This window comes from Cyprinus carpio, chromosome A22 (genome assembly GCF_018340385.1).
Source record: "Cyprinus carpio isolate SPL01 chromosome A22, ASM1834038v1, whole genome shotgun sequence".
In the NCBI taxonomy this organism is placed as follows: Eukaryota; Metazoa; Chordata; class Actinopteri; order Cypriniformes; family Cyprinidae; genus Cyprinus; species Cyprinus carpio.
The window spans coordinates 5,257,684-5,390,116 of NC_056593.1; the positions used below are offsets into that span (position 1 = coordinate 5,257,684).

General features: G+C 37.9%; 7 protein-coding genes and 2 long non-coding RNA genes across 16 annotated transcripts in view; 4 read left to right on the forward strand and 5 right to left on the reverse strand.

Moving 5' to 3' along the window:
* The window catches only part of ippk (inositol 1,3,4,5,6-pentakisphosphate 2-kinase), a 13,881-nt gene extending 10,525 nt beyond the window's left edge, over positions 1–3,356 (reverse strand). Inside the window, exons 1-2 of the mRNA XM_019118528.2 lie at positions 3,183–3,356; positions 1,059–1,118 (exon numbers count right to left, since the gene is read on the reverse strand). Of these exons, the coding sequence (XP_018974073.2) occupies positions 1,059–1,118; positions 3,183–3,263 (141 nt within the window). The 5' untranslated portion in view covers positions 3,264–3,356. The remainder of the gene's footprint in view (positions 1–1,058; positions 1,119–3,182) is intronic.
* Positions 3,357–12,000: 8,644 nt separating this feature from the next.
* LOC109105243 (protein BTG1-like) lies at positions 12,001–14,094 on the reverse strand. The gene is made up of 3 exons (XM_042711730.1): positions 13,925–14,094; positions 13,634–13,770; positions 12,001–12,578 (listed from the first exon to the last, which is right to left on the reverse strand). The coding sequence occupies exons 2-3, from the start codon at positions 13,749–13,751 to the stop codon at positions 12,244–12,246; spliced, it is 453 nt and encodes a 150-aa protein (XP_042567664.1). The 5' UTR covers positions 13,752–13,770; positions 13,925–14,094; the 3' UTR covers positions 12,001–12,243.
* Positions 14,095–14,776: 682 nt separating this feature from the next.
* On the forward strand, positions 14,777–22,432 carry LOC109075664 (ATR interacting protein). Of its 2 annotated transcripts, none has more exons than XM_042711729.1 (14): positions 14,777–15,028; positions 15,406–15,721; positions 16,654–16,730; positions 16,919–17,089; positions 17,172–17,287; positions 18,072–18,172; positions 18,259–18,339; positions 18,425–18,551; positions 19,393–20,046; positions 21,177–21,319; positions 21,397–21,488; positions 21,574–21,660; positions 21,812–22,070; positions 22,194–22,432. In XM_042711729.1, exons 2-14 carry the CDS (start codon positions 15,418–15,420, stop codon positions 22,265–22,267), a joined length of 2,286 nt encoding a protein of 761 aa, XP_042567663.1. In that variant the 5' UTR covers positions 14,777–15,028; positions 15,406–15,417; the 3' UTR covers positions 22,268–22,432. The 2 variants fall into 2 exon arrangements, with proteins under 2 accessions (XP_042567663.1, XP_042567662.1); XM_042711728.1 differs by having other exon boundaries at positions 14,778–15,028; positions 18,256–18,339.
* A 1,243-nt stretch (positions 22,433–23,675) lies between these two features.
* LOC109075677 (protein shisa-4-like) lies at positions 23,676–29,247 on the reverse strand. Its single transcript, XM_042712295.1, has 5 exons — positions 28,825–29,247; positions 27,764–27,924; positions 26,710–26,854; positions 25,812–26,021; positions 23,676–24,676 (listed from the first exon to the last, which is right to left on the reverse strand). The coding sequence occupies exons 1-5, from the start codon at positions 28,883–28,885 to the stop codon at positions 24,519–24,521; spliced, it is 735 nt and encodes a 244-aa protein (XP_042568229.1). The 5' UTR covers positions 28,886–29,247; the 3' UTR covers positions 23,676–24,518.
* A 7,605-nt stretch (positions 29,248–36,852) lies between these two features.
* Positions 36,853–40,963, reverse strand: LOC122134997 (protein shisa-5-like). The gene is made up of 5 exons (XM_042712412.1): positions 40,848–40,963; positions 40,572–40,743; positions 39,678–39,764; positions 38,567–38,761; positions 36,853–38,483 (listed from the first exon to the last, which is right to left on the reverse strand). Exons 2-5 carry the CDS (start codon positions 40,603–40,605, stop codon positions 38,275–38,277), a joined length of 525 nt encoding a protein of 174 aa, XP_042568346.1. The 5' UTR covers positions 40,606–40,743; positions 40,848–40,963; the 3' UTR covers positions 36,853–38,274.
* Positions 40,964–51,510: 10,547 nt separating this feature from the next.
* LOC109046488 (protein shisa-5-like) lies at positions 51,511–81,287 on the forward strand. The gene is made up of 9 exons (XM_042712409.1): positions 51,511–51,886; positions 54,858–54,912; positions 55,442–55,579; positions 55,662–55,838; positions 60,361–60,546; positions 60,754–60,916; positions 79,035–79,153; positions 79,909–80,103; positions 80,187–81,287. The coding sequence occupies exons 5-9, from the start codon at positions 60,486–60,488 to the stop codon at positions 80,279–80,281; spliced, it is 633 nt and encodes a 210-aa protein (XP_042568343.1). The 5' UTR covers positions 51,511–51,886; positions 54,858–54,912; positions 55,442–55,579; positions 55,662–55,838; positions 60,361–60,485; the 3' UTR covers positions 80,282–81,287.
* Positions 63,823–65,629, forward strand: LOC122134999. Its single transcript, XR_006153263.1, has 3 exons — positions 63,823–64,562; positions 64,862–64,956; positions 65,300–65,629. It is a non-coding gene; the product is annotated as an uncharacterized LOC122134999 (long non-coding RNA).
* Positions 81,288–88,499: 7,212 nt separating the features above from the next.
* LOC109093036 (protein shisa-5-like) lies at positions 88,500–119,047 on the forward strand. 7 transcript variants are annotated; one of them, XR_006153254.1, is made up of 10 exons: positions 88,589–88,732; positions 88,815–88,991; positions 91,469–91,626; positions 91,771–91,930; positions 93,198–93,257; positions 93,989–94,107; positions 96,110–96,304; positions 96,389–96,614; positions 117,234–117,410; positions 117,998–119,047. XR_006153254.1 is itself a non-coding variant. In XM_042712405.1 (9 exons), exons 3-8 carry the CDS (start codon positions 91,566–91,568, stop codon positions 96,595–96,597), a joined length of 804 nt encoding a protein of 267 aa, XP_042568339.1. In that variant the 5' UTR covers positions 88,589–88,732; positions 88,815–88,991; positions 91,469–91,565; the 3' UTR covers positions 96,598–96,614; positions 99,372–100,571. The 7 variants fall into 7 exon arrangements, 5 of the variants coding, with proteins under 5 accessions (XP_042568341.1, XP_042568340.1, XP_042568339.1 ...); XR_006153255.1 differs by having other exon boundaries at positions 118,001–119,047; XM_042712405.1 differs by lacking the exons at positions 117,234–117,410; positions 117,998–119,047 and adding an exon at positions 99,372–100,571.
* Positions 119,048–128,947: 9,900 nt separating this feature from the next.
* LOC109047062 lies at positions 128,948–130,225 on the reverse strand. Its single transcript, XR_006153265.1, has 2 exons — positions 130,140–130,225; positions 128,948–129,395 (listed from the first exon to the last, which is right to left on the reverse strand). It is a non-coding gene; the product is annotated as an uncharacterized LOC109047062 (long non-coding RNA).
* Between the last annotated feature and the right edge of the window lie 2,208 nt (positions 130,226–132,433).

Genomic DNA, 132,433 nt, shown 5'->3' on the forward strand with positions numbered 1-132,433 from the left:
GAAATAATACAATGTCATTAAAGGGATACTCCACCCCAAAATGAAAATTTAGTCATTAATCACCCCCATGACGTTCCAAACCCATAAAAGCTTCATTTTATCTTCAGAACACAATTTAAGATATTTTGGATGAAAACCGGGAGGCTTGTGACTGTCCCATAGACTGCCAAATAAATAACAGTGTCAAGGTCCAGAAAAGTATAAAAAGCATCGTCAGAATACTGCATCTGCCATCAGAAAACATATCCTTGTGTCACGGCTGACACAGAAGAGCGTACGCTGCTTGCATTTAGCGGATATTCTCCTAAATGGGGCTTTGATGATGCAGAGAGACACGGAGGAGAGGAATTGTTGAATAAAGACGTTATTTTAGTTTTCTTCGTGTACAAAAAGTATTCTTGTCGCTTCATAATGTTACGGTTGAATCACTGATGGCAGATGGAGTATTCTGACGATGTTTTAGGCCAGGACTTCCCTTGACACTGTTATTTATTTGGCAGTCTCTGGGACAGTTCACAAGCCTCCCGGTTTTCATCCAAAATATCTTAAATTGTGTTCCGAAGACGAACAAAGCTTTTACGTGTTTGGAACGACATGGAGGTAAGTGATTAATGACTAGATTTTCATTTTGTGGTGGTGTATCCCTTTAAGTCATAAACACAATCCATTTTTCCAAGCATTGCAAATATTTATTCATCCGTACAATTAATGGAAAAGTCATTCTTTCCATGTTTTGAAATCGGTCACAATATCCATCCAATCAATCTCTGTCGGAGGTTCAGTAACCATTTTGGTGTTACAGCTGTCCAGCTGGCTGACAGATACTATTAATAGATCTTTCACCATCAAATTAGCTGTGACATTAACCAAACAGATTGTAGAGCAGTCTAATCAATCACCAAAACTGTTTTCATTACTTGTATTAACTATTTACAAGTTTTATCAACAATTTACCATCACTTTCATAGTGTGAGAAAATGTAACACTGTTATATGGTGCATATTGGAGAAATTTGGGAAGTAATAACGTTCAGTAGTGTCTATTTGGGGAAGTTTTACCTGTCGTGTATGTGCAGAGTCCTCAGAGGGAAACTTCAGCAGACGAAGAACTCGACAGTGCTGTAATAGAAAGTGACAAGTTTGAAAACAGAATCGCACGGGTCATTTCACACAGACTTTGATCGCTGTCTGTATCCAAGTCTTGTTTTAGTTCAGAAGGGAATCCTCTGAAACAGGTTTGCCTGTGACTGTACTTGTGTGCACAACAAATGCTCCATCCACTCAACTGTGAACTGAATACACACGGTTTTTCCCAGAATGCTCTTAGATCTTAAAAGGTCCACAGAGGTAAAGGTGATATCACAGCAATGATGATGAACTCACTGTCTGACGGTTTGTTTTATGGACTGATGCAATCGTTGGTGACTTAAACGCAAATGCAGTTTCTAAACACACTTGCTCAACACTTACAAAACATACTTCTGCCTCACAAAAATGTTAAACGTAAAAGGATGAAGCTCGTGAGTAAATGAATCATAATTCACCTTAAAATATTAAGAAAAATAAACAGATTATCACACATTTTCAGTTATTTAAGTATCATTGAGATACTACTACAGTTTTAGTCATTTGAATCAGATTTTATTTTAATATTTACCATTTTTACCAATATTTAACTTTGCTGTGTTTTTGTCATTTTTAGTAGGTTTGTCTTTGTAAAATATGTCTATATAGTTTCAATTCATTTTCAATTCAGTTTTAGTTAAATCAAGTTTAACTAAATAAAAATGAGAAATGTTAGCTAGCAACCAGCTGAAATTAGAAGTTTTCCATATTTTATTTTAGTTTAGTTAAAAATGTTTTTTTATGGATTTAGCTAACTGTAATTTTAAATACAATTAGGCTTTATTAAGTATTACTTTATAGTATCTACAACTTATTTTTTTTTCACATAATAGTAGAAGTGTGTTATTCTAATGAGAACTTCTAGGGGGAAAAGTGTTTAATTGTCATGAAATAAAAATAAGTGCGTTTAGTGTGAAAAACAAAGTCAGTAGCCAGCAAATAGAGATATTGGTCATTGTTGTCTCGGGCAGCTTCCTGTGATTGGACACACAACTCCGTGTCTTAATCTGTAACACAGATCCAGCCCATTTATGACCCCAAACGTTTTTTTTTTTTATCATATGATGGTACAGACGATCACAAACAAGCTGGAAAATCTGACGAAGCTTAAGCCGTTTCTGTTTTACAGGAACATATCCTCCATCTTAACAAAACAGGACCTTGACATTGCAATGCTAGTGAGACAAGGACTCACCTACAAGCTGAATGAACTGACACATGAATTATTTACATACAGTTTCCATTGTTATAATAACTAAGACACACATTATGACTTATCTGGAATAGATTTTATTAAAAACTTATCTCCTTTGTCCACATCAGGAGAGTTTAGACTAAGAGTTTAGTGCTTAGACCAAGTATTTTTACATGCAATAACCCAACTAATACGTTAAAACAATATTACACTGTTGAAAACTCATATGGCAAGATCTTTTTAGTCTCTGATTGTACTTTTTCCCACCAAAGATCAGCCATAAAAGTGATCAACATCTTTATTACCATCCATCATGGTGGTCTAAAACTGATCTAGACCCCCAATTTGTTTTACCTAATGAAGGGGGGGACTTTTAAAGGTTTCCGAAATGAACTTGCACAGGGGGAAATGTTTAGTGTATATAATCTTATCGCCAATAAAGACCCGATTTTAGATGCACAGAAGCCATCCTGAAAACTAAAACATCACCACTGACCGTTCACTCAGTGGAATCTCAGCAATTACATCATCAATACATATGCGAATGAAATAGATTTAATGAACTTTAGAGCTTATAAAGTGGGTGAGATGGGTAACACACAATGACACATGTAGTGCATTCACTTCATCAATGAATCCTGGTTTAGCCTGATAGGTGGCTATTAGCTTTTAAAGCCCCTGACAACACCCTTTTAAGACAAAGAAGGAGTTCGTGTCCGTCTGGTAGTGGTATATGGTTACTAAACTTTATGTTTAGGTCCTTTCCAAGTAGTTTGATTTGATTTTCTGTTGATTGAATCCGATTCGCTTGAGTTTATATGAATCTTGGCTAAGCTACAAGCTAGTAACTATTAAACACAAACCTGCAAATGAGACACGACCAGACTCTTGTTGCCCTCCCCGTGATATTTCCAGTCGTTTTCGTCCATTTTATCCAGTTCCATAACCCAGAAGAACCGAAAACTGATGGGGTTTTGGCGCAGATTTGAGAGTCCGGGCGAGATGTTCGGGGTCAGGCGCAAAACTTCTGGAGGAGCCGCGTCTGACACACGACGGGTGTAGCGCTACTACCGCTTTCGCGAGGACACGCCCCCTCTGCGCTCATCATTGGCCGGACGCAGGTTGCGTTTTTTTGTTTTTTTTCCATTGGTCGAAGTGGTTTGTCATTGTTAGAATTCGTCCGATGATTTGGATGCTGAAAAGTGACAATCAAAACTGATCGCCCCACCGTATCAATAAAATGATGTCATTAACGCATGATGCTGTTTTCCTTCCTTTTTCATTTCGCTTGCGCATGATGAAAACAACAGGAAAGATTTATAAGTGTTTTCCACATTACGATGCCAGACAAAATTTAAGTTTATATATGAGTATATATATATAATTTATGAAGGACCATAACCTTCAAAATCAAACTTGCCAAGACAGAACTGCTTGTGGTTCCAGCAAACCCATCGTTTTCATCCAAATTTCACCATCAAGTTAGGCACATCAACCCATAACTCCTTCAAAAAACCATGGCCAGAAAACTTGGAGTTCAATGATTGACTGATCACCTAACTATTCCTCAGACCACAACAACTGCTAAAACTGTCCGTTCCTGCAGATTTGCTTTATTCCACATTAAGAAGATCAGGCCCTTTCTTTCAGAACATGCTGCCACAATCCCTGTTCAAGCTCTTGTTCTGTCCAGTCTAGACTATTGCAACGCTCTCTTGCATGTTTTCCCAGCCAATTCTATCAAGCCTTTGACACTTAATCCAGAACGCGGCAGCAAGATTCATTTTTAAAATGAGCCGAAAAGTGAATAAGTACGTCACAACACACCTCTCTTTAACAATTGCACTTGCTACCAATTAGGTGCTCGCATAAAATTCAAGGCATTGAGTTTGCATACAAAACCAACCACTGGCTCGGTCTGCACCCCTTTACCTAAATTCATTACTTCAGACTTATGTGCCCTCTAGAAGCTTGCGTTCGGCAAGTGAACATCGATTGTTGATTGTGCCATCCCAAGAAGCACCAAAGTCACTTTTACGGACTTGTGCGTAAATTAAATGTTCCCTCATGGTGGAATGACCTGCCCAGCTCAATCCGAGCAGCCTGAGTCCTTAGCAATCTTCAAGAATCGGACTTAAAAAAACATCTATTCCATCTTTAGTTTGAACCTAGTAACTTTTTCCCTCAAATTCTAATTCTATTAAAACAAAAAAAAAAAAAAATGTAACTACATTTCTAATCTTTTGAGTTAATCCTATCTATTTTTCTTTTCATTTATTATACAATTATAAAAAAAAGACCTCTATCACTAGCTTGCTCTATTCTTTTTCTATTATATCTGTTTTCTTTTTATTTATTATATTATTTAAAAGCCCTTGCTAGTATACTGTGTTTAGGCTACCTGAGACTTGTTATAGCATATAATCATTGCCTTTTGTTGTTTTTTGATTGTCATTCCATTGTCCTCATTTGTAAGTCGCTTTTGATACAAGGCGTCTGCTAAATGACTAAATAAAGTAAATATCTCTATATATATGATATATTATATTATATATATATCCTATCTCTCAATTTGGATTGTATTGAAACAAAGTTATATTTATTTTTACCACGAATATAGAAAAATGATAAGACTCGTGTCCGATAAATGATGTCATGACACATGATGCTTTTACTGTTTTTCTTCCCTTGCTTTCTGTTCGCTTCGCACATGAGTTTAATCAGACAACTCAAAACATCCCCCCCATTTTGGACGTATCAGTTAAAGAGTTAATGACTACATCTAGAAAAATAATTATAGATATTACTTGAATACATTTTAAATTCGAATCCTTATTAATATAAATTAATGTATATAATCTGCCATTTAAGAATATTTAAAAATATGTTTTAATAGGTTGAGATTGTAAGGGTTTGGGGTATTGGCAAAGAATTAGAAAATCAAAATCCTAAAAATTAAAAAACTAAAGCAATAAGAATTTGAGGGGACACTTTTAGGAGGCCGAAGTTTGGTGTAATTTGGTCTGAAATAAATCTTCTGCCTCACAAAATGTTACCCGTAAAGGATGAAGCGCTCGTGATTAAAATAATCATAATTTCAAACTAAAATGTTAAAGGAAAAATAAACAGATTATCACACACAGTTTTAGTTATTTATTTTAGTAGCATTGACATACGCTACTAGAGTTTTAGAGTCATTTGAATCAGATTCTAGTTTTAATATGTAACCATTTGTACACAATATTTACTATTGTGGCTAATGTTTTTGTCATTTTTAGTAGGTTTTGCGTCTTGTGTAAAATGTCTATATAGTTCTCAATTCATTTTCACTTCAGTTTTAGTTAAATCAAGTTAACGAAATAAAAATGACAAATGTTAGCTAGCAACCAGCTGAAATTAAAAGTTTCCATCATCTTTAGTTTAGTTTTAGTTAAAAATGTTTTTTTTATGGATTTAGCTAACTGTAATTTTAAATACAATTAAAGCTGCAAGCAGCGATGATGGGCCCTCGCACCCGGGCTCACCACCACCGGGTGGCTTTTGTAAAAACCGCGAACGGGCGAGAAATATGCGTTTAATGTGGTAAATTATAAGACAGAATATGCCCAAAGTCATGTAATATGTGCCAATCTTCCCTGCTGCCAGCTGGTGGCGCTATGACTATAACTTGAATTTTGGGCATGTACATTTCGTCAGTCCAGCACTGTTTATCAAGCATATGAAATTTAGGGCAGATGTGACACATGGAATGTTTGAGTTAGTATAAAGTATGTTGTGTCCTATTGCCAACAGGTGGCCTATGATTATAACTGAACATATTGGCCTTTAGATATCTTCAGGCCATGACTCTTATCAAATATTTGAAGTTTGGTGCAGATTGGAAATTGCATGTTTAAGTTAGTGTAAAATAAGCCATTTTCTGTTGTCAGCAGGTGGCGCTATGATTATAGTGGAATAATGACCTTCAGATGTGTTCAGGCCAAGACTCTTTTCGAACATGTGAAGATTGGGGAAGATCGGACATCTTATGCCTGAGTTACAATAACTTCTATACCAATGGCGAGACATCGAACTTTGTCACGGGCGCCATGGCCACATTCCCTTCAATGGAAACCTCAAGATGTTCACAATTTAACATCGGAAGGGCCTTTAGATTATACTGACCAAAAAAATTTATAAAATGTCATAAAATATCTAGGAGTAGTTTGTTACCGGCGTAAAACATGTCACTTCCTTTTGCCAGCAGGTGGCGCTATAGCGATATCTCAATATTGGCATGTAGATATATTCAGGTCAGGAGTCTTCTCAAACATGTGAAGTTTGGGGCAGATTGGACATTGTATGTCTGAGTATACCAACTTCCTTTTTCATGGGCGAAACATCGAAATTTGTAAGGCCGCCACAGACACGCCCTAAAACGAAACCTCAAGATCTTCGCAATTTAACATCGCAAAGGCCTTTAGATTACACTGACAAAGTTCTGGTGTTGATCTGAATACATCTCTAGGAGGAGTTCGTTAAAGTACAACCCCTGAAAATGGCAAAAACGACACAAATTTTGCAGAGAAAATTCAAAATAATCTGACTTCCTGTTGGGATTCGAATTTTGTACCAAGAGACTTTTTTTTGTAGGTAGTGGTGGTGTGTTACATGTGTGTACCGATTTTTGTACATGTACGTGAAACGTAGCTCGAGGCGCACCTCCGTTGAAAATGTATAGGTGGCGCTATCGAGGCATTTTGCCACACCCAATGGAATATTGGCCTTCAGATGTCTTCAGGCCAGGACTCTTATCGAACATGTGAAGTTTGGGCAAGATCGGACATTTTATGCCTGAGTTACAATAACTTTTATTGCCATGGCGAGACATCGAATTTTGTGACGGCGCCATGGACACGCCCTTTAACGAAAACTCAAGATCTTCACAATTTAACATCGCACAGGCCCTTTAGAATAGAATGACTGAAAAAAAAAAAATTATGTCATAAAATTTCTCGGGGTACTTTGTTACAGTGTAAAATATGTCACTTCCTGTTGCCAGTAGGTGGCGCTATGACTATAACTGAATATGGGCATATCAATCTGTTCAGGTCAGGAGTCTTATCAAAACATGAGAAGTTTGGGGCAGATTGGACATTGTATGTCTGAGTTATAGCAACTTCATTTTCCATGGCGAATCATCGAAATTCGTCAGGCCGCCATGGACACGACCTTTAACAAAAACTCAAGATTTTCGCAATTTAACATCGCAAAGGCCTTTAGATTAGGCATACCAAATTTGGTGTTGATCTGAATAAATCTCTAGGAGGAGTTCGTTAAAATACAAGGCATGCAAATGAACAAAAATGATGCAAAATTTGCTCATAAAATTAAAAATAACCGACTTCCTGTTGGGTTTCGGATATTGCTCCAAGAGTCTTTTTTGTAGGTACTGATGCTTTACATATGTGTGCCAATTTTTGTGCATGTACGTGAAACACAGCTCAAGGGCTGTTTATTTATTTTAGGGTAGGTGGCGCTGTCGAGCCATTTTGCCACACCCTCTTCTGAAACCTATATCAGACGTAAATTTTAACCAGGTCTGACGCGTGTGCAAAGTTTAAGTACTTTTCGAGCATGTTTAGGCCCTCAAAAATGCGATTCATTTTGGAGAAGAAGAAGAAGAAGAAGAAGAAGAAGAATAATAATAATAATAAACAAAGCAGATACAAGAGGGTCCTCACCCCATCGGTGCTCGGGCCCTAATTAGGCTTTATTATGTATTAATTTGTTGTATGTGGGTCTTATTTTTTTTCACATAATAGTAGAAGTGTGTTATTCTAATGAGAACTTCTAGGGGGAAAAGTGTTTAATTGTCATGAAATAAAAATAAGTGCGTTAGTGTGAAACAAAGTCAGTAGCCAGCAAATAGAGATATTGGTCATTGTTGTCTCGGGCAGCTTCCTGTGATTGGACACACAACTCCGTGTCTTAATCTGTAACACAGATCCAGCCCATTTATGACCCCAAACGTTTTTTTTTTTTTTATCATATGATGGTACAGACGATCACAAACAAGCTGGAAAATCTGACGAAGCTTAAGCCGTTTCTGTTTTACAGGAACATATCCTCCATCTTAACAAAACAGGACCTTGACATTGCAATGCTAGTGAGACAAGGACTCACCTACAAGCTGAATGAACTGACACATGAATTATTTACATACAGTTTCATTTTGTTATAATAACTAAGACACACATTATGACTTATCTGGAATAGATTTTATTAAAAACTTATCTCCTTTGTCCACATCAGGAGAGTTTAGACTAAGAGTTTAGTGCTTAGACCAAGTATTTTTACATGCAATAACCCAACTAATACGTTAAAACAATATTACACTGTTGAAAACTCATATGGCAAGATCTTTTTAGTCTCTGATTGTACTTTTCCCACCAAAGATCAGCCATAAAAGTGATCAACATCTTTATTACCATCCATCATGGTGGTCTAAAACTGATCTAGACCCCCAATTTGTTTTACCTAATGAAGGGGGGGACTTTTAAAGGTTTCCGAAATGAACTTGCACAGGGGGAAATGTTTAGTGTATATAATCTTATCGCCAATAAAGACCCGATTTTAGATGCACAGAACCATCCTGAAACTAAAACATCACCACTGACCGTTCACTCAGTGAATCTCAGCATTACATATCAATACATATGCGAATGAAATAGATTTAATGAACTTTAGAGCTTATAAAGTGGGTGAGATGGGTAACACACAATGACACATGTAGTGCATTCACTTCATCAATGAATCCTGGTTTAGCCTGCTAGGTGGCTATTAGCTTTAAAGCCCTGACAACACCCTTTTAAGACAAAGAAGGAGTTCGTGTCCGTCTGGTAGTGGTATATGGTTACTAAACTTTATGTTTAGGTCCTTTCCAAGTAGTTTGATTTGATTTTCTGTTGATTGAATCCGATTCGCTTGAGTTTATATGAATCTTGGCTAAGCTACAAGCTAGTAACTATTAAACACAAACCTGCAAATGAGACACGACAACCAGACTCTTGTTGCCCTCCCCGTGATATTTCCAGTCGTTTTCGTCCATTTTATCCAGTTCCATAACCCAGAAGAACCGAAAACTGATGGGGGTTTTGGCGCAGATTTGAGAGTCCGGGCGAGATGTTCGGGGTCAGGCGCAAAACTTCTGGAGGAGCCGCGTCTGACACACGACGGGTGTAGCGCTACTACCGCTTTCGCGAGGACACGCCCCCTCTGCGCTCTCATTGGCCGGACGCAGGGGTTGCGTTTTTTCATTGGTCAGAAGTGTTTGTCATTGTTAAATTCGTCCGATGATTGGATGCTGAAAGTGACAATCAAACTGTCGCCCCACCGTATCAATAAAATGATGTCATTAACGCATGATTGCTGTTTTCCTTCCTTTTTCATTTCGCTTGCGCATGATGAAAACAACAGAAAGATTTATAAGTATTATCGATCCAAAAATTTAATTATATATATATATATATATAATTTATGAAGGACCATCACCTTCAACTCAACCTTGCCAAGACAGAACTGCTTGTGGTTCCAGCAAACCCATCGTTTCATCACAATTTCACCATCAAGTTAGGCACATCAACCATAACTGCTTCAAAAACAGCCAGAAACCTTGGAGTTATGATTGATGATCACCTAACTTTCTCAGACCACACTGCTAAAACTGTCCGTTCCTGCAGATTTGCTTTATTCAACATTAAGAAGATCAGGCCCTTTCTTTCAGAACATGCTGCACAACTCTTTGTTCAAGCTCTTGTTCTGTCCAGGCTAGACTATTGCAACGCTCTCTTGGCAGGTCTTCCAGCCAATTCTATCAAGCCTTTACAATTAATCCAGAACGCGGCAGCAAGATTCATTTTTAATGAGCCGAAAAGAATACACGTCACACCTCTATTTATCAATTTGCACTGGCTACCAATAGCTGCTCGCATAAAATTCAAGGCATTGATGTTTGCATACAAAACCACCACTGGCTCTGCACCCCTTTACCTAAATTCATTACATCAGACTTATGTGCCCTCTAGAAGCTTGCGTTCTGCAAGTGAACATCGCTTGATTGTGCCATCCCAAAGAAGCACAAAGTCACTTTTTTATGTGCCCTCTAGAAGCTTGCGTTCTGCAAGTGAACATCGCTTGATTGTGCCATCCCAAAGAAGCAGTCCTTAGCCATCTTCAAGAATCGGCTTAAAACACATTTCTTCCATCTTTATTTGACCCTCTAACTTTTATCCCTCATTATTCTAATTCTATTAAAAAAAAAAAAAAAAAAAAAAATTGTAACTACCTTTCTAATCTTTTTGTATCCTATCTATTTTTCTTTTCATTTATTATACAATTATAAAAAAAAGACCTCTATCACTAGCTTGCTCTATTCTTTTTCTATTCTATCTGTTTTCTTTTTATTTATTATATTATTTAAAAGCCCTTGCTACGTATACTGTGTTTAGGATAACTGAGACTTGTTATAGCACTTATATTTCATTGCTCTTTTGTTGATTTTGATTGCTTTCTTTGTCCTCGTGTGTAAGTCGCTTTGGATAAAAGCGTCTGCTAAGTGACTAAATGTAAATGTAATATATATATATATATATATATATATATATATTTTATTGAGAAAAAAAGTTATATTTATTTTTACCCGAATATGAAAAATGATAAGACTGTGTCTATAAAATGATGTCATGAACATATGATTGCTGTTTTTCTTCCCTTTTCTGTTCGCTTGCACATGATTTACTCAGAAAAACTCAAAACATCCCATTTTTGGACTTATAAGTTAAAATAATTAATGAATACATATAAATAAATAATTTATAGATATTACTTGAATACATTTTAAATTCTATACCTTATTAATATAATTATTGTATATAATCTGCATTTAAAGAATATTTAAAAATATGTTTAATAGGTTGAGATTGTAAGGGTTTGGGGTATTGGCAAAGAATTAGAAAATCAAAATCTAAAAATTAAAAACTAAAGCAATAAAATGTGAGGGACACTTTTAGAGGCCGAAGTTTGTTGTATTTGGTCTAGTAGGATAATTAAAACTTTTTAAAATAATTAAGTGACTGCTAAATGTATACATTTATTTATGACTATGCATGATTTCAAATGTTTATGTAAATGTAAGGAGACTAAGAAAATTCAATGAAAAGGCCTTATAAATATTTAAATACAAACTAAATTAAAGAAATGTTCTTTAAGATCAACCATTAAAAGTATTACCAAGCAAAAAGTTAGTTATAATAGTGATTCAACATTTTATTTTGAGATTCACATCCAGAAATATCATTCTTTGTTCGTTTTTTTTTTTTTTTTTTTTTCATTTAATTTTCATTTAATTAATTTTAAGATATGTCTTTTTGTGTCTAGGACTGAATGTTATATATGTTATATTTCATTGTAATTATTATTCATTTATTATTTAAGGTAAATTCCATATACAAGAAACTTTAGGAAGAATAAATTAGTTTTTAAGAAAGATGCGAATTTATAGCCTGTCTAATCATTAAGAAACTTGTTAAGTGTTAGAAAAATAAGGTAATTAATAAATTGTAAGTATAAAGAGTCTCTCTTATGGCTTATGTTCTGATTAAATCTGTGTATCGAATATAGTTACATGGAATAACCACAATATTTTTTTAGAAATTCATAGAAACATTTTAATAGAAATTAAAAAAAAAAAAACATATTCAACATGACTGTACAGGGAGCTTAAAACACATTTAATCAAAATACATTTGTTTTCACCATGAGGTCAATAGGATGAAGATTTCACGTTGATTTAAAAAAAATCTGTCTAAAAAAAAAAAAACAAGGTTTAAGAAGAAACTGAATGTGGGCGAAGCTCACAAGCAGTTAATTACACAGAATCACTCTTCAGCTGGAGCAGGTCATCATGCTGAAGGATTTGGACGGACTCGGCCGTCTGATTCTCAGTTCATCTTTGCAGCTTTCCGGCTGGTTTGTGTCCGGAGGTGTGGACTCATAGAGGACGCATATGGACCCATCCTCTCCGATCCGGTAGGACACTTCATACGGGTCGATCCACATGGTGAGTTCGCTTGGCAGCAGTGAAAAGAGTTGCTCTTTTGTGAGTCCGATCGTACAGGCCGCTTTGCCTATCAAAGGGTCCATCTTGTGGTTGATCCGGATGCACCTGTAACCCGAACCTCGGCAGGGTGCGTTTGGGAACCAGTGGTGCTGATAATGATCTACAATGAAAGAAGAACGTTAGCAATCGAACCTGGCCTTATTTGCAGTTCTCTGGCAAAGTCTCTGGTACTTTAACCCTTAACTGTCACCGTCCCACGTTTGGGACGCTTGGTGCTTTTTTTTTTGTTGTTCTTTTTCTCTATAAAATCTTTTAGTAATCATCATAAATTATGTATATCATTTGAAAGCTTAGAAGCCCAAGATTCATCCTGTGAAAACCATTTTGAAATCAGACATTGCGTTACCATGGAAATTGTACTTTAAATTCTTATGGCTGTCTCCTCCCCCTTAGTGGGCAGTGTCAAGTGTCATATTACAAAATGCATTATGGTCTTTTTATAATCTTGGCAACAAACATATCATTGGAAAGGTCTGAGTCTCAGGATTCCATATTTGGTGGTTATTTTGAGATAGAAGTAAAATTGACAGAAATCTAGAGAGAAATTCATTACGCAAAATTCAAAGGAGTTTTGATGGCTCCCAGTGGCTGTTTGTGGTATGATGCCCTAAATAAAATCTCACAGGAACCTCAATTTTTTTAATATCAACTTCAAATTTGGAACATAACTTATTTAGACACAAGGCTTTAATTTTATACCCATTTTAGAGTAAAACCTGTTATGTAAAATATTTATAATAAATAAAATTAATATAGCGCATTTTATTTACGGTACATTTAAACTTCTATAACTTTTAGATACTTTAATTTTTTGGAAAAAAAAATCCACTTTTGCCAAAATCTGCTAATTTTTTTTTTTTCTTTAAAAAGAGACCAATCTTAGGTCAATATTCCAAAGCGTTCATAAATTACAACAATTTAAGTTTGGATAGTGCACTTAAACGCCTATTTTTTTTAAAAAATGGGGGGTGATAGCTAAAGGGTTAAAACACAAAATGATGCAAGTTTCAGTAAATGGACTTTGGTGCTGCAATAAACCTTCATCTGCTTTGTTCAAAATAATGTTCGTTTTCATTGTAAACTACAAAATCTGGTCTATGATGTAGTTGGATTGACTTCTAAACCATAGAGAGATCCTGCCCGATGCTCTCTTACCCCCTAAAGCTTCTTCCAGAGAGAATCTGAACTGCTGCAGCAGTTCTTCTGAAAGCAGTCCCGTTCCTCTCAGCAGACGGGTGACAAAGTTAGCAGCAGTAGACACTTCGGTTTTCATCGTGAAGATTTCGCATGAGCTGAAAGGGAAGACGCAGTCAAACTGTGAAATACAACCAGATTGTGAGCGCGAGATCAATCAGCTCAAGTGCAGCTGAGCTCAGCAGGCCAGGGTCTTTGGCGCGTTCCTTTGTTCAAAACAACACGGAAAAACGCCTGTTAGACGCCACTGACCTGCTTCAGTGATTCGGTTTAGGGATACAAAGCGTTTCCGCAGCTGATGGAAGTGGTTTTATCGACGCGGTAGTGAAAACGGCCAAATAAAACGCTATTTTCGACCACGGACTTCCTCCTCCGGCGGTGACTCGCGCTACGTGCGGCTGTTGTTCCGAGCTCTGATGGTAAACACTCCGCGGCCGCGCGCCTCCGCCAATCAGCGCGCGAGCTGGCTCTCTGACGTCACAAACAACCATTTCCATAAACAGACGGCGTGTCACGTATCCAACGAGTCAGCTGTAGCTGTTACGATGCGTACTTTTGGATACTTATTTATAATATATGTTGCATCTAGTTAATTGTATAAGGGATTTATATATATATATATATTTTTCCGTAGACGTATAAGGGATTTATATATATATATATATGCATATCCTCCGGGGACCCAGGCATGGACTTTTTTCCCTCTGTAGAGGACATCATATTTTAATGAATTTCTCTGAGACCATTCCCAGATGGCACATAGTCCGAACTGTGAGATTTATTTATTTTAAAAAAAAGGCGCAATTAGGTTATTTTTTTATTTTTTATTTTTTTTTACAATCCGTAGTTCCACAGTTAATCGTGCGCGGATATTTAAAAAGGGAAAACCTCTCCAAACGCACTGTTCATTTAGGCCAAACTTGACAAGATAATAACTTTTAAATCACTACTTTGAGTGTGTTTCCAAAATAAAAGTCGGTTCAAATCGCTTTTTGCATATGACGCTTGTCTCGCGAGCGTTTCCGTATTTTGGTTGTGTGTTCAATAGACAATTCAGTTCACATTGCATTTTGCAATTCACTATCTTCAGCCAATCAGATGAGGTTGTACTGCCGTGTGCGTTTTCTTCTGTCCGCATGGACCCTCCTCCACACTGATTCAGAGGCAAAGCTGAAAGCTCAGAGATGTGTCCAACCTCAAATAAACTTCTCTCCGTTTATTTATTTAGTCATTAGTGTTTATGTTAATAGTTCAGAGTAACTCTTTATTTGGCAGGTTTACAGTTTGGTCCTGCGTGTCGAGTGTGCGCAGCGCGCTCACGCAGGAGTGTGAGAGAGACACGCACTGAAGCAGCAGGTAACCTGAGATAAACCTGAGCACTTTACTACAGTTATACCACAGTAAACCCAGTATGTGACTCTACAAGACCAGTGCATGTAGATTAGATGCAATTTTCCGCATCTGGCTTGAAAATAACTGGATTATATGCTTTGACCAGTACCATTATAATATTGTCAGTTGGGTTTTTGTTTAATACTACTGAAATTAGTTTCTTTTTTTTCTTTTTTTGTTTTATATGTTTTTTTTATTGTTTTTATTGCCCTGATAGATCATGGATATTTGTGTTTTATATTTGAATTTTGATCTGCAGGACGTATTTTGTTCTGTGTTTATATATATATATATAAAGTTGGCCCCACATTGAACAGTGTATTTTAATTTTTTCCCAAAAGCTCCTCTTTGTCATGGACTTCCCACCAAGCAAGAGACTGAAAGGCCATCGGGTCACAGCTGAACCCGACCCGTTCGACGATGACATTGACTTCACCCAGGATGAGCTGGAGCAGATTGACATCATCGCGTCCCAGGCCATCACAGGAGACGGCCAGAACAGTGGGTCAAAGAGACCGTTCGGTTCTGCGTTCACTTCTGCTGAAGAGCAGAGCGATGCACCTGTGAGATCCGGCCGGAAAACATTTGCCATCGGAGACGCCGGCGGCAGCATCAACACGTATAACAATAGAGAAGCGCAAAGAAAAGATGCGTTTGGTTAGTATGAGACATTTTGGAGGCACATTCCACAAGTCCTTTCTCAAGAAAAGATGCGTTTGGTTAGTATGAGACATTTTGGAGTGGAGGCACATTCCACAAGTCCTTTCTCAAATTTGCATAGAAATTTAATGAGTTTGTGTGTGCTATGTCTCTCACAGCAGATTTATAGCAATAACAACAATAATAATAAAAAGTTATTATTTATTTTAATTGATTTGTGCATTGTATGGTTTTATTTAGCATCTCACAGTGGATTTATAGTATTAATAATAACTATAAATTTAAGATAATATGATTAAATGTAATAATACGTATTTAATTTAATTACAAAAAACAAATATAACAAAAACTTAATAACAGAAAATCTAGTAAAATATATTTAATTTTTTTGTTACTTAAATATTATGTTAATTCTTATCAAAATAAATATTATTATTTTTTTATAATTATTATCATTATTATTATTATTTGAAATATTTTTAAGTCAAAGTTTAAATTCTTTGCATATTTAATTTTTTGCTTCGTTTGGACTCTGGATTGGTTAAACTGCAAATTTAAGTTTGTGAGTGTAAATCTGCATCTCCCACAGTGGATTTATAGTAATAATATTAATAATAATAATAATAATTAGTTAAGATTCAATTATGTTTAAGAAGAGATAATAAGATTTAATTGAATAATACTTATTTAATTTAATTTAATTTAAAAATCAATATAGCATTAATATTTAGATTATTTTTGTTCTTAAAGTATATTAATTTGTATAGTAATATTATTAAGTATAATAATTATTATTGTTATTATGATCAATATATATATATATTTTAAAGTCGTCTTTGCTTATTTCATTTTTGCATTGTATGGGCTCTAGATGGGTTAAACTAGAAATGTAACAAGTGTGTATGTGTAATTTGCATCTCTCTCAACAGATGGCCATTCCAGTAAAGATGGAGAAGATCTGCACTTCAAGCATTTAGAGCAACAGCAAGCAGACCTGAAGAAAAAGGTGTGTTCTTCAACACAACACGCAGTTCTTCTGGGTGGTTCATTGGAGAAAATTGCTTTATTTGCTCTCATAGAGGCCCCATTATAGCAGTTTATTCCTGAAGTCCACTTTTGAGGCAGTGATTCTTACACTAAAACAGACATCGTTTTGTTTTTCATGACTCTGTCTGCGTTTCTGTTCACACTCAGCTGAAGGAGGTAGAGGAGGAGATCCTGATGAAGAACGGAGAGATCAGAGTCTTGCGGGACTCCCTGAAGCTGGCGAACCAGGAGAAGGAGCAGCAGCGGCAGACCCAGCTCGCCCTGGAGAAGGAGAAAGCTCACGCTCAGAGCGAACGCGAGAAGGAGCTGTCCAGGAAGGTACGGCACACGGGTTTGACTCATGACATGATTGGGCTGATGAATCCGTTCGGATGAGCTCGTTACGTGTATTTCGCTGCAGGTGCAGTCGCTGCAGTCAGAGCTGCACTTTAAAGAAGCCGAGATGAATGAGATGAGAGGGAAACTTCAGAGCATTGAGCGCGGAGGAAAGCAGCCCGGCACTCCTGCACGAAACATGTAAATACAGCATTCATTTTTGTTGCAGAAACTGGTAATGAGAGAGAGCTGACCAGAGACTGGTACAACATTTTGCATGTCTCTTTGCATGCACTCCACTCCACTCCACAGTGCATCATGTTACTTTGTTTGTTTGTTAAGTTTTATTAAATGAAATGCTACTAAATATTTAAATAATAATATGAATAATTATTATAATAATACTGAATAATACTGAATAAGTAATAGTAATACTTCATTATTTTTTAATAACAACGGAAATATTAATTATGATCATACTACAAAAAAGTGAATTATAATTATTATTATTAATATAAAAAAAGTATTTGAAATAAATAATAATAATAATGATTTTATTTAATAACAACAATGGTATTAGTAGTATTAATATTAATAGCAATAATAATAAAAATTGTGATTATAAAAGGCAATAATTATTATTGATAATTTTTCTTTAATTATTATTATTAAATTGGTTATGAATAACAACATGAATAATAGTAGTAGTAATAATAATTATTTTGTATTTATTATTATTATTATTATTAAATAAGTAAACAATACTTTTAAATATAATATAAAAAATATAAATGTTGTTAAACATGTAATACTATTGCTTGTTTTTATAAAAATATTAATTACTAGTCCAATTGTTATTAAAAGTATAGCTATTACTGTTTTTAAAATATATTATTACAATTAATATTAATACCTTGTTTATTTATCGACAGGTCACTGTCTAGACAAATATGAGTTGATTGGTGTGTTATTGTTGTGTTAACAGTCTTCAGTCTCCTGCGGGTCGAGCGTTCATGAGTAAAGAAAGTTTTGCAGCCGAATTCTCCAAGAAAATATCTCCTGTCAAAAAAGCCCATTTATTAGAGGGTATGAATTCTTTTCTTTCCTGTCTGCTGATGTGTTTACATTGTCATTCAGTCCCTTAATATCACATTTTCAAAATCTGTCAGAAGGTAAAGCAGCTCAGTCCAAACGTTCCCTCACAGAAGAGCCACGATCGGACCGAACCGTCCGCGCCGATCACCAACAGGAGGGTAACGCCGATCAGATGTCTTGCGTGTATCTTCATGTTTCTGTTGTCAGTGTGTTGTGATGATGCTGTGGTTTGTTCCACTGTAGGGTGTGTGTTACTGAACCTGCTGCTGCAGCAGCAGCTGGATCCGAGCACTTTGGGGCTGTGTCACCTGCTGTCCATCAGTCCTGACGCTCTGCCAAACGTCCTGTCACAGCACGGCTACGTCAGCCCGTAAGCCTCAACAAGCCCCACCCACTGGGAGGAGCATCCGAATGAAACCCATAACACTTCTGATTGCATTTGTGTGTGTCCTGAAACATGAGAAACCTACTGTAAACACTGGATTCCATTACATACAACTGTTTGTTTTGAGAAATCATCGGCCCACTTTTTCAACATTAATCATACAATATTCCATTGCATCATTTGTAAATATTGGTATTTCCCAATGGAAGGTTTGAGCAATGTCAACTTTGGAAAAGGTGATCACATATACTTTTTAAGTCATGATCAGAGATATATATGGTTCATTAAGAACACCATACAGAACACTTTACAGCTTCACATTCATTTTAGAAAATTAAAAAAAAAACAAGTTTGTAAAGACGTCTTCTTTGAAAGACTTTTTACATCATGACATTTGCCGTTTTTGCATTTTCAAAATGTAGTTTTTATTAAAACTGTATTTTATTATTAAGTATTAATTTAAATATTGTACTGATAATAACTATTATAACTTCATAACTATATGTGACTTGAAAATATTCCTTTTAAATTAATTAAAATATTTTTTATTTATTATTACAAATAAATATTATAGAAAAAATATATTGTTGTTATTATTATCAGTAACAACAACAACAGTCATTTATTAATTTCTGAAAGTAAAAACTATGAAAACATAGAAACAAAATTCTAAAATCAGATTTTTAGGCCTGGAAAACTTGTGAAAATTAAAAAACATCTGTTTAAATAACTATTAGCATTATATTATACTATAGCATATAATATAACTATTAGCAACTATTTCTTCAATGTTTACTTCCTTACTCTGGACTTTTGTGATCTTCAGGGGATCGTTGACGACTTCCAGCTCATCCTCCACAGAATTCAGATCATTTCATCGTCCTCAAGCTCGATTTCACCAGCTGCAAAATCTGGCCATGTCCGCTCTGACCGCACTAGCTCTCCATCACCCCGACAGTGTCCCACATAACCCAGACGCTGCTCTCCAGCCCACCCAGCGCTCCTGTCCCGCCGCGGCGCACTTCCTCCCCCTGCTCACCTTCCACATCAGCACATACTGTCAGTCTCTGGAGACGGTGGAGAGCTCAGCAAAGACCTCGCTCCACAGCAGCTCACTGTCGGGATCGTCTGACTCCAGCCTGGCCTCGAGTCTGGAGGAGTCTCTCAGCGGTCAGGAGGAGTTCGCCCTGGCCGCCCTCAAAGCGCTCCATCACATAGTGTGCTACAGCAGCGAGGCTCTGGAGGTGGTTTTGTGCCATCAGGAGGACGTGAAGCAGCCACAGGGGTCGAAAAATCTCCTCAGCGCCTCTGAACATCTGAACGGGGACACGCAGACCCAGCTGCCTCTTCTCAAGAGGATCCTACAGCTGGCAGATCCTGCGTTCATTACCGCCGCTGGCCAGAGGGAGGCGCTAGTGAGCACTAGTTTGAAGACTCTCAGTATGCTGGCCGAGAGAGCGCAGGACAACCAGCTCTTGAGGTTTACTATCATTCATATACTGTTATAGTTTTTGTTAATATTGTGAATTATATTTAATTTAATGTTTTCTGTTTTAATTTTAAAGTTTTAGTAGTTTTGTTGTGTTTTTTTCATATACTGTTATAGTTTTTGTTAATATTGTGAATTATATTTAATTTTTAGTAGTTTTGTTGTGTTTTTATTAGCTTTTTTATGATGTCTGTGTAGTTTTTTTTTTATTTTAATTTTAATTATGATAAAAATTGTTGAGTGTTGTTTATTAAAAAGTTTTTTTATTTTTTTTTTGTTTTTTTTTTTTTTTTAATTATTATTTTTATTTAATTAATGGTTTTTTTATGGTTTGCATTTTAGTTTATGATAATATCTATCTAATATCTAATTCTATCTATCTATCTGTATCTATAGTAGCACTAGATTTTATTTCAATTCTTTGGTTTTAGATTGAAGTAGCTTCTAGAATGCAGTGTTCTCTGTTTATGTCGATTTTTTTTTTTTTAGTATGACAAATGGATCATAAGTAATATCAGTCACAGTTTATACCATCTTGATTACTTGCCTAGACTGTGTAATATGAGACAAAATTGAATTAAACAGAAATATAATTTTTTTTATGCAGTAAAACTGGATGCATGCCAAATGAAACATGCAACGTAGAGAAGTCAATAATGTGGCATCCTTCTCTGACGTCTTTCATGCTATAAACTGCATTCATGTTTCATACTATATTGTATTTCACATGCTATTTTGAAAAAAACAATCTGCAGAACATCAGTTTCAGTCCTTCAGTCATCTGCATGAGTCAGCTTTATTTCAGAAAAGTAACTATTATATCCTAAAGTAAGAAAGAAATCACAGCAATTTATAATAACAGTTCATTTTATGATGTTTACTTCAAAACTTAGACATCCTTGATGCCGTACGAACTAACAGATGTGACTTCTGGAGGGACAGCTAGTATACACTATGTAGTATGTAGTACACAGTAGTTACTATTCCATTTCAAACAAAGCCAGTGTTTATTTTCTTTTTAAGAAATGTGATTATTATAGTAATTTACTTGTATTTTTTATTTTATTTATTTAAATATTGCTAATAATAATTAAACTGCTGTCTCATTTTGTCAAATGTAGACTCCAGGTGGTGATGTCAAGTCAAGTGTTGTCTAAATGTCTGACTCAGGAGACGTCCTTCAGAATAGTCCGTCTGTGTGTGAGATTTCTGTCGTTTATCATCTATAATGAAGACATAGCCACTAAACTCTGCTCACATGAATGTAAGTATCCTTAAGTGCTCCACTGATTATCATCTGCTGGCATGATTTTACACAAACCCCTCTCCCTCTTCCCCCAGATCCATGTCCCTTTCTCAAAATATTCCAGTACGTCACATCTAGACCGGATAAATCCGCTTCTGAGGAAGTGTGGAGTCGTTTAGAACTTGAGGTGATTATCCTGTTATATTTCATTTGAAATGTATTACATACACACTGTGAAAATAGTATTAAAAATCTGATTGGTTTGTAAACAGGTGATCCGGTTATTAACCAAACTGTTCACACAGAAGACAGGGACATGGCCGGCTTTGTGTGAATCGTCCTGCCAGTGTATTAATGAGGTTTGATTCAGACACTTATTATCTGTTAGTTTTGAAGCAAAACCTGTTTACAGAAGCACAATAGGAACTTATCATTGTTTATAGGGTATAACAATAAATCCTACTGATATGTCTGGTATTGAGCACACAATACATTTTTATTCCTCCTCAGGTGGTGCGGGCGGTCGTTGTGGTTTTACACAGACAATGGCTGAAAACAAAAGGCAGAGGAAGTCAGACGGTGTGTAATCGGAGCTGGACGCGTCCTGGATTGCAGGTACTGCGAGAAGCTCTGATGTTACTGCACTGGCTGCTGTTGAAGGACTCGTCTTTTTCCGAACACTGTCTGGAAGTCCTGCACATGTACGATCAGGTCATTCCCGCCATCAGAGACACGCTCCGGCTGGTCCCAGATCTGTCCGAGAGCGAAGGTGAGTTTGTGTCCGTACCCAACGCCATTTTGATCAGCCTGAACATTTGATACAGCACATTTAAACATATTTATCTTAAGATTAGTCCATTGCAGTGCATTAAACTGTATTATATCACCGCAGAACTGGCTCTGGAGGAGATCTGCAGATCTGAAACCGAGTACGTTGAAGACATGGATATGGAAACCGGGTCATGATCAAACACAAAGCCAAGTTTTGTAATGAATGAATGATATTTAGTGTATGTCTTGCAATTGTCCGCTCAGAAACATTCTGTGTTTGTCTTGCGTCCTCAGATTTCGTCATACTTTTAAAGACTGAGCACCAATGATCCGAATTAAAGAATGAATTCTATATCGCCATTCGTTCCATTCGTTTTGTATTAAAGGATATAGTCCTCCATTGTAAGTGCATTACTGTAGAAATACTTTTTTTTTTTTTTTTTTTTTTTTTATAAACCAAAGGTTAAAATGGTAATTAACAGCAGTTGATAAATGCATTTATACAATATTTAACCGGTTCATTAATAATACCTGTGTGGGTTAATACTGTGCGCAAGGGAATACTGTACATTATATCATTTATTTAAATGGCTACTCGCTTGAAGAAAAAAAAGAATAGTTGCATGTAATTTTAATTTGAGGTGAAGTGATTTTATAATTTCACCTTTTATCCCAAAACAAATAAAAACAATAGATTATAATGAACAAAACTATCGGCTTAGCAACAAGATGAATACTACAGTAATATTACCCTAATATTAAAACCAAAATCGTCTGAGGTAAGTTACACTAGTCAAAATCTAAGATGCCAAATAAGTTTGTATTGAAACGAGAGTGAGAGAAGAAATCAGTGGATTCAAGATGCTAGCTAGCACACGTTCGCCTGTAAGATCTCTTCATCTGGAAAGCATCTGCTGTGTACAAACATCTAATAGACGTCTTTAAGATGTCAGTTTTACATTCATTCTGAATCACAAACATCTTTAAGACATCTTCTAAAATTGTATTTTACATGTGATGGGAAACGTAGGTTGCAGATGTATAAAGACGTCTATTTGACGTCTGCAAGACCTATTTTTTTGAGTGCATGATGTAAGTGTGCTATCAGGGGAAGGTATGTACTTTCCCAAGACACCAAAGTATCTTGTGGTATAAGTGTGAGGGAGTGTGATGAGACATAGAGCCAAGTATGGTGACCCATACTCAGAATTCGTGCTCTGCATTTAATCCATCCAAAGTGCACACACACCGTGAAAACACACCCGGAGCAGTGGGCAGCCATTTATTCTGCAGCACCCGGGGAGCAGTTGGGGGTTCGGTGTCTTGCTCAAGGACACCTCAATCGTGGTATTGCCGGCCCGAGACTCAAACCTACAACCTTAGGGCTAGGAGTTAAACTCTCTAACCATTAGACCACCACTGCCCTTGTGGTATAAGTATGGTCAACACCCTTTAGTAAGCTCACTTCCTGTACAACATTTAACATCCTCTGTGTAGGTAACAGACTTCGTACAAATGCTCTGATTAATGAGAAATGAAAAGGTCTGACAAAAAAAAAAAAAAAAAGGGAAATGTTAGGCACATTAATTGACTTTAACAGTGGTTCCAGCACAACAACTTTTTATTTGCGGTTGCAAACATGGAGAGTTATTAAACCAAGAACATCTAAAAAATGTGACCTCACACCCAACAGAAATCTGTGGAAGACCGAACAGAGATAACATATGACCTAATGTTATAACACGGAAGAGTGTGTCACAACATTTTCCAGAGTACCAAACAAAGCCTCTTCCTCACGCAGCGATATTCAAATGTTTTTCAGACCCTCAAGGAAAAAATATAAACCGTGTTGACGCCTCCTTCATAAACATGGAATTCCTTCAACATCCAAATTACATAAAATAATCCAAACACATGGTAACCACGAGTAATTTGCTGCATTAAATAAGGCATATTGTGGATCTCTGTCAAGAGAACACTGTTACAAACATTCACAAATGCATAAACCTGAACAGTACAACGTGAAAACATCTAAAACAGCATGCTGCTGTCGTTCGAATGCACCAACTGATAAAGTGTCGACGTCTTGTGCAAATTCCCAGGTTAAAATCAAGCTTGCGAGCTTTAAGGCGTCTAACGGCATTTCAAGAAGAAGAGGGTCATTTCTGAGGCTCGGAAGATTGTTACCTTTTGCTTAGTGGAGAAAAACAAACAAAGCGAAAACAACATATGGCTTGGAGTCACCGACAATGGCTGGAGTAGATAAAAATATAAACTTAAGTGTAAAGAAAACACTGCTAGCACACGCAAAGACTTTAAAAGCAGCAATGATAGCAAACATTAATCGGTTCATTCCCGAGCCGATTGGAGGATGGGGTCCACAGTATATATACATTGCACAATTTTAGGATAAAACTACATAACCATCAACAATCCAGGTTGTGGTTTAGTAGCCGGGCTTCGGTGGCTCCACGTAGCTGGGGTTGTAAGCAGGTTGAGTTGAGCTGTAGTCTGTTGATGGGGGCGGGTGAGCGAATCCGGGCTGAACTGGTGGTTGCATGGGGTACTGTCCCTGGCTGTAGGGAACAGGATATCCTGGGCCTCCTGAAAACACATGCAGAATTACAGCTTCACTTTGAGTCAATCAAACCTCTATCCAACACTGTTCTTGTAGAGTGAAATTTTCAGGTGAAAGCCATGCAATTTCTTTAGATTCTAGCAAACTCAGTTGGACGGGGTAATTTAACACTACCGTTTAAAAGTTTGGGTTTAAAGAAATGCTTTTAGTCAGCAAAGATGCATTAAATTGATCGAAAGTGACAAGATTTGTATTTCAAATAATTGCTTTTGAACTTTGAATACATCAAAGAATCCTTTAAAAATATCAGTTTTACAAAAAATATGAAGGAACAGTTGTTTTCAACACTGATAATAATAATAAATGTTTCTGGAGAATTAAAACCGCACTGAAAACTGGAGTAATGATGCTGAAAATTCATTGGAAATTCATTGGAAAATTGGAATAAATTACATTTAAAAATATAATACAATAAAAACAGTTCTTTTAAATTGCGATATTATTTTACAAAATTACTGTTTTTCACTGTAGTTTTGATCAAATAAATGCAGCCTTGGTAAACATAAGAGATTCTTTCTTTAAAAAAAAATCTCACGACCCCAAACTTTTGAATGCCAATGTTTAAAATATGCATTTGAGATGAAATGGTTTTAAAATTTTTTATTTTTTTTTTAATTATTTTGATGGTATGAGATATCTCAAATATGCATTTGAGATGAAATGGTTTTAAAATTTTTTTTTTTTGGTCATTTGAACGCAAAGTAAAAAGTTTGTTAAATAGTCTGTAATAAAAAACATAATCTAAAATGAATGTTTTAACAGCACTAATTACCAAAATATATTTTTACTAAAACACTTAAACCAAGTGCCACAGGCAACATTTTCCAGTGGCAATGTAAACTAATCATTTTGAATTGATTCACAGATACATTCTGAACCGATTCAAAGAACTGAATCATCTGTGTTTTAACACTGTCATATTCATGACTCACAAGTCACGAGACAATGAAGGATTGCAATACTATGAAATGACACATTATTGCCAAATAAAAAGTGCATTCAAATTTCAACATTCACAGCATTTACAGGAAAATCATCATAAATATTTGTGGAAAGCCCGGCGGACTGGACTTCCTGTTGTGCAAGGTCTTATTATCTTACCGGCCACCTGATATGGGGGTGGTGGTCCCGCTGCATATGGCTGGCCCTGATAGGGTCCCGTCTGCATGGGTTGTCCACCATAAGCTGGTGTGCCGCCGTACCCGGCCTGAGGCGGCATGGGCTGATACGGTGGGTACTGACCTCCCTGAACGACAGGCTGCTGAGGATATTGTGTGGTTACCACTGTAGTTGTTGTTGCTCCCATAACAGCTGTAAAAGAATCAAAGGCAAGAGAACATGAGTAATGAGTTGATAAATTCCCATTCAATGCATAGCATTCATGCATATTATATAAAAGACTTTTAAATGCTTCTGAAAAAGCCTCTTATGTTCACCAAGGCTGCATGTATTTGATCAGAAACACTTTAAAAACTGTAATATTGCCAAATATTATTTAAAATAATATATTCATACCCACTTCAGCCTGATGTAACCACAATCACAACTGTAGTTCCTCTTTGTCGCAGTTTCAACTTCTAGTTGTGCCTTTATTATTAGATTATTAGGCAATAAATAGAGATAGAGACCAGGCATATTAATAAACTGACCATTTGTCTAATATGAAGACAGATTTTCCATAACGGTATCTCAATGATATTAAAAAAGCACTGCTTAAAGCAGAAAACAAATAAACAGGTTGACCATTTTAGCAGGTCAGTGAATTTAACAGCGAGTCTTTCATATGATGAACATGCTTCTTAAAGGGCCAGTGCACTCAAAAATGAAAAGTCTGGTTTTAGGTGCACTGTCGCTTTAATATTCCTAGTTCCCAGAATGGAAAGCCAAATCACTTCTTCCCTACTACGTAACTAAATGTTTAAAACAGTAGTTCTGAAGACGTCAACTGTCTTTTAAGCATCTTGTGACACAAACATTAACAGTCACTATAGGCCTCTACCTGTAACACAAGGGCGTTTCCTCCCCCTTATTTGTGGTTGCTGTGGACACAGTGAGTCAGACTGGGTGGGGAATCCCAGAATGCTCCAGCATTCAGTTTTTCTGCTCTCAAAAGTCACATTCCAGTATTTTTGGCATAGGCTACAAGGTCAGAGAAAGTCTAAACTTGTGGAAAAGAAGTTGCATCCTGTCTTACACACGGGTCAGCTGAACAAAACATGCACATATCACATTTTGACCCACAATGTAAACTATTTTGCATAAAAACATTCTCATTGTAACACTACAAGACATACTACCCTGATGTATACATGTTTATGAAAACAATGTGACATTTGTATCATAGGCTACATGGTCATAGAAAGTCTAAACTTGTGGAAATTTTGTTTTAAACATTTTTGCCCTGTTTTATAAATGGATCAGTCTCACGAAAAACACACCTAGGTTACATTCGACACCAAAATTGAAAGAAATAAAATTGCAAAATTTGTGGATGCAATGTTGCAATTAACAAGCTAGTGATGGGTTTCACGAGATTCAGTTTGAGAAAATGCTAAATATTTTTTCACTGGGTTCACATTTGAACATGGAATATGGCCCCCGTCCAATTATATCACGACTCAAATTGAAAACAAGAACAAGAATGGATGCTTTGTTCAAATTTGGACATTTAATTTTGGGACTTTTGAATTTTATTTGTAGAGGCACGCAGCAGGGGGCAGGACCGCAGCAACGATGAATAATAATGATTAAGATGATGATCATAGTTATTGTAAGATAACGATAGCAGTTGATTTATCAAATCGAATTGCTAGCTTTGGACTTAATAATGATTGATTTAAGGATTGGATATGCACTTCATAATGATTAAGATCACGGACCAACTAATCCACGCTATCTTATTCTAATTTGCATATGGGATTTCCTTGAAAAAATGAACATATAGGCTATCAAAACAACAGAAAGACTATCCCAGCACAGTATGACATTGACTGCATGTCAGTATGAAACTATGAAAGACATTTCTTCTATCACGAGAGAAGTAAAACCGCTCACAAAAAACAGTCGTCTTGGTCATCCTCGGATAACTTCCTAAGTGGATTGGAGCAGCAGTATCTGTTATCACACGTCCCACAACAGAACTGTAAAAACGAGCACTCAATGGAGGGCTTCAGCTCACCAGCACTGGAGAAGTAGCTTTTGCAGTCATCATCAGCTAAACAAAGCAAAAAGACAAGAGAGATAAATGACATGTTGGCCAAAAATAGATTGTAGGAGTAGTTCCACCGCAAATTAAAATCTTGCTATCTGTCAGGTCACCTAAACCCAATTAGTTGGAATATGACTTGGAATATAGTAATTTAGATTATTTTTTATGGCTATTTAGAGTTTGACAGTGTACACAACCATATATTTTTCGCATGTAAACGAGCAGCACAAACTTTCTGCCAAATGTCTTCTTTTGTGTTTCATGCAAGAAAATAATAAGCATTGGTACAACATCATAACACTTATTAAGTAGCATTATTCTTGTAAGCTGTATGCATGCATCACTTGTTGTGAGCAGATTTTATGGTATGGGGAAATGTATCACATTTCATGTTTTTAAATCTACGGAAACATGTTTAGACTTATACACAACACAGATTACAAACAATACCTTTATTTACTACAACAAAATAACCTGGTGTAGAGAAAAATCTGAAATTGCTGTTAAATCTCACAATTAATTATAAACATACTTAAATACATGTGAAATTTGTAGAAAGAGGCAACAGTTTCGCAGTAAAACGTAGGCCACTCTAATAATCTTTTTGTTTAACGTTACTTAGATTTTTTTTTTTTTTTGTAGACAAAACAAAAACAAAGAAAACAACTAGCACTAAAAAAAAACTACACGTGAAACATCTAAAAGAAAAAAAATAACATCGCATATGTCACATAGAAAAGACATGCATAGCGAGAAATCATAGAATACGTGTTAAAAACATGCTGGCGCATTTCATGTCTTTTGTTTGTCAGGGCAGATCCAGCTGTATACTTACTCGGACAAACCGTCAACAAGAACAAGTCTGAACGCAAAGAAGCCGTTTCTTTAAATATTTTAGACACTCACCGAATGTCGCCGTGAATAAAACCGCGGACAGGAGCAGAAGAACCGGGACGGAGGACGCCATAGCTCAGCTCTTCCTCTTCAGTAACGTTAGCTCGTTCCGTGCGGAATCTTGCGGATGTTGTAATTTGAGAAGAACACGACAACAAACCTTGCCTCAGGAAGAAAAAAGCCCAGTTCCGCTTAACCTACAGGTTTAAATCTTAACAACGGCACTATTAGTCCTCCAGAGCGTAAACATGAGATAAAAGATGAAGTTTTTGTGTGTAAAACCATAAAACGACACAACACTGACACAGCACTCACAACAATGGGAATCAACTGCTGAATAACGGACTGGGATTCTGTCACAATGTGGACCTCATAATCCATCAAATGCCCCTCCCTAACTGGAGCCTTAGTGGATGAAATGAAAACGAAAGTCCACACATACAGGTACATCTCAAAAAAATTTGAATATCTCGGAAAAGTTCTTTATTTTTTGTAATTTAGTTTAAACTTTCTTATATTGTGGATTCATTGCACACAAACTGAAATATTTCAAGAGTTTTTTGTTTTAATTCTGATGGTTACGACTTACAGCTTAGGAAAATAAAAAAATCCAGTAGCCTGTCTATAAAAATTAGAATGTTCCATTTTGTGCTTGATTAGTTTGATTAATTTTGAGTATAAATACTGGGTACCTTTTGGGCTAGTTTAGAACATGCAACCACAATTATGGGAAAGACTGACTTGACAGTTGTCCAGAAGACGATCATCGACACCCTCCACAAGGAGGGTAAGTCACAGAAGGTCATTGGTGAAAGGGCTGGGTGTTCACAGAGTGCTGTATCGAAACATATTCATAGAAAGTTGACTGGAAGGAAAAAGTATGGTAGGGAAAGGTGCACAAGCAACAGGGATGACCACAGCCTTGGGAAGATTTTCAGGAAAAGCCGATTCAAGAACTTGGAAGAGCTACACGAGGAGTGGACTGAAGCTGGAGTCAGCGCATCAAGAGTCACACGCTCAGACGTCTTCAGGAAATGGGCTACAGCTGTCACATTCCTAGAACCAAGCCACTCCTGAACCAGAAAAAACATCAGAAGCATCTCACCTGGGGTAAGGATAAGAAGAACTGGAGTCTCATTTATAAATGTTGCGTATGCACAAAATGGGCATAGAAAATGTGTACGCAATTTTCCACGCACATATCGGGATTTATAAAAAATAAACTTGCCGTAAATATGAACGCAACGTACAGACATTCTAGACCGTGCGTACGCACTCTTTTTCCTGGAGTGAGAAAAGTAATGAAGTAAACAACTATTTTAAAATCTGTTTTCATTTCGATATACACATTTACATTCAATATTCCATTAATGGAGATAATCACTGAAATTACATAAAGTCATTACGCGGAAGTTAAAAATTATACGAATTTAGGCATGTTCAGTGGTTGCGCTTGATCACTTCTCCTGTGGCATGCTGTTTTAATGACAGCGAGGAGTGCTATAGGTGCACAATAATTCATCTTCAAACTGAACTGCATAGGCTATCTCATGTTATGAGAAAATATTTTTATGAGAACAATGATCAATGATGCGCACTTCGATACTGTGGCAGACACGGCTGGATTCAGTGAAACGGTGTATATCGTCTGGTTTGAATAGGTCCAGTGATGATATCTTACTGTATAACCACAGCTGCACAGAGGTGTTGATGTCGTGTAAAGGCATCTCCACAACATTATGATATATATATATTTTTTTAAATAGGCTTCTTTGTCAGTGACGCGCTGAGTCAGACAATTCTATTTACACTGCAATAAATATACACTAAAAAAATAACTAAAAGATGTTCACCTTATCAGCAAAACTGCATAAATAAAATTTGATTTGAATTGTTTAAAACAACTGAAATACTATTTGTCCAGTGGAAAAGAATGAGATCAACTCTATTCTAAAATATTTATCTGAGAACTATTGTAAACAGTTTTGTTTTTATGGATTTTGATGTATTTATGCTAAAACATAACAAGAATACTGGATGATTTTTAGCAAATAAAAATTCTGTATGGCACAAATGGCATTTATAGTCTGTATCTCATATGTCCTTGTTGTCTTGTACCTTTAACGGTGTTAAGTATGGTGTCACATGGATGGGAAAATGCATGGAAATGATATGCAGATGAGGTTATGCATCATAAAACTAGGCGTTGTAAGCTCCATATATGGTGATTTCGGGGAGGAGTCGGGGTTGAGATACGTACATCTTCCATTGACTGAGATTCATAAAGGGATTTTTGCTCAGGTTCTGGTGTACCTAGCTTTTGTGCATATGTACACTTTTAGGATGAAATCTACGGAGAGTTTTATAAATGAGACCCCTGGGCTTATGTTCAGTTGCCCACAGTCCTCTTTTAAAATGAAAGTAAATTTAGCATTTCATTTGGAAAGCAAGGTCTGGAGTCTGGAGGAAGTCTAGAGAGGCACAGAATCTCAAGTCCAGTGTGAAGTTTCTGAAGTCAGTGATGATTTGGGTGCTGTGACGTCTGCTGGTGTTGGTTCATTGTGTTTTATCAAGTCCAAAGTCAATGCAGCCATCTACCAGGAGATTTTGGAGCACTTTATGCTTCCAGCTGCTGACAAGCATTATGGAGAGGCTGATTTCATTTTGCAGCAGGACTTTAGCACCTACCCACAGTGCCAAAACCACTTCCAAGTGGTTTGCTGACCCTGATATTACTGTGCTTGATTGGCCAGCGATCTCATCTGACCCAAACCTCACAGAGAATCTATGGGGAATTGTGAAGAGGAAGATAAGTAACATCTGACAAACAATATAGAAGAGCTGAAGGCTGCTATCAAAGCAACCTGGTCTTCAATAACGCCTCAGCAGTGCCACAGGCTGATCACCTTCATGCCACGCCGCACTGAAGCAGTAATCTGTGCAAAAGGAGCCCCAACCAAGTATTGAGTGCATAATTAAACCTGCTTCAGAGATCTTGAACATTTCTGTTTTGTAAATCTTTTTTTGATTTTTGAGAAAATATGACATACTGAATTCGTAACCATCAGAATTAAAACAAAAAACTCTAGAAATATTTCAGTTTGTGTGCAATGAATCCATAATATAAGAAAGTTTGCTTTTTTGAATTAAATGACAAAAAATAAAGAACTTTTCCATGATATTCTAATTTTTTTTAGATGTACCTGTATATTTTAAGACTAGGTCTGCTCATATAAGCTGGTTTTGGGAACATGGTAGCTGGTCAGCCCGCTACTACTTCCAAAACAACTATGCTACTCAATCTCCTTTTTTTTCTTTACCCCACTGTTTATTATCTTTATTGCAAATTCCAGAACTACATGTACAAACTGTTTGTATGCTGGCACTCATGCCAAACTTTAAGACTTTGAGAATTAAGATTAAGAATTAAGTGTGAAACCAGCAGGAACCCTTCAGTCTCCAGTACACTTAAAGTCGGCCCTATTTATTCATCCTATTCATTTACAATTGGATGTTATTTATGTTATTGTGAATGATTCATCAATCTATATTTCATCTTTCGCTTTTTTTTTTACCTTGCAAATTTTAATCAAAATGTTATACCATCTTCCAGTGAAACGTCAGACCCCACTCAGGTGACATATGCCAGACTTCTCCAATCGTATAGTCCACTAAAACTGCACAATTACTTCACAACTGTTTAAAAGTATGTTCTATATATGAATGTGTATAGTATTCATGTGACCTACCAGCGTGAGTTGCATCACTTCACTGGCATTCACAAATCCTACTTACCAGAGGTAGGTCAGATCCCTAACAGCAAGCAGTTTCGGCCCAGATCCGTCCCACATCTGGCCCGCATGGATTTCACACGGGCCCGATGTGGGCCAGATCTGGGCCAACACTATGTGGCTGTCTGGGATAGGCCTACTTTTTTATTACTATGAATTCAGACATGCTACTCTGCAGTGTTGGGGGTAACGCATTACAAGTATCGTTATGTAATCAGATTACTTTTTTAAGTATCTAGTAAAGTAATTAATTACATTTTAATTTGCAAGAAAATAGTTTTTTTTTTTTAATATTGTTTCACTGACAGCTCTACTGTCCTCATGTTGAGAGAAATCGGGAGTTAGTGCAGAGGTGTTGTGTGCACAGTGTAAACATAATGCTTACTGTTGGTATAGACTAAATGTGAACATGCATTTACTCATATTAATTGCACAAAAACAGATTCAGAGTTTCTCAAAATGACAGCTGATCAAGTTTGTTTGAAAGGTTTGTTTGAGCTGCGCCCTCTACTGTACAGATGCAAATTTACATTTCCTTCAGCCAGACGCTTTCATTTCACTTTTGATGTGCAAGGGCTTTTACATTTGAGAATAATATATATATTTTTTTATATTAAAAACATATAAAAAAGCCCAGCACAGATGGGAAAAAGTAACAAAAAATGTAATGTAACATTACTTTCCATAAAAGTAACTAAGTAATGCAATTAGTTACTTTTTAGGGAATAATGTAATATTGTAATACCTTACTTTTAAAAGTAACTTTGCACAACAGTGACTCTGTTCACATACTGTTTTTGGCCTGCTATAAAGCAGGGAAGTATGCAATTTGAATGCAGCCAATCACATTCAGATCTGCCTCCATCCAACCAATGGATGAACCCAATTCTGATTATACTCTTCACCCAGATGTGCGTCACAATATGGATATGCATAAGATTTGTCACTAATTCAGTTTAACCTGAATTCTTTGCCTTAATTCTTAAAGTCATTTGCCGTTTATATGCGTCTTTTTTCTCAACAGATTTTTGAAACCCCAATAGTCAAATCAGCATTTCATTGTCCAATGTTCATGCCTTAATTTTAACATTTCTGTAGTGTTGCATACTTCTCATGGGCATTTCCTAATTTTGGACTTTTCAGTGTCAGTTAAATGTTTAATTTTTTCCCCCATTTTGCTTGTAGACTAAAACAGGATCATGAATGAATCAATCTTTTGATCTGATTCTTTTCAGTGAACCTCTCCGCTCATCTGAGATGTGAAAGTAGAGAGAGTAGGTGGCTATAATGAGGGAAGGGGTGAGAAGTTCAGTCAAGACAGTCAGTGCTCACTTTTCACAGTGAATCAGCCACCTACGAGATCAAAGGTGGAAATTGCAGCATTCACGCTCATGTGTTTTGTTACTAATAATTTGCAGGTTATTTAAATTCTGTACAAGACACTGGTTATTTAATTTTTCTGACTGATGTTTGGAGAAGTAATTTTCACCAGAAGGTCCCGGTATGACATTTTTATTAAATATTACAAGAAAAAAATATATAAATTGTATTTATGGATGAATTGTTCACCATAAAACTGGGTACATTTTCATTTTATGCTGATTTTAATTCTGTTTGAGGACAAGGAATAACATTATTGCAGAGTTGAAATGTCATTTAAATGTGAATGTGCAAGCCGTTTTTGAAATTTCAGGATTTCTCCATTCTAGTAGATACGAGTTGGTTTTGGATCCCTGAAACAACTGCCCAGAGGTGTTGCAAATATGTCCACTAAGTGAACAGATACTTTAAATTGAAGTTAAATTAATTAGATATTGCATTAATTTGGTTTTAAATTGTTGCACATTTTATTGCTGCAGAGATTAGTGTATGTTGTAAAATATTTGCAACTGCTTTATGACTTCAATGAACAGACATTTAAGGGTATATTTTAAAGGACAGTACTGAAAATCAAAATGCGTAAATTAAACTCTGTAGAAACTAGTACTTTCACAATACTATAATTGTTTCCCCATCAGGAAGTCAAAACTTCTGCACGCACTTGCAGTTTTCATGCTTACTGTAACATAAGAAGCACCATAAGCAGAGGAACCAAACACAGCAGGTTTTAATGGCAAAAGCCAAGAACACTGGAGAAACCAGAGCAGAGACCAGGACAAAGTCAAGCAAGTCATACATCCAAACAAGGACTGCAACACAGGAGAATTTATACACTGAGTGGAACCAATAAACTAATGAGTAATGATGGAAACTAACAAGGGAATGGGTGTGGTAGAATTAGTGTCCATGGTAACAAACAAGGAGCTGCAGGGAACATGAGCGGAACAAGGCAACAATAGGGACACAGAGCTACATATTAAAAGTCCTTGAACACAGAGACCAGAAACACCGACAGGGATCGTAACATTTACTTGAACACTTGGGCCAAATACTGGAAATATATCATGTATGTAGAAAAGTGCTCAAGAGCAAAGACAGCAAGTGTGGGTTTTGAGACGGGCCTTTTGATGGCACTGAAGTAAAACAACTAACCCTGGTAGGTCAGTAAGGTCACATGACAGTGACATCATGATGATTGTAGCATGTCTGTATTACATTTATAATACACATTCATTGATAGAACCTAACCTAACAGTCAATGAATGTCAAACTTTTCATCGGTTGTGAAGTAATTTCTTATTTAAAAGTACCTCCACAGAGAGTGTGTGATTTCAGACGAAGTGCTTCTCTATCAAGTATGGCTGAGTAGAGAAGTTATGGGGCGAGGCGATGTGCGTAGCCCCGGCCTGAACAGGCATGCTTGGGTACATCTGACAGAAGAGGCACGAATTTATAATGTTATTTCATGACAAAATATATAAAAGACTTTAGAACGGTATCAATTAACATACAATTAAAATCTAACATTAAAAAGGATTATGCTTTACAGATTTAAGTAGGGAAAAATGCTCTGGTTACTTATGTAACCCTGGCTCCTTGAGATAAGGCTGTGATCCTTGCTTTAACCTGCTATGGGAAACTCCTGTTTACACTGATGCTGAAGCCTGATTTGATCACATTTGTGTAGCTGCACGAACCAATGGCGCTTCAGTCCACCAAAAGGGGTGGAGCTGACTGCTATACAAGTCGGCTCTGAGCGCCATTTCTGGAGTGATTCGTAAGGAGGGCCCTGTAAGGCCTGAGGACTATAGATTAAGTCCCAAGTCAGCGCAGTGTGAGGGTGAGGTGGATTCAACTCCGAAGCTCCCCTCAGAAATTTAACAACCAGGTCATTTCTGCCAATTGAATAATCAGCCACAAGAGAATGTTTCACCGCAATGACCACACTTTGAGCATGGACGGTGTGCACCCCTTGTTCAACAGCTCTTGTAGAAAGAATAGACATGTCACAAGAGGATGGGTTCTCATTCCGTGCTGCACACCAGTCATAAAAAACTGACCATTTAAGGGTGTTTATAAGGAGCTCTAGCTGCCAAAATGGCACTAGTTACACTCGCGGAAAGCTTCTAGGGCTCCTTTTGCAAGCAGTGTTTGCACTTCAGACTGGAGAATGTCAGCATTGTGGTCATGTACAGAGATTTGAATAATACCTCTGAAGCGAGCCTTTAAGCAAACTGGAGCAAGTAACCTAATTCTACCGTGCTGGAGTGCTTAGGCAGGAAGTGGTGCATGACATGTGACAACTTCTGAGCAGCAGTGAAGCGCTTTGCAAATCTGCCAGGCAGATGCTTGGCATACCCTTTTTCTTCAGTGCTGTCAACAGAGGTGAGGGCAGCAGAATTAGAAAAGTGGACAAGCACCAACTAGGGGCATTCCCTGTCAAACAAATAAAAAATCGAAATATCAGGTCGGATTTATTAACTGTCAAGATCCAATGCCTTTCTCCGCATCTCTGCAGCACAGCAGTGTAGCGCACATTGATAGGCAGGTCACAGACAGACAGACAGACAGAGAGCCACAGAAGTCAAGCTCTCCCTCCCTTTCCAGTTGTGTTGGTCTTGCTGTGGAGGTGAGTGGTGATGAACAAAAGACTAAGCTAACTGTGCCTCGAATTTACAGCTAATTATCCAAAAGACAAAAATAGTTAATTTGTCTTGCTAACATCGATGACTCATGAGAGAACTACCATGTTAGTTAGCTAAAGTTAGCTAAGGCAATAGGAAGTCTAGTAGTTACACCAGTGCGTGTTATTTCACTGCATGATTAAGTTTATTTAAATGCATTTAGAATGATCAGAAAATTCAAGATATGGGGTAGAAATGTATATATTTATTTCATTTCATATAGTTAATCAGTATCACGCAATTGTAATATTGATTTTAAACTGCAGTTCAATAAACAAGAATTTAATATAAGACACTTATGTTGTTGACACAATATGTTTCGCCAACAAATATAATTCCAATTTGTGTCTCTGATCAACATGATGGTGTTTCCTTCCTTCCTGAATCAACCGTTTAAATTTTGTTCAATCGCAATGACTCACTTATTAACAGTGACTTGCTGCCACCTACTGGCAGTTTTAATTTCACATTTAAAGTATCTTTTCATTTTTTATTTTTTTTTATAATTTCAAAAATCAGTATACAACATGTTATGTTTAAAATATCAATGCATGTAAATGCCTCTTCTAATGCATCTTCTGTGTTTTCTCTGCACTGCAAAGATTAATTTTGTCAATACTGATTTTATTTACTTGGTAACAGCCGAAATAACTTATTTCTAATTGACTGATTCAATTTAAGAATTTGATTGAAAGATTATGCACACTTTTAGAAAAAAAATGGCTTACAAAAGGTAAAAAATGCCCATAAAAGGTAAAAATCCATTTATACTTATTGGAAAAGATTAATTTCTATCACTGCTGTGAACTGACCACCACACAGAATATACAGAATTTAAAAAACAGTAAAATATATTTTTCACATCTTTCACACATAGAAAACATATAAAACACCAATTAAACCTATTCAAAATGTATACCCATTAAACAAATAGGCTGCATCTCAAAAAAGCAAAGTCACCTGAAACAGTAAAATACAATCTGAAAAAGCACTGCAAATATTGGGGGTTTCCTAATGCTTAAACAAAGGTTGCTTTAACAAAATTAACCCTTTTTCCTACCTTGAAAACTTGACACTTTCTTTAAATATAATCACAGTTCCTGCCATTTGAAATGTAGGAAAAAAACAAAACATTTATATGTGGTCTACATACTGAAACTTACTATGAAAACTCAATAACAGAATTACATAAGCTGTAACTAAAGAATATTAACTAAAAAAAATAATAAAAAAATGGCAAGTTATATTTTAGATTTTAGTCTTTTTAGTATATTCAGTTTTATATTGTTTATCAGTGTATACTAGAATAATTAATACTGAAGGCATAAAACACTAATAAAAACTATTATGGCATTTAAAAAAAGGTGTAGAAACTATTTTCACTCATGGCTTGTAGAAAGATTAAAATGGTATTTTCATGTAAAACTTTCTATAATAATCTTTGTTTTATTTACAATTCCAAAATGCATTTTTCAAGTGTGTCACAAAGTGAAAACTAAACTGAAAGAAGTTGAAAGTAATAAAACAAAATAACTCAAATTAAAAACGGTAATAACCCTTGACCTTAGCACATCTTAGGAACATTCTTACTGCCTTGCGAAAGCTCGTCAAACTCCACAATCCAGCAATGACTGATTTGACAGACGGTTGCGGTTTAGTAATTGGGTTTTGGTGGCTGCATGTAGGCGGGGTTGTGCCGGCTGATTGGATGTCTCTGAAAGCATAGGAGCAACACCCGGCTGGGCAGGTGGCTGCATGGGATACATGGCCTGGCCTCCGTCATATGCACCCTGAATAGTGGGATATCCAGGACTCGCTGGAAACAGTAAAAGACACTATTTACTTTCACAGAAAAGACTACTACATGGTCTCAGTCTATCCAGCACTAGGTGTTCTTACTGGCCACGTGATACGAGGGTGGGGGTCCTGGTGCATATGACTGTCCCTGATATGGTCCTGTCTGCATAGGATGACCCCCGTAACCTGGTTGAGTCGGCACTGGTTGGTATTGTGGGTACTGGACTCCCTGCATTACAGGCTGCTGCTGAATGCATTGTGTATTCATGACTGTAGTTACATGTGTTTGTACCACAGCTGTGGGAAAAAAAAACAAGACAGAAATCAATTAATAATTCAATTTTATTAGCCCCCTGAATAATTTATAATCCCCTTTAATGGAACAGTTCACCCAAAAATAAACATTTGCTGAACATTTACTCGTCATGTAGAATGTAGATGAGTTTGTTTCTTCATCAGAACAGATTTGGTGAAATTTAGCATTACATCACCAGTGGATCCTCTGCAGTGAATGGGTGCCGTCAGAATGAGAGTCCAAACAGCTGATAAAAACATCACAACAATCCACAAGCAGTCCACAGCACTGCAGTCCATAAATTAATGTCTTGTGAAGCCAAAAGCCGCATGTTTCCAAGAAACAAATCTATCAAGACATTTTTTAATTTAAACCATCGCTTTCCAGACAAAATAATCCATAACAGCACTTTCTCGTGTCCAAAGTCTCACATCAAAATCCACCAACATATTTGTTTAGAACTGTTTTGACTATTTTCACTTGTAAACAGTGATTGATCTGTGCATATTTCTCTCCTGATTCAGACAAGACCCTTTTATTTATTTATTTTACTGGAGATAGCAATATTATGGATAGAGGACTTGCATTTTGCCCAAAAATGACAATTTAATGTTATGAAGCATCTTAATGATTGATTTGTTTCTTAAACACATTTTTAGCCTCACAAGACATTAATTTATGGACTGGAGTCGTGTAGACTACTTGTGGATTATTGTGATGTTTTTATCAGCTGTTTGGACTCTCATTCTGACGGCACCCATTCACTGCAGAGAATCCATTGGTGAGCAAGTGATAAAATGAAACATTTCTCTGAATCTTTTCTGATGAAGAAACAAACTCCTCTACACCTTGAATAGCCTGAGGACGAGTACATTTTCAGTTTTTGGTGAAGTGTTTCTTTTACACTAAAACACTTACGTCTGGGTTTTCTGCACATTTGATAGATACAGCAGCAGGGGCAGCAGCAGCAGATGAACAAGATGATGAGGACCACAACCCCCGCAACTGATAAGCCAATGACAACACTAATGTTACTGCTGCTGCTGGACAGATAAAAACATGAAGCAACAAGCATTAAAAAAAGCATCTTCTAGTATATCAAATCTATAATCTAATCTATAAATCTTATTTATATATTAAAATGTTATTAATTAAAATTTCATTTGTTGAAACATTTCAAATATTTTATTAATTTAATGAAACCACACTGGTTACTTCACTGCTTAGTTTGCTTTGTGCTTGGATTATTAAAAATACAAATCAGGATTCAAACCAGGGCCCTAACTGCAAACATGGCCACTAAAAAATGGAAAACATTTGTTTGTGTAAAATATTTGTTACAACATTTTTTAACTTCTTTTGTCATGCCCTGTCTTGCCTGGGGCCACCACGTTAACCCCCTCAAAAATCTTTAAAGCAACACCTTAGTGTGTTTGTTCTTCAAGTAACAAAGTGGCTGTTAAAAGCGTAACATGCACCAATCAGTCAGTGGGATGCATTTTGTAAACTGCATTTCAGTGAAAAAGACCACAACCTCTGTAGGAAATGGATGGTGTGGCAAGAAAAGGGAAAGACAGAACCTCGACTGATACAACGGCGGAAACATTAGATAAGTAAATTTCAAGATCAAAAACAGACATTAACACTAATATACACAACACATTTAAGTGTAAATCTCTGGATTGTACCAGTTCACAGAATTATCAGTAGATCACAGCTATGGATGATGAGGGAAATTAAAGCATTAGCTGACCCAAATATAAAATAAATTGACATTTTTAAAGATTCAAAAAATGTTGGTTTTGGCATTACATGGGGGTGTATATATCGCATTGGTATTGTTCATCCTCAGATAACTTCGAATATTCAGAGGAGCAGCAGTATCTGTTATCGCAGCTTCCACAGCAGTGCTGCCAATACCCGCAGCTAATCGAAGGCTTGTACTCGTTATTGCTGGTGAAGTAGCCCTTACAGTCACCAAAACCTAAAAGAACAGTAGAAATGCGACACATTTCATAAAAGACCATACGATGAAATGATAAATTCAAAAGAACAGACTTTATAACGTGAACACCGTTTAAAAAGTACCGTTAAATCAAGAGCTGTACAAATGATTTTTGTACTTGGCGTCAGGGGCGGCGTTAGGGGTGGGCTAAGGGGGCTGGAGCCCCGAATGTTTTCAGCAAAGCCCCGAATGTTTTTATTACCACCATGCCATCAATGAATTTTTCATGCCCAATAAAGTAATTTATATTAGAATTAAAAATAAATAAATAAATAAAATATCTCTTGACTCTCACGTCTACAGTGTCTGTCAATTTACGCGTTGTCATTCACACCCGACAAAAAACCGCCCACTAAGTCTAGTGCTTCTGACTGACATGTAAACTGGCCAACCATCGATGAGCGTCTGTACGATCCAGCCAATGATATGAGATCTTTTGGAGCCAGGCGTGTAGTATTTTACTAGATCATTTATTTGAAAGTTAAAATGGATATTTCAAATTCTTCAAAAAAAAAAAAAAAATAAAGGAAGTTAAAACACCCCCCAACCAGCACTTGAACGCCAAGATACAACAGCTTCAGGTATCTGTAACTTTTAATCATAGTATTATATTTCTTTTTCGTGGTTTTAAATTGTGTCTGATTTAACGTTACATGTTGAAACATCTAACAGTTAACGGTTTGCGCAGCACAGTATATAGGACACAGTGACACAGGCCGAGGCGGTTATAATGTTTGGTTAGCAAGGTCTGTGGCAGACTTTTCGTGTCAGGGCAACACTATAACAATAAACAAGATAATAAAAAAAGAACATATATCGCAAAGGAAATGGTTCCAAACAAAGCATGTTGTTGTGCTCTGCAGCACACATCACTAGCGGTGTTTACTGAATAAAATTTGCTGCGTGAGTAAATGATCCACTGACCCATTCATTAAAAACAGTTGGCTGACTTTTTTTTTTTCTGAATGAATCATTCTGTTTCGAACGAATCCATTGATTAAATGACTGACCGACGCAGCACATTAAGGCAGTGGCTTCAATGAAATCAAGACGATGCACTCTTAAACTACCACCATCAATGCAATAAAGTGTTTCAGAACGAAACGGGATGGAGGGAGCTGGCAACATAAAACCACTTTACAGTTTTAAGTGGTATGTGTTATCATTAGTTACTTCATTACCAATAAACTAATTTGTTTTTATAGCATTCATTATATTTGACAAAATTGTTTTTTTTTTTTTTTTTTTATCAAAATACAATTGTTTCATTACAAAAGAATGTTATTAATTTTCAGACCATATGGACACTAAACTAATGTTAACAAACACAATTTTACTGTAAAGCATTATAACAAAAAGAGAATTCAAAACAAATGAAAAAAGGCAAAATCACGCAAAGTAGGAAGTGGGCAGCACACTTTAAGAGGGAGAATAGTTATAAAAGGGTATTGGTGTGGATAGAAGAAAAATTGAGATATATCGAGAGGGAAATGGTTCCAAAACAAAAGCATGTTTTGTTGTGCTCTGCAGCAACACACAGCGGTGTTTCTGAATAAAATTTGCGTGAGTAAATGATTCACTGACCCATTCATAAAAACAGTTGCTTACTTTTTTTTCTGAATGAATCATCTGTTTCGAACGAATCCATTGATTAAATGACTGACCGACGCACCATTAAGGCAGTGGCTTAATGAAATCAAGACGATGCACTCTTAAAACTACCACCATCAATGCAATAAAGTGTTCAGGGACCGAAACGGGATGGAGGGAGGCACATAAAACCACTTTACAGTAAAGGGGTATTTGTTATCATTAGTTTTACTTCATTACCAATAAACTAAGATTTTTTTTTATTGCATTCATTCATATTTGTAAATCTTTTTTTTTTTTTTTTTTTTTTTTTCAAATACAATGGTTCATTACAAAGAATTTATAATTTTCAGACCATATGGACACTAACTAATGTTAACAAAACACAATTTTTTACTGTAAAGCATGATAACAAAAAGAAAATTCAAAGCAAATGCAAAAAAGGCAAATACGCAAAGTAGAGAAGTGGGCACACTTTAAGAGGAGAATAGTATAAAAGGGTATTGGTGTGGATAGAAGAAGAGAAAGGAGTGGCGAGAGACAAGGAGAGCCCAAAAGGAGAGCTGTTATGATGAGGAAGAAGAAAAAACAATTGAGAAAAGAGGAAAGCAGGCAACAGCAAAGTTAGGACAAAACTTTATGAGGCAGCCACAGCAGAGGAATGATGCACAGACTTCAGTAGAGGGTAAGGTTTATCTGCTAGACTGAATAACTTGAATCTGTTTACTGTAATGCATAAACACAGAGATAAAGTCCTTTGTAGAGTAAGAGTATGTCAGTGCACTGCTTAATGTTTGCTTCTTATCCCTGTTCTACCAGGACGAGTGTAGCAGTCAGGCTTGATTGGAAAAGAAAAGAAAACTGAAAGACAGAGACAAAAAAAGTGAGATATAGACACAACATCAGCATATGTGTCTGGATACAAGGGATAAACTTTAAATAAAATGTTTTAAATATTTGTTTTTTTTTATATTTTAAAAAAGGTAAATCTTTCTGATTTATTAAAATAAAAAGTCACATGGATTTTTCTGGGCTAAGCCCCGGATCTCCACTCACCCTAGAACCGCCCCTGGTAATCGGACTGATGTTGATAGATTCCTTGGATCATGAAGAGAACACCGATACCAATTTTACCAATATTGGCTGAACTTCATGTCCACAATTTTGATTCATATTGACAACCTACATCGTTGGTCCGATTTAAACCAAATTTGCCCTGGATCATCTTCAGACCAAGCTGTCAAAAAGTTATGGATTTCTTGTTGTTGATAGAAGATGTTTTTTTTTTTTGGATGATGGAAGTTTTTTGGAAAGATGACAAACTGCATTTGAGAGCTGTATCTCTGCAAATGTTTGACATATTTACACCAAACTTTGTATGAGCCAGTGTCACCTCACACTGACCACAAAATGCTAATAACTTTTGATTGCATTAGGCTATTGTAATGAAAAAAATATTCCTTGGGTCATGCCGACAACAGACATATACATGTCATATACGCAGTACATATACGCTTTTTTATACAGCACTGCTACAAAATTTAGGCATGGTGCCAAAATGACTCTGAGGCTATATCTCTTCAAAGCTTTGACATAATGACAACTAACTTTGTGTGTGCCATTGTAACCTAACCTAACACAGAACACACCAAAATGATTTGATTACAGCGCCACCTGTTGGTCAAAAGTGATAAGCAATTTAATCATATTACTTGTGGTTGTATTCATGTTTTTCAATTACAATCATTCTAAAATTGCTTTTATTGCTCATTGTTGCATTTGGTCTGATGCTCCATGCCATGCTAAGCTCCTCAATTTGCCGTTGGAGTGCTTGGCCCCATAATTGCTGCTTGCAGCTATATTTTTAATTATTTCTGTCTATCATATGCTGGTGCAGTTGTTTCTATTCACTCCAATCTCTATTTGTAAACATATGCTGTTGTTGACACTTCCCCTAGCCCTCTCAGCAAGTAGATGGAAAATGCTCCATTTGGTTTTTAAATGTTGTAGACAATATATATATATATATATATATATATATATATATTATATATATATATATATATATATATATATATATATATATATATATATATATATGCATTTATATATTCAGGATTTATACATATTTTCAGATTCATTTCCTTTTATCCAGACTTATGACTATATATTCAGATTCACTTTTTTATATTCACAATTTACATTTGTATATTCAGATTTACTTCTGTATATTCAGACTTATAAATAGATATTAATATTTACCGCTATATATTCACAATTTATATTTATATATTCAGATTTATGTCTATATATTCAGATTTACATTTATATATTCAGACAGACATTTATATATTCAGAATTATAACTATATATTCAGATTTACTTCTATATATTCAGGCTTATAACTTTATATATATATATATGTGTGTGTGTGTGTGTGTTGTGTGTATGTGTATGCATGTATGTATGGTGTTCCAGTTTAATGCATTGAAATGGGTTTCACGAATGTGTAAAAAAATAAGAGTTCAGTACTCTATATAAAAAAACATCTGATTAATGATCTGAAAATATACATAAATATACATAAATGGTGTTCAAGTTTCATGGATATAAATGGGTTCCGTACTGTAAAAATAATAATAATAATATGAAAACCAAGCCTTGTGCATTATAGAGAATAAAATATCGAGATGTTTACAGTTGGTCTGATACCTTTATCTCAAACAGTGTCAGAGTTTAAAGGGGTCCTATTATGCTCTTTTATAATGTCTTGATTGTCTTATTTTGGGGTGTACTAGAACATGCTTGCATGCATTTACTATGTACAGATATGTATTATGTATTATGCATATGTATTATTTTTTATTGTTATTTAATTCTATCATAATAACATGAATTCATTTATACCATAGTCCAGTTCTAGGCGGCATATGTATGCAAACTCATTGTCTGGCAGCAGGAGTCGCTGTTGGAGTGATACAGATCAAGGTTTTCCAGGTAACCGCTCCACACACAGCAGCTCCGCTCAAAAAAACAAACAACAACAACAACAACAACAAAACCCGCTTTATCAGACATTACATGCAAGATTAAATTAAAAGAACATCCATTTTTCTGAAGTCGGTTTCCTTCAGAAATACAGTGCACTCAATGTATGGAAAACACTGTAGTCTCATAATTGAAGTGTAATTTCTGCAGATTACATCATTGACCAGTATTGTACTGTCAGCAATTTATTATAAAAACGTTTATAATAATATTCTGAATATTTTACAGTTGGTTTGATACATTTATCTCAAACGGTGTCAGAGTTTAATTAATTTAAGTGGATACAGTATAATAAACATTAAAAATATGGATTCATTACTGTATATAAAAACAATAAAGGCATAATCTGAAAAATTTAGCCTTGTGCATTATAGGGAATAATATTTAGAGATTTTTACAGTTGTTTGGATACCTTTATCTCAAACGGAGTCAGAGTTTAATTTATTTAAGTGGATATAGTATAATTAACATGAAAAATATGGATTCAGTATTGTATATCAAAACAATAAAGGCATAATCTGAAAAAATTAGCCTTGTGCATTATAGGGAATAATATTCTGAATATTTTACAATTGGTTTGATACCTTTAGATCAAATGGTGTTATCATTTAATGGATTTATATTATTGCATACATTAAAAGTTGTAAAATTATTATAAAACACTAAAAGGTCATTCAAAAAACCGAGCTTTTAGACTGGTAATTTATGTGTGGCCTATAAACCTATTTTCACCCTCAATTTCTGTGTAAAAATGTGTGTGTGTGCAGCCCATTTTAGCTTAACCAGCCATTTCTACCCAGTGCAAGTTTATTTTTTAGATTAAACTGTTTTATTTGCAAGAGCATGTCAAAACATTTTTCATAAACCTTTGCTTTGTTGGTAAGCATATGTATAATTGCTTTAGTACACTTATTGGTGATGAATGAAATTTACTATCAGGCTCACTTACCTTACAATTTCTCTGACAAGCTTAATGTAACTCTGCCCTGCCTGCCTTAAGAAACTCAGACCAATCAAAATTATTGTTACATGTCAACAAGTGTTGAAGCAACAATGCAAGATGAGTTACTGTGACTGACTATAAAAATTTTAAGAGATATGATGCTACAATCTTATTTGGCCCATTTTACCTGACTTCACCCAATTCCAAACCAAAATGGTTTGAATCTTCAAAAATGACATATATATATATATATATATATATATATATTTATTTGGGTCAGTTAATGCTTTAATTTCCCTCATCATCCATAGCTGTGATCTACTGATAATTCTGTGAACTGAGACATGGTACAATCCAGAGATTTACACTTAAATGTGTTGTGTATATTGTGTCAGAGGATAAATTGTGTCAGAGGTTAAAATTAGATTGTGTTTTTGCTTGTGTTTTTAAATTGTGTCAGAGGATAAAGGATGGTTGTATATAAAAACTTTCTTTCATTGTTTCGAATCCAGTCAGATGGCTTATTGATGGACTTAAAAATTGGATGCCTGTTGCTATGTTTTTATCAGCTGTTTGGAAGCTCATATCCCATTCACTGCAGAGGATCCACTGTTGCAGTAATGCTAAATTTCTCCAAAAAGTTCTGATGAAGAAACAATCTTCTCATTCTTCATGATAAAATGTTCAGCCGCAATGTTTTATTTTTGGTGAACTCTAATGGGGTTTATAAATAATTCAGGCTACAAAAAATTTTGTAGTGAATCCATGTCTTGTGTTTTTGTCCACAGCTGTATGTACAAACACATGTTTCTACAGTCATAAACACAATTTTCAGCAGCAGCCTGTAATGCCGCTACGCACAATAAAACCAGTGCCCACTCAACCAGGCGATGGTCCAGCCTTAAAGTAAACCATATCATGAACTCAAATAGACCTGGACCCCCACCCTTGTATCATGTGGCCAGTAAACAGTACTGCAGCATGTAGTATCTGGAGGCTGGTAAGATCTGCAAACATCTACCTGTTTGAATAAAGCCTGGACTCTGAGTGCAAATGTGCTGACTTTTGCTGTTTGGATCTGTTGTGAAGTTTTTGGCAACAAAATTCATACTTGTTTGGACTTTCTACATTGTTTTTTTTTCTTTTGACATGGCACTTGTAAAATTCACTGCAGAGGATCCACTGGTGATTGTAATGCTTTATTTCTCCAAAAGATGATCTGTTGTTGACAGACAAGACGGTAGCCACAACTCTTCCATATTACATTCATACCATGGAAGTCAATGGTAAATGTTACCAGCATTCTTCAGATGTTCCTTTTGTGTTTCAGCAGAAAACTGTTCACATTAATCAGCAGAAAAAATACACAATAGTGGTTCGTCTTCGACAAGCAAGAAAGCAAATGTGACCCTGGACCACAAAACCTTAAGTCTTAAGTGTCAATTTTTCGATTGAGATTGAGTTTGAGGATCAGGCAATATTTGGCTGAGATACAACTATTTGAAAATCAGGAATCTGAGGGTGCAAAAAAATCTAAATACTGAGAAAATCGCTTATGAAGTTGTCCAAATGAATTCTTAGCAATGCATACTACTAATCAAAAATTCAATTTTGATATATTTACGGTAGCTTAAAAGAAAAATCAATAATTTTGAACAATACAATGTTTTTTGGCTATTGCAAATAATATACCCCAGTGACTTAAGACTAGTTTAGTGCTCCAGGGTCACAAATAGGAGCCACTTAAAGGGGTCATATGATGCTGCTAAAAAGAACATTATTTTGTGTATTTGGTGTAATGAAATGTGTTTATGCGGTTTAAGGTAAAAAAAAAAAACACATTATTTTCCACATACTATACATTATTGTTTCTCCTCTATGTCCCGCCTTCTGAAACATGTCGATTTTACAAAGCTCATCGTTCTGAAAAGCGAGGTGTGCTGTGATTGGCCAGCTATCCAGTGCGTTGTGATTGGCTGAATACCTCAAGCGTGTGACGGAAAAGTTACGCCTCTTAACATATTGTGAAGCCTTGTCCGGCCGGAGCGACGAGACAAAAACGTAAAACCCGTGATATAAACATGATTTCTAGTCATGTTTTCTTTTGGTAGGCAAAAACAAAGTAGTTTCTCTTTCTCAACGAAACAGCATCACACACCGCAGCCTTGAGTGAGCAGAGGCCGGCGCGCTGAGGACGGTGCGGCCGGTGGATCCTACGAAGGAGTGTACCTTTGTCTTGCAGCAACCACATGTGATGACCCCGGGCTGGACTCCGCTTCGTCCACGGTGAAAGCCCATTCAGCGATCCACAGTGGAAAGTTGATGTATTTCCTCAGCGACCAGCACGGATCAGCTCCAGGCATGACGAAGCAGATATTATCCTCTTTTGGAAGGCCAAACAAAGTAGTTTCGCTTTCACACACACACACACACACACACACACACACACACACACACACACACACACACACACAAATATGGCAAGTTATCAACTCTGGATTGTGGAGGGTTTTGCATTCCCACGCTGACTCTGAAAAGATTTTGTTGAGAATAAGAGTATTGTTGTTACAGTTTAGTTTATACTTGCTTTGTGAACTTTTTTTTCCTCCAGTCATGACCCACTGTTTGTTTGTTTCTCTTCATTTGAACCAGATTGGCTCTCAGTGTTTTGACACCTTTTGTTGTATGGCCTTTTGTTTAATGGTCAATTAATGGCATCTTAAACTACATTTTTTATTGGTCAAAAGTTAATGAATCATCTCTACATGTGAAAACAATCCTTTGTACAATTTTACTGTAGTTTTTGAACATTATTCTATCAAATAAATCAACCAGTCACTGGCCAACTTCAGACTTACGGTGAATAACCGTTATCTTAAATATAACATCATAGACGGGGGGAATCTCCTCAACCACCACCATTGTGCAGCATCCACCTGGATGATGCGATGGCAGCCATATTGCACCACCAGCTTATTGGTGGAGAGGAGACATAGTGATGAAGCCAATCAGCAGATATGAGGATGATTATTAGGCCATGATGGTCAGAGGCCAATGGGCGAATTTGGCCAGGGTGCCGGGGTTACACCCTTAATCTTTTTCAAAGGACATCCTGGGATTTTTAATGACCACAGAGAGTCAGGACCTCGGTTTAACGTCTCATCTGAAAAACGGTGCTTTTTGTCAGTAGTGTCTTCGTCACTACAATTTGTGCGACCTACCTGTTCATCGAGCGAATTGTTATGACAGCGTGATTAGGAAACCCTGCCTACTGTCTGGCCCCGATATACTTCAAACGAAATTGAAGAGTGAACTGATATGACGTCATTTTGAACAAAATCAGGCTGAAACAAAGTTCATTTTGAGTTCGTTTTGGGAGTTCGAAACAGCTGACCAAAGCGAACTTGGCTCCTAAACACCTTTGAGCTTTCATTGGTCCCTGACAGTTACGCAACGGTCGGTGTGTTCTGAAACTCCACCTTCTTTGACGTGCGATTTTTTTTAAACATCCGAGATAAATTTTCCAAAGCCATGAAAAGAATGAAAGGAAAGAGTAAAGATATAAGGTAGCAAGTACCAAATTCATGCGTGTCAAATTAATGTTACACCATACTGCTGCTGCTGTTGTTTTTTCAATAAGCAAATTTAAAGGGTATACAATAAATGAAATGCCAAACGAACATACAATAATAAACCTTTGTTTTTATCAAAAGTAAATCATGACACCACATCAAATATAAACACTGATAAAAATAAAGTGGCAGCTGTGGCCTAATAGTTAGAAAGTTGTACTTGTAACCCGAAGGTCGCCGGTTTGAGTCTCGGTGCTGGCAGGAGTTGTAGGTGGGTGGGGAGTGAATGAACAGCGCTCTCTTCCACCCTCAATATGGCTGAAGTGGCTGAGCAAGTTGCCCCCAGTTGCGGGCGCTGGATATAGCTGCCCACTGCTCCGGGTGTGTGTTCACGGTGTGTTCACTTCTCACTGCTGTGTGTGTGCACTTGGATGGGTTAAATCTGCATTCCGAGTATGGGTTACCATAGGTGGCAAATGTCACGACTTTCACTAAAGTAACAAACTGACTCCAGTATTTTTTTCCACATCATGCTAAAATTTAACAGACTATGAGACATTCACACTTCCCATAAAGGACTGATTATGGTTATTTTTATTGCAAACATGACACTTGACTCTGAACTAAGGCTAATCATTATTCTCTTGTTTATAATATTCTTTCCATTGGTGCCCGTCTCACACCTATATTGCCTACACTTCATCATTTCATCGTTGTTGTGTTTAGGGGATATGCGCGAGCGTCACGAGTCATGTTTACATTAATCTACACCCCGCCTCCAGGGTGTTGGAATGTTTGGAATCAGTATACCGTTGCTCAGCCTTTTCAAACTCCTTTTTCTCCCCCAAACGAAGAATGAAAACGAACTTCGTTTGACATATAACGGGGCCTTTAGGACCCACACAGACCACAGGGTGAGCACCCCCTGCAAGCCTAACTAACACCTCTTCCAGCAGCAAACTAATTTAGGAGGTCTCCCATCTAGAGAGAGTTGACAAAGGAATTGTTGAATAAAGTCGTTATTTTTGTTTTCTTTGATTACAAAAAGTGTTCCCGTCGCTTCATATAACCCAGATTTAACTGAAGATGGAGTATTCTGATGACGACTTTCATACCTTTTTTGGACCTTGACACTTTTATTTACTTGGCAGTCTATGGGACAGTCACAGGCCTCCCGGTTTTCATCTAAAATATCTTGGTATTTATTCTGATCATTTTGCTAACCAGATTGTTAGAATCATGCACAACCAATCTGTTTAGTTTGTAGACACTAACTACTAATACAAAATAAATTTCAAACACTATTTAAAAAAAAAAATAATAATATGTGAAAAATTCCATGGAACTTGTGAATTAATCTTATTTATTTGAAAATGTTTGTATAAATGGTTAATTTTGGGTACAAGCAAGTAGATTAAACATAGTAGAGTGCCATCAAAACTAAGTTTTGGACAGAGCTGCCATTATTTTGTGAGCTTGAGAGAACAGGACTCCTAGAGGAAATACTTTCTCGCAATCATTTCCCTCTATACAGTCCCAAGACGACAAAGGATTTGTGTAGTGAACATGTCCAATACAATCAGAGCTGAATCTTAGGCTCAAGTCAATGGCTGATACAGATTTTATCTCCATTTATAACCTATTATTGCATTTCTTCTCCATTATCTGTTGTTTTAGACATGTTCTCTTTGTATTTGTATGATTGTGAACTTGAAAACAATATGCTTCACACGTTACATTGGTGGTTTTTGGTTTTGTTGAGAGTTTCTTGTAGGGGGTGGGGGTGTACTACAGCCACTAACCAGGATTGTTTGAGTTACAGCAGCAAGAAAAATGTGGTTTCATTTGTCTGCAGTCTCCGGAAACACACGACCAGCACAAAATGAGCTCATGAAGAGGAAGAGCTGCTATGCCTTCAACAGTACTGTTGTTCTGCTCTTTACTGGGGTTTTATTCACGGTGACCATAGGTAAGTGTCTAATTGTTTGTTTAATCACTGTATGAGAAAAAATCTGTAAAAATATATTTTTTTTTACGATTCTCGTGTATCTGTATCCTGTTATTATTGTAAAAGTTCAATAAATGGGGGAAAAACTAAATTGTAGAAAAAACAGAAAACATACTGGTTATTTTCTGCAAAGTACGTCATCCGCATTAACATTTTTAACATTTAACTCTACATCACAATGCAATGCATAATAATATATATATATAAAGCCCTATTTTACGGACTTTTCTTAAAGTGTTTCTTAACTGCGAACACAGCATGGATGTCACGTTTCAGGATTTATTTTACTAATGTGTGTTCTAGCTTTGTCATATAGGGTGAACTGCCCTAAAGTGGGACACCTAAGGTCTAGTGTTTGTAGCTCCCCCATAAATACATGAACACCAGTGAAACTATGGGTTAGCCAAAGCTGTGGTATCATGTCATCAAAATCATATGAGCTCTCAGGTGTCCAGTCATATTTAAGGGCAAAACATTCTTCAGACAGGATGCACACTGTGTGAAGACCACCCAAAGGTCAGTGACATAGAGTTTGGACAAACTTGATATTAAGGAGTATAAATTAATTTTAAACAAGACAGTCCTGTTACTTGTTGGTCTAATGTGCTTATAAAATGTTTGTCCATCAAAATATAGTATAACTTATGCATTTAACTCTTTTCTATCTACATAACAACATAGGTCTATGGTAATAGTTGCTTAATGTCTTTATAATAAAATCATCAATGCATCATATTGTATTATTTGTCTGATGATGTTCAATTATCCGTGTTTCAACCATACATAACCAAAAGCATTTTACTATTCCACATGGATCAAGGTGATTTTGGGCTTTTATCATATACTTTTCAGTGTCCCACATTAGGAAGCTGCAGATTTTCGCAGACGATTTGCACTATGAGCAATAATATGTCTATAATTTATGTAAGTGTTATCTGCATTTTCTCTGTTGATTTGTTTAGGGCACATCCTGTTTTTTTTTTTGTTTTTTTTTTTTAATGGTATTGGGTGTGATTTAATGTTTTGGCTACACATCGCAATATTTCACAAAAGTCTGAAATGCAAAAAAATTCCCACTTTAGGGGAATTCACCTTACGCATCGTTTTTCAAAGTATTGCGAGTGTATAATTGCTGTTTTCATTCCTAAAACGGAACGAGCGAAGCTTTTATGGTTTTGAAACGACATGGGGGTAAGTGATTAATGATAAAATTTTCATCAATGACAAAGTATCCCTTTAATATACATAAAGGGATCATTTCAAAGATGAAAATTCTGTCGTCATTTATTCACCCTCAAGTACAAAAGATGATATGTTGAAGAATGTTGTAAACCAGACGGTTGATGGTAGCCATGCACTGACTTCCATAGTATTTATTTTCCATACCATGGAAGTCAATGGCTACTGTGAACTGTTAGCAGCATTCTTCAGAATATCCTCTTTTGTGTTCAACAGAAGAAAGACACTCATACAGGTTTGGAACACGAGGGTGAGTAAATGATGACAGAATTTGCATTTTGGTTGAACTATTGCTAAATCTAGCCGACCAATCTTTAAGTGTGTGCGCTCCGTCTTCGACAAGCAAGACAGCAACAAGGAGCCACTTAAAGGGGTCCTTAGTTTTACCATCAGTTCAAGCCCAGAAGGGGAACAGAGTCGCGTGACAGACAGTGATTAAGCTCGTATGTGTTTGCAGTACACAAGCCATGGACGGTTAAGACAGCTGACTCCAATGTGATGTTACCGTCTCTCTCTCTCTCACACACACACACACACACACATACATGGCGCGCAAAACTCAGCATTTGAACAGTCAATAGCAAATACTTATGCTGCCTTCCAGGCAGGTTTTTGAGCCCGTAAGTCACGACTTCAAACCACGACTCACGACTTTGTAGAGTTCCAGGCAAGTCATGCCAAACTTCCTGAGCGCAAGGAATTGTAGCTAGATTATTAATTTTATTGCAACGTTATATTAAATCTGTTTTTCAACTTGTACCACTTGCATAAACACTGCATCCGTGGGCAATATTTTACGTAGGGGCTGCCATTGCTGTTTCGCAGGCTATGTGACTTCAGAGCTTGGAACTGGGAGTACATCGAGTTTGACTGCTGTTCCAGTGCACTTTCACAGGTTGAAGGTTGGAAAAACATGGGTTACGGGTTGCCTGGAACGTGGCTTTAAACTAATACCAACACATACTTACAGGATATGATTCAGAAGAGGCAGATTGTAGTGGCAAAGTCAGAATTGCCTCCTCTGGTTCATGAAACGGTCGTCCATAAAATGCGTTGCTGTTCTGTTGTACGTAATCTTAAAGATTCCTAAATGCATCTACTTTCGGAAGGCCAAATAAAGTGCTTTTGCTTTCGTCTAGATACACAAAGCATCTCCCTGACATGGCTGCTTCAACACTAACTGCAGTTACTGAAACCATGCCTTCTTTCTTTGTGTGAACATTAGGGCAGATTTACACAAATATTTCCACATAGTGACGTAGAGATGTGGGGGCATGTTTAAACGAGCTATTTTAGGGGGTCGTGGCAGAGTCTTAACTTTGATAAAGAATATCTCTTTGGATTTGAGACTTTAGTCTTTGCAACTTTACAGATCTTCTTCAGGCACCAAGAGCTTTTAACACTCCAAAGAGAAACGAAGAATTGAAATCGCATCATATGACCCCTTTAAAAAGTGGAAGTAAATAGCCAAAGTCTGTGGAAGCTCAAAACTGCCTAAACTTCTTTTTTATTGTCACAGAACTATTTGTTCACATGCCAAGAATAAATTCTCGCGTAACTATGTGGGTGAGATGATTTCACAATGGCGTGACTGACGCACACAACAAAAAAAGAAAATTACATTACATGAGAAATAAAGGGGGGGAAATCAATCCTATTTTGAATTACTGAACAACTGTTTTTTGTTTTCCAGCAGGTCAGTTTTCTGCTCCTTTCAGCCAGGCTGCATATGATGAAGATCAGATCATGTACGCTCTACAACCAGCGCTTCTCACAGACCACACCTCACCTCTACCGCCATACAACCCTGATTACCTGGATTCACCAGAATCCAGTTAAAACCCCACCCCACCACCAATACACACACACACAAAATGGCCAGTTAACAACACTGGATTGTGGAGGGTTTTGCATGTTCTGAATGATTTGTTCATCATTTCGACTCAAGAGCCGACTCATAATGATTCAGCTTATTGAACAGAGAGCTGTCTTGATGTCAGAATTATGAATTTTAATTAAAGTAAATTATTTTTTTAAAACCGATGGACGGAAGGATGGAGAAAAGTTTGTCTTTTGTAAGGAAAATTGAGGACGAACCTCACTCGTGTAGTAATTCTGATAATTTTTTTAATTATCAGAATAATACATTTTATTCTAATGAACCAACTGAATGCAAATTGGTCCAATGCTTGTTATTCAAAGACTGAACTGGTTGTTTGAAAGCTGTAACACTCAATTTCTAATGTTTCTAATGTTTATTTTCCCTTATCTGTCCAGAAGTAAAAACCTTAAAATATTCAAGTCATTCTCCCCATCGAATGGAAGACATTATTATTGAGACCATAGTGGTTTTCGGGATGGCCTTTGTTGTGTTCATCTCCTGCTGCCTGAGTAAAAGCATGAGAAAACTTCATCGTAAGTGTCAGTATTTGTGTACAAAGAGCTACATGTGGGTTTTGTTCATACTAAATGCTGTCTTTTGATTCATCTTTTGTAGTACATATGGTGCGAAGAATTACAGTCATGACTGCACAATGCCATTCACAGGGGAGTCAGTACTCACCTTACCCGGCTAATAACCTTCACCCCGTTTATGGATTGCAACCCATTCCGAATGGACCAACTCTGGGACAACAATATGCCCCGGGACCACCATCTACATATCTGGAGGCTGGTAAGATCTGCAAACATCTACCTGTTTCACAAAGAATAAAGCCTAGCATATTCTACAAGACCAAATGTTGTTGAACTTTTATTGTTTTAAGTCTGTGACAAGAATTTCATGTTGCAACAAAATCACCATACTTGTACTTAACATGTATAAAGGGATAATTCACCCAAAAATCATCATTTACTCACCCTCAAGCACAAAAGAAGATATGTTGAAGAATGTTGGTAACCAGACGGTTGACGGTAGCCATGCACTGATTTCCATATTATTTATTTTCCATACCATGGAAGTCAATGGCTACTGTGAACTGTTAGCAGCATTCTTCAGAATATCCTCTTTTGTGTTCAACAGAAGAAAGACACTCATACAGGTTTGGAACACGAGGGTGAGTAAATGATGACAGAATTTGCAGTTTGGTTGAACTATTGCTAAATTTAACTGACCCATCTTTAAATGTGTGCGCTTCATCTTCGACAAGCAAGACGGCAACAAGGAGCTTAAAATGTGAGCAGAAGTACAGAGACAAAGTCTGTGGAAGCTCAAAACAGCCTAAACTTCTTTTGTATTGTCAAGTCAAGTCAAGTCACCTTTATTTATATAGCGCTTTAAACAAAAAAGATTCTGTCAAAGCAACTGAACAACATTAATTAGGAAAACAGTGTCAATAATGCAGAATGACAGTTAAAGGCAGTTCATCATTGAATTCAGTGATGTCATCATTCAGCTCAGTTCAGTTTAAATAGTATCTGTGCAATCATTTTCAATCAAGTCAACAATATCGCTGTAAATGAAGTGTCCCCAACTAAGCAAGCCAGAGGCGACAGCGGCAAGGAACCAAAACTACATCGGTGACAGAATGGAGAAAAAACTTTGGGAGAAACCAGGCTCAGTCAGGGGGCCAGTTCTCCTCTGGCCAGACGAAACCAGCAGTTCAATTCCAGGCTGCAGCAAAGTCAGATTGTGCAGAATAATCATCTGTTTCCTGTGGTCTTGTCCCGGTGGTCGTCTGAGACAAGGTCTTTACAGGGGATCTGTCTCTGCGGCTCATCTAGATGTGCTGGTCTCCGCTGTCTTTCAGGGTTGTAGACCTTTCTAGGTGCTGATCCACCATCTGAGCTGGATATGTACTGGATCCGGGTGACTGTAGTGACCCTCTGATCTGGATACAGACTGGATCTGGTGGCTATGGTGACCTCGGAATAAGAGAGAAACAGACTAATATTAGCATAGATGCCATTCTTCTAACGATGTAGCAAGTACATCGGGTGTTATGGGAAGTGTTCCCGGTTCCAGTTTACCTAATTAATGCAGCCTAAAAATCCTTTAATGGATTTGGATATTAGAAGCGTATTAGTGTGTTATGTGTAAGCCAGGTTAAAGAGATGGGTCTTTAATTTAGATTTAAACTGACAGAGTGTGTTTTGAGAATGCAGCGGACATGGAGGACTATAATGTAACAAGAGCTCGTTCAAGTACTGAGGTGCTAAACCATTCAGGGCTTCATAAGTAATAAGCAAGATTTTAAAATCTATACGATGTTTGATAGGGAGCCAGTGCAGTGTTGACAGAACTGGGCTAATATGGTCATACTTCCTGGTTCTAGTAAGAACTCTAGCTGCTGCATTTTGGACCAGCTCAAGTTTGTTTATTAAGCGTGCAGAACAACCACCCAATAAAGCATTACAATAATCTAACCTTGAGTTCATAAACGCATGGATTTACATTTCTGCATTTGACATTGAGAGCATAGGCCATAATTTAGATATATTTTTGAGATGGAAAAATGCAGTTTTACAAATGCTAGAAACGTGGCCTTTCTAAGGAAAGGTTGCTATCAAATAGCACACCTAGGTTCCTAACTGATGATAAAGAATTGACAGAGCAGCCATCAAGTCTTAGACAGCGTTCTAGGTTATGACATGAGTTTTTAGGTCCTATAATTAACACCTCTGTTTTTTCAGAATTTAGCAGTAAGAAATTACTCGTCATCCAGTTTTTTATATCGACTAGGCATTCCGTTAGTTTTTCAATTGGTATGTTTCGCCGGGCCACGAAGAAATATAGAGCTGAGTATCATCAGCATAACAGTGAAAGCTAACAATGTGTTTCCTAATGATATCTCCAAAGGGTAACATGTAAAGTGTGAAGAGTAACGGCCCTAGTACTGAGCCTTGAGGTACTCCATACTGCACTTGTGATCGATATGATACCTCTTCATTCACTGCTACGAATTGATGGCGGTCATATAAGTACAATTTAAACCATGCTAATGCACTTCCATTAATGCCAACAAAGTTTTCTAGTCTATGCGAAAGAATGTTGTGGTCAATAGTGTCGAACGCAGCACTAAGATCCAATAGCACTAATAGAGTGATACAACCACAATCAGATGATAAGAGCAGGTCATTTGTAACTCTAAGGAGAGCAGTCTCAGTACTATGATACGTTCTAAATCCTGACTGGAAATCCTCACAGATACCATTTTTCTTTAGTATCTTGGACAGAAAAGGGAGATTCGAGATCGGTCTGTAATTGACTAGTTCTTTGGGGTCAAGTTGTGGTTTTTTGATGAGAGGCTTAATAACAGCCAGTTTGAAGGTTTTGGGGACATATCCTAATGACGATGATGAATTAATAATAGTCAGAAGAGGATCTATGACTTCTGGAAGCACTTCTTTTAGGAGCTTAGATGGAATAGGGTCTAACATACATGTTGTTGGTTTAGATGATTTAACAAGTTTATACAATTCTTCCTCTCCTATTGTAGAGAATGTGTGGAACTGTTCCTCAGGGGATCTATAGTGCACTGTCTGATGCGATACTGTAGCTGATGGCTGCATGGTTACAATTTTATCTCTAATAGTATCGATCTTAGAAGTCATTACTGCTGTGATGTTTGTTGATGCTTTATTTTTCATTAATTTAGCCACTGTATTGAATAAATACCTGGGGTTATGTTTGTTTTCTTCTAAAAGAGACGAAAAGTAATCAGATCTAGCAGTTTTTAATGCTTTTCTGTAGGATAAGTTACTTTCCCGCCAAGCAATATGAAATACCTCTAGTTTTGTTTTCCTCCAGCTGCGCTCCATTTCCCGGCTGCTCTCTTTAGGGTGTGAGTGTGCTCATTATACCATGGTGTCAGACTGTTTTCCTTAACCTTCCTTAAGTGTAAAGGATCAACTGCATTTAAAATGCTAGAAAAGAGAGAGTCCATAGTTTCTGTTACATCATCAAGTTGTTCTGAGGTTTTGGATATGCAAAGGAATTGGAATACATCAGGAAGATTACTTACAAAGCAGTCTTTTGTGGTAGAAGTGATGGTTCTACCATACTTGTAACAAGAAGTAGAATTTACAGTTTTAGCTATATGAAGTTTGCACAAAAACGAAATAATGATCTGAGATATTGTCACAGAACTATTTGTTCACACGTCAAGAATAAATTCTCACTTAAATATGTGTGAGTTTTTGAGAACAGGATTGTGGTTACCGTGGGTGAGGTGAAAGATTTTGCAATGGCATGACTGACGCACACAACAAAAAAAGAAACTTTACATTACATGAGAAATAAAGGGGGAAAATCAATCCTATTTTTAATTACACACACAAAATGGCCAGTTATCAACACTGGATTTTGGAGGGTTTTGCATTCCCACGCTTTCTACAGACTCTGAAAAGATTTTGTTGAGAATAAAAGTATTGTTGTTACAATGTAGTTTATACTTGCTTTGTGAACTTTTTTTCCCTCCAGTAATGACCCACTGTTTGTTTGTTTCTCTTCAATTTAACCAGATTTGCTCTCAGTGTTTTGACATCTTTTGTTGTATGACCTTTTGTTTAATGGTCAATTAATGGCATCTTAAACTAATTTTTTTAATGGTCAAAAGTTAATGCATCTTCTCTACTTGTGAAAACAATCCTTTGTACAGTTTTATTTTAGTTTTTGAACATTATGCTATCAAAAAAATCAACCAGTCACTGGCCAACTTCAGACTTATGGTGAATAAATAGCAGAAATCTTAAAATGAACTGCTCTCTGTGTGAGAAAACAATCTTGCACCATCTATTTTTATTGTATATTTTGGACATACTCTTAAAGATAATGGTTCTTCAATGGAATTAATGGTTCCACAAAGAACTTATAACATATATAGAACCTTTACATCACATAAAAGCTTCTTTATAGCGGAGGAAGGTGTTCTCTAAATATTCACTAAAAGGTTCTTTGGGGAACCCAAAATGGTTCTTCTTTTTTTTTTTTAATGTTAACTGAAGTTTTTTTCCTTTATTTTTAAGGGTGTATAAACTTACAGCACTCCAAATTAAGACTACCTAAATCAATTTCATAAAAAACTATATATAATATTAAAACATGTTTTTAAAAATATTTGTGATATATTTTACAAGCAAATAAAAAACAAACCCTGACTCTAATGTTTAGATTTACATATTTGACAAGTTTCACTTAAACAGTTGTGTTTTTTTCCTTTCTTTTCTCATTTCTTTCACTTTCATTTTTTCCCTAGTGTTTGCATGACGTTGATTACAGAAAGGATGAAAAAAAGTACAACAGGTTCTTTAGACGCCCACGAGCTGATCTGGTAACACTGTGGGCATCAAGAGAAGGTAGTTGAAGAGGAAGAACTGTGCGATGGCATCCACTTTAGCGGTTCTTCTGCTCCTGTCTGCGGGTTTATTCACGGTAACAGTCGGTAAGTAAGTTTGTAATGAAAAAAAAAAAACTATTTAAACATGTTTTTGAGTGGCTGCCAAGAACAAAAATCATTTGTACCGCACTTAATTTAACTGTACTTTTTAAACGATGTTCATGTTATAAAGTCAATTCTCTTGATTATCTTGAATTTATCATAACATCACGTGGTCTTGTGAAATGTGTCGCATTTCTACTGTTCTTTTAGGTTTTGGTGATGACTGTAGGGGCTACTTCACCAGAAATAACGAGTACAAGCCTTCGATTGACTGCGGGTTTTGGGAGCACTGCTGTGGCACCTGTGATAACAGATTCTGCTGCTTCTATAGTGATCCGATGTTATCCGCGTTTAAGCAAAACCTGTGCACTATGTAAGGATTTTTAAGCTTTTTCTTTCTTAATACAATTGTCCGTTAGACCCAAAATTAATTCCAAAATTCCGTAATTCCAAACCAAAATTGAATCTTAAAAAATAAAAAATTTTAAATATATATTTGGATCAGTTAATGCTTTAATTTCCCTCACTATTCATAGCCATAATTTACTGATAATTATGTGAAATTAGCAGCGTTGGGAAGGTTACTTTGGAAATGTAATAGGTTACAGATTACAAGCTACCATATTTAAAATGTAATAAGTAGTGTAACTTTTCAATTACTTTATTAAAGTAATGTAACATTACATTTGATTACTTATTTATTACTTATCTAAATTTATTATGTAACGGTACATAAAGGTCACTTTCAAAATCCTTTAAGACTTGAATTAAGACTATAATAAATAAGTGATTATGTGCATCTTTATTTTGCGATAACTAGCTGGATGTACATTATCCCACTTATAGCACGGCTGGTTGCCACAAAAGTAAATAATTAGACATGAAACACTGATCTGAGTAGAAATATTTGAACGCAAAGCTTCCATGAAGAAAGCAGTTACAAGCAAGCAGCTAGTTCAAGTTAGATGGACATTTAAGGGATACGGTGCAGTCACTTATTACACAACATTTCACCACATAAATAATGAAGTTGTTAGTTATCTTATAATCCATTACAGTGTACGAAACAAAATGGCAGGAGCTGTTTGTATGAAACAAGAGAGCGAGTCCACGATTCCAGGTAAACAGAAATAAGAAATTGTACACAAAATATTGAATTGAGTTTTCATATTTTACTAGCTAACCAAACGCAAAGCTTCCACCAAGAAAAACTGTTCCTAGCAAGCATACAGCACCGATATAAATCTGTGTTATTAGCTTTTACTAGTTGTTATAGAGGAATAACATACCTTGGAATGTCACAAATGTCACAGAGCCCTGTAATAATTTAAAGCACAGCCACCACAAAATAAGACTTAACACTTCTTATTACTTCTAACTTACTGAAATCTGATTTAAACTTCTTCTTCTTCTGAGACTACATTTTAAACTGTATCTCCTCCTAGACTGGAGCTTTCAAGCTAGAACCACCAAACTCGGGTCAGACCTTCAGACTGGTCTGACTTGTGTTGCTATATCTTTTCTAACTGATCCGGCTTACGGTTTTCATAAACCAGACTATCAAAACCACCTAAAATCCCATAGACTTTCATTGAGGGGGTGAAACTTTTATACAATAAGACTTATGGTGTATTTAACCTGTCTACTACCAGAGCAAAGCTTAAAAACTCCCTACTGAAAATACAGCTAAAACTAGCCTAACTGTCACGCTGGTCTTAGATGATTTTTAGCTGTTTTTTTTACTGAATCAACTGGTTTTAGCTGGATTAGCATAGAAACATGCAAACAACATGCTAATAACTTGCTAATCAGGCTAGAAACCTGCTTCTTTTTTTTTTTTTTACAGTTTTTGCCAATAAATTTTATAGTGTTTTCCCGTTTTTTTAAATTAGTGAAACCATGTTTTAAAATTACAACAATAAACTGTTTATTAAAATGTGTAACATGATTTAACAAAAAAAACCTGTATAAATGGAATACACTAAATATCTGTTTTTTAACAGATTTTAAATGACGATTTAAAAAAATTAACCGTTAAAATAAAGTTTTTTTTTAATAAACTGCTGGCCTCTTTCAACACATGAATAACAGCTGTGTCAATTTCTGACACCACTTAGCTTGTCACAGATTATCAGAGATCTGTTAAAAACGGACCAATGAAAGTTGAAAGTTAATTATAATCACTTATTAATCTGTACTGATAGTTGCAATGTCAAGTCGTCACCTTTATTTATATAGCGCTTTTAACAATAGAGACTGTGACAAAGCAACTGAACAGCATTAAATAGGAAAATAGTGTCAATACAGCAAAAAGGCAGTTCATCATTGAATTTAATGTCAACATCCAGCTCAGTTTAGTTTAAATAGTATCTGTACAATTAAGTCAACGATATTGCTGGAAATTAGGGTCTCCAACTAAGCAAGCCAGAGGCGACAGCGGCAAGGAACCAAAACTCCATCGGTGACAGAATAGAGAAAAAACCTTGGGAGAAACTAGGCTCAGTCGGAGGCCAGTTCGTCTCTGGCCAGACGAAACCAGCAGTTCAAATTCCAGGCTGCAGCAAAGTCAGATTATGCAGAAGAATCGTCTGTTTCCTGTGGTCTTGTCCTGGTGGCCATCTAGGAGTTAAGGTCTTTACAGGGGATCTGTCTCTGGGGCTCTAGTTGTCCTGGTCTCCGCTGACATTCAGGGCTGTAAAGGTCCTTTCTAGGTGCTGATACACCATCTGGGCTGGATACGTACTGGATTCGGGTGGCTCCAGTGACCATCTGATCTGGATACAGACTGGATCTGGTGGCTACGGTGAGCTCGGAATAAGCGAGAGACAGACTTATATTAGCGTAGATGCCATTCTTCTAACGATGTAGCAAGTACATCGGGTGTTATGGGAAGTGTTCCCGGTTCCTGTTTTTTTAATTAATGCAGCCTAAAAATCCTTTAACGGATTTGAGTATTAGAAATGTGTTAGTGTTTTATGTGTAAGCCAGGTTAAAGAGATGTGTCTTTAATCTAGATTTAAACTGCAAGAGTGTGTCTGCCTCCCGAACAATGTTAGGTAGGTTATTCCAAAGTTTAGGCACTAAATAGGAAAAGGATCTGCTGCCTGCAGTTGATTTTGATATTCTAGGTATCATCAAATTGGCAGAGTTTTGAGAACGCAGCGGACGTGGAGGACTATAATGTAACAAGAGCTCGTTCAAACACTGAGGTGCTAAACCATTCAGGGCTTTATAAGTAATAAGCAAGTTTTTAAAAAATACACAATGTGAAGTCAACAGGGAGCTATCAAAATAAAGTGTAACCAATCCATGAGACATGACTACTGCTCCATTGACTAACAACAAGGTTTTTTTGTCTATCATACTTTTTCACATGGTTTCTTTATAGCTTATCTTTACACTACTAAGGTAGGCTAAATGAGAAAACACAGTACTACAGAGTATTGGACTTTCCTTAAGGTGCTCAGTGATGCTGTTATGCATGGTTATAAATGGTAGAAAATAATATGGACAGTTGTTAATACCTGCTTAAATGCAGTGCTGATATTTTCTGTCTTATGCAATTCTTTTAATGGCCAGAGTGTTGGTTTGACTATACATAGGCAATAGTTCCAAAACCCATCAGTAGAAAGGATATTCTTTATGCTATAGTTGTACATCTGTATCACACCAAAATCTGGATAATTAATAAAAAATTATAATACCATATTTTATAGTCTCTTAGGCCTTGTGTGCATTAGGCTATAATTTTGTAAATTAAGTAAAATTAAGTAAACGTCAAATGACTCAAAAAACATCTGCAATGTAATTGCAAAAAAGAAGCAACAGATCCACTGCAAACAAAATATTGTACAGTTCTTTGTTCAGAACACGATTTGCATAGCAATCATTTTTAAGGCATCAGAACAACTCGGCAAGGTTGAAGTGCACTCAGGAGTCAGGAAGAAGCGTGCCTGTTGTGAAGGAGATAGGTCTAACCACTATTGGCGGCTGTGAAGAGGAAGCAACACGTTTGCGAGGTAACGTCAAAAGTTTGACCAAAAAAATAAATAAATAAAGAATAAGTGTGAATGTTGTGTAGGAGATATATATATATATTTTTGTAAAGTGGAAGTATTTTTTTTTTTTGGTAGGTAGTGTTATTATTTTTTGTGTAATTTATTATCGTTACAAAGTTTTAGCAAAATGTAATTGATTAGTGGATTTTTTTTTTTTGTATTATTGGTTTGTAAAATAGTTAGTAAATAATGCATTCAGTGTAACCCAAGAAATTTTTACCCAAGCATTTGCCAACTTCTGTCTGTTTTTCCCCCCTCAGTTGTTTGATGCAGGAATTGGAATATTAGCTACCTGAACCTCCTACCAGGAGCAGTCAGGCATCTTCAGGCTCAAACATTTCTCCATTACATTGAAGTGAGTATACAATATGGCAAGTGTTCTAAAAACTTTCACATGTCCTATATGTGATGTGGCATAGCTTTAAAATCAGTTAAAGGGTATGTAAATCACCAACAATTACACAAAAATTAAGCACATATAGCGAATATGCCTGTTGTATAGTTGGGTGCAAATCAAGATTCACAAAGTACAATTCCTTTAAAAGTCATATTTTGCACCACTTTAGACGGTGAAATTTCATGTTTCAAAGAAAGAGGTTAATTGCCCAACATTAACAGTCATGATATTATTATTCTTTTATTATTCTTGTAACTTAATGTTTTAGTTTTTTCCTTTCTTTTTTTTGTGTGTACTGTAGGGAGTTCTCCCCTGACAGCTGGACACTTTATGATTGCTGTGGACCAGACCATTGGGAAAGATGGTGTCACAAATTGTGGTGATGCCCTTCTAATAATCTTTGTGACCTACTACTGCCTCAACATAAACTATCCAGTGGAACATGGTGCAACTCTGGAGTTCATGCAAAGTAGGTATAGGCCGATTACCGGTTTGAAGGTATACCGCGGTTTGAAAATTTCACGGTTTCAAAACCACTAATATTTTCCATTATACTGTTCCTGCGGTATGCGCTGTTTTCCATGTCTCCTCAGAGATTGAAAGAGTAGGAATCCCTCAGGCTGAGTGCAGTGTAGAGAGCAACACTGACCCTTCCTCCTCCTGTTGGTGCGAGCGGTCAGTCACGTGTGTGTAGGATGGCCTGGGTACACTTCACATTTAGCGTTCCTTTCCGTCTCATGCACAGACGCGTCTGCACAGCTTTCAAAAGTATACTCAACCGCAGATGAGCGCGGAGGGATGTGCGACACATGCGCAGTACCATGGGGTGCATGGCTATCCGCGAGCCCTCTTGATGATGAAAATAACATGATGCCAACGGTGCACAGATGGCCGAAGTATACTATGGCCTTTACGCGATTGGCAACCTTTTTTTTTGCCGTATTGCAACTCTCTGTTATGGACTTGCACAAACTGCGTTGCAATGCAATCATTTTCATTGTCTGTTACCGCCCGTTATTCAATTCAAGATGGCGCCACTGATTTAGGCTGCAATTCAGGTCGCTCCATTTAGATTGTGTTTTTTATTTACTTTTGTACTTTCTTTTGCTCTCTCTTTTTACACATATATCATCCGCACTAATCACTTACGACAAAGGAACACTTTTGGACATTGGACACCGCTTCACCGTTTCAGGACACTTTATCCTCCAACCCATCGTGGCCATCTGAGATTCTCCGGAATGCCGAGATGAACAACGGCCACTTGAATAATCACCCAAGGCAACGGATCAAGAAACACTGCGGGAAACGCACTGGGATTCGCAACAGACTGATGAAAAGAGCACACAGCCCTCCTCTGCCGAGCATCCTGCTAGCCAATATCCAATCTCTGGAGAATAAGATGGACGATCTTAGAGCCAGGATAAGTTTCCAACGGGACATAAAGGGCTGTATGTTACTTTGTTTGTTTGTATGAATGGTTCACGACGTCTGTCGAGGTCGGTGCCGGACACTGTTGTTTCTTTTTTTTTTTGTTGGTGAGAACAGCCGAGGCCGGTAAATCCAAAGGTGGAGGAGTGCGTTTCATGATTAACAAGAAATGGTGTGACCCCAGGAATATCTCCAATCTGTCACACTCCTGCTCGCCTCATCTGGAACATTTATCCATTATTTGCCACCCATTCTATCTGCCCCGGGAGTTTTCATCAATCATTGTTACTGCTGTCTACATTCCACCACAGGCAGACACAAGCTTGGCTTTATCTAAGCTTCACGATGTGCTCAGTGGTTACATTAACAAACATGATTTTTTGTTCGTGGGGGATTTTAACAAAGCCAACCTTAGGCAGGTAATGCCGAACTTCTATCAACATGTATCCTGTCCAACCAGAGGACTGAATACACTGGATCATTGCTACTGTCAGTTTAAGAATGCCTACAAAGCTCACTCACTACCAGCTTTTGGCAAATTGGACCATGCCCCCATTTTCCTCACACCGGAATATAAACAAAGGCTCGTTCAAGGACCCCCGGTGCAGAGGGTAGTGACGCGCTGGTCCGCCCACTCTGAAGCCATGCTACAGGCAGCTCTTGATGACGTAGATTGGGACATGTTCCGAGCGAGTTCCTCTGACGTCAGCGAGTTCACGAATGTAGCATTAAGCTTTGTAAACACGCTAACTGAACAAGCAAAGGATACAATAACTATAAGGACCTTCTCAAATCAGAAACTGTGGATGGACAGAACAATCCGTGATGCAGTTGTAAGAATTACAGAACCTCAGACACTTTGATCTTCGAGACACTCAAAAGACACACAGTGCATTAACATATAGACATCTGTTCCCACATTTCCCTGAGTGGAGGTGCAGGAAACACCTCTCTCACATATGTTATCAATTCCTTCTCATCCCCTTCCTTACCCATCCTCCCTCCACTTGGTTCACTCAGAATGGTCAATAGTATAATATTCTATATTAATGCAAGTGATATTTACAGTCAAGTTTGGTGTCATTTGAACTGTCTCAGGGTGACTGGTACAATGGTCTCAAGCTTACAAAAGTAGACTAAAAGATAATACAGATCCTAAGAGTTAAGAGATATTTTGATTACTGTAATGGGAGTGCCCTTTCCCAGGATCCTCCATGTAAATTACCTTCTGTTCCCATTGAGTTGTAAACCACTCAGGTTTGGGACCTGAGTTCATGCAAATTCCAATTGTTAGTTTCTGTCTCCATCTCGGGGGGATGTTTGTCTTGGTCTGAGGTATTTAAAGGATTGCAGCAAAAGGATCAGGGCCTTCTGTAGCCAGAATGAGCCCACGGTATCATGTGTATTCACACACTTCATACTGTGTATTTTTCTAAAAGTCAGGTATGCATCTTTTACTCTTAGATTCATCTTTGAGAATTTGATGTCTTGTATTGATTGATATCTCTGAATTGGCTATGTAATTGGCATAATACATATTTGCCTGACTGTTAATAAATTGTTACATTTGATTCTATTCTGTTTTACTCTGTAATTATTGACTCTAGTAGATTACGTTAAGACAGTAATACCACAAATATTTTATGATGTTAGTTTTGTAATGTAATTTAGTTTGTTTTGTGTAAGGTCAGGTTGAGTTGAGTTTTAGAGCTCCGACTAACACATTGGCATGTGTACTTAGACTGTAGAGGCTAATAATGGGTTTTCCGTTCAGAACAACAGAGTGTTGTTAGATCAGCCTGAATAGGGTGAGCCTCAACCTCTGATTATTGTAATATTATTCTAACTTAGTGTACGTGGGAAACCACGGCATGATTATGTAAAGTTACCATTAGAGGAAGTTAAATTAATCAGCTTGGTTCTATGGTAATGGTCATGACTTCTAGATAGATATAGTCTTACTTTATTTAAGTGTGTACAGATCTATGGGGACTGAAGAACATACTTTTAGAAATAAGTGAGTATGGTACGGCATCTAAAAGTATCAGTCAATTGCCTCTGTCTAATGACCAAGACTGACAAGTTTGTGATTAAGAGATCGTATTCCCAATTTGTGCGAGACTCAACCGTATCTTTAGAGATCCGGCTAACACTTGGTATTAGTTCAAGTGTACTTGGATTGTAAGGGCTTATAGGGAATTTCTGTTTAGGTCAACTGGATGTTGTTCGGCCAACCTAAATAGGGTGAGCCTAACCTCTGTTTATTGTAATATTACTCTAGCTAAGTTAACATGGGAAACCATGGCATGACCAAATTCCAAAACTACTATCAGGGAAAGTAATGTTGGTCGACTTATACCTATAGTAGTGGTCATGACCTCTGACTAGAAATAATGTTGCTTTATTCAAGTGTGTACAAATCTATGGGGGCTAATTAAAAGTACTATTAGAATGAGCAAGCATAGGAGCGGCCGTCTAAAGTATTAGCCAATTACCTCTGTCTAATAACCAAGACTGACGAGAATGTTACCGTAAGATACTCTAAGGCCAAAGCGATATCTTTGAGCAACATGAGAACCCGAATGAATGAGTACAATAATATGAGAGAATAAATTGAATAATCAAATCTCAGAATAATAATAATTAGAGACAGGCAAACAACCAATTTGCCTTTCAACCTAAATTTGAGGTCATATTAAAATGGAGTCAGATTAGATACTAAAATGGAGTCAGATCTGAGTTTGACCTAAATTGAATAACTCCACGCGCTGTAAAGACCAAACACGCAGGAATCCTTCAGCCAGCACCGGATACCTTCCTTGGACCGTGTGCGTGGACCTTACACAGTAAACAAACTGCTGCATACAATGCCGGGCTCTTGTCGGGGAGCATGAGTGAGTACAAAACATTGTGCTATGATCTCCGACACGCAGTAAGAGCCGCCAAACACCGATACAGGGAACGCATAGAGTCACATTTCCAGCTAAATGACTCCCGACGCATGTAGCAAGGACTAAGAACCATCTGTGCCTTTGGAAACAAATCCTCTGCAGACCCATCGCTGACTGACGAGTTAAACTATTTCTACGGCCTCTTTGAATGCAACCGAGGCAACGCAAGTCTGCCGATCAGTGAGTCAGGAAGCAGCAGTCAGAGCAGCAATAATCATGTAATCACCGTGTCTGAGGACGAGGTTCAGAGGGCCCTAAAGCAAGTGAACGTAAGAAAAGCAGCAGGTCCTGATGGGATTTCTGGCCATGTTCTGAGGTCCTGTGCTGATCGCTGGTTTGTTTAGATCTATTTTTAATGAGTCCCTTGCTACCTCTGTGGATCCCACCTCCTTCAAAAAAATCTGTCATCATCTCTGTGCCTAAGAACAATAACGCCTCTTGCCTGAATGACAATTGTCCGGTTGCCCTCACGTCAACAGTCATGAAGGTCTTTGAGAAACTTCATTTGTTCCTCCATCCCTGATTTTTTTTGACCCTCTTTAGTTTGCCTATGACCCCAATAGATCCACTGAAGATGCCATCTCTCACATACTGCACTCTTCTCTCACACACATTGACAGCAGCATTTGGAGCTACGTAAGACTACTATTCATCGACTATAGCTCAGATTTCAATACTATAGTCCCCGTCAAGCTAGCTTTTAAACTCATGGACCTCGGCCTGAATCCTTCAATATGCAACTGGATTCTTGATTTCCTCACCGGCAGACCTCAAGTGGTGAAAGTAGGCCAGTACACCTCCAACTCCTTCACCCTGAACGTAGGAGCCCCACAGGGCTGTGTCCTGAGTCCCCTGCTCTACTCTCTCTACACACATGACTGCGTGTCTTCCCACAGACCACAGCTGATGATACTGTGGTTCTGGGCCTCTTTGTATTCAGGGGCCATAGAAAGTGTATTGACTCAGTCTATCTCAGTGTGGTATGGGAACAGCTCCAGTCAGGACTGCAAAGCCCTGCAGAGAGTTGTGCGCTTAGCTGAGCGCATCTCAGGGTCTGCTCTCCCCTCTCTGCAGGACATCTACCTCAAACGCTGCAAAAGCAGAGCTGTAAAAATCATTAAGGACACAAATCACACTGGTAACTCTCTTTCATTTTGCTGCCATCTGGTAAGCGCTTCCGTAGCCTGATGGCAAAAACTGAGAGACTTAGGAGGAGCTTCTTCCCCCAGGCCATCAGGCTCCTAAACTCAAACTAAGTCTCTTAACCTCTACATGACTTCACTTAATTATCAGTAAGATACTGAATATACTGTCATTGACACTTCCACACAGTAATTTTTATTTTTATTTATTTACTTTATTACCTCTATTGCTGCTATGTAAATACCCTGTACAACCTGTTTGCACATTCTCCTCTTGTACATTCCTGCTCATCTTAATATTTAAGTCTACAGTATACTGTCCTGCATATTTTATTTTATAAGCATTTTATTTTATTCTTATTTTTTTTATCCTACTTTTTCCATACCATATTTTTTTATATAATTTTCTTGTGTTTGTATTCTTTAATAATTGCACTGTCCATGGAGCAGACCTGACTTACATTTCACTGCTGGTCATATGCTCTCCATATAACCATGTGAGTGACAAATAAAAATCTTGAATCTTGAATCTTGAATCTTAACACAGGCCAGAGACGCTGAAGACAGACACACAGAGAAAAATACTGTAGCAGGCAGATCACTCACTGTTCATGATGCACAAACTATTGGAAGAAAATCCTCAATATTGATTTGGGGGTTTATATGAATGTGTTTCTGAGGGGAGCTGACTGTCTTCTGAAAAGTTTACATGGTATTTATTTTTCATGTCGTCTCTGTATAATGTTAGTTCGTTTCAGCGCAGCGCAGCTCTGTATGTGGTCTGTATCTGGTGTTCCAGAGGCGCTTCTGCTGTTTGTTTCATTCAGGCATGAACATTCTGTTTTTGTTTCAAATTGGGTTATTATTAAATCATATTATGTGTATGATTATTATTATATAACTAAACGATATAAATGATTTGTATATGAATTATATAACTAAAATTAAATAACTGTAATTAATTACAGATTTAGGTTAAATAAAGATGTCAGTCTTAATTTTTTTATTTTTAGGAAACAAATCAAAGAAAATATAAACTAATTCTACTGTTTCTAATTTTGCTCAAAAACAAAATATATTGTGTGCAGCGGAAACATTTTTTTTTTTTTACCCAGTCATTTAAAAAACACATTTCAGAGCTGTAACAACAATACCGTGGTATCATAGGTTATCATACCGTCAAAATTTCATACCAGCCCATGCCTAATGCAGAGGTAAGACTTGGAAGTGTATGTCCTGTAAAATAAAAGGTGTATGTATATATATATATATATGCGACCCATAGATGGATAGATCGGAGATAAATTGTTCATTTAGGAATCAACTCTTTACATGAATTGACATTATGAAAATTGTTTGTAGCACTATATTGAGATTTATTTAAAGGTGTATGTACCTTTTCAAGATAAATCTGGACGGGGACCAAGGTGGAGAAGAAACAATCTAAAAAACAGCAGTCTGTTAATTCCAAGGTTCTTTTCATTGATTTCAAATATTGCAAACTTTGAATGAAGAGAGTAGAATTGAAAGCTTCTTGCATTGCCAACATCTTCTCTTTCATACACAGTTTAAGTAGGTTCCAATGTCTTTGTATACCATGTTGTAATGTTTAAACCGTTCATTCTGCTGGCATTATTTCTTGGGAGGGTAAGTGGGGGGTGGATAAGTGAGTGAGCAGTATCCTGCGTTCATTCTGCTGGCATGGTAAAAACTGTACATGGAAAAATTGGTAAGTGTCAAAAAATTAACCAGTGGATAACAATGTTGCTAAGCTAACGATTTTGTTGTAGTTAAATGCTGACCAAATGTGTTATTTGCAAAAAACAATAAATAAATAAATAAATAAATAATGATAAATGGTTTTGCTTTTTTATCAAAGGAATTTTTTTTTGCAGTTTAACCTAAATATACAAAAATTATTTTACTTTTACAGTAAGTTTATCTACATTTAGATTTACAGTGTTTTTTATAATAACATCAGTAATTATCTGTAATTAAGCTATTTTATCATTCTTTAAAGATAATTATTCTATTTTAAAGGTGTATTACTGTATTCTGACAATTGTTATATGTTAAAAGTAAAAGATTTCATGGAATTATAAAAAGATTCCATGTATAATTACAGGAATAACCTGTAATTATGGAATGAGAATTACTGTTTTTTTAAAGGTTTATCTACATTTTCTTTCTGACAGGTTTTTTTTTTCTGTTTTTTAACAGACATTTTCTGGCGCCCCTGCTGCCAGAAACTTATAGTTTAAAAAAAAATAAAAAAAATAAAATTTTACAGTGTGGTTTTAAAGTGGTTTTGGCCACTGTCACGCTGGTCTTAGCTGTTTTTAGCTGTTTTTACTGAATCAACTGGTTTTAGCTGGATTAGCATAGAAACATGCTAACAACATGCTAGTAACTTGCTAATCAGGCTAGAAACATGCTTTTAACATGGTTTTAAAGTGGTTTTGGCCACTGTCATGCTGGTCTTAGCTGGTTTTTACATGTTTTTTTTACTGATCCAACAGGTTTTAGCTGGTTTTAACTAGATTAGCATAGAAACATGCTAACAACATGCAGGTTTTAGCTCTGGGTGTAACTTGCTAATCAGGCTAGCTAGCCTGGTTGCTAATGCAGTGAACATGCTTTTAACATGGTTTTAAAGTGGGTTTGGCCACTGTCATGCTGGTCTTAGCTTGGTTTTAGATTTTTTTTTACTGAATCAACTGGTTTTAGCTGGATTAGCATAGAAACATGCTAACAACATGCTAGTAATTTGCTAATCAGGCTAGAAACATGCTTTTAACATGGTTTTAAAGTAGTTTTGGCCACTGTCACGCTGGTCTTAGCTGTTTTTTTAGCTGTTTTTTACTGAATCAACTGGTTTTAGCTGGTCTTAGCTAGATTAGCATTGAAACATGGTAACAACATGCTAGTAACTTGCTAATTAGGCTAGAAACATGCTTTTAAGATGGTTTTAAAATGGTTTTGGCCACTGTCACGCTGGTCTTAGCTTGTTTTTAGATTTTTTTTACTGAATCAGCTGATTTTAGCTGGATTAGCATAGAAACATTAGCAATAGTAAATTGCTAATCAGGCTAGAAACATGCTTTAGCCCACTGTCATTCTGATCTTAGCTGTTTTTTTAGCAGTTTTTTTTTACTGAATCGACTGGCTTTAAGTGGATTAGCATAGAAACATGCTAACAACATGCTAGTAACTTGCTAATCAGGCTAGAAACATGCTTTCAGTGTGGTTTTAAAGTGGTTTTGGCCAGTGTCACGCCGGCCTTAGTTGGTTTTTAGCTGTGTTTTTATTGAATCAACTGGTTTTGGCTGGATTAGCATAGAAACATGCTAACAACATGCTAGTAACTGCTAATCAGTTTAGAAATATGCTTTTAACATTGTTTAAAAGTGGTTTTGGCCACTGTCACGCTGGTTTTAAACTGTTTTTTTTTTTTTTTTTTTTGAATCAACTGGTTTTAAACTGGTTTTGGCTGGATTAGCATAGAAACATGCTAACAACATGCTAGTAACTTGCTAATCAGGCTAGAACCATGCTTTTAACATTGTTTAAAAGTGGTTTTGGCCAGTGTCTCGCTGGTCTTAGCTGTTTTTTAGCTGTTTTTAGGTGGTTTTTACTGAATCAACTGGTTTTAGCTGGATTAGCATAGAAACATGCTAACAACATGCTAGTTACTTTGCTAATCAGGCTAGAAACATGCTTTTTACATGGTTTAGGCCACTGTCACGCTAGTCTTAGCTTGTTTTTAGCTGCTTTTTTAGCTGCTTTTTAGCTGCTCTTTTTAGCTGCTGTTTACTGAATCAACTGGTTTTGGCTGGATTAGCATAGAAAAATGCTAACAACATGCTAGTTACTTTGCTAATCAGGCTAGAAACATGCTTTTAACATTGTTTAAAAGTGGTTTTGGCCACTGTCACGCTGGTCTTAAGCTGTTTTTTAAGTGGTTTTTACTGAATCAACTGGCTTTGACTGGATTAGCATAGAAACATACTAACAACATGCTAGCAACTTGCTAATCAGGCTAGAAACATGCTTTCAGTGTGGTTTTAAAGTGGTTTTGGCCAGTGTCACGCTGGCCTTAGCTGGTTTTTACATGTTTTTTTACTGAACCAACTGGTTTTAGCTGGATTACCATAGAAACTTGGTAACAACATGCTAGTAACTTGCTAATCAGGCTAGAAACATGCTTTTAATATGGTTTTAAAATGTTTTTGGCCACTGTCACGCTGGTCTTAGCTGGTTTTTAGCTGTTTTATTTTACTGAATCAACTGGTTTCAGCTGGTTTTAGCTAGATTAGCATAGAAGCATGCTTACAACATGCTAGTTACTTGCTAATCAGGCTAGACCCATGCTTTTAACATGGTTTTAAAATGATTTTGGCCACTGTCACACTGGTCTTAGCTGTTTTTTACTGAATCAACTGGCTTTGACTGGATTAGCATAGAAACATACTAACAACATGCTAGCAACTTGCTAATCAGGCTAGAAACATGCTTTCAGTGTGGTTTTGAAGTGGTTTTGGCCACTGTCATGCTGGCCTTAGCTGGTTTTTACATGTTTTTTTACTGAACCAACTGGTTTTAGCTGGATTACCATAGAAACAAGATAACAACATGCTAGTGACTTGCTAATCAGGCTAGAAACATGCATTTAATATGTTTTTTAAGTGGTTTTGGACAGTGTCACGCTGGTCTTAGCTGATTTTTACCTTTTTTTACTGAATCAACTGGTTTTAGCTGGTTTTAGCTGGATTAGCATAGAAACATGCTAACACATGTCAGTTACTTGCTAATCATACTATCAACATGCTATTCACTTGCTTATCATGCTATAAACATGCTAGTCACTTGTTAATCATGTTAACAACATGGTAACGATATGCTTGTCACTTGCTAATATTGTTAACAACATGCTAGAAACTTGTTAACGAAATGCTAGTCACTTGCTAATCATGCTAACAACATGCTAGTGACTTGTTAGTCATGCTAGCAACTTGCTAGTAATGCTAACAACATGCTAGTCACTTGCTAATTATGCTAACAACATGTTAGAAAAATGCTAGTCACTTGTTAATCATGCTAATGACATGCTAGTCACTTTGCTAATAATGTTAACAACATGCTAGTGACATGCTAGTCACTTTTGCTAATCGTGCTAACAACATGCTACTCACTTGCTAATCATGCCAGAACCATGCTAGTCACTTTGCTAATATTGCTAACAACATGCTAGTGACATGCTAGTCACTTTTGCTAATTGTGCTTATAACATGCTAATCACTTGCTTATCATGCCTAGTGACATGTTAGTCACTTGCTAATCATGCTGGAAATATGCTATTGACATGCTAGTCACTTGCTTATGTGGATGGAAACATGGTAACAACATGCTAGTCACTTTCTAATCATGCTTGAAACATGGTAACAACATGCTAGTCACTTGTTAATCATGCTAATGACATGCTAGTCACTTGCTATTCATGTTACCGAAATGTCAGCCGACATGCTAATCATGCTGGAAACACATTAACGATATGATAGTGGTGTGTGGAGATTCAAAGAAATCCACGTGGTGACAGGGATTCTGAGAAGAAGTCCACGTAGTCAAATTAAATCCAAGTGGTGAGAGAGATTCTGAGAAGTCCACGTATTCAAGATGTATCTTACTCTGAAGCTCTCTCTCAAAATGTGTTCAACTCATAATGATAAGTTTCATTTAAAATGTTAAAATTAATATTCCATGGTAATGATATGTCTCATATATATTAATAAGTTTCATTTATATATTCAAAGATGTTTTTGGTTAAACTTTGTGGTATATTTCATATGTAATTTCAAGATATTTCTAACTGCGTAGTCAGTTGAGTCTGCTTTGCATAAGGAGTTGAACTGCTTGTATTGTTCTTTTGTGCCAATATTTCTGAGAAACTATCAGTATGATATTTTGAATCTAAAAAGAGGAAGAGGTCCAAAATCGAGACACTGACTAGATTATTTTTAAAGGTCATGTGTTATTAATTATAGTCCAGATGACAATTTATGTCTGGAACAATAGTATATAAGATAGAGATATGCACTCGGCAAATGAGGATAGGACTGACTCTCTGGTCTCTCTATCTTTTCAGCTCTCACTTCCTTTTTTTCCTTTGGCTTCACTCGAAAACTCTTAGACTCAGAGTTAGAACTCTTACAGGTTTTAATTCAAATTCAGATACTTTGATATTTTAATACTTAATACTTTGGTACTTTTGATTTAAACAGAATAATTATTTATGTTTTAATTACAAGTTTACTAATGTTTTGATTAAGACTAGATGGTTCAATCCATCATAAATGGATTGTTATTAAAAATGTATTAACATTGGATTTGCATTTTCTATATTTGAAGGTTGTTATTAATATCAAGATTTTTATTTCCAAGTTATGATTTGTGGTTTCTGTTCTCTATATTCTTTTTAATAAATTTACATATTACACCTTGACCGTCTGACTTGGATTCGATTTTGCATCAGATAGTAACTTGCTAATCATGCTAGCGACATACTAGTCACTTGCTAATCATGCTAGCAAATACAATTTCTTATCTATCTGTCTATTTATCTATTTATTTTTCTGATAGGTTGTATTGCCTTCATTAAGCTTTTAAAAAACTACTTTAACTTTCTAGCTAGGCTTTTTCAAGCAACTTAAAGTTTGTGTACAAACTTTACTATCTAGTTTACTTTGAGATCTTTCTGAGTTTAAAGTTACAGATTTAATATCATAAGAAATAATTTATAAGCTATGATACTGGTTTTTTAAATCAAACTGTTTGCATGGTTATGTCAGGAAACACTGGCATATAAGAATGCCTTGGAAAAAAAAAAAAACAATAATCTTAAAAAAAACTAAATCCATATGCATAAACCCAAATAGGAAATAAAACAGTTATCGAATAATCATGTGTCCTATTCTGTGTTCTAAACTCCTGAAACATTGCTGTCTCATATTTTAGAGCAGTCATTGCAATTTATGAAATAGGTCAATTAAATCTGTATATGGGTGTGATTTACACTTAAAGGGTTACTCCACCCAAAAATTAAAATTTTGTCATTAAACTTACCTTCATGTCGTTCCAAACCCGTAAAAACTCAGTCTTCGTCTTCGGAACACAATTTAAGATATTTTGGATGACAACCTGGGAGGCTTGAGATTTGTCCCATAGACTGCCAAGTAAATAACAGTGTCAAGGTCCATAAAAAAGGTATGAAAGTCGTTGTCAGAATACTCCATCTGTCATCAGACGTGCAATCTGGGTTATATGAAGTGACGGGAACACTTTCTGTAAGTGAAGAAAACAAAAATAATGACTTTATTTAATAATTGCTTTGTCAACGGTCTCCTCTCTGTCTCTCCATATCACCATGCTGTGTATACACTTCTGTGTCCTCCACGCCACAAGGATGCGCTATCTTCTTTCAAATCAAAGCTAAATACATGTAGAAACAGCGCATACTTGTGGTGCGGAGGACACAGAAGAGTATACACAGCATGGGTGATATGGAGTGACTTCCATACCTTTTATGGACCTTGACACTGTTATTTACTTGGCAGTCTATGGGACAGTCTCAAGCCTCCAGGTTTTCATCCAAAATATCTTAGTTTTTACAAGTTTGGAACGATATGGAGGTAAGAGATTAATCACAAAATGTTCATTTTTGGGTGGAGTAACCCTTTAAATGTGTTGTGTATATTGTGTTAGAGGATAAGTTCACCCAAAAATGAAAATTAGCTCGTTTTACTCACCCTTGAAGCATCCTAGGTGTATGACTTTCTTCTTTCAGACAAATCCAGTCGGAGTTATCCTGGCTATCCCAAGCTATATCATTGCAGTCAGCGGGTGTTGCAGTTGAACAGTCCACAAGTTGTCAAATATATAACTGAGCGCATTCATAATAAAACGTGCCGCAGACAGCTCCGGGGGATGAATAAAGGCCCCCTGTAGTGAATGCATGTGTTTTTGTAAGAAAAATAACCATATTTCAAACGTAATAAACACTTTTCTCTCACTGATTGGTACATTTTAAGCTTTTAACAGGCAAGGCAGGAGAGAAGTAGTATGATGCAACTTCTACATTTTTGAGGGAGTTAACGTGGTGGCCCAGGTAAAACAGGGCATGACCAAAGGAGTTAAAAAATGTAACAAATATTTTATACATATACAAATGTTTTCTATTTTTTTTTTTAGTGGCAATGTTTGCAATTATGGCCCTGGTTTGAATCCTGATTTAATATTGAATGTTTTTAATAATCCAAACACAAAGCAAACCAGTGCGCTAACCAGTATGTTTTAATTAAACCAGAGTGGTTTCACTAAATTACTAAAAGGAAAAAAAAAATCATAAATGAAATGTTAATTAATAACATATTAATATAAATAAGATTTATAGATAAAATATACTAGAAGATGCTTTTTTAATGCTTGTTACTTCATGTTTTTATCTGTCCAACAACAGAAACATTGGTATTGCCATTGGCTTATCAGTTGTGGGGGTTGTGGTCCTCATCATCTTGTTTATCATCTGCTGCTGCTGCCCCTGCTGCTGTATCTATCGAATGTGCAGAAAACCCAGACGTAAGTGTTTTAGTGTTAAAGAAACACTTCACCAAAAACTGAAAATGTACTCGTCCTCAGGCTATTCAAGGTGTAGAGGAGTTTGTTTCTTCATGTGAACAGATTTGGATAAATGTTTCATTTAATCACTTGCTCACCAATGGATTCTCTGCAGTGAATGGGTACCGTCAGAATGAGAATCCAAACAGCTGATAAAAACAACACAATAATCCGAAAGTAGTCTACACGACTCCAGTCCATCAATTAATGTCTTGTGAGGCTAAAAATGTGTTTATAAGAAACAAGTCAATCATTAAGACGCTTTATAACATTAAATTGTCACTTTTGAGACTTTGGACACAGGAGAAAGTGCTGTTATGGATTATTTTGTCCGGAAAGCGATGGTTTAAATAAAAAAATGTCTTGATAGATTTGTTTCTTGGAAACATGTGGCTTTTGGCTTCACAAGACATTAACTGATGGACTGGAGTGCTGTGGACTGCTTGTGGATTGTTGTGATGTTTTTATCAGCTGTTTGGACTCTCATTCTGATGGCACCCATTCACTGCAGAGGATCCACTGGTGATGTCATGCTAAATTTCACCAAATCTGTTCTGATGAATAAACAAACTCATCTACATTCTACTTGATGAGTAAATGTTCAGCAAATGTTTATTTTTGGGTGAACTGTTCCATTAATGGGGATTCTAAATTATTCAGGGGGCTAATAAAATTTAATTATTAATTGATATCTGTCTTGTTTTTTTTTTCCACAGCTGTGGTACAAACACATGTAACTACAGTCATGAATCCTCAATCCATTCAGATGCAGCCTGTAATGCAGGGAGGCCAGTACCCACAATACCAACCAGTGCTGACTCAACCAGGTTACGGAGGTCAGCCTATGCAGACAGAACCATATCAGGAACAGTCAAATGCACCTGGACCCCCACCCTCGTATGACATGGCCAGTAAGAACACCTAGTGATGGATAGACCGAGACCATGTAGTAGTCTTTTCTGTGAAAGTAACTAGTGTCTTTTACTGTTTCCAGTGAGTCCTGGATATCCCACTATTCAGGGTGCATATGACGGAGACCAGGCCATGTATCCCATGCAGCCGCCTGCCCAGCCGGATAAGCTTTCATAGACATCGAATCAGCCGGCCTACAACCCCGCCTACATGCTGCCACCAAACACTGGTTCCTAAACCGCAACCGTCTGTCAAATCACTCATTGCTGGATTGTGGAGTTTGACGCACTTTCGCAAGGCAGTAAGAATGTGCATTATACAAAACTATTTGATGTACTAAGGTCAGGGTTATTACCGTTTTTAATTTTAGTTATTTTGTTTTATTACTTTCAATTTCTTTCAGTTTAGTTTTCACTTTGTGACACACAGGAAAATTGAATTTTGGAATTGTAAATAAAACAAAGATTATTATAGAAAATTTTACATGAAAATACAATTTCAATCTTTCTACAAGCAATTTTTTAAAATGCCGTTTTAGTTTTTATTAGTGTTTTCTGCCTTCAGTATTAATTATTCTAGTATACACTGATAAACAATATAAAATTGAATATACTAAAAAAACTAAAATATAAAATATAACTTGCCATTTTTATTTTAATAATTTTTTTTAGTTAATATTCTTTAGTTACAGCTTATGTAATTCTGTTATTGAGTTTTCATATTAAGTTTCATTATGTAGACCACATATAGATGTTTAGTTTTTTCCCTACATTTCAAATGGCAGGAACTGTGATTCCATTTAAAGAAAGTGTCAAGTTTTCCATTTTGAGTTTTTTTTCCTTTGTTGGTCTAAAATGCAACCGCATTTAACGTAAGTGTCTTAATATTAAATTCTTGTTTATTGAACTGCAGTGTAAAATCAGTATTACATTTGTGTGATACTGATTAACTATATGAAATTAAATAAATATATACATTTCTACCCCCATATCTTGAATTTTCTGATCATTCTAAATGCATTTGAATAAACTGAATCATGCAGTGAAAGAACACGCACCGGTGTAACTACTAGACTTCCTATTGCCTTAGCTAACTTTAGTTAACTAACATGGTAGTTCTCTCATGAGTCATCGATGTTAGCAAGACAAATTAACTATTTTTGTCTTTTGGATAATTAGCTGTAAATTCGAGGCCACAGTTAGCTTAGTCTTTTGTTCATCACCACTCACCTCCACAGCAAGACCAACACAACTGGAAAGGGAGGGAGGGCTTGACTTCTGTGGCTCTCTGTCTGTCTGTCTGTGACATGCCTATCAATGTGTGCTACACTGCTGTGCTGCAGAGATGCGGAGAGAAAGTCATCGAATCTTTACAGTTAATAAATCCGACCTGATATTTCGATTTTTTTATTTGTTTGACACACACGAACATATAAACATTCATTTATTTAAAAAAAAAAAAAACCTCCCCAAGAAAAAAGGGAACTTTCTCTTGAGGAAGAAAAACGGCAGGTGCTCAAGCCTCCTATGATGTGTGTGTGTGTGCTCATGCCTGGTTTGGACGGTCTTTTATGATATGTTTGGTGAACTTGCAGCACTTGAATGTATATGAGTCCCCCTACTGGTGAAATAAAAAAAGAAACAATCTCTAATGTTTGTATTGTTACTAATCATTCTAATAAGCGAATGTTTTCATAAACAACATGAGAGACACATAAAATGATTAAAGTTATCAACGTTACTGATATTAAAAATGATAAGCAAGAACTGCTTTGTTTACATTCTGTTTATCTGCATTTATCTCGTATATCTTTGTTTCGGTTTCTCCTTTTGAATGATGTACAGGTCCTTCTCAAAAAATTAGCATATTGTGAAAAAGTTCATTATTTTCCATAATGTAATGATAAAAATTAAACTTTCATATATTTTAGATTCATTGCACTCCAACTGAAATATTTCAGGTCTTTTATTGTTTTAATACTGATGATTTTGGCATACAGCTCATGAAAACCCAAAATTCCTATCTCAAAAAAATTAGCATATCATGAAAAGGTTCTCTAAACGAGCTATTAACCTAATCATCTGAATCAACTAATTAACTCTAAACACTGCAAAAGATTCCTGAGGCTTTTAAAAACTCCCAGCCTGGTTCATTACTCAAAACCGCAATCATGGGTAAGACTGCCGACCTGACTGCTGTCCAGAAGGCCATCATTGACACCCTCAAGCGAGAGGGTAAGACACAGAAAGAAAATTTCTGAACGAATAGGCTGTTCCCGGAGTGCTGTATCAAGGCACCTCAGTGGGAAGTCTGTGGGAAGGAAAAAGTGCGGCAAAAAACGCTGCACAACGAGAAGAGGTGACCGGACCCTGAGGAAGATTGTGGAGAAGGGGACCATTTCCAGACCTTGGGGGACCTGCGGAAGCAGTGGGACTGAGTCTGGAGTAGAAACATCCAGAGCCACCGTGCACAGGCGTGTGCTTTTGAACCAGAAACAGCGGCAGAAAGAAGCCTGACCTGGGCTACAGAGAAGCAGCACTGGACTGTTGCTCAGTGGTCCAAAGTACTTTTTTCGGATGAAAGCAAATTTTGCATGTCATTCGGAAATCAAGGTGCCAGAGTCTGGAGGAAGACTGGGGAGAAGGAAATGCCAAAAATGCCTGAAGTCTAGTGTCAAGTACCCACAGTCAGTGATGGTCTGGGGTGCCATGTCAGCTGCTGGTGTTGGTCCACTGTGTTTTATCAAGGGCAGGGTCAATGCAGCTAGCTATCAGGAGATTTTGGAACACTTCATGCTTCCATCTTCTGAAAAGCTTTAAGGAGATGAAGATTTCGTTTTTCAGCACGACCTGGCACCTGCTCACAGTGCCAAAACCACTGGTAAATGGTTTACTGTTGGTCCGACGCTGCCGACGGGAGGCGACAACACCGTCTGCATTCGTCGCCGCTAGTTCTATGAAGTCGGCCTTTACATGAGAGGATCAGTGTCCCTCGTCTACAACGAGAGGTGTGATCTTTTTAGGTGGATCGGAGGATAATGCTGATACGATGAGTTCATATCGCTGACAGCTTCAAGTGTGCCACTTGCCTGGGCCAAGCCCACGCTGACTCTGCGCTCACTGAGACAGACTGCTCTCGCTCTCACGCAGCACTTTGATCTGCTGATGTGTTTACACGTGAGGATCAGTGCCCCTCATCTAACGAGTGGTTTGATCTTTTTAGGTGGATTGGAGGAGAATGCGTAACTGATGATTCTTTATCATTGACAGTTTCAGATGTGGACCCGCCTGGGCCACGCCCACACTGAGGCTGCACTCAGTGAGGAAGACTGCTCTCACTGCGAGAGCATGAGTGTCACGTAGCACTTTGGCGGCTCCCCTGGACGATACCATAAAGCAGGGGTTTTCAAACTTTTTTGTCAGCCGAACCTCTTTGACGTAAATTATGTACTTGAAGTACCCCCTGAGATTTTAAGTAAATATTTAAATTTAATGACACATTTGCATGTTTAACTTTAAAAACATTTTTTAATGTTTAATGTTAATGTTTAATTTTTTAAATGTATGTAGTATGTACATAGCTATTGTTATTATTACACTCAACAAATTATAAATATTAATATTACATTAATTTACAATGTAATTAAAATTTTTATACAGGGTTTCCCAAAAAGATATTTTTTATATACATTTAAGATTTTACATTTACATCACATTTGTATAAATCTGTAAAATTTATTTGCAAAAACTTTAAATTATTATTATTTTAATTCATTCGTTGATGGTATTACCTCGCAGTCATACCGTTTGTACCATCTCACGAAACCCCCTGCAATTCCCTCACGAACCACCAGGGGTTCGCGAACCCCACTTTGGGAAACCCTGCCATAGAGGAAGGACCTCCTCTCACAAGCAAAGGGCATGATTTGGCATCCCTGGCCAGATTTGTGGAGCCTTCATGTTTTTGGCAAAGTCTTTGCAGCTTCCCACGAGTGTAACTAGTACCATTTTGGAGGCTAGAGCTCCGTCTAAAAGATCTCTCTACACCCCTTAAATAGTCAGTCTTTTCTGACTGGTGTGCAGCACGGAATGAGAAACCCATCCTCTTGTGACATGTCCTACAGCTAACCTTCTACAAAAGCTGTGGGACAAGGGGTGCACACTGTCCATGCTCAAAGTCTATGTGGCAGTCATTGTGGCGAAACATTATCTTGTGGCTGATTATTCAATTGGCAGAAATGACCTGGTTGTTAAATTTTTGAGGGGAGCTTCGGAGATTGAATCTACCTCACCCTCATACTGTGTGGACTTATCTGTAGTCTTCAGGCCTTACGGGGCCCTCCTTACGAATCACTCCAGAAATGGCGCTCCGAGCCGACTTGTATAGCAGTTGGCTCCACCCTTTTTGGTGGACTGAAGCACCATTGGTTCGTGCAGCTACACAAATGTGATCAAATCAGGCTTCAGCATCAGTGTAAACAGGAGTTTCCCATAGCAGGTTAAAGCAATGATCATTATCTCAAGGAAACAAGATTACGTAAGTAACCGTAGCATTTTTCCCTACTTAAATCTGTAAAGTAACATCCTTTTTAATGTTAGATTTTAATTGTATGTTAATTGATACCTTTCTAAAGTCTTTCATACATTTTGTCATGAAATAACATTTTAAATTTGCCTCTTCTGTCAGATGTATCCAAGCAAGCCTGTTCAGGCCGGGGCTACGCACATCGCCTCGCCCCATAACTACTCTTCTCAGCCATACTTGATAGAGAAGCACTTCGTCTGAAATCACACACTCTCTGTGGAGGTACTTTTAAATAAGAAATTACTTCACAACCGTTGAAAAGTTTGGCATTCGTTGACTGTTAGGTTAGTTTCTATCAATGAATGTGTATTATAAATGTAATACAGACATGCTACATTCATCATGATGTCACTGTCATGTGACCTTACTGGCATACCAGGGTTAGTTGTTTTACTTCACTGCCATCCCATCTCAAAACCCACACTTGCTGTCTTTGCTCTTGAGCACTTGGCTACTTACATGATATATTTCCAGTATTTGGCCCAAGTGTTCAAGTAAGTGTTACGATCCCTGTCGGTGTTTCTGGTCTCTGTGTTCTCTGTTCACTAGGTGGGCATATTTGCAACACCTCTGGGCAGTTGTTTCAGGCATCCAAAACCAACTTGTATCTACTAGAATGGAGAAAACCTGAAATTTCAAAAACGGTGTAATGATAGTCCACTGAAGGCGAGCGTAGATGAGAACCCAAGTGCAGTTTATTTACAAGGTGATAATCCAAACAATAAAACAAAGACTTGACTTGAACAGACTTGGCATGAACAGACTAGACTCACCGACAGCAGGTTACAAACGTTAATACACAACAAGGCACGATGGCAAAAACCTAACTACTTATAACACACAAAGATGGACACATGACATGAACAAACCAATGAGCAAACAGACACATGACTAAGACAACCAATCAGTAAACAGAACTGATAAATCACATGACAAGACAATAAACCAATCAGAACATGACACATACACAAGGCAGAGATACATGAGGGCAAGGGAAGCATGACACAAACAGCATAAATCAAACTACAAAATAAAAGACATGAAAACAAGAACATGAAACAAAACCCCAAAACAGACATTACAAACGGCTTGCGCATTCACATTTAAATGACATTTCAACTCTGCAATAATGTTATTCCTTGTCCTCAATCAGAATGAAAGTCAGCATAAAATGAAAATGCACCCAGTTTTATTGTGAACAATTCATCCATAAATACAATATTTTTTTTCTTGTAATATTTAATAAAAACATTTCACCTTCTGGTGAAAATGACTTCTCTCAGATGATGCATGCCAGACTTCTCCAAACATCAGTCAGAAAAATTAAATAACCAGTGTCTTGTACAGAATTTAAATAACCTGCAAATTATTAGTAACAAAACACATGAGCGTGAATGATGCGATTTCCGAATTTCCTGATTCACTGTGAAAAGTGAGCACTGACTGTCTTGACTGAACTTCTCAGCCCTTCCCTCATTATAGCCACCTGCTCTCATCTACTTTCACATCTCAGATGAGCGGAGAGGTTCACTGTAAAGAATCAGATCAAAAGATTGATTCATTCATGATCCTGTTTTAGTCTACAGGCAAAATGGGAAAAAAGAGATTTAACTGACTCTGAAAAGTCCAAAAAAAATGCCCATGAGAAGTATGCAACACTACAGAAATGTTAAAATTAAGGCATGAACATTGGACAATGAAATGCTCATTTGGCTATTAGGGTTTCAAAAAAGACGCATATAAAAGGCAAATGACTTTAAGAATTAAGGCAAAGAAGTCAGGTTAAACTGAATTAGTGACAGATCTTATGCATATCCATATTGTGACGCACATCTGGGTGAAGAGTATAATCAGAATTGGGTTCATCCATTGGTTGGATGGAGGCAGATCTGAATGTGATTGGCTGCATTCAAATTGCATACTTCCCTGCTTTATAGCAGGCCAAAAACAGTATGTGAACCGAGTCAGTGTGTTGTGGAAAATTACTTTTAAAAGTAAGGCATTAAAATATTGCGTTACTCCCTAAAAAGTAACTAATTGCATTACTTGGTTACTTTTTATGGAAAGTAATGTGTAACTTTTTTTCCAACTGTGCTGGGCTTTCTTGTTTCTTGTTTTTAATCTAAAAAGTTATATTTTTGGCAAATGTAAAAGCCCTTTCACATCAAAAGTGAAATGAAAGCGTCTGGCTGAAGGAAATTTGCATCTGTGCAGTAGAGGGCGCAGCTCAAACAAACCCTTGGTCAAAGGTTTTGTGTAGTGAACATGTCAAATACAATCACAGATGAATCTTAGGGCTCAAGTCAATGGCTGATACAGATTTGATCTCCATTTATAACCTATATTGCATTTCTTCTCCATTATCTGTCCAAAAGCAAATATTCTCCTCAAAGAGACGCTGTTTTTTTCTCCTTATTTTAACCAAAGATATATCTATTGTCTAGTTATTTTGGATCCTAGATTGGTACAAATATTTTGCATTGGATATTTGTTAAATTGTTAATGTGTCTATAGATTAATTTCATGCCAATCAAACTAAGCAAGACTAAAGTGCACTAAAGCCACTAACCAGGTTTGAGTTACAACAGCAAGAAAAACGTGGTTTAATTGGTTCTGCATTCTCAGGAAATACACAGCACAAAATGAGCTCATGAAGGGGAAGAGCTGCAATGCCTACAACAGTACTGTTCTTCTGCTCTTTACTGCAGTTTTATTCACAGTGACCAGTAGGTAAGTGTCTAATTGTTTCTTTAATCACTGTATAAGAAAAATATACTGTAAAATATCTGTAAAAATATATTTTGACAATTCTCCTGTATCTGTATCCTGTTATTATTGTAAAAAAAATGTATGAAAAAAAATTGTAGAAAAAACGGAAAAGATACTGGTAATTTTCTGCAAAGTACGTTATCCGCATTTACATTTTTAACATTTAACCTTTAAATCACAATGCAATGCGTAATTCAAAATACAGGTAAAACACGAAACCAATACAAAAATTTTTCTTCACATTAACACAATCGCTACAAAATGCCCTATTTTATGGACTTTTCTTAAAGTGATTCTTAACTACGAATACAGCATGGATGTCACGTTTCAGGATTTATTTTACTAATGTTTCCAAAGCTTTCCATTTGTCATATAGAGTGAACTGTCCTAAAGTGGGACACCTAAGGTCTAGTGTTTGTAGCTCCCCCATAAATACATGAACACCAGTGAAACTATGGGTTAGCCAAAGCTGTGGTATCATGTCATCAAAATCACATGAGCTCTCAGATGTCCAGTCATATTTGAGGGCAGAGCATTCATCAGACAGGATGCACACTGTGTGAAGACCACCCAAAGGTCAGTGACATAGAGTTTGTACAAACTTGATATTAAGGAGTATAAATTAAATTTAAACAAGACAGTCCTGTTACTTGTTGGTCTAATGTGCTTAAAAATGTTTGTCCATCAAAATATATTATAACTTTGTATGCATACACTATATATTTTATATTTTTTATATTTATATATAATTGCTGTTTTCATTCCTAAAACCCTTAAATATTGCTTGCCAATTATTTAAAAACTATAAAGACATGAAACGTGAGTATTATTATTACTTATAAACTTAGAAATCTAGGCTACACTAAACCTGTTAGCTAAGCTCGATTCCTGAACGAATCTTTGCTTTGAGTCTTTTCAATGATTTAATCAAACTCAACCTCAAACCTCACTAGCTGTAACTCGTGTAGTAATTCTGATCATTTTTTATTTAACTATCAGAATAATAAGTTTTATTCTAATGAACCAACTGAGTGCAAATTGGTCTAATGCTTGTTATTCAAAGACTGAACTGGTTGTTTGAAAGCTGTAACACTCAGTTTCTAATGTTTCTAATGGTTATTTTTCCTAATTTGTCCAGAAGCAAAACCTTTGAATATTCAAGTCATTCTCCCCATCGAATGGAAGACATTATTATTGTGACCATAGTGGTTTTCGGGATGGCCTTTGTTGTGTTCATCTCCTGCTGCCTGAGTAAAAGCATGAGAAACCTTCATCGTAAGTGTCAGTATTTGTGTACAAAGAGCTACATGAGGGTTTTGTTCATACTAAATGCTGTCTTTTGATTCATCTTTTGTAGTACATCTGGTGCGAAGAATTACAGTCATGACTGCACAATACCATTCACAGGGCAGTCAGTACTCACCTTACCCGGCTAATAACCTTCACCCCGTTTATGGATTGCAACCCATTCCGATTGGACCAACTCTGGGACAACAATATGCCCCGGGACCACCATCTACATATCTGGAGGCTGGTAAGATCTGCAAACATCTACCTGTTTCACAAAGAATAAGGCCTAGCACATTCTACAAGACCAAATGTTGCTGAACTTTTATTGTTTTAAGTCTGTGACAAGAAGTTCATGTTGCAACAAAATTGCCATACTTTTACTTAACATGCATAAAGAGTCAATTCACCCAAATTAAAATTCTGTCATCATTTATTCACCCTTAAGCACAAAAGATGATATGTTGAAGAATGTTGGTAACCAGACGGTTGATGGTAGCCATGCACTGACTTCCATAGTATTTATTTTCCATACCATGGAAGTCAATGGCTACTGTGAACTGTTAGCAGCATTCTTCAGAATATCCTCTTTTGTGTTCAACAGAAGAAAGACTTGTGACGGGACGAGCCAACGACAGACACAGTGGGCGTGGCGTCAGGCCTCGGAGAGGTTTTTATTTAACAGAAAAAACCAAAACAAGGGGGAATAAAGTGTCCAAAAGGGGAACATGTCCAAAAAACAACAGGGAATCTGGTGTCCCTCGTCGTGCTGCGGGGTTCGTGAGGGTCTGGCAGTGTTCATGGAGGAAGGGTCCAGGTAAGTGGCGGAGTCCGGCGGCCGCACGCGCTCCCCCTCTTCGGTCCGGGGCGCGAGGGGCGGCGGCTTCTTCTAGCGGCTTCATCCCCCTCGCTGGCCGCGGCGCTTGCAGGGATGGACGGCCCGGCATCCTGGCCCGACGGCCGTGTAGACGGGTGCGGTTCTCGACCGGACCGCGGGTCCGGCAGCTCACGTCTCTGGTGCGCGGGAGTCCCTCAACGCTCCCTTTCTAGACCCACGAGGACACCAGTGTGCATGCACGGGGAAAGAGACCGGTCCCCCGAGGAGAGGCGCGTTGGGCTTTTAAACAGCGGCGGTGATGAGGCCCCATTTCCTTCAGGTGTGCCCCATCACACGCCGCCAGCCCTGACTCGTCCAGCGCCCCTCCTCTCTCCCACACCCACTCCTATCGGGAGCCTGGTGAAGGGCGGCGATTTAGGACGGGGTGCCGGTGATTATCAGGGAGGAGGCAGCTGACTCGCCACAGACTCTCATACAGGTTTGGAACACGAAGGTGAGTAAATGATGACAGAATTAGCATTTTGGTTGAACTATTGCTAAATCTTGCCAACCCATCTTTAAATGTGTGACAAGCAAGACGGCAACAAGGAGCCACTTAAAATGTGAGTGAAAGTCAATAGCCAAAGTTCACAACTGAAAGCTCAAAACTGCCTTTTGTATTGTCACAGAACTATTTGTTCACATGCCAAGAATAAATTCTTGCATAACTGTGTGTGTGAATTTTTGAGAACAGGATTGTGGTGACAACTGAAAAAAAAGAAGCTTTGCATTACATAAGAAATAAAGGGGGAAATTACTGAACAACTGGTTTTTGTTTTCCAGCAGGTCAGTTTCCTGCTCCCTTCAGCCAGGCTGCATATGATGAAGATCAGATCATGTACGCTCTACAACCAGCGCTTCTCACAGACCACACCTCACCTCTACCGCCACACAACCCTGATTACCTGGATTCACCAGAGTCTACGTTAAAACCCCACCACCACACACACACACACACACACACACAAAATGGCGTTATAAACTCTGGATTGTGGAAGGTTTTGCATTCCCACGCTTCTTCAACAGACTCTGAAAAGATTGTGTTGAGAATGAAAGTATTGTTGTTACAATTTATTTTATACTTGCTTTGTGAACTTTTTTTTCCCCTCCAGTCATGACCCACTGTTTGTTTGTTTCTCTTCATTTTAACCAGATTTGCTCTCAGTGTTTTGACACCTTTTGTTGTATGGCCTTTTGTTTAATGGTCAATAAATGGCATCTTTTCTACATGTGAAAACAATCCTTTGTACAATTTTACTGTAGTTTTTGAACATTATTCTATCAAAAATAAATCAACCAGTCACTGGCCAACTTCAGACTTACGGTGAATAAATAGCAGAAATCTTAAACTGAACAGCTCTCCATGTGAGAAAACAATCTTGCACCATTTTAAGACTATTTTATTGTATATTTTGGAAATACTCTTAAAGATAAAGGTTCTTCACTGGAATTAATGGGTCCACAAAGTACTTATAAGATACATAGAACCTTTACATCACATAAAAGCTTCTTTATAGCGGAGGAAGGTGTTCTCTAAATATTCACTAAAAGGTTCTTTGGGGAACCCAAAATGGTTCTTCTGTGGCGTTGCTAAGAAAACCACCTTTTGTTACCTTGTATAAACTTACAGTGCTCCAAATTAAGACTACCTAAATCCATTTCATAAAAACTAATATAATATAAAACGTTTTTTAAAGTATTTGTGATATATTTTACGAGCAAATCACGAACAAACCCTTATTGTATCGGTTATTATTTAGATTTACATATTTAAGTTTCACTTCAACAGTTGTTTTTTTTTTTCTTTTCTTCTTCTTCTTTTTCTTCTTTCTTTCGCTTCTCCCCAGTGTTTGCGTGACGTTGATTGTTCTTTAGACGCCCCTGAGCTGATCTGGTAACACTGTGTGCTTCAAGAGAAGGTAGTTGAACAGGAAGAGCAGCGCGATGGCGTCCACCTCAGCGGTTCTCCTGCTCCTTTCTGCAGGTTTATTCACGGTAACAGTCGGTAAGTTTATTACAAAAATCAAAGAAACATTTTAAGCACGCTTTAAATCATTTATACAGCACTTGATTTATCGGTACTTTTTAAACGATGTTCACGTTATAAAATCTGTTCTCTTGAATTCTACTGTTTCTACTGTTCTTTTAGGTTTTGGTGACTGTAAGGGCTACTTCACCAGCAATAACGCGTACAGTTCTTCGATTAGCTGCGGGTTTATGCAGCACTGCTGTGGAAGCTGCGATTACAGATACTGCTGCTCCTCTGAATCTTCGAGGTTATCCGAGCATGAGCAAAATATGTGCACTATGTAAGGATTTTTAAGCCTTTTCTTTCTTAATACAATTGTCTGTGAGACCCAAAAGTTACTTTTTATACACCCTCACGAAATTCCAAACCAAAATTGTTTGAATCTTCAAAAATGACACACACACACACACACACACCCCCATATATGGGTCAGTTAACGCTTTAATTTCCCTCATCATCCATAGCTGTGATCTACTGTTAATTCTGTGAGCTGAGACATGGTACAATCCAGAGATTTAGACTTAAATGTGTTGTGTATATTGTGTTAAAGGGTTAGTTCATCCAAAAATGCATCCTAGGCAGTAGCGTACCGTGGGGTTTCAGTCAGGGCCTTCAGTAAGCAACTGTAAACTACATACCCTTACACATCTATCATAAACATATCTGTAACAGCTAACGCATAATTTTGCGTTTTGTTTTAATATTATGCCGCACACAGGCTCTCAACGACAATGACAGCTGATCAACAATTTCAACTATAGACTATATGGGGGTGGGTTAAATTCAGAGTAATTTTCCCTACATGGATCAGTAAAAGTAATCCACCAATACACGGGTCACTATGAACATTCATGTCACTCTAAAATGACGACGCGCCCACAGCAGCAAACTGTACAAATGCTGGACATCCACACATCACGCCACAGCATTATCAACCATCACATACACCTCCATAACAATGTGCATGAATCAATACTCGTCAAATAATAAAGCACTCACCTCTCACTTGTAAATAAAGTCCGTGCGTCTGTCATTCCATGTCCCTTTACTCGTAGTAAAAAAATAAACATGGCCAAATAAATTGTTGTGCTCTGTGCTAGCTGTTATCCAATCATAGATGCAATCTTTGATATGGTGAACCCCGCCAAATACGTGTATTTAACTCCTGGAATGCAATTTTTAACGGGGGACACCTCGAAACGCGATTGGGTGGGGTTTGTCGAGAAAACCTGGCAACCCTGGCTGGGGGAAGCACTGGGCAGATGCTGGTTCCAGAGGGCGTGCTGTTGTGGAGTGTAAATTTTTTTTTGTGTTGATTTTGATGCTAATGTTCGTTACAAATCAGATTCAACGACTTTGAACAAAAGGGAAGTACTATCTGTAGTGCTGGCCCTGTTATTACAGTCTATGTGCTGGCTGCAGACCTTTGTTTATGTAGGATATTCCAGTTCAACCTTAACGAAACTAATCATAGGCCATTTTGTGGACATTACACAAATTAAAATGATACCTAAATAATAATAATAATAAATTTTTATTTTTTATAGGACAAGCAGAGAAGGCCCTGCTGACCCTGATGGACCACCACAGCATTTGATGTATCATGAGTGAGTAAAACATAAGCTAATTTTCATTTTGGGGTGAACTAACCCTTTAATATCAGTTTTAGATCTTAGTCTAATGGTTGATGTAAATCTCAAACCCTATCTTGAAATGTACTTGCGTTTCCAGCATTGCATCCGGTTCTGTCCTTCCCTTTTCTTGCATAACCCACCATTTCCTTCTGAGGTTGTGTTTTTTTCACTGAAATGCAGTTTGCAAAAAGCACCCTAATCACTGTAGGTGCATGTTATGCTTTTAACAGCCCCTTTGTTACTTATAGAACAAACAATTTAAAAAGCTGTTTTGTTTTCGTCAATTTAAAGACAAGGCAGGAGAGAAATAGTATGATGTAACTTCTACATTTTCGAGGGTGTTAACGTGGTTACCCAGGCAAGAAGGTGCATGATCAAAGGAGTTAAAAAATTTTGTAAGAAATATTTTATACAAACAAATGATTTGTATTTTTTTTAGTGACAATGTTTGCAATTATGGCCCTGGTTTGATATTATTGTTTATAATGGTATTTTGTTTTTAATAATCCAATCAAACTAACCAGTGCAGTAACCAGTGTGTTTTAATGAAACCAGAGTGGTTTCATTAAATTAATCAAAAAATAAAATGTGAATAAATTAAATGTTAATTAATAACATTTTAATATAAATACGATTTATAATTAAATCATAGATTAAATATACTAGAAGATGCTTTTTCTTACTTCATGTTTTTATCTGTCCAGCGACAGAAACAGTATTGCCATTGGCTCATCAATAGTGGGGGTTTTGGTCCTCATCATCTTGTTCACCTGCTGCTGCTGCCCCTGCTGTTGTATCTATCAAATGTGCAGAAAACCCAGACGTAAGTGTTTTAGTGTTAAAGAAATACTTTAACAAAAACTGAAAATGTACTTGTCCTCAGTCCATTCAAAATGTAGATGAGTTTGTTTCTTGATCAGAAAAGATTTGGAGAAATGTATAATTTTATCACTGGCTCACCATTGAATCCTCTGCAGTGAATGGGTGTTGTCAAAATGAGTCCAAACAGCTGATAAAAACATCACAATCATCCACAAGTACAGGTGCATCTCAATAAATTAGAATGTTGTGGAAAAGTTCATTTATTTCAGTAATTCAAATCAAATTGTGAAACTTGTGTATTAAATAAATTCAATGCACACAGACTGAAGTAGTTTAAGTCTTTGGTTCTTTTAATTGTGATGATTTTGACTCACATTTAACAAAAACCCACCAATTCTCAACAATCTCAACAAATTATAATATGATGACATGCCAATCAGATAATCATCTCAAAACACCTGCAAAGGTTTCCTGAGCCTTCAAAATGGTCTCTCAGTTTGGTTCACTAGGCTACACAATCATGAGGAAGACTGCTGATCTGACAGTTTTCCAGAAGACAATCATTGACACCCTTCACAAGGAGGGTAAGCCACAAACATTCATTGCCAAAGAAGCTGGCTGTTCACAGAGTGCTGTATCCAAGCATGTTAACAGAAAGTTGAGTGGAAGGAAAAAGTGTGGAAGAAAAAGATGCTCAACCAACCGAGAGAACCGCAGGCTTATGAGGATTGTCAAGCAAAATCGATTCAAGAATTTGAGTGAACTTCACAAGGAATGGACTGAGGCGTCTTACCTGGGCTAAGGAGAAGAAGAACTGGACTGTTGCCAAGTGCTCCAAAGTCCTCTTTTCAGATTAGAGCAAGTTTTGTATTTCATTTGGAAACCAAGGTCCTAAAGTCTGGAGGAAGGGTGAAGAAGCTCATAGCCCAAGTTGCTTGATGTCCAGTGTTAAGTTTCCACAATCTGTGATGATTTGGGGTGCAATGTCATTTGCTGGTGTTGGTCCATTGTGTTTTTTTTAAAACCATAGTCACTGCACCCGTTTACCAAGAAATTTTGGAGCACTTCATGCTTTCTGCTGACCAACTTTATCCAGCAGGATTTGGCACCTGGCCACACTGCCAAAAGCATCAAAGGTTGTTTAAATGACCATAGTGTTGGTGTGCTTGACTGGCCAGCAAACTCACCAGACCTGAGCCCCAAAGAGAATCTATGGGGTATTGTCAAGAGGAAAATGAGAAACAAGAGACCAAACAATGCAGATGAGCTGAAGGCCACTGTCAAAGAAACTTGGGCTTCCATACCACCTCAGCAGTGCCACAAACTGATCACCCCCATGCCACGCCGATTTGAAGCAGTAATTAAAGCAAAAGGAGCCCCTACCAAGTATTGAGATTTTTTTCCCTTATTGGTTTAATTTGTTGAGATAGTGAATTGGTGGGTTTTTGTTAAATGTGAGACAAAATCATCACAATTAAAAGAACCAAAGACTTAAACTACTTCAGTCTGTGTGCACTAAATTTATTTAATACACAAATTTCACAATTTGAGTTGAATTACTGAAATAAATGAACTTTTCCACAACATTCTAATTTATTGAGATGCACCTGTAGTTTACACGACTCCAGTCCATTAACTAATGTCTTGTGAGGCTAAAAATGTTTATAAGAAACAAATCAATCATTAAGACGCTTTATAAGATTAAATTGTCACATTTGGCCAAAATGCAAGTCCTCTTTCCATAATATTGCGATCTCCAGTAAAAAAAAAAAAAGGTCTTGTCTGAATCAGGAGAGAAATATGCACAGATCAATCATTGTTTACAAGTGAAAATACACTTCTTCTGATGAAGAAACAAACTCATCTACATTCTACATGATGAGTAAATGTTCAGCAAATGTTTATTTTTGGGTGAACTGTTCCATTAATGGGGTTTATAAATAATTCAGGGGGCTAATAAAATTGAATTATTAATTGATTTCTGTCTTGTTTTTTTTCCACAGCTGTGGTACAAACACATGTAACTACAGTCATGAATACACAATCCATTCAGCAGCAGCCTGTAATGCAGGGAGGCCAGTACGCACAATACCAACCAGTGCCGACTCAACCAGGTTACGGGGGTCATCCTATGCAGACAGGACCATATCAGGGACAGTCATATGCACCAGGACCTCCACCCTTGTATCATGTGGCCAGTAAGAACACCTAGTACTGGATAGACCGAGACCATGTAGTAGTCTTTTCTGTGAAAGTAACTAGTGTCTTTTTTCTGTTTCCAGTGAGTCCTGGATATCCCACTATTCAGGGTGCATATGACGGAGGCCAGGCCATGTATCCCATGCAGCCACCTGCCCAGCTGGGTGTTGCTCCTATGCTTTCAGAGACATCGAATCAGCCGGCCCAACCCCGCCTACATGCAGCCACCAAAACCCAATTACTAAACCGCAACCGTCTGTCAAATCACTCATTGCTGGATTGTGGAGTTTGACGAGCTTTCGCAAGGCAGTAAGAATGTGCATTATACAAAACTATTTGATGTGCTAAGGTCAGGGTTTTTACAGTTTTTAATTTTAGTTATTTTGTTTTATTACTTTCAATTTCTTTCAATTTAGTTTTCTCTTTGTGACACACTGGAAAAATGATTTTTGAAATTGTAAATAAAACAAAGACTATTATAGAAAATTTTACATGAAAATACCATTTCAATCTTTCTACAATTTAAGTTTAAGTTTAAGTTTTTATCAGTGTTTTCTGCCTTCAGTATTAATTATTCTAGTATACACGGATATACAATATAAAATTAAATATACTAAAAAGACTAAAATCTAAAATATAACTTGCCATTTTTTTATTCTTTTTGTTAGTTAATATTCTTTAGTTACAGCTTATGTAATTCTGTTATTGAGTTTTCATAGTAAGTTTCAGTATGTATACCACATATAAATGTTTTGTTTTTTTCCTACATTTCAAATGGCAGGAAGTGTGATTCTATTTAAAGAAAGTGTCAACAAGTTTTCAATTTTTTTTTCCTTTGAGGGTCTAAAATGCAACCACATTTGAGTTACAATGAGTGTCATGAAATTTCCACTGACATTCTGTACCAACAAGTTTAAATCCACACACTCGCTTTTAAGCTTTGCTTTTTGAGATGCAGCCTATTTGTTTAATGGCTATACATTGCGTATATGTTTAATTGGTGTTTTATATGTTTTCTATGTGTGAAAGATGGGAAAAAATATATTTTACTGTCTTTTAAAAAGAAGAGAAAAAAGGGGAGCTAAAAAGGGGTTACAGGAGAACAACAAAGATGTCGAACTCAACATAGTCGTCCAAACCCTCTGTAGTTTGGACCGTCTTTTATGCAGTGTTTGGTAAACTTGCAGCACTTGAATGTACGTGGCTAAAAATGGTGTAAATTCAAAAAATAATAAAGAAACAGTCTCTAGTGTTTGTATTGTTACTAATCATCTAACACCAGCACAGGTCCTGCATGCTCACTCTCCCTGCAGCACTTTAATCCACCAGTGAGTTTTACACTAGAGGATCAGTGCCCCTCGTCTACTATGAGTGGTGAGATCTTTTTAGGCAGATTGGAGGATAATGCTGATACCGATGAGTTCATATCGCTGACAGTTTCAGATTCAAGTGTGCCACTTGCCTGGGCCATGCCCACGCTGACTCTGCGCTCACTGAGACAGACTGCTCTCGCTCTCACGCAGCACTTTGATCTGCTGATGTGTTTACACGTGAGGATCAGTGCCCCTCATCTAACGAGTGGTTTAATCTTTTTAGGTGGAGTTGGAGGAGAATGCGTAACTGATGATTCTTTATCATTGACAGTTTCAGATGTGGACCCGCCTGGGCCACGCCCACGCTGAGGCTGCACTCACTGAAGAAGACTGCTCTCACTGTGAGAGCATGAATGTCGCGTAGCACTTTGATCCGCCGGTGTGTTACAAGTGAGGATCAGCGCTCCTCATCTAATGAGCGGTTTGATCTTTTTAGGTGGATCTTTTTAGACCGGTGCTGTTTTTACCAGAAGTTAATGATGAACTCACCGAAGCATGGCACGCCCCTAGTTGTTGCTTGTCCACTTTTCTAATTCTGCCGCCCTCACCTCTGTTGATAGCACTGAAGAAAAAGGGTATGCCAAGCCATCTGCCTGGCAGATTTGCAAAGCGCTTCACTGCTGCTCAGAAGTTGTCACATGTCATGCACCACTTCCTGCCTAAGCACTCCAGCACTGTAGAATTAGGTTACTTGCTCCAGTTTGCTCAAAGGCTTGCTTCAGAGGTATTATTCACATTTCTGTACTTAACAACGATGCTCACATTCTCCAGTCTGAAGTGCAAACTGCTTGCAAAAGGAGCCCTAGAAACGGTTCCTCTAGTGAGCAGCGAGTCTGCCTTTTTTACTGCCGCTACTTCCTTGTTCCCAAAGAAGATGGCAGCTCAGAAGCTATTGGCAGCCCCCTAGCCGATACCATAGAGGAAGGACCTACTCTCACAAGCAAAGGGCATGATTTGGCATCCCTGGCCAGAGCTGTGAAGCCTTCATGTTTGGCAAAGTCTTTGCAGCTTTCCGTGAGTGTAACTAGTGCCATTTTGGCAGCTAGAGCTCCTTCTAAACGCCCTTAAATGCTGGTGTGCAGCACGGAATGAGAACCCATCCTCTTGTGACATGTTCTACAGCTATTCTTTCTACAAGAGCTGTTGGACAAGGGGTGCACATCTTCCACACTCAAAGTCTATGTGGCAGTCATTAGGGTGAAACATTCTCTTGTGGCTGATTATTCAATTGGCAGAAATGACCTGGTTGTTAAATTTCTGAGGGGAGCTTCGGAGTTGAATCCACCTCACCCTCACATTGCTCTGACTTGGGACTTAATCTATAGTCCTCAGGCCTTACGGGGCCCTCCTTACGAATCGCTCCAGAAATGGTGCTCAGAGCCGACTTGTATAGCAGTCAGCTCCACCCCTTTTGGTGGACTGAAGCACCATTGCTTCGTGCAGCTACACAAATCTGATCAAATCAGGCTTCAGCATCAGTGTAAACAGGAGTTTCCCATAGCAGGTTAAAGCAAGGATCACTGCCTTATCTCAAGGAACCAGGGTTACATAAGTAACCGTAGCATTTTTCCCTACTTTTCCCTACCTATCTTTTTAATGTTAGATTTTAATTGTATGTTAATTGATACCTTTCTAAAGTCTTTTATATATTTTGTCATGAAATAACATTTTAAATTCGTGCCTCTTCTGTCAGATGTACCCAAGCAAGCCTGTTCAGGCCGGGGCTACGCACATCGCCTCGCCCCATAACTACTCTACTCAGCCATACTTGATAGAGAAGCACTTCGTCTGAAATCACACACTCTCTGTGGAGGTACTTTTAAATAAGAAATTACTTCACAACCGTTGAAAAGTTTGGCATTCATTGACAGTTAGGTTAGGTTCTATCAATGAATGTGTATTATAAATATAATACAGACATGCTACAATCATCATGATGTCACTGTCATGTGACCTTACTGACATACCAAGGTTAGTTGTTTTACTTCAGTGCCATCAAAAGGCCCATCTCAAAACCCACACTTGCTGTCTTTTCTCTTGAGCAATTGTCTACTTACATGATATATTTCCAGTATTTGGCCCAAGTGTTCAAGTAAGTGTTACGATCCCTGTCGGTGTTTCTGGTCTCTGTGTTCTCTGTTCACTAGGTGGGCATATTTGCAACACCTTTGGGCAGTTGTTTCAGGCATCCAAAACCAACTTGTATCTACTAGAATGGAGAAATCCTGAAATTTCAAAAACGGCTTGCACATTCACATTTAAATGACAACTCTGCAATAATGTTATTCCTTTTCCTCAAACAAAATAATTGTCAGCATAGAATGAATAATTCGTCCATAAATTGTGAATAATTCATCCATAAATACAATATTTTTTTTCTTGTAATATTTAATAACAATGTCATACCGGGACCTTCTGGTGAAAATGACTTCTCTCTGATGATGCATGCCAGACTTCTCCAAACATCAGTCAGAAAAATTAAATAACCGGTGTCTTGTACAGAATTTAAATAACCTGCAAATTATTAGTAACAAAACACATGAGCGTGAATGCTGCAATTTCCGAATTTCCTGATTCGCTGTGAAAAGTGAGCACTGACTGTCTTGACTGAACTTCTCACCCCTTCCCTCATTATAGCCACCTGCTTTCGTCTACTTTCACATCTCAGATGAGCGGAGAGGTTCACTGAAAAGAATCAGATCGAAAGATTGATTCATTCATGATCCTGTTTTAGTCTAGAGGCAAAATGGGAAATAAAAAGTCCAAAATTAGGAAATGCCCATGAGAAGTATGCAACACTACAGAAATGTTAAAATTAAGGCATGAACATTGGACAATGAAATGCTCATTTGGCTATTGGGGTTTCAAAAAAGACGCATATAAACGGCAAATGACTTCAAGAAATAAGGCAGAAAATTCAGGTTAAACTGAATTAGTGACAAATCTTATGCATATCCATATTGTGACACACATCTGGGTGAAGAGTATAATCAGAATTGGGTTCATCCATTGGTTGAATGGAGGCAGATCTGAATTTGATTGGCTGCATTCAAATTGCATACTTCCCTGCTTTATAGCAGGCCAAAAACAGTATGTGAACAGGGTCAATGTGTTGTGGAAAGTAACTTTTAAAAGTAAGGCATTAAAATATTGCATTACTCCCTAAAAAGTAACTAATTGCATTACTTTTTTGCATTACTACTTTTTATGGAAAGTAATGTGTTACATTACTTTTTCATAACTTTTTTTCCTACTGGGCTGGGCTTTCTTATATGTTTTTAATCGAAAAAGTTCTATTTTTGGCAAATGTAAAAGCCCTTTCACATCAAATGTGAAATGAAAGCGTCTGGCTGAAGGAAATTCGCATATGTGCAGTAGAGGGCGCAGCTCAAACAAACCCTTGGTCAAAGGATTTGTGTAGTGAACATGTCAAATACAATCACAGATGATTCTTAGGCTCAAGTCAATGGCTGATACAGATTTGATCTCCATTTATAACCTATTATTGCATTTCTTCTCCATTATCTGTCCAAAAGCAAATATTATCCTCAAAGAGATACTGTTTCTTTCTCCTTATTTTAACCAAAGATATATCTATTTTCTAGTTATTTTGAATCCTAGATTGGTAGGCTACAAATATTTTCAATTCAATTAAATTCAAGTTTATTTGTATAGTGCTTTTTACGATACAAATCATTGCAAAGCAACTTTACAGAAAATTAAGTTTCTACAATATTTAGGAGTAGCTTATCAGTGGTGACTGTCAGTTTATGTGCACACGGCAGAAATGTTAAAAAAAAATCAATAAAAGACGTAAACAAACAGACGATTAACACTGTTAACAGCAATTATGCAATCAAACTTATAGCAAAATGTGGTAGTTCTGTATGTTGTCTCTGGGTTAGCATCATTTGAGGTCCACTGAAGGGTTGGCATCATCTCTTCTCAGGTGTTCTGGATCCAGACTGGAGCTTGTGTAAATCCTCCCGTAGCAAAACAGAAAAGCAAATAGAGTCATAGTTAGCGTAGCTGCTGTTCCAGCCAAGTAAAATTAATAAGTTTAAGCCAAGCTAAAGAATAATAATGTGCATTTGATCAGGTATAACTGCAGTCCAAAATTATGAGATGCATTATTTGAATGCTTGGCCAAAGAGATGTGTTTTTAATCTACATTTAAACAGAGAAAGTGTGTCTGAACCCCGAACATTATCAGGAAGGCTATTCCAGAGTTTGGGAGCCAAATGCGAAAAAGCTCTACCTCCTTTAGTGGACTTTGCTATCCTAGGTACTATCAAAAGTCCAGCGTTTTGTGACCTTAGGGAGCGTGATGGGTTGTAGTGTGGTAGAAGGCTAGTTAGGTACGCAGGAGCTAAACCATTAAGGGCGTTATAAGTAAGTAATAATATTTTGTAACTGATACGGAACTTAATAGGTAGCCAGTGCAGAGACTGTAAAATTGGGGTAATATGATTATATTTTCTTGACCTGGTAAGGACTCTAGCTGCTGCATTTTGGACTACCTGTAGCTTGTTTATTGAGGATGCAGGACAACCACCTAGCAGTGCATTACAATACTCCAGTCTAGAGGTCATGAATGCATGAACTAGCTTTTCTGCATCAGAAACGGGTAACATGTTTCGTAGCTTGGCAATGTTTCTAAGATGGAAGAATGCTGTTTTTGTAACATGGGAAATATGATTTTCAAAAGACAAGTTACTGTCTAATATAACACCCACATTTTTTGACAGTAGAGGAAGTAACAGTACATCCGTCTAATTGCAAATCGTAATCTACGAGATTCTGTGTAATGTTTTTTGGTCCAATAAGTAATATCTCTGTCTTATCTGAATTTAATAGGAGAAAATTATTGGTCATCCAATCTTTTACATTTTTAACACACTCTGTTAGCTTAGATAATTTAGAAGTTTCACCTGGTCTTGTTGAGATATATAGTTGAGTATCATCAGCATAACAGTGGAAACTTATCCCGTGTTTTCTAATGATATTATCAAGGGGCAACATGTATATTGAAAATAGCAGAGGACCTAGGACAGATCCTTGTGGCACTCCATATTTTACTGGTGATAAATGAGATGACTCCCCATTTAGATAAACAAAGTGGTAGCGATCGGACAGGTAGGATCTAAACCATCTTAGAGCCTGCCCTTGGATACCTGTATAGTTTTGTAATCTATCTATGAGTATGTCATGATCTATGGTGTCGAACGCAGCACTAAGATCAAGTAAAACTTGCAATGAGATGCAGCCTTGGTCTGATGCAAGAAGCAAGTCATTTGTAATTTCAACAAGTGCAGTTTCTGTGCTATGATGGGGTCTGAAACCCGACTGAAATTCTTCATAGAGATCATTTTTTTCCAGGAAGGAGTACAATTGAGCAGACACAACTTTTTCTAAAATTTTAGACATAAATGGAAGATTTGAAATGGGTCTGTAATTTGCCAGTTCACTAGGATCTAGTTGTGGTTTCTTAATAAGAGGCTTAATAACCAGCAGCTTGAATGGTTTTGGGACGTGACCTAAAGATAACGACGAGATAATAATATTGAGAAGCGGTTAATCTGCTACAGGTAACAACTCTTTCAGTAATTTAGTGGGTACAGGACCTAATAAACATGTTGTTGGTTTAGATGCAGTGATAAGTTTATTTAGCTCTTCCTGTCCTACAGTTGTAAAGCACTGCAGTTTATCTTTGGGTGCGATGGATAAAACTAAAGTATTAGACGCTGTAGAATCTACATTTGTTATTGTATTTCTGATTATCTATTTTATCAGTGAAGAAATTCATAAAGTCATTACTATTTAACTGTGAGGGAATATTTAGATCGGGTGGTGTCTGGTTATTTGTTAATCTAGCCACTGTGCTAAATAAAAACCTTGGATTGTTTTGGTTGTTTTCTATGAGTTTGTGGATATGCTCTGCCCTGGCAGTTTTTATAGTAGTAGTAGTAGCCCTTTATTGTCACTAGTCACAAGTACCAGCAAAATTAGCCATCAACCTGTCCATACATACATACATATACACAACTGTGACGAGTGGGGCGGGGCCGAGAGCCGTGGGAACGGAGTGAGGCTGGTGGAGTGATTGGGAAATGAGCGACACCTTCTCCACTCACCGGTCTCGAGTCCCACGGAGGAGATTGGGAGGATACAAAAGAGGAGCGACGACAGTGAAGGACGAGAGAGGACCAGGCCTGGGTTTTATTTTGTGTTTGGTTTTTGTTTGTGTGCAGCAGTCGACCGTGAGGGGCTGTCGTGCTGTTTTATCTTAATTTGCTTATTAAAGTTTTATTTGAGTGTCCGCCGGTTCCCGCCTCCTTCTTCCCATGACTATGGAGTTTTATATTGTTACAACAACATACAAACAATATGACAAGGGGGTAGACAGGACAGGAAGACAGGGAATTGAGTAAGAAATACAGCATAACATGAGGAAGGGGATGAGAAAAAAAATAACCCCCAGACTATGCTCCTTTGGGAGTACAGTGTGAGAACAGGAAAAACACCTCAGCAACAGAAGCACATAGTCAATACAGCATAAACACATGACTTTGCAACAGGGGAGGGGAAGAGAGGGGTGTCGAGGTAATCCAGCACAGGCAAGCAGCCATCCGGTCCTGCAGCCATTCTCAGCGCTGGTCACAGACCCGCTTGTCAGACTGGCGGTACAAAGCGGCGAAGGCGAGGGATGTGGGGGGGGGGGGGGGGGTGAATGCATATCGGTATATATGTGTGTACGTGTGTGTGTATGTATGTAAAAGTTCTTTTATGTAGGCCTGGAGAGTTGCTACTCCTGGCATCAAATCTAGGTGCCTCAGTCCACAGGATTGTGTTAGCGATACACAGCAAGTTGCCATGGAGACAACCTTGATCAGGTCCCAGACAGAGTCAACAATCAGCAGGTGTCTGTGGAAGTGGGGGTAGGAATGCAAGAGCGTCTCACTGCAGTGCTCTTCCGGGGAAGTTGTTGTTCCAACAGCGGCCTTGGCTGAGGCCAATGCTGGTTGAGGGGAGCCGAAAGTAGATAAGATTAGGGTTGTTTGGTCTTGGGGCGAGTAGCCGCATTCCATTTTACAAGACTACTCTCTTAGTCCATTCTGGTCCCAAATTGATCCATTTGCCTTTGCAAAGCCATGAGCTTCTCTGTGATGTTATCCATATTGCGGTTAATAGTCTCAGTCTCAGTGCTGACCGCTCTGCCCACTGCTCCAATCACAACGGGCAGCCCTGTGAGGTTTTGGACAGCTGTTCCCGTTTACTGAATTCTTCGATAAACCAGGGCAAAGCCTAATCCAATCAGCAGAAGACCTGTTATCATGGTTCCGAATAGGTAGATATCTTCAATGTCCTCCACGGAAAGAGCCGCCAGACACACGACCCGCCACCTATCCTACACGTCCATCATGTAGCCAGCTGCGAACGTTCCGGCAGGGCAGTCAGGTTCCCCCAAACCCAAGCTTCTAGTCGAGAAGATGGTGTCAATTGCGTTGAGAGACCAATTGATCAAATCCATGATTTCAGTTTCAGTTTGGAGAGCAGTGCAGAGAGAGTCTCTCAAAGTATAAGACAATAGACGAGACGAGAGAAGCAAAGCAGGGAAGGTAACGGGGAGGAGAGGGAGAGAAAATGCGACCGCCTTCATTGAGGGGATGTGTGTAGCTAGGCATGGTTGTTTTTCCACGCAATTCTAAAAACGTCCAAGTTAGTTTTTCTCCATTTGCGCTCAAGACTACGAGTTTCTTTCTTGAGAGAGTGGGTATTACTGTTGTACTTTGGCACAGTACGTTTTTCTCTAACCTTTTTCAATTTGATGGGGGCAACAGCTTCTAATGTATTAGAGAAGATAGTGCCCATGTTCCCAGTCATTTTGTCTAGTTCATGTGTATTTATGGGTACACAGAGCAGTTGAGATAAATCAGGCAGGTTATTTGCGAATCTGTCTTTGGTGGCTGGAACAATAGTTCAGCCCGGACGATAACGCGAAGCCATATAGTTATTATCATCAATACGCAGAATGCACGATACAAGGAAATGGTCAGTAACATCATCATTTTGAGGTACGATATCTATATCAGTAAGATTGATTCCATGCGATATAATTAAATCTAGCGTATGATTAAAACGGTGAGTGGGACCGGTGATATTTTGCTTTACTCCAAAACAGTTTAATAAGTCAGTAAACGCAAGTCCTAATGCAACATTTGTATTATCAACGTGAATGTTAAAATCTCCGAAAATTAGCACTTTATCAGCAGTAACTAACAGGTCTGAGAGGAAATCTCCGAATTCTCTTAGGAATTCTGTATACGGCCCTGGTGGTCTATACACAGTAGCCAGAGCAAGAGATACAATAGATTTCTTTTGCATATCTGACAGTGTAACATTAAGAAAAAGTATTTCGAATGATTTAAACCTGTATCCTGTTTTCTGGGTAACATTGAGAATATCACTATATATTGCTGCAACACCTCCCCCACGACCCCCCCCCCCCAACACACACACACACAGTTTGGTGGAGTAGACTCATTTAGACCAATATAATCATTTGGTTTTAGCCAGGTTTCAGTCAAGCAGAGTACATCAAAACTATTATCTGTGATCATTTCATTTACAATAACTGCTTTGGGTGTTGGTGATCTAATGTTTACGAGCCCAAACTTTAGAAATTGTTTTTGTTTATTTATTTTACGTTTTTCTGGTTTGATCACGATAAGATTTTTTCTTGATCCTACATTAAATTTATATTTTGACCTTACTATTCGGGGAACAGACACAGTCTTAATAGATTGGACAGTGCAAGTACTTCTAACATTTAAGCGGGTAGAACAAAAGCCATCATAGCAGTTATTTGAGAATTGGCTTACTAGTCAAATGGAGTGTAGAGTCCTGGAGATGTTGTCTGAGAGGAGATCCGCTCCGACTCTGCTGGGGTGCAAGCCATCAGTGCGAAAAAGCCTAGGACGCTCCCAGAAAAGATTCCAATTATTAACAAAGAGCAGTTTCTGTTCTTTACACCATGACAATAACCATTCATTTAGAGCAAAAAGTCTACTGAACCTTTCGTGTCCTCGTCGATACGTGGGCAGTGGTCCTGACACGATGATCGCGAACCGTCTCGATCAGGCTCCTGAAGTCCCTCTCTGTCTGCCACTGCGTGGTGTCATTAACCCCGGTGTGAAGCACGACCGCTCTGGTAACACGAGTACCAGGGAAACAGTGAGTGTGCACTTTACCTTCGGCTAACGTAGCACGGACGTGTCGGACGATGGAGTCTCCGACGATCACAGCATCGCATTCCGTCTCGCGGAGGGGAGCGAAGCGGTTCCGTGTGGAGATCTCGAAGACCGGAGGGGGAGAGGTCGTTGCCCGGGGCCTGGCTCGCGTCCTCCGCTGCGGATGCACCCAGGGTCCGTGGTGTCCCGGTGCCGGAGTGAAGGACATCTGGGCAGATCGCGTCCTGGGTGCACCGGGCCTGTGCAGAGAAACACACGGGGTAGAGGTGGTGGGACTGTTAGTAGTGCACTGCATACTTTTCCCTGGACTTGTGAGCGTCAACCCGGGAGGTTTCCAGCACGGCTCTCCACTCTCTCAGCTGGGCCTGCCTCTGCTCCAGGACCCGAATCTGCTTCTCCACGGCCTCCAGCTCCAGCCTGCACCGAATGCAGCTCGAACGTGTCGTCACCTGCACTCAAAGGTAGACAAACATCCGCCATTAAAGCAAGTAAAAGTGAGTAAAGCAATTGTAATGTGTGTGAATAGAGTATTAGCAATGCACGCGGGTTTAGCGACAACCATGCTGGCGATGCTAATGGGCTATAAGCTACTAGCGGACTTGGGAGATCAAAATAAAACTAGTGATAACAAGGCGCTCTGATTGTTTTTGTTGTAGAATATGATAGAGGATATATTCGCATGTTTATAGAAATGAAAACGATGGTGTATAAAATAGATTTTAATAATTAAAAATAGACGATAAAGAAATAACGTGACGGAGCTCAAACTAGAGGCATACGGCAGCAACAAACAGGAAGTGACGTAATTTGGAAATTTGTTAAATTGTTAATGTGTCTATCGATTAATTTCATGCCAATCAAACTAAAGTACACTAAAGCCACTAACCAGGATTGTTTGAGTTACAACAGCAAGAAAAACGTGGTTTAATTGGTTCTGCATTCTCAGGAAATACACAGCACAAAACAATTTCATGAAGGGGAAGAGCTGCAATGCCTACAACAGTACTGTTGTTCTGCTCTTTACTGCAGTTTTATTCACGGTGACCATGCAGTAGGTAAGTGTCTAATTGTTTGTTTAATCACTGTATAAGAAGAAATCTGTAAAAATATATTTTCACGATTCTCCTGTATCTGTATCCTGTTATTATTGTAATAGTTCTATAAACGAGGGAAAAAATTTTAGAAAAAAATGGAAAAGATAATGGTAATTTTCTGCAAAGTATGTTATGCGCATTTACATTTTTAACATTTAACTCTAAATCACAATGCAATGCGTAATTCAAAATATAGGTAAAACACGAAACCAATACAAAATTTTTCTTCACATTAACACAAAAGCTACATTATGCCCTATTTTACGGACTTTTCTTAAAGTGTTTCTTAACTACGAATACAGGATGGATGTCACGTTTCAGGATTTATTTTACTAATGTATGTTCTAGATGTTTTCAAAGCTTTCCATTTGTCATATAGGGTGAACTGCCTTAAAGTGGGACACTGCCTAAAGTTTCTAGCTCCCCCATAAATACAAGAATGCCAGTGAAACTATGGGTTTGCCAAAGCTGTGGTATCATGTCATCAAAATCACATGAGCTCTCAGATGTCCAGTCATATTTGAGGGCAGAGCATTCATCAGACAGGATGCACACTGTGTGAAGACCACCCAAAGGTCAGTGACATAGAGTTTGTACAAACTTGATATTAAGGAGTATAAATTAAATTTAAACAAGACAGTCCTGTTCCTTGTTGGTCTAATGTGCTTAAAAATGTTTGTCCATCAAAATATAGTATAACTTTGTATGCATAAACTATATATTTTATATTTTCATCAAATTTCCTAGTGTCCCACTTTAGGAAATATGGTTTCGAAAAGTGGGACAGTAGCCTAATTTAGTAGTCAAAAATGTGTGGTAGGGCATGGCTTGTGGGACAAACATGGTTATTATATATATTTTATATATTGTGCAGTATTAGAATGCTGTTACTGCAGATGTTTAAAGGGATACTCAAGATCATTTTTTTCATTAATCACTTACCCCCATGTCGTTCCAAACCCGTAAAAGCTCAGTTCGTCTTTGGAACACAATTTAATGAAGCGACGGGAACACTTTTTTTATTTACATTTTTCATTTCATTTACGTATTTAGTAGATGCTTTTATCCAAAGCGACTTACAGTGCATTCAGGCTAACATTTTTTACCTAACGTGTTCCCTGGGAATCAAACCCCCAACCTTTTGCACTGCTAATGCAATGCTCTAAGCCACATGAACAAGCAAAGAAAACAAGAATAATGACTTTATTTAATAATTCCTTTGTCAACAGACTCCTCTGTGTCTCTCCACATCACCGTATGCTGTTTATGCTCTTCTGTGTCATCCGCGCCACAAGGATGCGCTGTTTCTACATTTATTTAGCTTTGATTTGAAAGAAAACAGTGCATCCTTGTGGAGCAGATAATACAGAAGAGCATACACAGCATATGGTGATATGGAGAGACACAGAGGAGAGTGTTGACAAAGTAATTATTGAATAAAGTCATTATTCTTGTTTACTTCGCTTACTTCGCTTTCATCCAAAATATCTTAAATTGTGTTCTGAAGACGAACGGAGCTTTTAGGAGTTTGGAACGACATGGGGGTAAGTGATTAATGACAAAAATTTTCATTTTGGGGTGGAGTATCCCTTTAAGGTCATGGGAATTTTTTTCTTTCTTGCGGGATGGTTTGAAGGCTCTTTGTGGTTCTTGTGTGTGTGTGTGTGTGTGTGTACCTGGTATCCCCTATGCTATGAGGACCAGATGTCCCCACAAGTATAGTAATACCAGTACATTTTGATCTTGTGTTTTTTTGACCTTGTACATTTTTTGGTTCCCATAAGGAAATAAGCTTATAAATCATACAGAATGAAATGTTTTAAAAATCGCAAATAAAATAAAATAGCAGAAAGTTTTGTGTGAGGGGTAGGTTTAGGTGTTGCAAGATTTTATATTTTGCTTTCAAAAAGGTCTAGCCTATGCCTGTTGAACTAGAGAACAGTCAAGAAATTCTGACTGTGCATTTAACTATTTTCTATCTACATAACAACATAGGTCTATGGTAATAGTTGCTTAATGTCTTTATAATAAATTCATCAATGCATCATGTTGTATTATTTGTCTAAAGATGTTCAATTATCCATGTTTTAACCATACTGTAACGGTAAATTAGGGTGAGGAAGCAAGTGCAAGTAAAGTAACAAGAATTTATTATCAGAGTCAGATACACGAGGAATACAGGTGAGAACAACAAGTGGTTGAGGCGATGTCTGACGGTGATCCAGGAAGTAGCGATGTCTGATAGTGATCCAGGAATTGCCGGTGAGATGAGGCAGCAGGAGAGCATGACACAGGCCTGAGATGAGCGATCCGTGGTGGTGAGTAGTCGAATCCGGTGGTGAAGAGTGGACGGGGTTCCAGCGGTCAGATGAACAGAGAAGATGAGCACACAGAGACAACAGGAACGAGAAACAAGGCAAACAGGCGGGAGACTGCAAACAACGCTCTGACAAACACAAGACGAAAGACAGGGCAATAAGTAGGGATCGGGTAATGAGTAGCAGCTGGTGCAGATGAACAATCAACGGAGACGCCCACGTGAAACAATCAGTGCTGATAAGAGACACACACAAACTCCACCCACATAGTGCAAACCCGAGATCACGGTTTACCAACCGTGACAGTACCCTCCCCTCTAGGAACGCCTCCTGGCATTCCCAGACGACCCTACCTGTCGATTGTAATCATCAATCAGGGAGTGATCCAGTATGTCCCTAGCCGGTACCCAATTCCTCTCTTCCGGACCGTAACCTTCCCAGTCCACCAAGTACTGGAATCCTCGACCCCTCCGTCTCAAGTCCAGAATACGATTTACCGAATAGGTGGGTTCCCCATCTACGAGTTGCAGCAGGCGGGGTGGGGGGGGACAGGGGGGGGCGGCTTAATTCATCAATAAAACACAGGTTTAATTTTGGACACATGGAAGGCGGGATGAATCCTCCTGTACGCCGGAGGTAGTTTGAGGCAAACGGTCACCGGACTAATGATCTTGGTGACAGGAAACGGGCCAATAAATTTGGGAGCTAACTTATTAGAAATGGAACGGAGCGGAATTTTGTTGGTAGAAAGCCACACTTTTTGACCCACGACGTATACGGGAGGCTTAGACGGGTGGCGATCGCCCTTGGCCTTGGTGCGCGCCCTCACTTGGAGCAGAGTCTCGCGGGCTCTGATCCACGTGTGGTGGCACCTCTGGACAAATGCGTGGGTGGAGGGGACCACGACTTCAGATTCCAGACTAGGAAAAATAGGTGGCTGGTAACCTATACTATATTCAAATGGGGAGAGGCCCGTGGATGACACTGGTAGCGAGTTATGAGCGTACTCAACCATAGAGAGTTGCTGACTCCAGGAAGAAGAATTCTTGGAGACCAAACATTGCAACGTTCTCTCAAAATCCTGGTTGGCCCGCTCCAACTGACTGTTGCTCTGTGGATGATAACCCGAAGACAGGCTAACCGTCGCTCCCAATAATTTGCAAAACTCCCTCCAAAATTTGGACACAAATTGGGATCCTCTGTCAGAAACCATGTCTACTGGGAGGCCATGTAACTGAAAGACGTGATCAATTATAGTAACCGCTGTCTCCTTGGCTGAGGGTAATTTGGGCAAGGGAATGAAATGTGCTGCCTTCGAGAATCGGTCCACTACGGTCAAAACGACCATCATGCCATTAGAGGGCAGGAGGGTGGTAACAAAATCTAGAGCGATGTGGAACCAGGGTCTCGAAGGGACAGACAGCGGTTAAAGAAACCCATCCGGAGGTCGGTTAGACGTCTTACCACTGGCACAAACGTAGCAGGCCAACACAAAATCGTGAATGTCGCGAGCGATAAGTGGCCACCAGAATCGTTGCTTTACTAAGCATCTAGTGCGGCTTATTCCTGGATGACAAGCGACATTGGAGCAGTGACCCCATTGAATAACGTCGGACCGTAGAATAACAATCGGTTCATTGGACACCCGGGCGGAGGCGTTACCCCTTCTAAGGCTGTCTTGACCTTCGATTCGACCTCCCATATGAGTGATGAGATGACTATACTCTCAGGTAAAATACACTCGGGAGTCACCGGGTGTTTGGATGGATCAAAAATACGTGACAAAGAATCGGGTTTGACGTTTTTGGAACCCGGGCGGTACGATAGAGAAAAATCAAAATGACCGAAAAACAGTGCCCACCAAGCCTGCCTGGAGTCTTTTGGCAATTCTAATGTATTCTAAATTCTTATGATCGGTCCAGATGATGAAAGGTACCCCTGACCCCTCCAACCAATGTCGCCACTCCTCCAGTGCTAATTTGACATTCGGCAGGAGATAAACGATGGGAAAAAAACGTGCAAGGATGCATCTTGTCATCTGAGGCAGCGCGTTGGGAAAGAACTGCACCTACTCCCACCTCTGATGCGTCGACCTCCACCACGAACTGATGTGTGTGATCAGGGGCGACTAAGATGGGAGCCGAAACGAAGTGGCTCTTGAGGTTGGAAAATACCGTTTCGGCTGTATTCGACCACCTGAACGTAGTTAAACGTAGATAAAAATTGGCAAACCCCAGAAACCGCTGTAGGGCCTTACAGGAATCTGGACTTGGCAAATCTATCACAGCCTTAACCTTGTCAGGATCCATACGTATTCCCTCAGACGAGACGATGTAACCTAGGAAGGAGACAGACTGTGCATGAAATACACATTTCTCTGCCTTGACAAAAAGCCCATTCTCTAGTAACCTCTGGAGCACTCGTCTGACGTGTTGCACGTGTTCCTGGAGAGACGAGGAGAAAAAAATCAGTATGTCATCCAGGTAAACATATATGAACTGATCTACCATGTCTCTCAACATGTCATTAATGAGTGCTTGGAAAACCGCAGGTGCGTTGGAGAGCCCGAACGGCATCACCAAATATTCAAAGTGCCCTCTGGGAGGGTTAAAAGCGGTTTTCCACTCATCCCCCTTCCTGATGCGGACCAAATGATAAGCGTTACGTAAATCCAATTTTGTGAAGATGGATGCTCCCTGTAACCTCTCGAAGGCTGAAGACATCAACGGCAAAGGATACGTATTCTTTACCGTGATGTTGTTCAGCTCTCGGTAATCAATACAAGGTCACAGAGAACCATCCTTCTTCCCCACAAAAAAGAATCCTGCCCCCGCTGGAGAAGAGGAAGGGCGGATGAACCTTGATGCTAGAGAATCAGAAATATATTTCTCCATGGCCTCCCTCTCAGGAACTGAAAGAGAGAGTAAAGCTTGCCTTTAGGCGGAGACTTACCTGGGACTAACTCTATGGCACAGTCAAAGGGACGATGCAGAGGGAGAGAAGCAGCGCGGGACTTACTGAACACTTCCTTCAGGTCCAGGTACTCCACAGGCACATTTGACAATACCGTTGCCTCCTCCTGAAAAACAGACACAGCAGGACAAGCAGAAACCAGACAAGACTCATCATTCACTCCACGAGGTGATAGTGTTGGAACCCCAATCCACTTGTGGGTTGTGTTTGACTAGCCAGGGGTGACCAAGGACAATAGGTGCCACAGGGGAGTCCATGAGGAGGAAGGGAAGGGTTTCGGTGTGGTTGCCGGAGGTGAGAAGAGTTATAGGTCCAGTGGTGTGGGTAATGAAGGGCAGTTCCTGGCCATTGAGTGCGCTGACAGTGATCTGGTGTGAGAGAGGAGTGATCGGGAGTCTCAGGTGTTGTGCAAGAGTGGTGTCCATGAAGTTACCTTCGGCTCCGGAATCCAGAAGGGCGTGACGGGTGTGCGTGTTGTTGGCCCATCTCAGTTTCACCAGAAGGAGAGTGGATGATGTTGAGGACTTTCCGGCGGAGATCCCACCCGATAGTAGCCTCAAATTTACTACCGGGCTGGCTCTTTTACTGGACAGGAGAGTAGAAAATGTCCAGAGCCGCCGCAATAAAGGCAAAGTCCTCGGGACCTCCACCTCTCTCTCTCCTCCCGGGTCAGTCGAGCTCTACCCACCTGCATGGGTTCGTGATCGAAGATGGGACCAGCCGTGTTCTCTCTGCTCGAGCTGCCACTCTCTAGGGTGCTGGGGAGATGTGTGGGACAGGAGTGCGCCCCCAGGCGATCGATGCGAGCATCTACGCGAAGCGCCAAGTCAATGAGTCCGTTGAGGCTGGTTGGCAACTCGAGGAGGTAGATCTCCTTGTGAACACGGTTGGCCAACCCATGCAGGAACATATCCCACTGCGCCTCCTCGTTCCACTTGCACGCGACCGCCAAGGTGCGAAATTTGATGGAGTAATCCGCCATGGAGTGATTCCCCTGCTTGAGCTCCGCCAGCTCGCGCCACGCTCGGTTGAAGACCCTCTTCATCTCCTCGGAGAGGGAGTGGAACGAGGCGCAGCATGGGTCTCGGTTCTCCCACACCGCTGTTCCCCACAGGGCATCCTTCCCGGAAAGCAGAGTCAGCACGAACGCCACCTTGGACTCCTCGGTCACGAAGGTGCGAGGCTGCAGGGAGAAATGCATGGAACACTTGGTCAAGAATGTTCTGCAGTAGTTGGGCTCACCGGAGTAGTTTTCGGGAACAGGTAGGCGTGGTTCCGGCCAGTAGTTTGGTTTCGGGGACAGCCCGGGGGAACAGACGGTGCGGGTGGCGCAGCGGGAGTGGTCAGCTGTTGTATCTGCTGGGTGAGCTCGGACACCTGTGTCCGGTATTGACGATGCTCTCCTGATGCTGATCCATGTGGGTGACGCTGTGGTGGATGAATTCTGAGAGTGATGTGGAACTTGCTGCTTCCATGATTGGTCAGAGCGTTCTGTAATGGTAAATTAGGGTGAGGAAGCAAGTGCAAGTAATGTAACAAGAATTTATTATCAGATACATGAGGAATACAGGTGAGAACAACAAATGGTTGAGGCAATGTCTGACGGTGATCCAGGAAGTAGCGATGTCTGATAGTGATCCAGGAAGTGGCGGTGAGATGAGGCAGCAGGAGAGCATGACACGGGCCTGAGATGAGCAATCCGTGGTGGTGAGTAGTCGAATCCGGTGGTAAAGAGTGGACGGGGTTCCAGCGGTCAGACGAACAGCGAAGATGAGCACACAGAGACAACAGGAACGAGAAACAAGGCAAACATGCGGGAGACTGCAAACAACACTCTGACAAACACAAGACGAAAGACAGGGCAATAAGTAGGGATCGGGTAATGAGTAGCAGCTGGTGCAGATGAACAATCAACGGAGACGCCCACATGAAACAATCAGTGCTGATGAGAGACACACACAAACTCCACCCACATAGTGCAAACCCGAGACCACGGTTTACCAACCGTGACACATACATAACCAAAAGCATTTTACTATTCCACATAAATCATGGTGATTTTGGCCTTTTTTCATATACTTTTCAGTGTCCCACATTAGGAACACAACTGTCCCACATTAGGAAGCTGCAGATTTTCTCAGACGATTTACACTAAGAGCAATAATATGTCTATAATTTATTTTATGAATGTCTTATCTGCATTTTCTCTGTTGATTTGATTAGGACACATCCTGTTTTTTTTTAATGGTATTGGGTGTGATTTAATGTTCTGGCTACACATCGCAATATTTCACAAAAGTCTGAAATGCAAAAAAATTTCTCACTTTAGGGCAATTCACCCTATGCATCGTTTTTCAAAGTATTGCGAGTGTATAATTTTTGTTTTCATTCCGAAAACCCTTAAATATTGCTTGCCAATTATTTAAAAACTTTAAAGACGTGAAAGACGTTTGGAACACGAGGGTGAGTAAATGATGACAGAATTAGCATTTTGGTTGAACTATTGCTAAATCTAGCTGACCCATCTTTAAATGTGTGCGCTCCATCTTCGACAAGCAAGACAGCAACAAGGAGCCACTTAAAATGTGAGTGAAAGTGAATAGCCAAAGTCTGTGGAAGCTCAAAACTGCCTAAACTTCTTTTGTATTGTCAAAGAACTATTTGTTCACATGCCAAGAATAAATTATTGCGTAACTATGTGTGTGAGTTTTTGAGAACAGGATTGTGGTGACAACTGAAAAAAAAGAAACTTTGCATTACATGAGAAATAAAGGGGGAAATCAAACCTATTTTTAATTACTGAACAACTGGTTTTTGTTTTCCAGCAGGTCAGTTTCCTGCTCCCTTCAGTCAGCTGCATATGATGAAGATCAGATCATGTACGCTCTACAACCAGCGCTTCTCACAGACCACACCTCACTTCTACTGCCATACAACCCTGATTACGTGGATTCACCAGAATCCAGTTAAAACCCCACCCCACCACACACACACACACACACACACACACAAAATGGCCCGTTATCAACACTGGATTGTGGAGGGTTTTTGCATTCCCCACGCTTCTTCTACAGAGTTATCTGAAAAGATTGTGTTGAGAATAAAAGTATTGTTTATTACAATTTAGCTTATACTTGCTTTGTGAACTTTTTTTTTTTACTCCAGTAATGACCCACTGTTTGTTTGTTTCTCTTCATTTTAACCAGATTTGCTCACAGTGTTTTGACACCTTTTGTTGTATGCCCTTTTGTTTAATGGTCAATAAATGGCATCTTAAACAAAAAAAATTTTAATGATCAAAAGTTAATGCATCTTTTCTACATGTGAAAACAATCCTTTGTACAATTTTATTGTAGTTTTTGAACATTATTCTATCAAAAAAAAAAAAAAAAATCAACCAGTCACTGGCCAACTTCAGACTTACGGTGAATAAATAGCAGAAATCTTAACTGACCTGCTCTCCATGTGACCATAGGGGTTTTCAGCTTTGTTGTGTTCATCTCATGCTGCCTTAGTAAAAGCATGAGAAAACTTCATTGTAAGTGTCAGTATTTGTGTACAAGTGAAGTGAAGTGACGTGACATACAGCCAAGTATGGTGACCCATACTCAGAATTCGTGCTCTGCATTTAACCCATCCAAAGTGCAGACACACAGCAGTGAACACACACACACCGTGAACACACACCCAGAGCAGTGGGCAGCCATTTATTCTGCGGCACCCGGGGAGCAGTTGGGGGTTCGGTGCCTTGCTCAAAGGCACCTCAGTCGTGGTATTGCCGACCCGAGACTCAAACCCACAACCTTAGTGTTAGGAGTCAAACTCTCTAACCACTAGGCCATGACTTCCCCCAAAGTACAAACAGCTACATGTGGGTTTTGTTCAAACTAAATGCTGTCTTTTGATTCATCTTTTGTAGTACATCTGGTGCGAAGAATTACAGGCAGGACTGCACAATACCATTCACAGGGCAGTCAGTACTCACCTTACCCGGCTAATAACCTTCACCCCGTTTATGGATTGCAACCCATTCCGATTGGACCAAATCTGGAACAAAAATATGCCCCGGGACCACCATCCACAAATCTGAAGGCTGGTAAGATCTGCAAACATCTACCTGTTTCACAAAGAATAAAGCCTAGCACATTCTGCAAGACCAAATGTTGCTGAACTTTTATTGTTTTAAGTCTGTGACAAGAAGTTCATGTTGCAACAAAATTGCCATACTTGTACTTATTATACATAAAGAGATATTTCACCCAAATATGACCATTAAACAAAAGGCCAAACAACAAAAGGTGTCAAAACACTGAGAGCAAATCTGATTAAAATGAATAGAAACAAACAAACAGTGGGTCATGACTGGAGGGAAAAAAAGTTCACAAAACAAGTATACGCTAAATTATAACAACAATACTTTTTTTCTCAACAAAATCTTTTCAGAGTCTGTAGAAAAAGCATGGGAATGCAAAACCCTCCACAATCCAGTGTTGATAACGGGCCATTTTGTGTGTGTGTGTGTGTGTGTGTGGTGAGGTGGGGTTTTAACTGGATTCTGGTGAATCCACGTAATCAGGGTTGTATGGCAGTAGAAGTGAGGTGTGGTCTGTGAGAAGTGCTGGTTGTTGAAGGGGGAAATCAAATCTATTTTTAATTACTGAACAACTGGTTTTTGTTTTCCAGCAGGTCAGTTTCCTGCTCCCTTCAGTCAGGCTGCATATGATGAAGATCAGATCATGTACGCTCTACACACCAGCGCTTCTCACAGACCACACCTCACCTCTACCGCCACACAACCCTGATTACGTGGATTCACCAGAGACCAGTTAAAACCCCACCCCACCACACACCCACCCACACACACACACACACACACACACACAAAATGGCCCGTTATCAACTCAAAAGGGTTTTGCATTCCCACACTTCTTCTACAGACTCTAAAAAGATTGTGTTGAGAAACACAACCTAAAGTTCTTTGTGAACTAATTTTCCCTCCAGTCATGACCCACTGTTTGTTTGTTTCTCTTCATTTTAACCAGATTTGCTCTCAGTGTTTTGAAACCTTTTGTTGTTTGGCCTTTTGTTTAATGGTCAATAAATGGCATCTTAAACTAATTTTTTTTAATGGTCAAAAGTTAATGCATCTTTTCTACATGTGAAAACAATCCTTTGTACAAATTTATTGTAGTTTTTGAACATTATTCTATCAAAAAAAAAAAAAATTAAACCAGTCACTGGCCAACTTCAGACTTACTGTGTATAAATAGCAGAAATCTTAAACTGAACAGCTCTCCATGTGAGAAAACAATCTTGCACCATCTTAAGACTATTTTTATTGTATATTTTGGAGCTACTCTTAAAGATAAAGGTTCTTCACTGGAATTAATGGGTCCACAAAGAACTTATAAGATACATAGAACCTTTACATCACATAAAAGCTTCTTTATAGCGCAGGAAGGTTTTCTCTAAATATTCACTAAAAGGTTCTTTGTGGAACCCAAAATGGTTCTTCTGTGGCATTGCTAAGAAAACCCCCTTTTGTAACCTTGTATAAACTTACAGCTCTCCAAATTAAGACTACCTAAATCCATTTCATAAAAACTAATATAATATAAAAAGTTTTTTAAAATATTTGTGATATATTTTATGAGCAAATCACGAACAAACCCTGATTGTATCGGTTAATGTTTAGATTTACATATTTAAGTTTCAACAGTTGTTGTTTTTTTGTTTTTTTTTTCTCTTTTTTTTCTTCTTCTTTCTTTTTCGCTTTCTTCTTTTTCTTTTTCTTTCTCCCAGTGTTCTGCTGGAATCGCCGTGACGTTGATTGTTCTTTAGACGCCCCTGAGCTGATCTGGTAACCACTGTGTGCTTCAAGAGAAGGGTAGTTGAAGCGGAAGAGCAGCAGCGATGGCGTCCCCTCAGCGGTTCTCCTGCTCCTGTCTGCAGGTTTTATTCACACGGTAACAGTTGGTAAGTTTATTACAAAAATCAAAGAAACACACTTAAACATGCCTTTAAGGCGGTTTACCCCCGATGACGCCAAGTACGAAAATCATTTATACAGCACTGATATGATTTATCTGTACTACTTTTTAAAAGATGTTCACGTTAAAACGTCCGTAGCTCCCCTCGTTCTTCTTGAAATCTACTGTTTTGTTCTAATCTGATTGTTTTTTAGGTTTTTGGTGATGACTGTCAGGGCTACTACACCAGCAATAACGAGTACAAGCCTTCGATTGACTGTGGGCTTGGGACATGGTGATGACTGTCAGGGCTACTACACCAGCAATAACGAGTACAAGCCTTCGATTGACTGTGGGCTTGGGACACACTCTTATCCAAGCATGAGCAAGATATGTGCACTATGTAATAGAGATTTAGTAAGCATTCCTTTTAATGCCTTCTCTTTCTTAATATAATTGTCAGTGAGACCCAAAAGTTACTTTTTTCATCACCACACCCAAACCCTCGTCGTAATTCCAAACCAAAATTTGTTTGAAATCTTCACAAAAATGAAATGACTCCACACACACCACACACACACACACACACACACACACCCAAATATATAAATATATATATTTGGGTCAGTTAACGCTTTAATTTCCCTCATCATCCATAGCTGTGATCTACTGATAATTCTGTGAACTGGTACAATCCAGAGATTTACACTTAAATGTGTTGTGTATATTAGTATTAATGTCTGTTTTTGATCTTGAAATTTACTTATCTAATGTTTCCGGCGTTGTATCAGTTGAGGTTCTGTCTTTCCCTTTTCTTGCCACACAATCCATTTCCTACAGAGGTTGTGGTCTTTTTTCACTGAAATGCAGTTTATAAAATGCATCCCACTGACTGATTGGTGCATGTTTACGCTTTTAACAGCCACTTTGTTACTTGACAAGAACAAACACACTCTGAAGCTGGTGTTGCACTTTTAAAGATTTTTGAGGGGGTTAACGTGGTGGCCCAGGCAAGACAGGATGCATGACAAAAGAAGTTAAAAAAAATGTTGTAACAAATATTTTACACAAACAATGTTTTTCCCAGTTTTTTAGTAGGGCCATATTTGCAGTCAGGGCCCTGGTTGTTGAATCCTGATTGTTTATATTTTTTTTTTTTTTTAATAATCCAACCACCCAAAAAGCAAACTAAGCAGTGAAAGTAACCAATGTGGTTTCATTAAATTAATAATAAATTCATAAATTTTTGAAATGTTTTCAACAAATGAAAATGTTAATTAATAAAATTTTAATATATAAATAAGATTTATAGATTAGATTATAGATTTTGATATTTTTACTAGAAGATGCTTTTTTTAATGCTTGCTGCTTCATGTTTTTATCTGTCCAACAACAGAAACACTTGGTATTGCCATTGGCTTAATCAGTTGTGGGTGGGGGTTGTGGTCCTCCCATCATCTGGGTTGTTTATTCATCTGCTGCTGCTGCCCTGCTGCTGCATTTGTATCTATCGAATGTGCAGAAAACACCCAGACGTAAGTGTTTTAGGTTTTTAAGAACGTCGTCTTAAAGGAAACCACTTCACCAAACAACTGAATACTTTTGTAAAATGTATCCTCCTCAAAAACGAAATGTACTCCTCAGGCAATATTCAAGGTGTAGAGGAGTTTGTTTTCTTCATCAGAAAAGACTTCAGAGAAATGTATTATATTTTATCATTTGCTACCTCACCAATGGATCTCCGCAGTGAATGATTTTATCATTTGCTCACCAATGGATTCTCTGCAGTGAATGGGTGCCGTCAGAAAGAGAGTCCAAACAGCTGATAAAAACATCACAATAATCCACAATAAGTTAATGTCTTTTGAGTCTATAAATGTGTTTAAGAAACAAATCAATCATTAAGTATTTACGCTTTATAACATTAAATTGTCATTTTTAGCCAAATGCAAGTCCTCTTTCCATAATATTGCTATCTCCAGTAAAAAAAAAAATTTAAAATAAAAGGGTCTTGTCTGAATCAGGGGAGAGAAATATTGCCTCAGATCAATCACTGTTTACAAGTGAAAATCGTCCACAAAACTGTTTTAAAACAAATATGTTGGTGGATTTTGATGTGGAGACTTTTTGGACACAAAGAGAAAGAAAGCTGTTATGGATTATTTTGTACCAGGAAGCGAATGTGGATGTTTTTTTTAAAGTAAAAAATATCTCGATAGATTTGTTTCTTGGAACATGCGGCTTTTGGCTCACAAGACCATTAAGTTGATGGACTGGAGTGCTGTGGACTGGCTTGTGGATTGTATTGTGATGTTTTTATCAGCTGTTGGAATGTTAATTCTGATGGCACCCTTTCACTACAGAGGATCCACTGGTGATGTAATGCAAAATGTCTTCAAATCTGTTCACATGAAGAAACAAACTTGATGTAAACTTTTAAATGAAGAGTATAATGTTGTGATGTAATGCAAAATGTCTTCAAAACTGTTCCATTAAAGGGGATTATAAATTATTCAGGGGCTAATAAAATTGAATTATTAATTGTTTTCTGTCTTGTTTTTTTTTTTTTTCACAGCTGTGGTACAAACACATGTAAACTACAGTACATGAATACACAATGCATTCAGCAGCAGCCTAGTAATGCAGGGAGTCCAGTACCCACAATACCAACCAAATGCGACGACTCAACCCAGGTACGGGGGTCATCCTATGCAGGACAGGCCATTATCAGGGACAGTCATATGCATCAGGACCCCCACCCCCGTATCATGTGACCAGTAAGAACACCTAGTACTAGATAGACTGAGACCATGTAGTAGTCTTTTTTTGTTAAAGTAACTAGTGTCTTTTACTGTTTCCAGCGAGTCCTGGATATCCCACTATTCAGGGCGCATATGACGGAGGTCAGGCCATGTATCTAGCCCATCTTACTGCAGCTTACCTAGAGCACCTGCCCAGCATTACCCGCTTTTAGCTAAGCTTTCATGTCGACGTCGAATCTCAGAGCCGACACCTACTTGGGCCCCCCCTAACTTGCTGAAGCCACCAAAACCCAATTACTAAACCGCAACCGTCTGTCAAATCAGTCATTGCTGGATTGTGGAGGTTGACGAGCTTTCGCAAGGCAGTAAGAATGTTCCTAAGATGTGCTAAGGTCAGGGTTATTCCATTTTTTTGTTTTTTTTTTTTTTTTTTTTTTTTTTTTTTTTTTTACCGTTTAATTTTAGTTGTTATGTTTTATTACTTTCAACTTCTTTCAGTTTAGTTTTCACTTTTGTGACACACTTGAAAAATGCATGGAAATTTGGAATTGTAATAAAAACAAAGATTATTATAGAAAGTTTTACATGAAAATAACAATTTCAAATCTTTCTACAAGCCATGAGGTGAAAATAGTTTCTACAACCTTTTTTTTAAAATGCCATTTTAGTTTTTATTAGTGTTTTTCTGCCTTCAGTATTAATTATTCTAGTATACACTGATAAACAATATAAAACTGAATATACTAAAAAGACTAAAATCTAAAATATATCTTGCCATTTTTTTATTATTTTTGTTAGTTAATATTCTTTTTAGAGTTACAGCTTATGTAATTCTGTTATTGAGTTTTTCATATTAAGTTTTCAGTATGTTAGACACCACATATAAATGTTTTGTTTTTTCCTACATTTCAAATGGCAGGAAGTGTGATTCTATTTAAAGAAAGTTGTCAACAAGTTTTCAAGGTAGGGAAAAAGGGTTAATTTTGTTAAAGCAACCTTTGTTTAAGCATTAGGAAACCCCCAATATTTGCAGTGCTTTTTCAGATTGTATTTTACTGTTTCAGGTGACTTTGCTTTTTTGAGATGCAGCCTATTTGTTTAATGGGTATACATTTTGAATAGGTTTAATTGGTGTTTTATATGTTTTCTATGTGTGAAAGATGTGAAAAATATATTTTTTTACTGTTTTTTTTAAAAGAAGAGAAAAAAGGGGAGCTAAAAAGGGGTGTTAAATATATTAGGGGTGTGCTATATTGACAAAACATATATCTCAATATTTTTCTGGGATTTTTATTGATAAAGATAATTAGATAATATTTTGCTGAGTGTGTTATTGTGCTGGTATCTTAAGGACTACCGTGGACAGCTGACTCCTAAAGTTTTTGATATTCTGTATATTCTGTGTGGTGGTCAGTTCACAGCAGTGATAGAAATGAATCTTTTTCTCAATAAAGTTTAAATGGATTTTTTACCTTTTATGGGTTGAATTCAGGAAGGAAGGAAACACCATCATGTTGATCAGAGACACAAATTGGAATTATATTTGTTGGCGAAACAGAGCAAGAACAGTCAATATTGTGTCAACAACGTAAGTGTCTTATATTAAATTCTTGTTTATTGAACTGCAGTGTAAAATCAATATTACAATTGCGTGATACTGATTAACTATATGAAATGAATAAATATATACATTTCTACCCCATATCTTGAATTTTCTGATCATTCTAAATGCATTTAAATAAACTTAATCATGCAGTGAAATAACAGTGAATGGTGTGTGCTACTAGACTTCCTATTGCCTTAGCTAACTTTAGCTAACTAACATGGTAGTTCTCTCATGAGTCAACGATGTTAGCAAGACAAATTAACTATTTTTGTCTTTGGATAATTAGCTGTAAATTCATCACAACCACTCACCTCCACAGCAAGACCCCACACAACTGGAAAGGGAGGGGGGCTTGACTTCTGTGGCTCTCTGTCTGTCTGTCTGTCTGTGACCTGCCTATCAATGTGCGCTACACTGCTGTGCTGCAGAGATGCTGAGAAAGGCATCGGATCTTGACAGTTAATAAAAATCCGACCTGATTTTTATTTCGATTTTTTTTTATTTGTTTGACAGGGAAAGTTGTGCGCAAACAGAAACACACACAAATATATAAACATATTCATTTATTTTAAAAAAAACCTCCCCAAGAATAAAGGCAGGTACTCAAGCCTCCTTTGATGTCTGTGTGCGAACATTCATGCCTGGTTTGGACGGTCTTTTATGGTATGTTTGGTGAACTTGCAAGCACTTGAATGTATTATGGGGGCCCCCTACTGGTGAAATAGAAAAGAAAAACAATCTCTAATGTTTGTATTGTTACTAATCATCTAACACCAGCATTTTTTTTGTTTTTTTTTTTTTTTTGGAGGTCCTGCATGCTCACTCTCCCTGCAGCACTTTGATCTGCCGGTGTGTTTACATGAGAGGATCAGCGTCCCTCGTCTACAATGAGAGGGTGTGATCTTTTTTTAGGCGGGATCGGAGGATAATGCTGATACAGATGAGTTTCATATCGCTGACAGCTTCCGATTCAAGTGTGCCACTTGCCTGGGCCATGCCCACGCTGACTCTGCGCTCACTGAGACAGACTGCTCTCGCTCTCACGCAGCACTTTGTTCTGCTGATGTGTTTACACGTGAGGATCAGTGCCCCTCATCTAACGAGTGGTTTGATCTTTTTAGGTGGATTGGAGGAGAATGCGTAACTGATGATTCTTTATCATTGACTGTTTCAGATTTGGATGCGCCTGGGCCACGCCCACACTGAGGCTGCACTCATTGAGGAAGACTGCTCTCACTGCGAGAGCATGAATGTCGCGTAGCACTTTGATCCGCCGGTGTGTTACAAGTGAGGATCAGCGCTCCTCATCTAATGAGCGGGTTTGATCTTATTAGGTGGATATTTTTAGACCGGTGCCATTTTTCCCAGAAGTAATGATTGAACTCACTGAAGCATGGCACACCCCTAGTTGGTGCTGTTTCACTTTTTCTAATTCTGCCGCCCTCACCTCTGTTGACAGCACTGAAGAGAAAAGGGTATGCCCAAGCAATCTGCCTGGCAGATTTGCAAAGTGCTTCACGCTGCTCAGAAGTTGTCACAGGTCACTTCCTGCCTAAGCACTCCAGCACTGTGGAATTAGATTACTTGCTCCAGTTTGCTCAAAGGCTCGCTTCAGAGGTATTATTCAAATTTCTGTATATGACAACAATTCTCACAGTCTGAAGTGCAAACAGTTGCTGCAAAAAGGAGCCCTAGAAACGGATTCCTCTAGTGAGCAGCGAGTCTGCTGCCTTTTTTAAACCTGCCGCTACTTTCTGTTCCCAAAGAAGATGGCGGCTCAGATGCTTCAGCAGCCCCCTGGCCAATACCATAGAGGACCAGGACCTCCTCTCACAAGCAAAGGGCATGAATGTAATGGGCATCCCTGGCCAGAGCCTGTGAAAGCCTTCATGTTTGGCAAAGTCTTTGCAGCTTTTCCGTGAGTGTAACTAGTGCCATTTTGCAGCTAGAGCTCCTTCTATATGCCCTTAAAGGCTGGTGTGCAGCACGGAATGAGAACCCATCCTCTTTGTGACTGTTTAAAATACAGCTATTTCTTTCTACAAGAGCTGTTTGAAACAAGGGGTGCACACCGTCTCACACTCAAAGTCTATGTGGTCATTGCGGTGAAACATTCTCTCTGTTGGCTGATTATTCATTGGCAGAAAGTTACCTGGTTGTTAAAATTTCTGAGGGGGGAGCTTCGGAGCTTAATCCACCTCGCCCTCACACTGAACTGACTTTGGGACTTAATCTATAGTCTTCAGCCTTACAGGGCCCTCCTTAACGAACAACTACAGAAATGGCGCTCAGAGCTGACTTGTCGGCTCCAACCACTTTTGGAGGACTGAAGCGCCCATTCGGTTCGCTTGCAGCTACACAAATGTGATTTCAAATCAGGCTTCAGCAATCAGTGTAAACAGGAGTTTCCCATAGCAGGTTAAAGCAATGATCATTGCCTTATCTCAAGGAGCCAGGGTTACATAAGTAACCAGAGCATTTTTCCCTACTTAAAACTGTAAAGTAACATCATTTTTAATGTTAGATTTTAATTGTATGTTAATTGATACCTTTCTAAAAGTCTTTTTATATATTTTTGTCATGAAATAACATTTTAATTTTGTGCCTCTTCTGTCAGATGTACCCAAGCATGCCTGTTCAGGCCGGGGCTACGCACATCGCCTCGCCCCATAACTTCTCTACTCAGCCATACTTGATAGAGAAGCACTTCATCTGAAATCACACACTCTCTGTGGAGGTACTTTTAAATAAGAAATTACTTCACAACCATTGAAAAGTTTGGCATTCATTGACTGTTAGGTTAGGTTCTATCAATGAATGTGTATTATAAATGTAATACAGACATGCTACAATCATCATGATGTCACTGTCATGTGACCTTACTGACATACCAGGGTTAGTTGTTTTACTTCAGTGCCATCAAAAGGCCCATCTCAAAACCCACACTTGCTGTCTTTGCTCTTGAGCACTTTTCTACTTACATGATATATTTCCAGTATTTGGCCCAAGTGTTTCAAGTAAGTGTTACGATCCCTGTCGGTGTTTCTGGTCTCTGTGTTCTCTGTTCACTAGGTGGGCATATTTGCAACACCCTCTGGGCAGTTGTTTCAGGCATCCAAAACCAACTCGTATCTACTAGAATGGAGAAATCCGGAAATTTCAAAAAAACGGCTTGCACATTCACATTTAAATGACATATTTCAACTCTGTTATAATGTTATTCCTTGTCCTCAAACAGAATTAATGTCAGCTTATAAAATGAAAATATACCCCAGTCTTATTGTGAAGAATTCATCCATAAAATACATTTTTTTTTTCTTGTTATATTTAATAAAAATGTCATACTGGGGACCTTCTGGTGAAAATGACTTCTCTCGGATGATGCATGCCAGGACTTCTCCAAACATCAGTCAGAAAAATTAAATACACCAGTGTCTTGTACAGAATTTAAGTATACCTGCAAATTATTAGTAACAAAACACATGAGCGTGAATGCTGCAATTTTTTCCGAATTTCCTGATTCACTGTGATTTAAAGTGAGCACTGACTGTCTTGGATGAACTTTCTCACCCCTTCCCTCATTATAGCCCACCTGCTCTCATCTACTTTCACATCTCAGATGAGTGGAGAGGTTCACTGAAAAGAATCAGATCGCAAGATTGATTCATTCATGATCCTGTTTTAGTCTACAAGCAAAATGGGGAAAAAAAGAGATTTAACTGACACTGTAAAAAGTTCCAAAATTAGGAAATGCCCATGAAAAGTATGCAAACACTACAGAAATGTTAAAATTAAGGCATGAACATTGGACAATGAAATGCTCATTTGGCTATTGGGGTTTCAAAAGACGCATATAAAAGGCAAATGACTTCAAGAATTAAGGGCAAAGAAAGTCAGGTTAAACTGAATTAGTGACAGATCTTATGCTATCCATATTGTGATGCACATCTGTGGTGAAGAGTATAATCAGAATTGGGGTTCATCCATTGGTGGATGGAGGCAGATCTGAATCTGATTGGCTGCATTCAAATTGCATACTTCCCTACTTTATAGCAGGCCAAAAACAGTATGTGAACCGAGTCAGTGTGTTGTGGAAAGTTACTTTTAAAGTAAGGCAATTAAAATATTGCATTACTCCCTAAAAGTAACTGCATTACTTGGTTACTTTTTATGGAAGTAAGGTGTGTTACAAATTACTTTTTCATAACTTTTTTTTCCAACTGGGCTGGGCTTTCTTGTTTCTTGTTTTTAAATCTAAAAAGTTCTATTTTTTTTGGCAAATGTAAAAGCCCTTTCACATCACAAGTGAAATGAAAACGTCTGGCTGAAGGAAATTTGCATCTGTGCAGTAGAGGGCGCAGCTCAAACAAACCCTTGGTCAAAGGTTTTGTGTAGTGAACATGTCAAATACAATCACAGATGAATCTTAGGCTCAAGTCAATGGCTGATACAGATTTTTGAATCTCCATTTATAACCTATTATTGCATTTCTTCTCCATTATCTGTCCAAAAGCAAATATCCTCCTCAAAGAGACACCGTTTCTTTCTCCTTATTTTAACCAAAGATATATCTATTGTCTAGTTATTTTGGATCCTAGATTGGTAGGCTACAAATATTTTGCATTGGAAATTTGTTAAATTGTTAATGTGTCTATCGATTAATTTCATGCCAATCAAACTAAAGTGCACTAAAGCCACTAACCAGGATTGTTTGAGTTACAACAGCAAGAAAAATGTGGTTTAATCGGTTCTACAAAACCAATACAAAATTTTTCTTCACATTAACACAAAAGCTATATTATGCCCTATTTTACGGACTTTTCTTAAAGTGATTCTTAACTACTAATACAGCATGGATGTCACGTTTCAGGATTTATTTTACTAATGTATGTTCTAGATGTTTTCAAAGCTTTCCATTTGTCATATAGGGTGAATTGTCCTAAAGTGGGACACCTAAGGTCTAGTGTTTGTAGCTCCCCCATAAATACATGAACGCCAGTGAAACTTATGGGTTAGACAAAGCTGTTGTTATCCTGTCATCAAAAATCACATGAGCTCTCAGGTGTTCAGTCATATTTGAGGGCAGAGCATTCATCAGACAGGATGCACACTGTGTGAAGACCACCCAAAGGTCAGTGACTAGAGTTTCGTACAAACTTGATATTAAGGAGTATTAAATTAAATTTAAATGTAGCGCCCCCTAATGCTAACCAATACCAGAACAGGGCGAACTAACATCTATCTAGGTCCGGGGTGTGGTCTGCCTTGAGTGACTCACAAAAGAGTTAGTAATGAGTTGAACAGTTGACAGTTTTATAACATTAGGGGACACAACAATGAACACAGTACTATAATGTACCAAGAATGAAAATAAAATAAAACAAAAATAGAGCTCTTTCAATAATAAAAGGAAAGGAAAATGTCCCTGTGAGCTGATACTTCAGCTCAATGCTCCTTTAAGTCGAGGAGTATGAAATTGAGTTCAGAGTTCAGTTCCTGGTCCTTTTGTGTGTGTGTGTGTGTGTGTGTGTATATAAAGTCCAGTACTACTACCCGGGTAGAGTTAATAGCGTAAGTGTATTCTTATCTGTATCCTGTCTGAACGAAACTAGTCCGACGTCCTCGGTGGCTGGTCCCACGGCTGGCCACACCGTTCTCACGACCATCCACCATCACTCTGGGCTGGGCTCGCCATCTTTGATTCGTCTATTTCTCTCGTTGTGATCAAAATAACAAAAAACAACCTACACAAGCAGTGTAAAGTAGTAAGTTATTCTGTTTCTATTTCTCCATTTCCAACATGAGATCTCATTAACTTATTTCTGTCATTTAGTGCATCTTACAGTGTATGACCAATGGCTAGAGACATACCTTGCTTACTGTAAAATGAATTACCACATGTAATGGCAACTGGTATTTTAGCACTAAATACATGTCATGAACTCTATATCACAATTTGCACTTAACATTGACAAATTAATTATTTATCATCACATTTATATGTAACATCCTTTTTCCTTAGCTGCTTTTTAGGGTAACACATCTTAATATTAGCGCTTTTCAACATGAATTGAATTCAATTATCAGTGCTAACACATTTAACATTATAATAAACCAAATCAAACACTGTAGTTGGCTCTAAATCATTAGTGTGCCATTAGTATCTAACTCCATTAACTAAATGTTTTAATACCAACAACAATGATGTATGGCACTTTAGTTTCAACCAAGCTATAAATCCTCCTTGATACAATGCAAACTATTAGCTTGGCACTTAGCCATTAATGATTAACGGTTAGCGATTAGCTAGCGATCTTTTGAGAGCATAAATACAATGATACAATATGCACCAAAGTACACTGAAACATTAGACAACAGTCTTATAACCCCAATTGGTTTTTTTTATTGTTAAGTATCTGAACTTTACAGTGGTTTTTTCTGCTCACTGTGGTTAACAACAGGCTAGCAAAATAAATGTTTAAACTCACCGGAGTTTCAAACAACACCAACCCGACTGAGGCTGCTCCTCACGTGCTCACAGTTGGTGCTCTACTAATGAAGGGCTTATCAGTGTAGATACGTGTATGATAATCAAAGCTTCACACTATTTATGTTGCGTTTACACACCAGCAATTGTTCACAGCTTACACGCGGTTTCAGGAAGAGATCTACCAAAACATGAAAACTGCGCGTAGCACTCTCTACCAATTCTTCTTCTTCCTTTCTGTTTATTGGCGGTTGGCAGACTAGCTTATTAGTGCATTACCACCACCATCTGAACTGGAGTGTGGAGCATCGATGCATGTATATGTATCATATATGTATGATCATACTAAATAATAACACTAATAGTCTAAATAATAAACAAATAATAAACATCATTAGATTCTTATATAATTTCCTGTATCTTTAAGATATTTCAACAAAGCAAATCTAATATTCTTATTCCTTTTTAGCTTACTTAATATATCTACTTAGCATCATGCTTCCACCTTCTTCTATTACTTTAGCTTCTAGCATTTGTCGTTCGTTGTTATATGCTCTCTATAATGCAACAGTACATGCTCTACAGTTCACAAATCCCACAATGCACACATAATCCATTCGACTCTCTACCAATCCTGATACAGTCTGTTTATGACGCCTCTAGTGTATTGCGCTCTCTGGTGGGAAAATATAGAACTACACCTCTAACAACATATATGGTTTTAGTAGCCCTATGTTTCACATGGGTTACACCAACAAGAAATTTCAACAGTCTCCTCTGTGTCTCTCTATATCACCCGTATGCTGCATATTGCTCTTCTATGTCACCCGCTCTACAAGGATGTGGTAATATGGAGAGACACAGAGGAGACTGTTGACAAAGGAATTATCGAATAAAGTTATTATTCTTGTTTTCTTTGCTTACAAAAAGTGTTCCCGTCACTTCATATAACCCAGATTACACGTCTGATGGCAGATGGAGTATTCTGACGACGACTTTCATACCTTTTCTGGACCTTGACACTGTTATTATTATTTTGGCAGTCTATGGGACAGTCACAGGCCTCCCGTTTTTCATCCAAAATATCTTAAATTGTGTTCCGAAGATGAACAGAGCTTTTACGAGTTTGGAACGACATGGGGGTGGTGTGTGGAGATTCTAGAAATCCACATGGTGATAGAGATTCTGAGAAGAAGTCCACGTATTTAAATTAACCCAGTGTTGTTGAGAGATTCTGAGAAGTCACATACTCAAAATGTGTTCTATTCATAATGATAAGTTTCATTTGAAAGTTAAAATTAATATTTCATGGTAAGGATATATATTAAACAGTTTTCATTTTTATATTCAAAAAATGGTTTTGGTAAACTTTATGATTATATTGTTCATATGTAATTTCACAGTATTTTCTAACTGCGTAGTCAGCTGAGTCTGTTTTGCATATGAAGTTGAACTGCATGTATTGTTCTTTTGTAATCAATATTTCTTAGAATTATCAGTATGATACTTTGAATCTAAAAGAGGAAGAAGTCCAAAATCGAGACATTGACTAGACTATTTTTAAAGGTCACCGGTGTTTATTAGTGATAGGCCCAGATGATGACTTATGTCTAGAACAACAGTATATAAGATAGACTCCTGCAAAATAGAATAGGGTTTTGACTTTCTGAGACTCTGGTCTCTCTATCCTTTTCAGCTCACTTCCTCTTTCTTTGGCTTCACTAGACAACTCTTAGACTCAGACTTAGACCTCTTACAGGTTTTTATTCAAATTCAGATACCTTGAAATTCAGATACTTTGATACTCTGATACTTTGATATTTTAATATTTGAATATTTAATATTTTTGGTACTTTTTGATTTGAACAGAATATTTGTTTATGTTTTAATTACAATTGTATTCAATGTTTTAGATTAATACTGGTTGGGTTCAATCCATCATAACTGGATTTTTTATTAAAAAATGTACTAACATTGGATTTACATTTTCTATATTTGAAGGTTGTTACTATTATCCAGAACTTTATTTCCAAGTTATGATTTGTGGTTTCTGTTCTCTATATTCTTTTTAATAAATTTACATATTATTACACCTTGACCGTCCTGAATTGGATTAAATTTTGCATCAGTTAATGGAGGCACCGCTGGGATATCAATCGATCCTTGAAGTATATCTTTGATTGCATAGCGCAAGGAACGATTTACGAGCAGGTGGGGTTGCTCATCTTTCTCTTTATTGGCTTCTGTGGTGCAAACCTGCCGAGTCTAAGAGATCTATCTGCTGAAAGAAATAGG

What these genes read in the sequence shown, in the direction of transcription:
- LOC109105243 (XM_042711730.1), bottom strand. Translation starts at nt 13,751, where the DNA reads ATGAAAACCGAAGTGTCTACTGCTGCTAACTTTGTCACCCGTCTGCTG. An exon ending in TCTGGAAGAAGCTTTAGGGG is followed by an intron (nt 12,579 to 13,633) that starts GTAAGAGAGCAT and finishes CTTTCATTGTAG; the next exon opens with ATCATTATCAGCACCACTGG.
- LOC109075664 (XM_042711728.1), top strand. Translation starts at nt 15,418, where the DNA reads ATGGACTTCCCACCAAGCAAGAGACTGAAAGGCCATCGGGTCACAGCT. An exon ending in CGCCGATCACCAACAGGAGG is followed by an intron (nt 18,340 to 18,424) that starts GTAACGCCGATC and finishes GTTCCACTGTAG; the next exon opens with GGTGTGTGTTACTGAACCTG. An exon ending in GGAGTCGTTTAGAACTTGAG is followed by an intron (nt 21,489 to 21,573) that starts GTGATTATCCTG and finishes GTTTGTAAACAG; the next exon opens with GTGATCCGGTTATTAACCAA.
- LOC109075677 (XM_042712295.1), bottom strand. Translation starts at nt 28,885, where the DNA reads ATGGCGTCCTCCGTCCCGGTTCTTCTGCTCCTGTCCGCGGTTTTATTC. An exon ending in GAAACGCCCTTGTGTTACAG is followed by an intron (nt 26,022 to 26,709) that starts GTAGAGGCCTAT and finishes ATTCTTTTACAG; the next exon opens with CTGTTATGGGAGCAACAACA. An exon ending in ACCCCCATATCAGGTGGCCG is followed by an intron (nt 24,677 to 25,811) that starts GTAAGATAATAA and finishes ATGTGTTTTCAG; the next exon opens with GAGGCCCAGGATATCCTGTT.
- LOC122134997 (XM_042712412.1), bottom strand. Translation starts at nt 40,605, where the DNA reads ATGAACAATACCAATGCGATATATACACCCCCAT. An exon ending in TGCGATATATACACCCCCAT is followed by an intron (nt 39,765 to 40,571) that starts GTAATGCCAAAA and finishes TTGGCTTATCAG; the next exon opens with TTGCGGGGGTTGTGGTCCTC. An exon ending in AATGTGCAGAAAACCCAGAC is followed by an intron (nt 38,762 to 39,677) that starts GTAAGTGTTTTA and finishes TTTTTCCCACAG; the next exon opens with CTGTGGTACAAACACATGTA.
- LOC109046488 (XM_042712409.1), top strand. Translation starts at nt 60,486, where the DNA reads ATGGCATCCACTTTAGCGGTTCTTCTGCTCCTGTCTGCGGGTTTATTC. An exon ending in AATGTGCAGAAAACCCAGAC is followed by an intron (nt 79,154 to 79,908) that starts GTAAGTGTTTTA and finishes TTTTTTCCACAG; the next exon opens with CTGTGGTACAAACACATGTA. An exon ending in ACCCTCGTATGACATGGCCA is followed by an intron (nt 80,104 to 80,186) that starts GTAAGAACACCT and finishes TACTGTTTCCAG; the next exon opens with TGAGTCCTGGATATCCCACT.
- LOC109093036 (XM_042712405.1), top strand. Translation starts at nt 91,566, where the DNA reads ATGGCGTCCACCTCAGCGGTTCTCCTGCTCCTTTCTGCAGGTTTATTC. An exon ending in TTTATTCACGGTAACAGTCG is followed by an intron (nt 91,627 to 91,770) that starts GTAAGTTTATTA and finishes CTGTTCTTTTAG; the next exon opens with GTTTTGGTGACTGTAAGGGC. An exon ending in GAGCAAAATATGTGCACTAT is followed by an intron (nt 91,931 to 93,197) that starts GTAAGGATTTTT and finishes TATTTTTTATAG; the next exon opens with GACAAGCAGAGAAGGCCCTG.